General features: G+C 40.8%; 1 protein-coding gene across 2 annotated transcripts; it reads right to left on the bottom strand.

Annotated features, from left to right (window-relative positions):
* Positions 1–5,449: 5,449 nt before the first annotated feature.
* Positions 5,450–111,737, bottom strand: efna5b (ephrin-A5b). 2 transcript variants are annotated; one of them, XM_085425851.1, is made up of 5 exons: positions 110,580–111,735; positions 24,585–24,877; positions 11,732–11,797; positions 11,291–11,371; positions 5,450–9,763 (listed from the first exon to the last, which is right to left on the bottom strand). In XM_085425851.1, the coding sequence occupies exons 1-5, from the start codon at positions 110,702–110,704 to the stop codon at positions 9,639–9,641; spliced, it is 690 nt and encodes a 229-aa protein (XP_085281977.1). In that variant the 5' UTR covers positions 110,705–111,735; the 3' UTR covers positions 5,450–9,638. The 2 variants fall into 2 exon arrangements, with proteins under 2 accessions (XP_085281977.1, XP_085281978.1); XM_085425852.1 differs by lacking the exon at positions 11,291–11,371 and having other exon boundaries at positions 110,580–111,737.
* Positions 111,738–144,179: the final 32,442 nt, after the last annotated feature.

Here is a 144,179-nt window from a genome sequence, read left to right on the forward strand (position 1 = left end):
TACAAACATGGTGTCTTACATTCATTGCTCCATACACACTTTCAAGTCAAGTCAAATCACGTGGCTTTATTCTCATTCCAAGCATGTGCAGTGGTACAGTTCACAGCGTAATAAGAAAACGTTCCTTCAAGACCATGGTGCTACATATGACATATAACAGACAATCAGCACTGGACTTTATATCCACAGTAGAAGAACAACAATCAATAGTAAGTCTAAAGACTAAACATTTCCAAAATTTAGGAGTTACAACCAGAGTTACCAATCTGGTTGCCTCTGGTTTTAAAATAACCATTAAAAGACTCTGATAGGGTGGTCAGAGGGGCTGACTGCTAGCCTGCCAAAGTAAGGTTTTATATGTGATTAATAAAATTTTTAAATGAATTCTGAATTTCACCGGAAGCTTGGACAGGTTTATACAATCCAGGCTTGAACTGTGACCTCATACCATTCATTTTACCAGTAAATGTAATGTAATGCACTAGCATGTAAGAAATATTTCACATTAAGCTGATGACATGGCAGGAAAAGTACACTGAATGGCGTTCAGGAGTCTTTTGATAATATTTAACATGAACCTTGAATTGTGCCTATTATTGCTAATCAAGTCAGAGAAGTAGAAGGTATGAGTGAGTTAAGTCAGTGCTGAATTTGAATCATTCAAGCATAGAAAGGCACTCAAGGGATGAAAACAGTTTTGTGTCTACACATAACGGACAACTTACAGAATAATGAATTTTAAAAGTGTTTGTTTAGGCATTTTGTTACTAGTAGCCTAATTTGTTACAATTTCTTTAGCTGATTCTATGAAAAATAACTCATCAAAATGTTAATCTCAAAGAGCTATTAGCTAAAAACCTGGCATATCTCAGCATGGTGTCCAGTGGGTCCTAAAGAAATCTGAGGAAACTGGATAAGAGGACCACAAAAGAAGAAATGACTGGCCAAAAAACAATCTGCAACAGATGAACGGTGTCGGAAATTCATGTCCTCAAACAAACAAGAAAAATCCACCAAAGATCGGATACGGGACCTGAGAGATGGATCTGGTAACAGTGAGGGTCCACAGCCATCTGCACAGTGGAGACTCTACCATGGTTTGAGGTTGTATTTTACCCAGTGTTGGGGACCATGTCAAAATTGGTGGTATTATGTATTGTCAGATTTTCATCCACCTGGAAAGTATCTGAACCTCAACATTGAGGCTGAGGTTGACGAAGTGTGCCGTCATCTTGACAGAAAACAAAACAAAAGTTGAGTGGCCTTCAGGAAGGCTGGAGAACTATTCCTGAAGACTACTTAAACAAATGATAATAAAGCTTGTCTGTTCAGGCTATGTTGGAGAAAAAAAGGAGGTCATATTGACTTTCAAGCTAAATAGAATTGCACAAACTGTTTTTGCCTTAAATGCTGTACTTCCATGTACTCGTTTCGATAAATCTATGCACATGAGCAGAATATAAAAAATGAGGGATGGCTCAAGACCTTTGGACAGTACTATAAGCTCCCTAGTTAAAAATAAGGTTAGCATTTATAAATATGGACAAACATGACGTTTGACTAAAATACTGAGCGTTGGTTATTTCTTAGATATTAAATTGATATATTGTTTCAAACTTGAACCTTCATTTTATGCTTGGATTAATGAAAATCTGGACTATTACAGCACACAGAGTGGTAACCTGATCTCACACATGCTGCATTCTTCTTTGAAAAACAATATGATGCTATCAGCAGCAGGAGTGATAATCCACTTCAAGTCGCATTTGCTGAAATAGAGGCCTCAAAGACATTTTGAATGCGTAACATGATATAATGTCCAAGAGGGAAAGACTTGAATTAAGAATCAGATTAAAGTTATGGCAAGCTTTATGAATAATGCAGCCAGCATTTATTTCCCAGGAAGTCAACTGTAAAACATAGTCTTCTTGCCAAGTCTCTCTGCTCTCTGTACTCTCTACATTTCATCCACATCAGTAATGATGGATGGCAATTTAAAGTAAACTAATTAAACCCGAAAAGGAAAATGAATTGTGACGATATTTCATCCCATCAACATCATAATTGTGCAAGTGTCAGACTATTTCTAGCCATCAAAAAATTAAAAGCATAAATCAAAGGTTATAGAGGCAAAAAAAGGAGATTGGGTTTGAAAGTTATTGTTTTAACAGGATGACAAAATCATTAGAATCAAATTTATGACCCTGGGGCAAAGACTTCTATCATTCTAGTATTGACTTGTCAGTGTAATATCCCTGTCACTTTTTCCTCATTCATTCAGTCTGCACAGAGGAAATACTCTCATTTCATACTCTCACACTGAGCAGAAAGGGCTGATCAGAAGACAAAAACCTCCACTTTGGGAAATCTCACAGCAGAATCCTACAAATATCACTATGGATAACTATATGTGTGCAATATGTGAACAGAAGATTTTTTTTATATTTGATTTCTACAACCCAAATTGGCTGTGATGGTTAAATCCTGCAACCGGGAAAATAACAAAATAATCACTAGAGTTTATGGAGGTAACAGTACTTTTAAACCTCACTGTCACTAATGGAAAAACAACACTTTTAATAGATGTCACTGAAAAATCTGCACTTTGTGACGACAGAATATGCATTTTTTTTTCTTTAGTGAAACCGTTTGACACTTGACAAACTAATTTGTTTTGCTGTGACAAGTTTAGTGCATCCGTTTGTTTCACAGCAATTAAAGCCGCCCACTGGTCATGCTACTTCAAGTGTTTTGTTAGTTAGAGCACACTGTTCATACATCTGGGTTGCATTTTTTTCCACAGCCCTGTGTGAAATTAGCTGTCATTTCAAAAGAGAAATAATCTTAATATCTACATGTGCGATCACTTACTGTAACACATTAGACATGGTGTGAAACACTGTGTGAACACTTGCTGTTTTCATAGCTCTTCATAGCATCTGGCTGTCTAAAGACAGCATTGAAAACAATCTGAGTTTCACAGAGGAATAACATTTGGCTTCCAACATTTGAAAATGCAGATACGTGCATAGATAGAAACCTGATCCCTTAAACATATAGCCAGTCAAACATGTGATCCCTGATGCAAGTACTCACCTTCTAACATTGCCTTTTTCTCTGTTTTATCTCCCTTTAAGTTGACATTTTCTACTAGCATCACATCTTCCCGTAATCCTCCTCTGGATAGGCTGTAGCCCCTCATCTCTTAGCCCTGAAGGTCAACATGTGAGAGGCATAAGCAAAAGAAAATGACCTGCATCAAACACAATGCAGTGACTCCTATCTGAGGTGGGGGATACCCCTGTAGAAAGATAGGCAGATAGGTCATCTTTAGAAGCTACATGCTCTTTGTAACAAAGCAATTTTACCTGATTGTTAACAGGATGTTCTTTTCTAGTATTTATCCCGAGAGAAGAAGAAATCAATCTTAAGCTAAAAAAAATTTCTTAAATAGAAGAAGTGTGAGAAATTCATATTTCTTTGAGGAACTGACTCTTTAAGTACGTAAAAAAACACAATTTGATGGGTATGATCAAACACAGATAAGATCTTTCAGCCCTTTTGGAAACATTTTGTGCTGTTACGATTGATCTTCTGCAAAACAACCTACTGAAAGATATTTTTTCCACTTTATTTTTGATTTCTCGTTCTGTTTTTATATATTTCTAAATATATTCTTAAAACATGTCAAAGCTGTCATAAGTCATAACTTCTGACCTTGAATTCTTCTCCAACTTTCTAAATAACACTGTGACATTCCACAGTGTGACTGAGACTCTGAAATGTATTCTGCTTATCAGTTATTTCTGGCACAAGCAGCCCCCCCCCCCCCCCCAAACTCCCTCTCAATAAATATGGGGTTGACTAAGTTGATATGCCTTGGAGGCATTTTAAATATTCCCCCCCAAAAATATCTATTCATAAAGCGTAGAAAGTAATTGGGTGATTTATGACCTTTTCACACCACTGAAGCGATTAACTGAAGACATCATTCAGAGCTGTCAGTCAAACGGATTGTTCACATGGAAACGAAACACCATGCAGCCAATAAGTGAGCCAGCTGACTTGAGAATGATGCCTTCAAAAGCCTTTCATTGAAGTGGCCTCTTCAAGACTGTCACTCGAGCTGTTATTGTGTTAAGCTAAAACTTGTATCAGAAAGCTACACTGGTGAAAAGAAAAATGAGATCAAAGGTGCAGGTAGATCGGTGTGCCTTCTTGCATTCATGTGGCTATCTCAAGGGTGGCATGGTTTCTATTGAAGACCGTCTCTTCCCACTGCTCGCCACTCATTCACTGCTGGTCACAGATGTTGAGTATGTTCACAGCTTAATAGTACATGTGGGATGCATCTTCACATAAAGCAATCATTTTCCCAAATTTAATGATCAGGCTCAGTGATTTGCCTTTATTGGTCTTCCTAGAGACACACACCTGCATCTCTAGAGCCTTCTTTGGTAATAACAGCAGGAAGAACAACTTGACACTAATTGGCTCATCATGTCAAGTGTGTTCATGCATAACATATTTTTTTTCTACTGATGCTTTAAAAAAAAAAAAAAAAGTACCAAATTTGTGAGAAGATTATCTTCCACAGAACTGCATCCGATCTTTTGTAGCAATGCATTTTATGCTAAAGGTGCTTTTAAATACTGACAAACTGGCAGCACAACTTTTCATCCTATTTTTTTTTTTTTTTTTTTATCTAGTTCTCTGCTGATGTTTAACCTATATTTATAGTCTATAAAGTCAGATTTCATTGAACTTCATAACATTGCTGAAATCCAACTGGCATATGAGAGGGCCTTTCCCCTCGTTTGGTCCTCAGGACTTGCCGACTCTCAGTCTAATTAACAGAGATAATGGAAGGTGAAGCTAAATAGCGCTGATGGGGTCCAGCAGAAGGTTATTAGGTGTCCTCATTAGTGCCCGACTGCAGTGAAAGGAGGTTTAAGGTCTTATTCTGATCCTGATGGATGGTGTTCCTCTTTGCCTGTCTTTACAGAGTGTGATTTTACTGCACAGACAGCTAGGCAGGGGCACAGATAGGGAGAAACCTAAAGAGAAGTGTGTGTGCGCACGCTGATGACATTCAATTTGGCACATAATGAGACATGATTTTGCCCGAGTGTCAGAGGAGTATGTTCATTTTCTCTATTAGTTACAGTAGGAATGTTTACTGCAATAAACAACCCTAATACAGTACTTCTTAATACACCATGGTCACGTACGTTTAAATTAAGTTTCCACACCTTTGTAAAATGAGTTACAAAAAAAAAAAAGAAAAACAGTAGCACAGTCAGCAAAGCAATGGATTTGTGTTTTATTGTAGTACTCATAGTAGCTCAGACATGTGTATATACAAATACAGATCATTTTTTGTCCATTTTTAATTTTTGTTTATATAATGTAAAAGACCAGGTTGGAAACTTTCCCCACTGATGGCAAAGTGGGAGCTGAGTTCAGAGGTGAAGGAAGAAAGATAGCAGGTGGTGCGGTGCGGTGGGGGGTGGGGTTATACAAGTACAAGAAGAATGAGACATAAAATGAAGAAGTGGCTCATCAGCAAGAGGCGAGCTGAGAACCCACGGAACCTGGATCGATGATGGGCTTTACCCCGCTAACAATCCGGTTTTGGATTGGTAGAAGGGGGTGCGCTAATCCTTGAACTGTGCCCGGGACCAATGTCTACCGTAGTGACAAGTGATTTAGGGTTGTTAAAAAGGGAGAGAAAGTGAAGGGCCCCGTCGTAGTCTCTTCGACGCCAGCAGCTGTTCCGTGTAAAAGCACAATGGCAGAAAGCGTCTTGTACACAGACCGGGCTGCCAGGGCAGAGGCTGAAGGGCTAAGGCATGGGAAACACTCTTTGCTGCCAAAGAGGGTTGCCGCTTCCCATTCACTGCAGCAACAGCAAATGAGACATGCACACACCAAACTTACAGGTCACACACATTTTTTTTTTCCTTTTCTTTTTTCTTTTCTTTTTTTTTTTTTACTGAAAAACATCCACACGATGTATACACTCCCAAACACCTCTTGGGAGAGCAGAAAGTGAATGACTAGTCAGAGAAGACAGAGTGCAGCTACATGGGATGACTTCAGTAGATGGATACAGAGAGTCATTCTTATTAAAAAAAAACTTAAAGTTGCTTTTGAACTACAAAATGACTGACCCCACTGTAACCTCACAAAAATGATATTTGTTATGTACATTTGCGTAACTACACAGTTTAATGACAGCACTCAAATGGGGATGCAAAAAAACCAAAAAAGAAATCGCACAACATGAACATGAAAATCTAATACATCATAAAGGAAAAGAAAATAACAGCAGAAGAAAACTTTTTTTTTTTTCCAAATGATTTTTTTTTTAAACATGTCATCAAGTTCATGCGCATGCCACATAATGAAACTGGTGAGATCCTTCTTTTTAAAAAGCCAACAGTCCAGTTATGGCTGATTTTTGAGCTGACCAACATGCTTTCAAACACTGAAGGCAAAAAAAAGTACAAATAGGCCACCCATTAAGTCCCAAATGTTTCTTATCAAGGCAGGATCCTGACATGAAGACGTGGTGGTTGGTGACTGGTTTGAAACATGTAAGAGATGAGCCTCCTGTTGGCTAAAGTCCAGCCTGCTGTTCACCGATACGTGTTCAGCGCCCACAGGTTTCCACTGTGTATTAGCTCAAAGTTTCATTAGGCATTGAGTATCAAAACACACAATGCATCGTTTGAAGACAGTACACACTCCGCAAAACCCCGAGATAATATGGTATTTGTTTGTTTGTTTGTTTTTTAGAAAAGACATAAGAACCAAATTAATACTTTAATATCAAACACTATTTACATCAAGAAGTTTTCCTAATAATAATAGTCATAATCATCATCATCATAACAATAATAATTATACAGATTTAACAATGATGTATCTCATTTTTTTTCTTTTGTCCTCCAGAAAGGTACAAAACGGATACTAACCTAACACTACATGTTTTATGGTTGACTACCTCAGGATACACAGTATCCAGTATATAAGTTGATCCTCATTTCCCAGGTTAAGGTGTGTACAGAATAAATCATGACAATGATAGCAATAATGACAAATACCATTGGTAATTAAGTAATTAATAAGAGTACAATTGAAGCTGGTTTCCGATAAAAGTCTATTGTTAATCTGCTCGCAAGCATCCATTTCGAATCATATGCAGTGCTCATTCCCTGTGGTGTTATCCTGAAAATTAGTACCTCATTAAATGGCATGTCTCCTGTCACCCCTCACAGCCGAGCTGCTATTCCACTGTAATAGCATTGTTACCAAAACCCCCCCAAAAAACTAATGGCAAAAGGCAAAGGCAGTCTTTCTAGTAATAAAGACAGAAAAAGGCAGCCACAAAGCAAAACCATTACCATGTGCCTTTGAGACTGAATGTTACTGAACGTACGTTTGTCAGAGAAGGCGTTTGTTCCAGTAGTGTTGAATGGATTCTTTTATTTTTTGTCACTTTGTTTGGATTTTTATTTTTTACTTTTTAGGCACTCTAGTCACACTACCTTCAGCTACTTCTCATGTCTTTCCATCTGTGTGTGTGTGTGTTTCTCTCACTTTAATTCTTTCTGTCTCCTTCACTCACCAATTCTCTCAAACTGCAAGGTCATTGGTGCTTTAAAACCCCCCACGGCGGAAATCTACCTCCCCCCGAGACCCCCCAGGCCTTCCAGCATCTATTTTTAATACCAGAAATAACTCCCCTTGCCACAACATGGGGTCCACATGCCTGTCATTTTGAACCTCATTAAAGAGTCACTTAAGCCAGTAACACAAGAAGCTGAAGGTGGACATGCAATTGCTCCTTTGCTCCTTTTCTTGCTATTTTTCTACATTTCTGAATCCATATTTCAAGACCAATTGGTGCCCTGTTTCTCGTGCAAGAACCCGGCTCTGAAGGGAAGTCAGTTGCCGCACGTTTTCTGTGTGTTCAGACTTCTTTTAAAACTAAGAAATAAGTCAATCTGAAAAGAAAAAGGAAAAAAAAAAAACATAAAAGCTTTTTATGCTAACTCACCATGTGCATCAGCGGGAGTTGAAGGAAGCTGAATATCATTATGTCACAGCGAATTCCTTTAAATTTAAGTGCTAACACAAACCTGGCCAGACTAAATAAAGCAGTGCGTTGCCTAGAATTTAATGGATTTTGTTGTTGTTATTCACACGGCAAACACAAGCTATGCATTAGCTAATGCAACGAGCTGGCTCTAAAAAAAATCTCACTTTTACGTAAATCTACTGTATGAGTCAAGGCTGTGGTTACACTTATGGGACAGGGATCCAAGGAAAAATATGGCACTAATAATGGAAATGTCTTTTCAAACAGTTTCCCACGATTTCTTTTAGAACCTGTATTATTATAGAGATGTAAAAAATAAAGCTGCAAATCATTTTCAAACAATTCTTTTAACAGTCAATAGAGGGGTGGGGGGGCTGTGGATGCAAATGTTTATGGGAGTGTTAATATTGACTAATTCTCAAACTGAATAGAGAGAACAAATTGCTGCCTAGCTCAGTAAACATTGTATAAAATGACTGTGACCGCTGCTGTGAAATTGCACGATCAACTTTGAGAAGGTATTGATTTTTGATCCTGATATCCGCCGAAACAAAAAAAAATGTCTGGTGAGAAAGTTTCAATTTAGTTGCTTTGTTAGCCAGAGCAATGCTTTGTTGAGCAGACTTTCATGGTTTTTACCTTTATTAACTCAAAGATTCGCTAAACCTTTTAAGTAGCTTATCCAAAATATACAAACACTCTATTTTCAAGGGAAATCTGAGATTGAATGACAAATAATCTTCAGACCGTCTTTGAACCAACATAGTCTGAAGACCTGTTGGGCTAAGGTGCATACCGGGCATTTAATTTTCAGTGCTCAGGTTTATCGTCTTGCTTCTGCTTGAAACTTCACACTTCTTTTCTTACGTCTTTAACTCTTAGCTTTTCTTACTTAATTGAAAAAAACTCTAGACGAACGGAGATGCAAAAATCTTTTTTTTTCTTTTAATGACCCAACAGAACAATCAAAATATATTCTGAAAGGCTCCTTGAGAGGTCTCAGGATTATTTGTTTGCGTATGTACAGTCATTTCTAAGACCTAGCATCTTCACTGTCCTACTATGTAAAACTGGCTACTGTATAACAACTCTACTCCTGCTCAATGCTGATGTCAGTATTTTTTGTATTTGACTCTGCGGCACTGTAATGTCGTGTGTTATGTAAAGTGTGTGTATATGTGTATGTCTAAACAGCGTTGCCATGACAGAAACATAATGTAAAGGGATGTCAAAAGTCACGGGAAAGTAAGAATCACTATGTGTCAAACAGGATTTGGCATCTTAGTTGAAGGTTTAAGGGGGGGAACTGTTTCTCCCGCTTCTAACATCAACTTTTTTTTTTTTCACTCACAGACGGAGAAAGACCACTTAAATATTTTTTTTTCTGAAAAAAATAGAGGGTTCCTTGAGAAGCCTGCTTTTATGCCCAAACAAGCAAATGCAATCCACCCAAATCCCACCCCCTACCCTGCAGCCTTGGGCAGGTTCAGGCCACGCTAGGTGTAAATGACCTCCGGGACAGAGGGAGGCGCTATAAAGTGGAGAGTGCTGCTAAGCAGATCAGCATCGAAGCCAGAAGCGGACTTGTTTTCTGGAGGCGTGGCACATCATTTGTTTCACTTCGTGAAGGCTCAGCCGGTTCATGGCTGGTATCGTCTAAAGGATTTAAAGAAAGGAAGAAGAAGAAGAAATAGAAGTGAATTCTATGGTACATGCAGATTTCTCTTAACAGTGCATCATACACACAAAAGCTTATTCAGTGAACATATTCTCAAATACACTCCCAGGCCAGAAAAAAGTCACAATCATCAGGTGGTCCAAGAAAATATCAAGAGTCTGTGACTTTTTTGTGTGTGTCCTGGGCAGTGCATTCACATTTGTAGTGTGAGAATATTTCTTATTTACCAATAATACTTTTCACCAGTTAGAGAAAAGCATAGATGTTTGGGTTTGTGCCATAAAGTCTGAGTTGCCATATGAACTTCAGTTGCTATATAATGTTTCTACTCTCAATGTCAGAAACATTTTTGAATTCATCTCCCAGGTGAGCTGCCCCCTGTGTTTTTCTGGCAGTGGCATCAGTATCTGTGAGCAGCCATGTGCCCACCGCACCATGGGAAAGGAGCTGAACCATGCACAGCAAAGGACAGATAGACAGAACAGAGGACTGGACAGTTACATAACTATACAAAGTTGTGTTTGTGTGTCTGTGTGTGTGCGGTAGAAATTGGGCAGAGACAGGGCGACAACAGATGACGAATTAATGTTTTCATGTTTCTCCTTTGGAAGGCATAACAGGGAAATGAGCCAAAAGAAGCTTGCAAGATGAGAGCCAGCCATTGAGGATGCAGGCAGGGTTTTAAGACGGGCAAAGGGGGGAGAAGCAGATGGGTATCAAACATGCCCTAGGATGTAGTATTGCTCTGCCTGGACTTGTGTATTTGTGTCCCATTTAGGTATCATAATATCTTATCTTCACGGTGAAGACATTTCAGAATGCAGCAGATCTCATTTTCAAATGACAGAATCCTTTTTTTGTGATCAATGATCATATCACTGTATATATCTATATATAAATAAAAAATATAGACAGTGGGGTAGTCTTTTTGTTATTTCAGACCTTGCGGTGAGCTGGTGCTGGGAATGAGACAACAGCATGTGGGTGATGTGGAGTGTTTCAGTTCAGAGACTGGGTTAGGCTGATATATGAAGACATAAAACTGCTGTGCGTTCTGAGCACAGAAAATAATCAATGCTGTGCTACAGAGCCAACAGCAAGTCAGTCAAGAGTAAAGAAAAAGATTAAAATTTGCCAAATGTATAGCTACTGTGTGGCTGTGCCTACTGCATTCATATTATTTAATGGTTTTTAAAACTGACGTTCTTAGTTAAAATACAGGCAGAAGAATTTTAGTAAGCATAAAGATTGCATGTTGTGGCATTGACCACAACATGCAGCTGGGAATATTACATGAGCAGCATTTTACATCATGTATGCAGCAGCAGTAACGTGACACCACTTTGATATTCTGGAGAAAAAGCAGCTTAAAAGAAGCATTATACAGACAGATAGGCAAGGGCAGATCAGCATCATAAAAGAAAGAGGCACAGAAAAAGGTACACATATACAGATAGCTGGAACTCATACAGAAGTGAATCAAAAAAGCAGGAAGCCATACTAACCTCGTGGTTCTAATGTATTGTCTACTTTGTCGTTTACATCAAAAACGCGGTCATGTACACCTATAGTTTTCACACAGCTGTCTATAACAGAAAATAGGGAGAATGAGAAATCATTAGAGGTATGTGCCAAATAGGTTAGTGACATTTGTAGCCCCCAACACCCCCAAGCCCTCAAAATAAACATCTCAAGCAACAAAGCTCATGGCAACATTCAGATATTCAGATTATTTTATTTGACGTGAATGTCTATCATCATTTTCATGTTTTCAAATTTATTTATTTTTTGGCAAATCAACCAGTGCTGTGATAAGTGAAAGAGCTATGTTCAACAGTGAGCTCAAGGTAGTGAGGTAACCAGACAAGTGGACATAAAGTGCTTTGATTTTCACTCCAACCGGCTACTTCAAGAAGCTCGGTTACAAAGCCCTGTGTTGCACTTACTTGCTGGTCGGACGAAAACTTTGAGCTTCAAGCAGGTTTTTTTCCCATTTTCAGCAACAGTGGAGGCTGGAGAAAATAGACACAGGTAAAAAGATGGTGCTTTCAATACTATATAGCATCAGATATATACAGTAAACAATGAACAAACAATGCAACTGTGTATTTTATCTATTCACACCCGCAGCCAATTTAGAATCACCAATTAACCTAACCCCATGCATGTCTTATAATAATGTAATGATTGTGTTATGAATATATTTATTTTCCCGTAGACAACAACTAGAAGTGAGGTAATTTATTAAGAAAAACACAAACCTTAATAGTTCGTTTTGACTCGTAAGTGGATTTTATGGCATTAGCTGCGGTTCTTGTGGGATTACAGCTGGAAAGTATTTACAGATGTGCTGAAGAAATCACTCTAGGGAAAGTGGAGTGCTTTGCTCGCAGTTTAATTGTACCATTTTGAGATTCAAAAACTGGCACTAGCTCAATGTGGGATCAACATAATTCTCATCATTTAACCTGGTTAAAGACTCTCATGCAGATACTTTAAATGTACACATTTCTATGTATTCCTATAGAAACACATCAATCTTCTTTCAGGAGCGCAAAGTTCACACAGCGAGGATGTACAGTATGTGCTACATGTGTGGATGGTTTGCGGTTCCTGTCAGGAAATGGATCCCTTCCTGTCAAGTCCACGGGGTGTGAATCTCTCAGCATTAGCTACCATGGTGGTTGTATCACATCCCCTAAAAATATCTCAAAGGGAGCGTGTGCAAACGTGTGTGTGTGTGTGTGTGGTTGACCACTAATGGCGTTGTGTTGAGGCACCAGGTGCTGTCTCCTGTAGACGAGGATAGGGGTCAAACACATGTCAGCTGAAGTCTAGTGGGTGAGTTCTGCCTGCATCCATCATGGTAAGATAACATGTAGTAGTTTAGCAATAAATTTTATTGTCTGGGGTCAGAGCAGAAAAAAGAAGAGTCGGCTTTTGCCACTATTGCGATACATTCATGCTATTTACTAGTTCTTCTTTCTATTATCCCCTTCAGCTCCAGTGAGACCATATTGTCCACTAAGGTGTCTTTTCGCATTATTTTATGTTTTCTGTGGATGCAGTGAAGTCAGGATTCAATTTCAAAATCGCTTTCCTCCTTTTCCCCCTTTCCAGCACTTTCACTGCCTCTTCTGCATATCCTCTTAAATAACTTTTTTTTTATTATTCTATAAACCGCCGTATCTGAAGAATATTTTTCATTAAAAAAAAAAAACAGTCTCTGTACACATTGCTCCAATGAATGCGCTAGCATCCATTTTTTCTGAAGGTGGTGGAAAAAAGCCGTGAGCCGTCCCTGAAGCCGGGAAATGTTTTCATTAAGAGAATTATTTCTAATGACTTTCCATCTCATCTGACCCGTTCTTTTCTTGCATTTGCACGCTCTCGTCTCCTGAGTCACCCTAAAATCCCGACGACAGTTTTCTTATCAAAAACACGCCGCATACTCATCCGCCTTCTGTGCAGCTCATCAGGATTTCTCGCTCCCTTTTGATTTTTAACCTCAGCGTTACCAATTTAATGTTGTCACTTCATCAACTGTTACCCGCATCTCCGTCATATATCACTGTACAGGAGAGGTGACCTGAGATCAGACACTATTTTTCACAGCTCAGTTCATATTCAGCAGATGCAGAAGGGAAGAGAGAGAAAGAGAAAGAGAGGACCTTATTATTTCGGTGTGGAGGCAGCCGATGAACGCTAATGAACCTTGGCCGACGTCGCTCACCCACTCAGTCACATACACACACCAGCGCCCACGCAATTTATGTCACTCTTCTTATTGCTGCACTTCTTTATCCTCTCATTCTCAGTGTGCGCACATATGCGCCCAAACAGCCGCACACCATCTCCAGATGTTTTATCTTCATCACTGTTGTGGGCAGAGTTCAGTCACAGCCATCGACACTAGCCACTTAACAAAGGCAGCTGATCATGAGAGAAGTATGGCCCTGATGAAAACAGCAAAGCGCATGTGGGCATCTCTGTCATGCTGTTGGGATGTTCATCGACTTGGCTAGAACATGATATCTGCCTCTTACGCAATAGAAATAATGCATGAGTAATTAATTTTTATGTTATCTTGACTAATATTATGAATATAGAATATGACCATCTAGATTATTTCAAGAGTTGATTAAATGAGTGCACCGATCATGGGTGCACTGCATGTAAATGTACATTTTTGTCTACATCGTAAAGACTGAGCTTTGGCTTTGCATTCTCTTTTCAGTAGCAGCTCGTAATGCTCGCTATTTGATGAGGATTCTGCCACCTGGGCACAAACTGTCCACACCAGTGCCTGCTTATTTTAGATTAACAAGCTGCTGAGGGCCAGCTTATTGTTCTTGTAGGCTGTAACATCAACACCTGCTATTCTGGCTCCCTTCAGGCCCACAATCCAACTATCAATCCATCCAGCCTAAGCAAGTGGCTGCTTTGAAGGACAGAGGCCCTAGATGTCCCAAGATGGGATTGGTGAGAGGGAGGTCGGGTTACCTCCACCGTGCCCTGTCCCCTAGCTGGTAATGGCCGGTTCCCTCAGTACACTGCATTATGCATCAGCATTAAGGCAAATGGAATGAAGCAGAATCCAATTACAGAAGAACAAACAGGTGGGCTCAGTGCAGCTTAGGAGCAGTATTGTTTCAATCACAGCCCAAGCCAAGCTTTATTGTAACTGAAATTTTATCTACAAAACACATTTCCTATGTCTTTCACTGGAAGATTACATTCCAGACATGACGAATAACCAATAAATATCTTGAAAGAAAGCTAAAAGCAAAGATGTCTAAATACAGAAGCTAAAATTGACATAGCATATGGGTTATCCATCATCTAGCAGGTGAAATGGGGGGAGGGGGAACAATGCAGGGTGAGTTTTGTTTGTCATTTTGTAAACATCAAATCTGTGTCATCTGAGCTTTTCTCATAACCACTGAACATTTTAAACATTTGAGTGTTTGCCAGTATCAGCACAACCACAAAGCCTAATGCAGTCGGGCAGTCTTTAACTAATTTCTAATGAAAAAGTTTCCTCTTTTCACCCGTATGTTTAAGTTTGCTGTGTTTGTAGTGGTCAATTCCACACACACACACACACACACACACACACACACACACACACACACACACACACACACACACACACACACACACACACACACACACACACACACACACACACAAGTCCACTGAACATACTTAGCCCAGATGTCCACCAAAGCTAATCATACTGTCACAACAAACTGTCAGCATTTTATAGAACAGCGTTACACAGAAAGGCATTCCTTCGGTTTCAGTTACAAAAGTCAAACCTTGCACAGACTTGTACAGGATCATGTGAACGTGTAACATGAATAGCATGATGTTAGCGTGCCTGTAGCCTGTGTCAAGTCTCCAGCTGGTTTTAATAATGGCGCTCCATTCCTTAGATCACTGCTTATTTGTTAGATGGGAGGGGTTAAACTGGAAAGTCTAATGTTGTGTCCAGCTCCGAGCATTCCTCGTTAGCTAATTCTTCAAGCTCGGAGAAAAACAGCCCGTTGGCTTTGTCTTTCATTTAGTAGGATTACCCATGTGAATTACCCCATGCAAGCTTAGAGTGTATGTCCAAAAGTTCAGGATTCTGAATTTACATAAAATTGTGTACAGGGGAGAAGAAACGAAAAGCTTCACTTTCTAAAAACTATATGCCAGCATCTATATGTTTCTTTTATACAGCCTCCTTCCCAGGAATCTGCTATTCCGAGACCAGAAATTACTTGTGGCATCTATTAGCTTTCACTGAAAAAAGAACAATGTTGGACTAAATAAACAAAAGAAAACTTTTAATTCAAGAGACTTGCTTTATTTATTTAATTTTTTAGAGAGAGAATGCTTGCATGACCCCTCTAATAAGAAATATGAACTGTTTCATTGTTCAGAATAATCTCTTCGTTGCAAACAACAGCGCACACTTGACTGTATGAAACACGTGTTCAATAAAGTGTCCATATGCACTGACATACACATAATGGCTAAATGTTCCTCAGAAATTATTCTCCCACATCTTATAAAGCAGCAGACTTAAAAGGACAAAAATGTATCTATTTACAGGCTTTAAAAAAAAAATGTGAATGCGTATGTGTGTTTGCCTTTATACACAGAATCTGTATGTGTGTGTAAGAAGATGGAAGAGACTATCGACTGAAGAGGCCCATTAACCAGATGCTACTACAGCGAACACACAATGGGAGGGAATGAGGGAGCTGAGGAGCAGTAAAAGAGGAGGGTTTGGATTCATGCATCAGAGGGAACATAAACTTCTCCCCCTGGTGATAGCTGGCCTTTTGCTCCTTCCTTGTATATTTCAATCGTTGGCAAAAGTGCACCAAAGTCATTCCTTTTGCCACTTGTGCAATTGGGACAAGGTCACAAGCCATGAGGAAAACACTGAGAGAAATATAAGTTGAGAAGGGGAAGTTAGATGCAATCAATAACGCCTAATTATACAGTGCAACACTTTCCTCACACTACTGAATGTCAGAGCACTTGTGTAAGGATACAATTATTTCCTTGTCAAAGTGCATCCAGCATCATAATTTTGTGGAAGACCACATAATGACGCTCTTACAAATTACTCTTGTCGTCTTGAAAATGAAAAGCGAGTGATTGAAAGTCTGAAAACCCTTCAATTTCATCAACCGATTCATGTCTTTGCACTCAAATTACAATAAAATGGATGATTTATTAATCTATGGTGGAGTTCGGCGTTTTAAGGCAGTTACAGAATAATAAGTCTGTGCATAATAATGGTTCATTACTACACTTAGTGTCTCACGTAGGATCATAATATTATTGTTATGGCCAAGTACCCACCCACTGAATAAACGAGCAAAATTGTGAGGCTCTGTGTGTGTGTGCGCGAGTGTACAGTACAGTAATGTGTGCACTGTAACAACGGAAGAATAAAGGAGAAAAATATACAAGAATTAACCAATTAAACACAGTCGCTTGCAGATTAACACTGTACTGTGCTACACAATGGTTATAGATGTTTAGGTTTTTATGCATCACGCAGTTAAAAACTATCCTGAGCAACGAGTCCTGCAGTAGATACCGTGGCGATAAAGAGCCCTCAGCTCAACATTATCATTTCAGTCTAGGATTACGTGAGGAAACAGAAGCAAGGGAGGCAGCCTTAGTGGGAGTTAAGCAAACCCAATTTGCTTTTAGCAAAACCTTTGCACAGTACTATATCTGTTAATGGTTTAATGGCCAGGGATAGAATGTCCTTGACTTTGGGATTGTGAATCATAATCAGTTCCTGAAGATGGCTGTTAGGTGCATGAATCATAATAGGTTGAGAGGAGCCGTGTGCACTTTGATTCACAGCCCTCGCCTGCCCTATTTTTCCACTGATCTCTTGGCTTTTCACAGCCACTCTGTTTTCTGGCAGGCGTTGTGATGACTACTTTAGGGGCGGTCAAACTCGGATAACTTGATTAGAGACTTTTCTATCTCGCCTTGCTTTCTCTGGGCTGTCAACAAGTATGCCATGAGTTCACTCATGGTCTATTATTAACCAAGTCTGGCCAACAGGCTAGCTAACTGATTGACTGTTTTCAATTTATTTAAAAAAAAAAATGGATGCCTGAAGTTCCAGTGAGCTTGTCATGACCAAAACCAGTTTATTTTTGCGTTATTGGATCTCATCCAAAACATGTGCAGGCTTGTTTCCACGACTGGGGAAAAAAATAAAAAAAGAAGCCATCTGTAAGTCAAAATGTGTCATTATTCTGTCAAAAATTTAAATTGGGTATTTCAAAATATTTTTTTGACTGAGTTAAGACTTTGAGATAGTAATCCAAAACTTCAGCTCAGCTCTGCCTGGCATTCTTTTTCCCATAGAACCCAGCACATTGAATTGACACATTTACCAATGTGTTTGATATACAGATAGAGATAGGTAACATATTTGAGAAATCTGTATCTTCATTAAGGCACCAAGAACACCCAGAAGGACTTCGGTCATGAAATACTGTAGACAAGAAGATAGAAAAAGCATTTATTTATGTATGTTTTCGGGGTGGCTGTAGCTCAGGAGGTAAAGCGGGTAATCTACTTATTGGAATGTTGATTGTTCAATTCCTGGCTGCTCCAGGTTGAATGTTAAAATTAGTTCTTTGACAGAAATATCTTGGGTAAGACACTGAACCCTATTTGCTCTATTCAAAGTGTGAATATTGGGTACAAAAGGCTTAGAGTGTAGTGGGGGGGAAATTCTGGTGTGAATAAGGCATGTTCGATAAAGTGCTCCCTGTGCTCAAGTAGAGTGCAAAAGTGCCATATAAGAACCAGTCCCTTTACTGTTAACCATGTTTTTGGAGAGCAAATCATTCCACAGTCTCTTATTAGTAGTAATTTAGTTTTTGAATACTCAAAATATGTATTAATCACTTAGAACAAATAATCAAACCTATGCATTTGTATCTGTGGCATGCATTCTGGGAGGCAAAAACACTGAGCTTATCTAGTGCCAAAGAGGCACAGGGAGGACACTTAATTAAAAAAGCAGTGCCATTGGCAGCTGCTAAGTACAAGCTCCCCAAAAAAAAAAAATCCCTGAATCTGAACTGACTCCTGCAGAAAAGCCGTCGACTTCTGTCTTCTTTGTAAATCTGGGACTTCTAATAAATGTTCTGGTGGTCATTGTGGAAATCGTGGCTCTGTTATTAAGATTTAAAGGATTATAGGACAAATGTTGTGCGATTTGTGGCTTTTTTTAATTTATTTTTTTCACTGAGGTTATTGAACGATGATTTGCCTCCTGTTCTTACGTAAAGTTTGTTAAACGTGCAGTCCCACTGAGTTTGTACTTGAGCAGGTATTCTAACAAGACCCTCGGTGGAAGGCCCTGGCTTCAAACTAATAACATATGACTCTATTATGCTTCTAACAGGCTGAAATGCACACAGCTTAGTGACAGCACACCTTCCCATGTCCACGTTTATATGTCTGTGTCTATAGTGGGGAGTACTGTATTAAACCCAAAGGAGAGGATTAGATATAAGAGAGAGACAATAAATGATATAGTAACCAGGGGAGATAGTGGTGGAATGTATATCCATCTATCAGGATTATAATAATGCATTCCAGACAGTGTGGATCCGGGTGCCTGTTATGTGTATCTGTCCATGTTTATTTATGCAAAATGTGGATGAGTGTGTATACATTTGTGCAAGTGTCGTGTTACTCCATGTTGTCAGATTATTTCTGAATGCCAATGACAGCCCTGATTTTTCATTGGAATGGATGATGCCCGTCCATATGCAGGATACCTCCTTGTACCACAAATGGAACTGAGTTGACTCTTTATCATTATTAGCAAGTCTTCCATAGCCCCGGAAAAACACAGAGCACATACGCCACCCCCGCCTTTATTTCATTTTTGCCATTAATGCCATTTTTCTGTGGCTGCCATTTCCTGCTCTGTCTCTGCTTCTCTCTCCTCTCCAGAGTGGCTTGAAGGATCATGGCGCATCACGGGATTTATGGTCAATCGCGAGACAGCTACAGTCCACGTCTTGAAGAATCTGTTAAAGCTTTGTGTGCATGTAGCAGTCCAGAAAAGCTGAAATATGTCTTATGAGATTTTGTAAAAAAGCCTTATAAATATCAAATGTTTTCTCTTGTTTTTTTAAGCTCGCTATTTATGATCAGTCTTGGCTTTGTGTTGCATTAGCATTTCGCATTTTAGCCTACGGGCATCTGGAGACTGATTGAAACTTTGCTAAATGTTTTTCATTTTGTAATACAGCATGGATATAATCGCCACCGCAGTCTGGGTTTTGATAACGCATTAAACAAGTGTTCATTTGATATCATGCACAGACTTTCCAAAGGACTGTTCGTTTCTGTAATAACCACAAGATAAGACACAAAGATATTATTGATTGTGCGTTCTGTGAGAAGCAGTTCCAGTCTATGAAGGCAAGCAAGTCAAACGGCAAGAAAATGTCTTTTTAACCACCGGTCTGCCACTGCATTGTTACTCCAAGTAGTTTCCTTTTTCTCACAAATCTTGCCTAATAAACATCATAACTCTGCTCGCTCGTTGCTTGCGGTGAGGTGCCGCTGATATTGGATACCTGCCCTTTTTGATTAAAATCACTCTGATACACGATTGTGGATTGTGTCCATATTAGAAAATTGTGCTTGCATCAGCATTCAGCGAGATGGGCTCCACTTAAACCAAGACTGCTCTGTGAACTGTGACCCAAGAAGGGCTCCCGCTGTCCAGGCTTATCCCAGCTGTCATTCATGGAGGCAGACACTTGCAGAATACTGCATTTTGCTGAACTGCTTATGTGACCAACATTGAGATAATCCCCCTCCTGCATCTGAATGTGTTCACCATTATTTACTTTGTTAACTCTGTTTTGCGTTGACTTGTACACCAAGATAAGGCTCCTGACCGACTCTTGTTTTCTTACATCTTTAATTAACTGCCTCAAATGGAGAAAAACAGGATGACGCAAACTACAATGAAGAATTATGACCTCTATTTTAGTGAATTTCCTCCATCCTGCTAGCGTTGATTAAGCGCTTTCTGTTCTCGAAGCAGATGACAGCAGAACCCTGTCTCCTCTCTCTAATTTTATCAGAGATGCAACAAATCAACCTTCGACCTGCATCAAACTCACAGGGCGAAAACACCATTAAGGGGCGTTTTCTCTGCAGGAATATGATTTGACATCTTAATTGTCATCTACAAACAAGATAGCAAATCAATCACGTTGCTGAGGGCAAATTTTTCATCCCCTAGTCCCTCCGGTCATTTGGCTACAGAAAGTTAATAGAGAAAGGAAAAGATTAATATTCTGATACTGTATGTCAGCACCGTTTACATAAAAGGCCTCTGTTGTGTATGGAGACAGACTGTGCTTACTCAAAATGAGTACAAATCTGAGGAATATTGATTGTGAACAGATTTTTTTTTTTAATCTAGGATGCATGATAAACTATTACGTCTCAAGTACATGAGCGCTTTCACAGTATTGCTTACCTCAGCTTGTGTGTTCATGGATAGTGACCTTTGCCTTGGGACACACTGACATTTCAGTTGAGAGCGGTTATGCAGCATAGCCAGCTTCAGTGGGTAATGATGCCTAAGATTTTCTCTGTTGGCTATGCCACACTATACATTTACACAACAGTCTAACTATGGAGAATAACAGGTTTTTTCACTTTAAATGGCAAATATATATATTTATTTGAATAAATATATAAGTAAATGAGTGAAATCATGTTTGAATTTTGGATGTTTTTTTTTTTTTTTTTTTTTTAAATTAAACTGTGCCAATTTTCCCCATAGTGTGATAACTAACAGCTAGCTAAAAAAGCCAGATGTACTGCGTGTTCACGTTCCACATGAACCCCACAGGAATCAACTTTTTCATGCTTCAAATAAATCACAAAATTTTGGCACAGCCAGTACTTAGGTGTTCCTAACAAGATGCAGCACGAACCAGAGTTTAATTAGTGTTTACTCGCGGTTGCACAGAATTTGACAGCAGTCTTTTTCTTTCTTTTTCATCATTAGCAACAATAATGAGACTGGATATTGTCACAAGGTAGTTGGCTAAATCCTATCATAATAACAGTCAAGTTAAATATCAGCAAGATTGTTTCATAGCTGAATAAGCATTCACATCTCAGAAACTATAGGACGTAATATCATCATTATCATTAAAAAGAGCTAAACCGTGTATTCACTTCATTAAATAAGAATGATGGCATTAGACATTGACAAAGTGCTGCAACTGTAACACTGAAAATATTCCTGCAGAAGGCTTAGTAACACACTGGAACAATGAAACCAAGAGAAAACGCTGCACTAAACGCTATTAAAACTCCAACTTTCTTGGCCAACTCAATCTTTGCTACAGAAATAATGCCATCTTGTCAGGCTCATGGTCCACTAACCCATTTTTTCCATTCTAGGGTTTAGCGCAACATAGTAAGCCCTAACTGAGATTAATAAATGATAATAAACAACAGCTGTAAAACTGAAATGTTATGTTATATCCACACTAGCGCTAGAATTTATCTGCACACCATACAAGAGTATTTGTGATTTCATGTGAAAATGGCAGGCACACTGAATGCGCTCAAAGATTCCCATTCATGAAAAGGTGAGAAGGAAAGATGGTTGAGAATATGCATGTTTTCAGGTGTTTACTTAAAACACAACAAACCCAAGAAAACCAGGTTTATTTATTAGATTTAAGTGCACATTCACTGGATATTTTTGCAATGTAGTTCCCGAAATGTGAGCAAACACTCCATCTGCAAGCAAGATTGGTTTAAGGAGGATGGATGTGTTTCTTCCTGTTTAGATTGCAAAAAGGTTTTGTAAACACATTAGTCTAAACAGCCAATAAGCTGATAGGTATGTTTGTAACACAGGGAATTGAAGCTAAAAAAAAACCTGCTTATTTTTATTGCTTATTTGTGTCACTTTGCCAAATATTAGACACAGAGGGTTAAAGTGAAAATAAATATTTTCTCCATACGTTTGAATGGAGTTAGAGGATTATCTGTAAAACACACGGCAGGCAAAACCCAGCCAGCATCTGGACAAAGTTCAGTGTTTTTGAATAAAGACTCGGCTTGCGAGCATACAGCACATGAGGGAAATCTGCCTGAAAAGCTGACTTCACTTCAAGGTGCCTGTAAAATATTGCAGCTGATGCCCTGGTGCTGATGTGCAAACAAGAAAAGAGACTCCCAGTTACTGCAGCATTTAGTATTTTATTCAGTATTAGAAAGGGAAAAACTGTATGTTAAGGTAAAAATGCAATCCCTGGGAACATTGCAGCGATTAAGTTATACTGTTACGATTTAATTTTGCCACTTTAGTTTTTCCTGCGTTAGAAATTTGTATTTTTTTACTACAATTGAATATCTGAAAAGGTTGCATTTTTTGTCGCGCTGGTGTATTAAGAAGATTCGGTGATCACACTGATGATGATGATGATGATGATGACAGAAGCTGCCACAGATGAATTGTAAAGATGTAAAAATGTGACTAGCTCTCCCTCTCTCCATATCCCTTCTTCAGCTTTACATCCCGTCTCCTAAAGAGACTGTCCAATCCATTAGCAGCCATCTCCCCTGCTTCCTGTGGACATTCAGGCTGAACACAATGACAGTGGGAAATCACATGTCAGATGACTTCATGGTAGATGACTTTAATATCCGCCACACTAGCCAGTGAGTATATACGCTGAAATCATTCAATAGCCAATGAAGCCGCGGGCCACTAAACAAAATATGGCGTGCTATAGCAGAATGGATGTGTTCCATGGAAGCCCTGTCGGTCGCAGTGTAATTTAATCCAGCCCTTAGGACAAGCATCTCTCAACAGAAATGGGGAAAAAAATTGCAAAAAGAGACTTGAGGGAGTGGATGAATTTTATAACCCTACACTAACCCCTATCAACTCTCCCAAGTCTGGAGACCCCCCCTCCCTCCTGATTTATTTTGTGTCAGTGTGAACTGGCTATAAAAGAAAAGGAAAATCTGGTTACTTTTAACAGATAAATGGCCAAAAACCTGATTGTTGAAAGGCTTCGGGGAAAGATTATTTCATAGACAAGCTTGAGATTGACAGCACCTATTTAGCACGAAAACAATAGCAAACATTAGTGAGATACAGTTATGTTGTTTTTCCCCCTCCCTCCCTTTCTTCTTTTCTTTTTACTCCAGTCCCTAAGAGGAAACACGTGAAAGGAATAAAGCACACAAGTGTCGGTTAGCTGTCGGGTTAACTGCTTCATAAAAGCCTGCCAATTTAGAAAACAGATCGCGGTGTATAGGTAGAGTTCAGCTGTGCTCCTGAGTCATCTTTGGGAGATGAAAACAAAAGGACATGGGATTGTGACAGCTGCGCTGAGCTCCATTTAAGCCACAGGCTGACAATTACAGAAACCTCTTTTTTAACCTTTCTTTAACCAAGAAAAGTGACTATACGAGTATATAACTCATGTTCTGTCCATGTGCATATATTACTGTAGAGGAAGGACTCGTGCCATTCAGTTCCCCTATTACCTTACTTTGATAAAAGCTCATTTCCCAGGGGCCTCAACTTCAGATGAAGTCAGTTAGGCTCAGTTCTTATGCCAAGAAGCAGACAACTTAACATCGAACACAAGCTACACAGAAGAATAATATAATACAGAGAGCAGGGCACTCCTTTTTGAAAGATACAGTATTGTGAAGCAGGAGAAGAGAGCTATAACTTTCAGACTGTCTCAATTTAACTCCCCTATGAATTCCATTGCCATTTTAGGGAAGAGTTTTCTGTGGTTGACGAGAGCAGTGTGAAAAGCTTAGCTGAAAGCAGAGCATGAAAGCATCTACTCGGATCACTGTAATGCCACCCTCAAAGCTCTGCAGCAAAATTGAGAAAACATAGTTGGGAAATAGCGGCTCTCTCGTGCTGTTGTAGTAGTAGATAAACAGTGGGTCAGGAAAGGGCCTTCCAGGTATGTTATTCCTGTTGAATTACATTTTTTGGGATTCGTATTTTTTCTGTGGATGCTTGGGTTGGTTTTTTTGTTTTTTGAAAATAACAGCTTTTGGAAGTATCACACGACAGCACAGTATTATTATTAATGCGACATTAATATGTAAAACAGCCTAAATCTTGTATTAGTAGTGCCATTTCTTGTTATTTCACTGCTGTTTCTTCTACAGTGTATTGTAGATGTAATGCACAGCATATACTCATTCAGAGCAGGTACTCACAGATATAATAGTATTCTCTGCCCGGTCTGAACTCAAAGCCCAAGGAGAAGGGAGTGAAGAGCTGGAACTTCTCTGAAAACTTAAGTGGCCCGTTCGGAGAGTGCGGCCTGTTGCATTCCCAGCGTTTAAAGCCTTTGGAGGTGTGGTCACACGTGCTATAGCCATCATAGTTGACCATGTAGAGGACGTAGCGCTCTGTCCGTTCCTCAGGCACTGTGTCTTCATAGTGAGGACAGTAGACGTCAAGGTAGTCGTTTATGCACACATCGATGTGGTAATCCCCACGGTGGAACCTGGTTGGGAAAAAAAAGAAGGAGGCAGAAAAGGGTTAACCTTCAAAATTATTTTCAATGCAAACCTAGTTTTGAATGATTTATGTGAACACGCTACATCTCGCAGCACTCTTTCAGTATTTGGTGAAAATTTGCATGCACCAACACTCTCATCCTCTAGCATCAATAAATCTAAGTGGGTTGGTTTATCTATAAATCTCTCTCTGTAACAAATATTTACTTGTGCATATGCCTTCTGAATGGTAGCAAAATGAAGTATCCAACTCTCCCTGTAAACATCTTTCCTCAAACAGTTTTCCTCAGAGTTGGAACAAAAAAAAAATACATTTGCTTGAGGATTTTTGTACAGTAAAAAAAAAAAGTAGAGTAGAAATGGTCACAGAGATATAGGATGGCAGGATGGTTCAGCCAGTAAATGTCAGTGATTGGAAAAATACAGGGCCAGACTGTCTCTGAGGGCTGTGCAGTGAGGCATTTTTACAGCAGCAATGATCTAGAACAGGCCACACAGGGTCAGAGGGCTTCAATACATACAGGGAGATTCATCAAAAGGCCACACATTGTCACAGGCTAGCACTAACATGCACACAATCTCACCACAGTCTCTGCTGCCCAACACGCAGCCCTCTTATCTGTGGAATTTTCACATCCTCCAAAATCAGAGAGCATTTTCTGCATTGCGAGTGCTCTCGTTGACCCAGGGTGGAGTGACCCTAACCTCTGGGTCACGAGGGGGTTTGGAGAGAAAATGCCAAACACCTGTAAGCTTGCTAGGGATGCCCCAATTAGGCACACGCACACACTTGAAGCAGAACAAGAGTGATAATGTGAACCGCAGAGTTGACAATTCCTACGCAGCTGGCGTGACTGACTCGCTTCACAGAGAAACCAGGTGGCGTGAGGCGAGGCCCTGGTTAAATGTCGTGGGAGCACAACCTTACAAGAGTTTGGATCTTATAATTAAACTTATAATTAAAAAAATCGCATCTGCTGTCTATGGGAAGAACTCTTCAACCCCCACAACAGGCAAGAAGCGTACGACAGGACAAATTCATTTTATATAAGAATTTTTAGGCTTAGATTTAAGGCACCAAAGCAGCATAGTGACCTTTTCTCATTCAGTATTTTCTTTTCATGTCCATTAAGTATTGTGTATTTCTAAAGAAACAAAAACTGCATGTCTCTTTGTATATGGCGAATAGGCAGTTAGAAAGAACAAGGTCAAATTAATGACAAAAAAAATTCTAACTCATGGTGTAAAATACCATAATACTGCCTTTAAAGGATGCTGAAACCGTGCTTTCACTCTCTTTCCTACCACTTATTTGATTTCTCATTTCGAAAACTCCAGCTCTATTGTTCTGCCTCTAAAGATTGAAGCTCCTATAATCAAACACATGTATTGAAATCCTGCTTGGCTCGCATCAGTCTGCAGTTTATCTGGTCACTCTGCAGAGAATAACAATCACAATGAAAACCAGGCGCCTGATACTGAAGATCAAATAGCCATTTTAGCAAAAAATCTGGTTTTGGGGCCTTTTAGTTGTTACTTTCTTCATGTTGGTGTAATGGAACAATTATTGCTACGATTGAGCAACAAAACTGAACCAAGCCATTTCTCATTACCGCGATCATGTGTGTCCTCTGGCTCTGCGCGGAATATTTGTGTGCACGTGTGTATATTTGAGCATGAGCTAGCATGAAATGCTGTTCTTCTGTGTTTACCCGAGTAGGGTAAATATCAGCATGAGGGTGTTTACAACCAAGGCATAGAGCAACTCATCTGTAACATTTCATTTAAAACATGTCTGTGGAGGTCCAGGAAGAGCCATGCATCTCTCGCGCTGCTTTAAAATGTCACTGCGTTAATGGTCAAATTCTCCCGGTCGCTCCTCCCAGCTTATGTGTATGTGTACATTCTGCGAGTGTGTGAGCAGGAGCGAGAAAGAGTGTTAGAGAGGGAGCCTGTATGCGTGCGTGTGCCTGTGTGTGTGTGTGATGTTTCAGCTGCCCTTCTCTCCCTGCCTCAGCAGTCAGAATAGTGGCTTGTGGCCCTGACTGCAAATGAAGCAGAGGATGTTTGGGTGAGTGAGCACATAAAAAGAGACAGGACAGGCATTTGTAACATGTAACCTACTCAGTCACACACCCACCCACCCACATATACACCCACACACACACACACACACACACACACACACACACACACACACACACACACGTATATGAAACAAGCACAAAACTAGTACAAACCCTCACACACATGCACACCCATTAGAAACAGGCACACACATACATTAGGTGTGTGTTATCAGATGAGCGAGCACCCTGGCACATTGGCAAAGGAACAGCAGTGAGACAGCCAGAAGCTGCTAATGGCACCGAGTGAGAAAGAGACCGAGGGTGAGAAACAGACAGAGAGGCAGAGACAGAAAGGACCTGGTTCCAAAAGAGGGTGAGAGAATACAAAGAAGAGACAGCAAGACTGAACGCAGCAGATAGCACTGCCAGGCTCCTGGTGAATCCACATCTTTGCAGGAGTTACTCAAGCATGCATTCATCATTAAAGGAGATTTTACAAAAGCTGCATGTGCATGGCATGATTGTGTGAGCAGTCAAATCTCTAAAACCTCCATCACCATTCAGGGAAGGACTCATCAAGATGTAGCTTCATGGATTTTTTGTAAAAAGTGTTCATTTTCCTTACGAACTTTTAGAAAAGTCAGTTCTGCTTTGTTCATTATCATGCAATGTTTTGGACGTTTTCCCCAAGCGTACATCGGTCTGTATGTTGGATGAAGAAGCGCCAAGATGTTGCTCAAATGTAATGTAAATTTAAAGCAGTGCTTCATTAGATTCCAGAAGAGTGACAGGCATAACCAAAAAGAAAAAAATCAAGAAGAGCAAAATATGAGCAGAAGGGCAAGCCAACTAATTTACAGGTTTTTCTGCATATGTAAGTCAGGGATATAATGTGTGGAGGGTATAGAATTTTTCAGCCATCTGTCATAACAAATTAAGAGATTTATCAATGATAAAAACCAGTTCTGCTACACTCAAATATAAAAAAGAATGTGCAAAAGGATCATTAAATGATCCAATTAAAATGCATGATTTTGTCTTTAAATGTAAGATAAACGTGCATCTTGTAAAGTATTCAGCAAGTACTCTGAAATTGAAAGAGTGGTGTTTTGGTTCAATCTCCAGCTCCTCCACATTCACAAGAATCTAAACCCTGAGTTGTTTCCAGTTGCAGGTAAACACTCTGCTGTCATTTGTGTGTGAGCGTGTGAATGGGAAACGCACCGAAAAGCACTTTGAAGACCGTTTATTAATGCTAAACATTTACTCCACCCAGCCACCAGAGACGCTTCCCTGTATTTTAGAACAAACTTCTGGCAGCGTCATGAGCTGTAATCTTTTCCGTTCTTCTGAGAAACTGTAGCGGCACAGAACGGCAGCGGAAGCCTTCCAGCAGTAAAATGGCTAGGTAATTAAGGAGCAAATTTGGATAGCAGGCTAATTGTCAAATGGTGATAATTACATGTCTTTGTTATGCCACAGCTGTCCCAGCGAGCTGTGGGTCACAACACAAAGCGAGGAAAATCAGCTGGACACAGAGCATGAGTGTGTGTGTCTGTGTGTGTGTGTCCGTGTGTGTGTGTGAGTGTGAGAGGGAGAGAGAGAGAGAGTGTGAGGGATAATCTTTATTGCCAACTGATTACATTTTCACACCGCCTCCTCAGGCCCTTTGGGTTAAAACTGAAGGGGCAAGTATTGTCAGCACACACACACACACACACACACACACACACACACACACACACACACACACACACACACACACACACACACACAGAGAGACACTTGCACATGCAGAGTCACAAACAGAGCAAGTTTGGGAGAGCTGGAACAGTGAAGTGAATTCAGGGTAAGGTGGCAAACCACTGCAGTTGCTGATTGGCTCATTTCCATTTCAATTACACAGCCCAGTGACATTGCTGTGCATACACTCGGGCGCATTCACACTCGCAGAGAGACAAACATACACACAAATACGTACACACACACACACACACAGGTCCTGCGCATGCTGTAGGCCTATGCGCTCTCGTGAGGCACTTCTCTGAGCTGTGCATCGGTAGCTGCAGACAGAAAGCAAGAAGGACAGGGAGAGATAGATAACCTGAGCGAAAGAGAAAGGCAGAGGAGGAGAGCAAGAGCTCAGTGGCAGGCAGAGTGAGAGTAATCCAAACCATCTAACCAGTTGAATAAGTGAGATCCAGTAGAAAGAGCAGTACTCTAAATACCACTGCTCAGAGGTGTGACCCGAAAGCAGAGGCTGCTTCATGACTAACACAGCGTATCAGAGAGGTACGATCATTCTATGTTAATGCTTTGCTTCTGTATTATGAGAAAATATGCTCTAAAACGTGCTCTTCGCTTTTCTTTTCTTTTTGTTTTTTTCCAAGACGTAAAGGGTGAAGACGCAGCAATAACGTGCATCCCAACGTGTGCTGACAAAGAGAGACTGCCACTGGTGTCACGTAAAAATGATCATGACAACACCGATGAACACAAGGAGGCAAAAATAGTGTTAACATTTTATGTAGAAAGAAATCCCTGGAACAATTCTGCTTCATCTTTCTTTTCTTTTCTTTTTTTTTTTTACCTGCACAGACTTTAACAAGAAATGCTAAGATTAGACACTGCTGACAGCTGCATGTATTACAAAGCCAAAGCCCCATCTACCTCAGTACAAAAGATCATCTCTGTTTGTCTCTTCTTCTCTTCCCCCAGTTTTGAAATGTATTTTCTCGCTCACATCCCCTTCTTTCTTGATTTTTTCCGCCTGCCTGAGTTTCTCGCTTTGCCCAGTCCTGCTCATGACCCCAAATCAGATCTATTTACATTATTTCAACACTCCCTGTTGAAATTCAAACATCTGATATATTTTCAATTCAATATCCTCAGGCAATGTTCCGTTGCTTGATAAATCAAATCACAGTAACCTAGAAACTAGAAATGCACTGGGACCTTAAAAGGCAAGTCTTTTATTGTTTTTCCCTCAACCTTTCTCTGCATCCCGTTGACCGTGTGTGTGTGTGTGTGTGCTTACATGTATTAGTGTGTGTGCGTGAGGGTGCGGGTGGGGTTATGTATGTCCTCCTAAAGTGAAATATAATTTGTTGATTTTGATCCAGAGGGAGAATCTGTTTAGCCAAGAGAAGATGAACTCTGACTGAACCCGGCTAGGGAATACATGCAAAAGCCTTTGGAGGGCCATTCAACACATATGTTCCAAACACACAAAACAAACACTTCAAGATATAGTTTTCACACTTGTCTAATTGCAGATGTTTGGTTTGGGTCTGAAGATGAAAGGAGGAGAAGAAAGGCAGTACTGGCAGACAGAAAGACGTAAAGGGAAAGAGGAAAGCGGCTGCTGCTCATCATTCTTGTTGATAACAGCTGTTAGAAAGGGATTTAGCCTTTCCAGCCAGATATTCACCTTCTTATTACTGATGGCAAAGCAGTGTAATGGGGAGAGGGGTGAAGAACTGATAACTGAATCCAGTATCTGTGCTCGACAGTCATCTTGACTGCTATGTTAGCAGTTTGGGACCTTGAGATGGAAAGCATTTTTCTTTGTGTCTGAGAAACTGGCAAAGGATGACAATGCAGCTTTCTTGGTTGCACATTTTACAAGTCCTAAAATTATTTCTCCAGCAGGTTAACACATAAACTGGGCATTGACAACCCTCTGTAACTGGTTATACCAAGCCAGAATTGGGATTGGAGGCTTCAACGAATCATTTTGTCACATTATAATGGAATATGGGACGCTTAAAAAACAGTGTTATTTAGTAAGAATGTATTATATGCAAAATACAATAATGTTGCCGAGCAAAAACCTAGGAATACATGGACATTTGGACGATATACAATACAATAATTACACATCGCCCTGCATTTTCTGGCAGTTATGGGGTTTTTTTTTTGCCCCATTTGACAACTTTGCAGCAAAGTTGTCATTTTCCTTAGAGAAATGACCACAGCTATAAAAAGGGCACATTGATGAGAGATTCAAATCCCAAAATACTACTGAAGAAGTACAGAGATGGCTATGAAGTTGGAGAGGGGCGCAGTGAAGTCAGAACATGCGAGAAATGTCAACTTGTTGCATGAGCTGACAGCCGCATTCCTCGCTCACTAACTGGTCGATAGGTTTACAACGCTGGGAGGGGTTAGAGGATGAGACACAGTGTCATCAGACCTATAGAATATCATATATTACTGGTATGCCTGCGGGACAGGTGTCTATGAATGCAGGCATGTTTTTATGTGTTCATGCTAGATATCGACTATAATGTGCAAACACATCCACACACACAGAAGTGCATAGCTGCTGGTCATGGTGCATTTTATTGTGTCCATCTGCTGGAGGTTTATGGACGGTGTACTTCAGGCTCAGAGCAGGTGGTCAGCCCAATATAATATACCGACTGTCAGCAGTGAGGGACGTGCCCATGCTTTTCGTCACCTTTCCCACTCCCACGTAGTTTCATTCGTTCGCCTCTCCGAGTCTTTTCTCCCTCTTCATCTCCCTGTCCTTTACTTCCTCACTCTTTTTCCCCTCCCGCCCACCTCAACCCCTACCACCCCTTGACTGTGATCTTACAATATTCATTTCTGCCATTTATGTCTGTCAGCAGTCATTTTGCCCCAGGGAGACAATGAATTAAGAGCAGTGACAGACAAGTTCTTGTTCTGCTCTTGGTGCTGAGTGAAACAGCAAGATGTAGGGCTCCAGTAAGTGTTTGATGTAGTCTGCATCAGCATGCTGCTGCTCGAGTCCAAAACAGAGGGGGGAGAAGAAGAAAAAAAAGACAGACAGATACTTCCTCTGAGCTCATCTACTCACTCCTCTGCCAAACAGCCGTTTTTATGGATGTGTAACACTGATGTGTAAAAGCGATATGTGTGAGCGAATGGCTGAATATGTCTATGTGGGCCTGTGTATATCTGTCTGTGTGTAAAAGGATTTCTTTATGTCTCTCCTCATCACCAAGGGAGTCAGGGAAAAATGGCACATCCCCCAACATCCTGTCAGACCCTGGGGTCATTTTTCTGAATCACTGCTGCCCCAAGCCCACTTCAATCCCTTTGTAAATACTGTATACTTTGACATGTTTACTGGGTCCAGAGTGGAGTGTGTGCTTGCCTGTAGATGCATGTGGGCTTATTCATGGTCACACATGGGCAGTTGCTATCAATTAATGGCCATGTATCATTGAGTGGTGAAATGTGTTGGCCATTAATCATTGGTCATTGTTTTATAGTGACAGGGTATTTGGCAGCTGAGACAGAACAGTGGCAATGAAACGGCTTTGAGCCGTGTAACCCATCTTCCTGATGTGAGTGAGAGAAGGAGCGAGGGAGAGAAGGGCATCCTGTACAAATAGGGATGGAGATAAAAACTTGGTCAGGCAGTCTGGCTAGCTCGCTCTCGATAGGTTCTAAGAGGCTAGATAAACACAAACACTTAAAGTCGCCATGTGTCTGCAGCAATTAATGCTTTGTAAGTGACATAACTAAACAGTTTGATAGGTAGGCTATTATGCACGTGTAAACACAGAAAACATTCCCAGGTGCATGCTTTCATTTGTGTACAGTAGTCGACATTGCATAATGTCACTGGTACAAACCTTAAATGGAACTAAAATGGTCTCATCAATGCAGATGAAACAGTCGCTGGACTGAAAATGATGATGCTAACAAAGGAACGCTGTACTCACAATACACTGCTCGGGTGCTTGAGTAATGTCTCCTGTGTAGGTCACGAACGTATCTAAAACGTCTCTTTGAATGAGGCAAAATGTGGTTAAATTAAAAGAAAAGAAGTTGCTTCTTTATTTAAAATTTCTTTATGTATCTACTTTACCTATTCTCATAATTGTAGGAAATAACACAGGGGGGATATTGGGGACATTATATGATCTAAAGGTGACAAATATACCAAACTGCCACAGAACACGCCTAGAAAAAAACTGCTGTTTTAGTGATGAAATAGTTCCCAGTATCACTTTGGGTGGGGAGGATCTCCTATTTTGGTTATTTTATGTTCACACTGAGAACATTTGGGACTTTAAGAGAATGCTGCCATATGTTTCCTTGCTTGTAGATGTTGTTTCATCTGGGACAGCATAAGTTGGAGTGAACCAGAGAGCAGACTTTGGGGATATAAAGAAAATATTCCCAAATGTTTATCCTCTAGATCATGAGTTAGCGTACCCTTTATTTCTTAAAAGGGAAAAAAGTTACCTTAATTAATCTTCCTTTAACATCCAGGAACACAGCTTAAAGGGGATATTCCCATGTGGTTCATTTTTCACTTTTCATTACATTACAGTATCTTCCGGGAACGTTACAGTAACACAACAGAAACAATACAGCAGAACTTGCAAAACAGTAGTAAGAGAAATTTTACACCCGTGTGTGCAACACTAGCTCCACTCAGCTAAAAGCCATGCCAGGTTGTCAGCTTATTGGGTCAGATGAAAAGGGAGTGCCATCAAATAAAATCAGTCACATAAGTGTTGAGATTACTCCAACAAGGCGAATGGGGTTTTGGTGGAAAAACAGACAGATCAGAACATCAGCGTAGGCTTAAAAAAAAAATAGGAGTATGGTGCAACTGCTGAGTGTATTATGCACCATCACATCACGCAATATGCTTAGCACCCTGGTTGTTAAGTAAACAAGCACATAGCCAATGTCAGTCTTTATCAGACATGTTGATTAGGTCTATTAGGTTAGAAATGAGTTCCTTGATAAGAATGCAGTTAGCTTTGATTCATTAAATATTGTGTACAAGAGTACTTGTACTGTAGCATGTTATCAAGTACAAACCTGAGAAGAAAAATGTTATATATTTATTTCAGTGAACAACATCATGTTGAGTAAAGCCATCTGTGAAACCTGTAAATGCTTGTGGTTGATGGTAGCAAACTAGCATTTTCTCTTAGGGTTTGCCTCCACCTTGTTTCACTGGTTTGAGATAATAGCTTGGACATAACTGGGACTGTTTGCCTGCACTGGGCTCAGCTTTTGTATATGACCTTTTGTACAGTAAGACAAAAACCTTGTCTATTTGAACTTCATAATTACAGTCCACAATAATTCATGTAGAAAATGCTGCAAGACTTACATAGAGAATTAAGATTGGTCTCCTCATGTTTGCTGCAATGCCACTAAAGTTTCTGCAAATGTTATGGGAACAAGAGACTTAGAGACAATGACTTTAGTAATGGCCCTGCTCTGTTTTTTAAACAGATATTTCTGTTATTGATTAAAATTATTTCTCATTGACATTTAAGGAGGGGAAACTATTTCCTGTTTTGTGTTAAAAAAAAAAAAAAAACAACAATTAAAAAAAACCCCATTAAACAAGCTAGAGAGGGAGTAATGGAGAACAGAGAGGGCTTTTGTTCAGTAGATTTCTCCTGTCTAAAAAGGCAAGTACATCTGTTCTCCCCCACCTTTCTTTTGACTTTCATCCACCTTTTTATGGCACATTGGAAAAGCAGAATATCAGCCCACTCCAGTACTTGTTCTATAAGCCCTCCTTACTCTGTTTCTCAGGACAAATGATCAGCAGATAGATGGAGGAGTGGAGTGAGTGGGAAAACTGGCAGAAAGGGCAAAGATGGACAAAAAAGAAAAATCATGGAATCACATTGAGTGATAAGTAGAAGAGATTCAGAGTGGGAGGAAGGAAAAAGAAGAAAGGCATGTATTAAGGTTTGAAAGCTCCAAAAGAGAGGGAAGGGAGGGATGAAAAGAAAAGGAGATAAATATGTGGACAGATGAAATCAGAATCACGGATTAAAAAAGAAGAATCGTCGAGTGTGTGCTGCTTCATGCTTGTTCGACAATATTTTCACCTGTAGGACTGATCATGTACACACACACCCACTGACATCCCCATATACTGTATATCTATGCACTAAATGCACACACAGAGGCTGACCTTCACAGTAGGTTGCCATGGAGCTCTGACCGTATGTTATAATGTCACCACTTTCATAAAACCTGCACCTCTTTTGCAGTTCACAAACCACTAACAATATACTGTTTGTGTGTGTGAGAGATAGAGTGGGTACATGCACGGAAAGAGTGTGTGCCAAGCCTTCTGTGATTAGGATAAGTTAGGTATGTAACACTTAAAAACGGAGCTATGGGAAGCCAAATGTGAACTCTTGTGTTTATCTGAGCTATGTAATTGCTTTACTGACAGACTGTAGCTATAGTTGTGCCCGTCTATACATCATTGATGTCATGTGAAAACCTTGTTGATCCCTTCCTTTGGGGATTCCTCATACTTAACGAGAGGACTCTAGCAAATACACATTCACAAGCCGCTACATTAGGTACACCTGTTCAACCTCTCATTAATCTAACTACCTAATCAGCAAATCCCACGGCAGCAACTCAGTGCACTTAGACATGTCACAATCAAGATGACCTAAAGTTCAAACCTAACATCAGAATGGAAAAGAAACTTGACTTTAAGTGGCTTTGAATGTGATATGGTTGTATGTTAAGTATTTCAGAAACGGGTGATCTTCTGGGATTTTCCTGCATGTTCAGGGTTTCAGGGTTATGTTCAGAAATGTCTGGAGAGAGAAAATATCTAGTGAGAGGCAGTTATCTGGGCAAAAATGTGTTGTTGATATCAGAGGTCAGAGGAGAATGGCCAGACTGTTTCGAGCCGATAGGAAGGCAACAGCAGCTCAGATAACCACTCATTATAACTGAGCTATGCAGAATAAACAGCACACCAAAACTTTAAACAGATGCACTACAGCAGTGTAATGCTATTATGTTAATGTAGACCAGAATCTCTGAGGAATGTTTCCAGGACCTTGTTGAATCTACGCCACAAGGAATTAAGGACGTTTTGAATGTGATAGGAAGTCCAACACGGTACTAGCGACATAACTAATAAATTAATCAGAATGCATAAGTGTTTCATTTTAATTCCAAAAACAGTCAAAACTATATTCGTCGAGTTACTAAAAAGCCACATTTACTTCATCCGTGCTCAAAGAAAGCAGCTTGGTTCAAATTTAAATTGTAACCAGAGTATTCAGAAAATAAATGTTCATTTGCTGCCCTATTGACAAGTGGTTAATGAGAAATGGTTGAAGATGAATGTCACGCTACCTGAGGAAATCTATCACACAGTACTTTGTTTCTCGAGTAAAAAGAAATCTCAAACCTACTAGTCACTGATGTAAAAGTTTACAAAATAAATTAGATTTGTACCATGAAATTGTAGCTTTGTCTTTAAAGAGATAAACAACTGTATTCCAAGCAAAGATTACAGTCAAAATTATTACGTTTTTAAAGTGCATACTTCATTTGGACGTACCCTGGCATGGTACTACTTTACTCCATTTCCATCAATAGTGATCTTCATCATTTCTTGATTTCAGTCTTGGTACCTCCCAGATAGTTTCATATAATATTACACTGAGCAGACTAGTTCTGATAAAATCACGCTTGAATGTGTTTTGTTCAGCACAAAGCCCCTGATCATGCCAAGTTAAAACTATATGACCAAAGCTTTTTGGGATTTGTGAAAACAATGTTTGCACTCGCACACTTTTCTTTTTAAGTATCTATATCTCTGCCCTCCAGCTTCTGCATACTTGAACTCACTGTAAATACTGCGGTCTATTACATGGAATGGAATTAACTTGTTCACTTAATGAGAGCATATATCAACCATTCATTCATTTTTACACTAATTACTGTCTTGAGGCAATACAAGAGGTCTGTGAAGTGAAATGTAGTATAACACTGGAATCTTACGATACAAGAATCAGTACCAGGTCTAAACAGTACCCAGCTGTTGCTCAGCAGACAGAGGAAGGTTTGAACTCCGCCAAGGTTTCTGATTCATTCCCCCCCCGGGGAGACTCATAATAAAAAGTGTATTATTTCACTGTAATAAAGGATCCTCTGAATAAATACCAGTGCTAACATCTTGTGTTATGTGATGACATGTTTTGTCACATCGTATCATGTTTTGCCCCCAATATCATCTGCATCAGTCTAGACGGTGAACGCCTGTCTGAGTAACAGTGTAGTCTACATAATAAAGCTTCGGCACCAAGTGTTGACACATCAATCAGATAAAAGAAAACAGCAATATTCTCCGATTGCTATCACCCCTGACGGCTGCCCAAATCAGGTTTGAAAATTTGAATACAGGGTCCGCAAAGGGTTAATCAAAACTTTCATCTCAACAGCGAAAGCCTATCGCAATGATCACAATCAGATTATAAGGAACTGCACAGCGCTACGTTCTCCCCAGACAGATAACTTTCAAGTTCAATTATAACTTTTAAGAACAATCGAAATTCACCAACATTCTAAGTGTTATGGCTCTATTACTGAACCGGAGAGCCGGCAGACAGGAGACGTGGCTGATGTGGCAGCGCATGGATGAGGTAATTTACAGAACATCTGCTGATTGAAAAAGGCAGAATGTTTTAAGAGCAGATGGTTATGGAGAGATGATGGAAGTACTTTATAACCAGCCTCGGCACAAAACAACCACTGCCATGTTTTCTAACAAGGGGCTGTTGTTTCTAGAAATGAGAGGGATTTTTCTTTTTAAACAGCTGGAAAACAAGAATGCATGAATATATTGTATGAGCGTATAAAGTCGGCAAAAGGGGTGAAAATTGCTAATATTTCAAAGAGACTTAGGTGCTGTCTTCTCGTTGCATGTTGGATTGCTGTTTGACAGATATGTATAAACCCTAAAACAATCTATCTATAGAAATGCTGACAATTTAATATAAAAATTGCTAGGTATTTAAAAAAAATCCTGCTCAGTAATATGGAGGAGCACATATTTTTTACATTCAAATAAATATTTTAATGTCTAACATTTACTTAGGGTGACATTAACAGAAGCAGAGAGATAACAGCGAGGCTCTGAGCAACACTGTAGCTGTAACTCCAGGGGCATCAAATGATTTTTGCCAGTGGGGAGCTGACACATGGGCCTCTCCGCTAATTCCTCATGCCCGTTTAAAAGCTATATGGTTCTTTAGCTCCTACATGTCTGTGCATGCATGTGCAGAGTGTAAGTCTGTATAATGCACCAGTGTGTGTGTGTGTGTGTGTGTGTGTGTGTGTGTGTGTGTGTGTGTGTGTGTGTGTGTGTGTGTGTGTGTGTGTTCGGTGTGAACAAAGCATTTTGTAGGACCTTCAGGGTCAGACTCCCACGGAGAAGCTGTCAAGGTCCCAGGCAGGGGGTTAAGTGGTGTGTCGGGTACTTGGGCTCTACGTCTTATTGCGGGCAATGCCTGTGTTATATAGGGCACCAAAGGTCACTTTGCAATATAGACGTGACGTTCACACACACAGAAGCGAATGCAAGCATGTACGTGAAATCTGTGTGCACAAATAACTCCCTTAAACTGTATTTTTCAGAGCCAGTTTGTTTACCTTTGTATTGCTGTCTTTATAAATGGCTTACATTATGCCCTTGATCAGGTTAGGTTTCTATTTAACTTCATCACACACAGATCAATTGCATATTTGGCGTATCTGGCAGAAAACTAGTTTAATCGGAAATAAATGTTTGAATTGCTTTAGTAAAAACTATCTTTATGTCCGGTTGATTACGTTGCTGTAATGATCACATTTATCACAGTCTTGCTTCACATTCCAGTTTGTGTTTTTTTAGCAAGTTAATATTTCATATCTTAAAGTGACTTCACCATATACTAAGGAAATTAGAAAGTATCACTAATGACCTGAATGAACAAAACAAGTGTGTTCCCTCTTTTTGGAAAGAACAGCAACATCCCAGCTTAGCTCCGTTTAAAAGACCAGGAACTTTGTCAGTTTAACAGAGTTTGTGTCATGTTGAACAAGCTGAGAGATGTTTACTATGCCTTTATTCTGGGCCCAGGCAAACACTGTGCACACAAGCGCACTGCGTATGATTGGCGGGGGTCTTACTGTATGCATGCACACAGTACGTGTGTCTGTGAATTCTTTGGTTATATCTGTGGTAATAAAAACCTCTGTTTGCTTTTCAGTTTCAAATTTGGATCAGCTTCAAAATAAGGGAAGAACAATCCTTATCCAAACCACTTAGGAGAAAGAGGAAAAGCAATTAAGCTTTACCTTAATTCATATACAGCCAAAAGCATTCTATATCCCCAACCGCATATATGCAGACACACACACACACTCTTCCCAAATCTGTCTTCTGATAATAGAGATTCTGATTGATTTTTGCCAAACCATATCTAGGTCTTAATTTGAAGTAATTGGGCTACTCAAGTTTCCCCTCTGGAAGAAGACAGAAGGTTTTAGCACTAAAGCAAGGTCTGTAGGTCATGTCTTGGTGGGCACATGCTGCTTTCTTCTTCACACTCGCAGCCACGAGTTCATGAACTTTTGAACCCGCCTCAGAGCTGGAAATTGAAACAATAAAGCTTTTGCGAAGAAAATGAAATTTCAACACAGTCACAGAATTGGCTGTACTAGGAAATCATTTGTGCTCTTTGTATTGTTTATTTATGCACTCTAGTTGGCGTAGGCAAACACAGAAATGGTCCGCAGTATATGGTCCCACAAATAGGCACTCTCATACACACACACACACACACACACACACACACACACACACACACACACACACAAAGGGGGGTTTATGGAAGCAAGTGGTGACATGCTGTGGACAGGTTTCGAGAGGTTTAGCGACATGTGTGGTCTAAAGTTAGCGCAGTTGGAGAATGCCTTCCATCTTTGCGTCCATCCATCCCTGAGCGTACCCTCCTCTCCAGCTGTCTCCATCTCATCCCCTGACCTGAGCTGCTGTCAGGGCCTCCTGCTTCAACATAGCATACTGCACACCCACCACATGCTGCGGCTGACTACAGCAAGACCTCATAAAATAAGATTACTATCAATCAGTATTATAAAGAGGGTCCAATTATCATTTAACAATAACCACAAGCAAGACCATATGTTGTACTGCATTTGGTACATATGTTGGATTATTTACAATTAGCATTTTTGTTTTAGTATTCTTTCACATAACTCTCTTCAAACGTACTTTTCAACCTTCTCAAAGTACATTGCGGTATACATTTGCCAGAAATATTCATGCAGATGGTCCAGCACTATCACTTCTGCCTGACCTCCATGTTCTCTGTCTCACTTCACCTGCTGCTCTCTCTCCACACTCTGACACTAGCGTGTCGAAAGCCTAAACCGTCTGGTATTGATGTACCCATCATGGCACAGCAGGGGCCCCTTCATCACAGGCACACACATGCCTGGCTGAGGTGTCCCAGTTGAGGCATTAGTCAAGTGTGTTTATACTGTATGTGCAAAGAAATGGTCCATATGAAGTCAGCAGTGTAGCCTTTGCATGGTTGGCTGAATCCCCTCACAGGTGCTAAAGATCAGTTCGTAGACTAATAATTTCAAATACTAGTCCTTACCAACGCCCTCACCTACATATTTTACCGTTTCTGACGTTACACAACTGTTAACAGATGTAACTGTGTCCCTCTCCTTGTAGCACAACTCAAAAGTCAGGCGTGTTCGTGGAATGAGATAAAAACATGAATTCCCATAAATACTGCTGACCTTTTGCTTCTTTTTCCAGAAAGAAACAAAGCATTTGGCAGATATTTTGGGAGTGAGAAGAAGACAGATCAAGATAAAGAAAATGAAAGAAAAGATTCAAGATCCAAGAAAAACTTTACTGCCATCAAGAAAAATGAACAAAATATTTCACAGATTATTAAGGAAATATGCTGATCATAAAAGAGGGATGATGTCTTAAGGTACTGGGCAAAAGAAGAAAAGGGAAGGAGATTATCGAGGTATTACAATGAAAATCATATGTTAGTATCTAATTGACCATCTCTGCAGTTCAGCCCATCAGCATGCAGCTTGAGGCGTAGACAGGGGTGGGTTTAATATTGTGTGTGTGTGTGTGTGTGTGTGTGTGTGTGTGTGTGTGTGTGTGTGTGTGTGTGTGTGTGTGTGAGAGAGGTTTCTGTTAAACTACAGCAAGCACTTGCACATTTCATTTAAGCACACTGGGTGACTGGATCAGAGTAGCACCACAAGCAGTGTTTCACAAAATAAGAAAAAATTTAAGGCTGATGTTAAAATCACTGGGTGATATTACAGATGGCATTTCAGATGCATACTGACAGACCCATATGTAACATCCCAGACACTTTCATAAATTAGCAGCCTTGACACAATGAACAGTATTTCCTGAAAAATTGTGGAATGTCTGACGTGGATGCATCATGAATAAACAGCAGAGGAAATGATTGCCTTCAAAAGCTTATTTATCGGGAGGCTGAAGCATGGGTGGAGGGGTGAAAGGGGGCGGTAAGGGGAGTGAAACCTGAATTGAATGAAAAGGATTGCGTGTAATATTTTCCACATGCTTCCAAGTCACACTTGGCTGGCCTCAAATTAAAGCAGCACACAGGTGGGCACGGCAACACATTTGAATTTCTATACGTGTACACAACCACGCAAGCATGAAAATTAAAAATAAACCGCATACACAGTAACTTTAAAATGTACATATAAGCCAGTGATTGACAGGACTAATAGAAATTGCTTGGATATTCGATTGAACTCTTTAGATTTTAATCATCAACATTCACACAAAGGGAATATAAAAAAAGGTGATTGCCAGCCACCAGCAGGCAGTAAGAGGAAGGAAAAAAACGTGCTGAAATACACTCAGGGAACGATGTAACGTAGCAGATGTATACTTCTGAAGCTGAGCCTTCTCTTGCATAAAACATCAGGCATTGAGCATCTTAAGTGCTTCTATTGTAATCAGTCCAAAGCCATAACAACTCCCATAAAGGCCTGGCGAGAGTGGCTGAAGGTCCATTTAGGTGTCTACAACAAAGAGCATCACTTGATCAATAGACAACCTCGTTAGGGCAATATGCTGTGGCGGGCAGATTCTAAAGGCACATGGGGATGATGGGAGGCGGATGTGACAAGGGAAAGGGGGTTGATAGGAGACCTTCTCTGTGGTGTTTTAGCAGAAGAGAAACAAAAGCTAAATGAATACGCAGATATGGACCAACACGTATGACACACTGTCCAACAATCACTAACAAAGTGCTTTTTGCTGGAGAAAAAGAAAAACTCTTTTGAGGCCTCCGTTTGTGTTTGCGTTCACTTGTGTGCATGTGTGCGCGTGTGATCGAAAGCCACTAAAAGCTCTTTAGGGGCACCTTAGGGAGCTATCCTTCATGACTTATCAACTAGGCAGACAGGCATAAGTGTGCACACACATACACACAAGGAGGCAAACACTTACATGCACTTATACACACAAAGTGGATCCTTAATGAACCCTTGTCAGGTTTGAAGGCAACAAAGGTTGGGAAGAAAAGAAGAGAGGGAAGAGGGGCAGATGAGTGGAGCGCGGAATAAAAGAAGAATATGGAGGTGAGGGGAAACAGAGATATGGGGGGGTCGATGGGAGTGGTTCTCCCTGGGCTGCTCGGCCTGGAGATCGATCGCTTATCACTCTCACCTAATCTGTCCATCTCTCCAACCCACACCCTTCTCTCTTCCCTTCTTCCTCCATCTTGCTCCGGTGCAGAAAGGTATAGAGAAAAAGGAGGACAGAAAGAGATATAAGGAGACAGAATGATGGAGTGTGCACCTCTCATGAATAGAATTAGAGTGGAGAAAGAAGGAGATGAAGTAAAAAACAAAGGCAAATGAAGACCAACAGAAAGTAAAGCAGAATGGCAGTAAGCACCAAGTGAAAAAGAAACAGCGGGTAAATGATGGAAGAGATCCCGTGCCTAACAATAACTGCAGCATCTCTTTACAGGGGTGCAACACACTTCAGGTATGTGAACAAAAACAAAAAGACTAAATAAAAACACTAAAAGCACAACCAGGCATTTGGTTCGAGCTATTTTACAAAGACATTCGTGTGTAACCTTACAAAAAATGAAAGAATCCTACAGGATATATTGTAGAAAAACTTCCTACAGACCCTTATACAGTTTAGTATCTAGCACTTGGGGAGCGCTCCACTTGTACGGTGTACAGTTCTGCATATCCTCAAAAGTCGGTTTGCATGCAGATGTTTGCAGAGTTTCATGTTAAACTTTGGCAAATGACAAACTCTACATCAAGCACTGGACACAGTAGCCATGGTTACAACTTCTTAAATGCAAGTTGTAACCTCCAAAACAGCATGCAGAGTTTTTAATCTGCCTTCTGCCTGAGAATCGTTATATGACTTCACAGTATAAAAGCAGTGTAGTGAATAGAAACTCATAAGAGACCTACAGAAGAGAGGACAGAAATAACACATACCTATAGCATCTAAAAGCTGCACATACACCTACAGGGGAGCTATAATTCTGGATCAGACCACAACTTAAATCAACCTGAAAGAAAATCACTGATATTAATCATATATCAAGTTCTGTTTACTATAATTCGGCATTTGTGGAAACAGCAGTGCAGCAGATGAAAAACCCTCACGTGTTTTTTTCTGAGCTCCCATCTATTGCACAATTTTTACACACTGCTTCCCTTTCTGTGTCCCTTTCCATCTTCCCTTCCTTCCTTCCCTCCCTGTTATTACCCTGCTCCTATTCCCTGCCTTCTGGCTGTCTTTTGGCAGCACAGGAGGGATGACAGATGAGAGCGAAGAAACAGGAGACAGAGACACAGAGGACAGAAAGAATGGGCTGTTGTTTGATGTTGCACCTTGAACACCTTACAGCTATGAAGATTTGCTCTCCCGTGGTCACACTCAAAGGACTATAAACAACGATAATGAAAAAGCTCTTTATGTGATTTTGAATATTTCACAAATACTCATCAGCTTCAGAAAAGTGATATACAGGAAATCCAAGCGAGTGTGCCCGTAACTTCAAGTTACGGGAGAGTGCGTGAGTGAAGACAGAGATGTGAAGTAGCCCTCTGTATTTCCCACAGGCTCGCTTTGAAACAATAGAGGACAGACGACGGTGTGAGTTAAGGACTAAAGGACATTAACGATGGTGTGAAAATTTCCTCCTAGCTGTAGTGAGGGCTCCATTTAGGGGTGCAATTACCCTGAACACTTAACCCCCATTAGGAGAGAGACTAACTCAGGGATGGAGGCAGGGAGAGAGGAAGACAGTCAAAGAATTGAGACTAAGTAAAAAGTTCAGCCTGTAGCCTGAAATTCAGAGACTGAAGGGAAAATTTGTACAGACAAAAACACCCACAAATTGATCATCCAATTAAAAGAAGTAGATAAACTGAATTGCAAAACTATAGAACTTACATTTAGCAAACACACACTTTCCATTCTACCGTGTTTTCTTCAACATGCTACATTAACAAGGACGCTATGCCATGTGCCGAATCCACAGCATGTCTCCACTTCAGAAACGACTCCTTTCCACTCTGTGGTTTGTTCTGGCACGGTTTATTCACTTTTCCTCTAGCAGCGAGGATTTGTTTTGTTTTTTAAAATCTCTTTTTAAATCCTCACATTGATCCAATTAAAAAACAACAACAAAAAAACAGAATAAACTCTTTTGGTAGCATGATAAGCAGCTAAAGCATTACCCGAATGGCGAGGAAGGAAGTTCTCTCGTATTCCACTGAGTGAAGCTTTAATGGCATGACCACTGATTAAAAGTATTTCTAAAATGGATGGCACAGGGGAGCACAAACAGGATGAAGATGTACAAAGGAAAAATAAACATAGACGACGGAGAGTGTAATGTCTGATGTCGGGAGATTTAAAAGAAAAACAACGAAAGTGTTGTTGCGCGCGTGTGCACAGCGTACGACAATCGCATATGAACGCATGCATGCGTGCAGACAAACAGGAACGTAACCACAGCTAAGAGCAAAGCCTTGTGTTCTACTTTAACAGCTCACCACACAAAATAACACATACATTTTTCTTTTGTCCCTCTTACAATGTTCCTCTCTCCTCATAGACCGCCTTTATTCCCGCTCTGCCTTACCACTCCATCACAGTTTCTGCCTGTCGTTGTATCAGGCTACATGTCCTCCTACTATTCTGCCGCTCTCACGATCCAGACAAACGTCTGGCAAAGTTTATTTTAACCTTAGTGTCCACTAAATTTCTCCTCTTGTTCAAGCAAATGTTAGACTTTGCTGACAGACGTGCCCCTGTTTAATTGCCTTCCCATGATACTGAGCTCATCTTGGATAACCCGATAATTAACAAACTACATCTGACATTTTCATCACTGGTCTTGTATTGTCAGCAGTTGAACTTGCTGCCAGCCAACATTATGTTGAAAATTATGCTGGGCAATATGAAATATCTTCCAGCTATAGGGGGGCGGGGAGAAAAAAAAAATCCTGGATCAAGACATTTGCTTCCTTCTGGAGGTGGTTCCATTTAACATTAAGTGTAACTTAATAACGAAATTCATGCACATGCAGTACACAGAAACGGCAATTACCGGTTCTTTCCATCCATTAAGCCATACAATTTCTTCCGCTTATCTAATTCAGGGTCACAGGATGGCTGCAGGCTATCCCAACTGTCATTAGGTGACAGGCAGCGTACACCATGGACAAGTCGCCAGTCCATCACAGGGCTACATTCATTAAAAGTATTTTGATTAAGTACTATATATCCTGAGTGTATAGTGCTAATATCATGTGGCAACAGGCCCTTTCAGACCAGAGGAACCTCTTCAGAGTTATTATAACTCTGTGCTGAGCTCGCTTCAAAACAAGGACCCGGGCGCAGCCCTCATTGTAGCAGGAGACTTTAACAAAGCGAACCTCAGACAAGTCATGCCAAACTTTTACCAGCATGTCTCGTGTCCAACGAGAGGGGATCGGATTTTGGATCACTGCTACACGCCATACAAGCAGGGCTATAAAGCTGTCTCACACCCGGCTTTTGGGAAGTCTGACCACAACGCCATCTTCCTCATTCCCCAGTATAAACAAAGCATACGGAGGGAAGACGTGACCAAGAGGGAAGTAAAACGGTGGACTGCCCAATCAGAAGCTACGCTACAGGACGCACTCAACGACGTAGACTGGGACATGTTCAGAGCATGCGCAGTCGACATCAACGAGTTTACGGAAGTAGCAGTATGCTTCGTCAATATGCTAGCGGAGGAGATTATCCCCACTGCGAGAGTCACCACATTCCCAAACCAGAAACCGTGGATGGACAGATCGATCCGCACTGCAGTAAACGCCAGGACCGCCACCTACAACGCGGGTCTCGCCACTGGCGATATGAGCGCCTACAAAGCGGCCTCATACGGCGTGCGGCGCGCGGTGAGAGATGCCAAACGCCGGTACCGGGAACGTGTGGAGTCCCGCTTCCACCAGGGCGACACACGGAGTATGTGGCACGGACTACGCACCATTACGGACTACAAAGCCAGGGACACTGCGCCGATCAACGCCGACTCTGCATTCACCAACGAGCTGAATCGGTTCTACGCCCGTTTCGAGGTTAGCCAGGCGGCTAATGCTATCTACCGCCTGACTACCGAGGACAGTGACGTCATCAGCGAGAGACCGGTGAAACAGCATCGCGGAGCATGACGTCCGAGCGGCACTGAGGAGAGTGAACACAAGGAAAGCGGCGGGGACAGACGGCATCACCGGCCGTCTGCTGTGCTGACCAGCTAGCAGGTGTGTTCACTTACATCTTCAACGAGTCCCTGGCGAAGTCTGTGGTCCCCACATGCTTCAAAAGATCCACCATCATCCCTGTGCCCAAGAACAGCAAACCCTCATCCCTGAACGATTACCGGCCAGTTGCACTGACCTCGGTAGTAATGAAGGTGTTTGAGAGGCTGCTGAAGAACATCATCTCCTCCTCCATCCCAGACACCACAGATCCGCTGCAGTTCGCCTACAGATCCAACAGATCCACAGAGGACGCCATCGCCCACGTCCTACACACCACTCTCAGCCACGTGGACAAGAAACAGGGTAACTATGTGCGAATGCTGTTTGTTGATTACAGTTCAGCGTTTAACACAATAGTGCCCTGCAGACTGTTCACAAAGCTGAGGGATCTGGGACTTAACAGCCGTCTGTGTGCATGGGTGTTGGACTTCCTCACTGGCAGAACTCAGGTGGTGAGGGTGGGCAGGTGCTTCTCCAACAGCATCACCATCAACACAGGAGCACCTCAGGGATGTGTCCTCTCGCCACTGCTCTACTCCCTCTACACTTCAGACTGTGTGGCCACCCATGGCTCCAACACCATTGTGAAGTTTGCTGACGACACAGTGGTGTTGGGTGCCATCTCCAACAACGATGAGGCGGCCTACATGGATGAAGTGAAGAATCTGGCATCGTGGTGCCAGGACAACCACCTCCAGCTGAACGTCAGCAAGACCAAAGAGCTGGTGGTGGACTTCAGAAGGGGTCAGCACAGAGACTACAAGCCCATTATCATCTTTTTTTTTTCACACACACACACACACACACACACACACATATATATACACACACACACACACATATACATATATGTGTGTGTGTGTGTGTGTGTGTGTGTGTGTGTGTGTGTGTGTGTGTGTGTATATAAAAAAAAAAACACCCAGCACGCCCCTGCGGGCGGTTTATCCTTCAAGCTCGGGTCCTCTACCAGAGGCCTGGGAGCTTGAGGGTCCTGCGCAGTATCTTAGCTGTTCCCAGGACTGCGCTCTTCTGGACAGAGATCTCCGATGTTATTCCCGGGATCTGCTGGAGCCACTCGCCTAGCTTGGGAGTCACCGCACCTAGTGCTCCGATTACCACGGGGACCACCGTTACCTTCACCCTCCACATCCTCTCGAGCTCTTCTCTGAGCCCTTGGTATTTCTCCAGCTTCTCGTGTTCCTTCTTCCTGATATTGCTGTCATTCGGAACCGCTACATCGATCACTACGGCCGTCTTCTTCTGTTTGTCTACCACCACTATGTCCGGTTGGTTAGCCACCACCATTTTGTCCGTCTGTATCTGGAAGTCCCACAGGATCTTAGCTCGGTCATTCTCCACCACCCTTGGGGGCATCTCCCATTTTGACCTCGGGACTTCTAGGTTATACTCGGCACAGATGTTCCTGTACACTATGCCGGCCACTTGGTTATGGCGTTCCATGTATGCCTTGCCTGCTAGCATCTTGCACCCTGCTGTTATGTGCTGGATTGTCTCTGGGGCATCTTTACACAGCCTGCACCTGGGGTCTTGCCTGGTGTGATAGACCCCAGCCTCTATGGATCTTGTACTCAGAGCTTGTTCTTGTGCTGCCATGATTAGTGCCTCTGTGCTGTCTTTCAGTCCAGCTTTGTCCAGCCACTGGTAGGATTTCTGGATATCAGCCACCTCCTCTATCTGCCGGTGGTACATACCGTGCAGGGGCCTGTCCTTCCATGATGGTTCCTCGTCTCCCTCCTCTTTCTTGGGTTTCTGCTGCCTGAGGTATTCACTGAGCACTCGGTCAGTTGGGGCCATCTTCCCAATGTATTCTTGGATGTTCCTTGTCTCATCCTGGACTGTGGTGCTGACACTCACCAGTCCCCGGCCCCCTTCCTTCCGCTTAGCATACAGCCTCAGGGTGCTGGACTTGGGGTGAAACCCTCCATGCATGGTCAGGAGCTTTCTTGTCTTTATGTCAGTGGCTTCTATCTCCTCCTTTGGCCAGCCTATTACCCCAGCAGGGTACCTGATCACGGGCAGGGCGTATGTGTTGATGGCCCGGATCTTGTTCTTACCATTCAGCTGACTCCTCAGGACTTGCCTGACCCTCTGCAGGTACTTGGTGGTTGCAGCCTTTCTAGCGGCCTCTTCATGGTTCCCATTTGCCTGCAGGATCCCCAGGTACTTGTAACTGTCCTCTATGTCTGCAATGTTGCCTTCTGGTAGTTCAATCCCCTCAGTTCTGACTACCTTCCCTCTCTTTGTTACCATCCGACTACACTTCTCCAGTCCGAACGACATTCCAATGTCATTGCTGTATAGCCTGGTAGTGTGGATCAGTGAATCGATGTCTCGTTCACTCTTGGCATACAGCTTGATGTCATCCATGTACAGGAGGTGGCTGACAACTGCTCCGTTCCGTAGTCGGTATCCGTAGCCAGTCTTGTTAATGATCTCACTGAGGGGGTTCAGGCCTATGCAGAACAGCAGTGGGGACAGAGCATCTCCTTGGTAGATCCCGCACTTGATGGTAACTTGTGCTATGGGCTTGGAGTTGGCCTCTAGTGTTGTACGCCACATCCCCATTGAGTTCCTGATGAAGGCTCTTAGGGTCCCATTGATCTTGTACAATTCTAGGCATTCCAGTATCCAGCTGTGGGGCATTGAGTCATAGGCCTTCTTGTAATCAATCCAGGCAGTGCACAGGTTGGTCAGTCTGGTCTTGCAGTCTCGGCTGATTGTTCTGTCTACCAGTAGCTGGTGTTTTGCACCTCTGGTATTCTTGCCAATTCCTTTCTGTGTCCCGCTCATGTATTGACCCATGTGCCTGTTCATCTTAGCCGATATGATGCCTGACAGGAGCTTCCATGTAGTACTGAGGCAGGTTATTGGTCGGTAGTTGGAGGGGACCGCTCCCTTCTTGGGGTCCTTGGGGATCAGGACCGTCCGACCTTCGGTTAGCCATTCCGGGTGTCTCTCGTTAACTAGCAGCTGGTTCATTTGTGCTGCCAGACGCTCGTGGAGTGCAGTCAGCTTCTTCAGCCAGTAGGCGTGAACCATGTCGGGCCCTGGTGCTGTCCAACTCTTCATACTGGAGACCCTTTCTTGGATATCTGCCACTGTGATGGTTACTGGACCCTGTTCAGGGAGGTCGCTGTGGTCTGCCCTCAGATCCACTAGCCACTGAGCATTGCCGTTATGGGTTGCATCCTTCTCCCATATGCTCTTCCAGTATTGCTCCGTCTCCAGCCTTGGTGGTGCTGTTCTCTTATTGTTCCCTTGCCACTGAGAGTACACCTTTGCTGGTTCTGTGGAGAACAGCTGGTTTATTCTCCTGCCTTCTATCTCTCTGGTGTACCTCCTCAAGCGGCTGGCCAAGGCTGTGAGTCTTTGCTTGGCAGTTTCCAAGGCCTCAGGTATGGACAGCTTGCTGTATTTCTTAGGCACCTTATTTGTCGCACCTTTCTGCAACTCTGTTAGTTGGCTAACCTCCCTCCGTGCTACTTTGATCTTGCCCTCTAGCCTCCTTCTCCATGGAGGGTACTGCCCCTTGTGGCTGTTCAACTTGTAGCCAAGCATCTCACTGATCACTGCTGCCGTATTGTAGATCAGCTTGTTAGTGTCGGTAATCGTGGTTGTAGGTATTGCCCGTAGTGCTGCATTAACATCATCTAGCAGACCTTCTGAGGGTACTTCACGTAATCTTGGTAACCGGCTACGGGGGATCCAGGTTTCAAGCTTGGCCATGATCCTATTTTTCAGGTCAGTTCCTCTCGCACTCAACGATCCTTCTCCTATCGCACTTGGGGCTATGTACCCAATCTCGGGTGGGGGTGATGATATCTCCCCCCTGACCTGGCGTCCTGACTCCTCCTTGCCGTAGCATTTGTGTTGTACCTCGTCAATCTCTAGCTGTGATAGCAGTCCCTTCTTTCGAATGTTGGAACACTGAGCTACTAGTTGTTTCGCTGTCATTGTGGATGTTGGGTATCGAAGAATCCATAGGTCCCTCATCCTATTCATGTAGCCCCTTCCGCCGGGGTTACTTGCGTAGTAGCATTCCAACAACGCCCTGTTTTTGTCCCTTGCTCACCGATGCCTTCTTGTTCCAGTAGCCCACTTTTCGTCAGGGTGCCCTGGTTCCTCAACACCTGACGCGGACCTTGTTGATCCGGGCGACGTCCGAGCCGGCATGCCTTCATATTTATCTGTCTCGCTCATGTCTGCGGTAGGCTTGCTTAGCATAGGGGGTCTAGCCTTAGGACCCTTACTGGATACAGACGCCCCAGGCAGGAATCGAACTTGCGATCCTCTGTTCCAAAGGCGTGTAGTTTAACCACTACGCTATCCAGCTGCTTTTATGCATATATATATATATATGTGTGTGTGTGTGTGTGTGTGTGTGTGTGTGTGTGTGTGTGTGTGTGTGTGTGTGTATATATATATATATATATATATATATATATATATATATATATATTTATTAGGGGTGCAACAATACACAAAATTCACGGTTCGGTTCGATACTTTGGTGTCACGGTTCGATATTTTTTCGATACAAAAAAATGTTCATGCCTTTTTAATTTGTCATTTATTAAAATTATAAATATATATTTTAACTCAAAAGTACAGTTTTTAAATTTAACCCTAACCCTTGTGCGCGTTTTTTATTTTGACAGCGAATGCGCACCTGCGGACCACTTATGTGCACCCCTGGTTATTTAGCTCGTCATATTGCAGCCACAGAAATTCTTTTGTCCATGAAACCATAAAGCTGCACTTTCTTTTTGCCTTATAGTCTCATTTGTCATAACTTCTCCGTTTTGTGGTAAGCTTTTCTTTGGCTGTCACTTCTTCACCCCGACCTGTCTTATTTGGCTCAGCAGAACTAAAATATATATATACACTGCTACTTTTACACACGGACTCACATAAGCTCAGCGATTCTCTGCGCGATCAACCTCTCACATGTTTAAGCTTGCTGCGGGAGATTTCACTTGTCATGTTTGCATAGTAAGCTAACGATTAATAAGACGATGTCAGAGGAATTGGTGCACAAATTATCATCACTCACAGATCAGTGCTGTCATTGCAAAGTGAAAGCAAAAAAACAAGCGCAAATTCAAACGCGATTTCAATATGTCACATATTGACAGTGGCTCACCGATGCCAATGACATAATTACCCAGCTACATTTCTGAAAGAATGCAAAAGCATTGACATATATTTTTCCTACAATAGCCCGACGGGCAGGGCAGAGAGATTTTTGTAGCCCGACTGGAAAGATCGCTAGCTCCGGGACGTCGGGCTAGCGATTTTGCAAGCCCTGTATCTGATTGAGGAATCACTCATCTTTGGAAAAGAGAGTTTATTACAGAGAAATGTCTCTTTCCAAAATAAAAGCTATACTATCCGCTTCTTCTGGGCTATATTCTCAGCAGCATAAGGAGAATCACGTGCTAACAGCTGTCTAAATGACTTGGCTAAAGTTAGTAGCATGCTTGTTGTTTTTGTCTTTGCACTAGGATGATGTCGGCGTAAATGTGCAGTCATATTCGTTGTGTTCCCACTAGTGCTTTCAGGTTAATCTCGTTGAAATGACCTTAACGCCACAACACGGCAAATCTCCGTTAACGAGCTACCGCCGATCGCCCCGTGCATGGGGCTAGACGGCCAACACGTTAACGAGCTAACTGCGCTAACACACTAGTTCACACCAATGTAATTAAGCATTGCATGGCACATCCAACATACTGTTTTACTTTAGTCCATGACTCGCTTACCTTCAGGGTCATACGTCACATGAAAACCAAAATAATTCCAAACGCCAGATCTGAATGAGGGTGGGGGAGGTCCATCTTGCAAGGAGAGCTTAACTTCTGTCTCGCTAGCTTGCCCTGCGCTCTTCCTCCTGACTATGCTGTCTGTGTTGAGCGCTCAGTGGGCTCGACAGTGCAGCCTAGGCGGAGTAGTCGAACGCAGATTCACTGAGCGCTCAACACAGACAGCATCGTCAGAAGGAAAGTTGATAAAATAAATTACAAATGTTGTATTGTTCGATACATATGCGTACCGAACCGAAAGCACTGTATCGAACGGTTCAATATCGATACGAATATCGTTGCACCCCTAATAAAATAAATATATATATATATATATATATATATATATATATATATATATATATATATATAATGTTCTTCCTCTACCCCCCCCCCCATTTTTTGCACATGTCGAGGAGCGTGTCAGGCTACATTTCACTGTGTGTTATACTTGTATAACTATGCATGTGACAAGTAAAGAACCTTGAACCTTATAACTTTTGGAGGAAGTTCCCTATTTTTTGCCGTGTCCAAACTGCACAAACTAGGAACTATCAAAGTTTTGCAGTGATCTAAACTGAAGCTGTTACGTCAGGGTAGGTACTTTCCAGCACAAGCAAAACCTTTGAGTAATATGTAAGGCAACTGCTCACAACAAAAGCATGCATTGACTGATACAATTCAATTTTGACCTATCAAAGGAAAATATATAAAACGATGCAGCATTTCTTCTCAGTACAGTGGGATAATGTTTAGAGAAAATCATGAAGCTGAATTAAAATAACAAGATGACCACAATAACTAAAGCACAAGTGTTATGGTTTACTAAACATTATCCTTTGTCATATATCAAGATATTCTGGTAGTGCAGGCACAATGGGTTCATTTGTTAGATTTCTGGAAGGTATTATCAACAGAAACAGGAGCTGCACTGGAGAAAGCCTCTGTCTAAAGATATCAATCCTTTGTATATTAAAAGAAAACAGTTTCTTTTAAACTTCCATTACATAGCAGAAAAGCATGAAATGGGTGTTTTCAAAGGTCAGGCTTTCCAACTCTACTTAGTTCAAACCAAAACCCAGTTTAAACAAAATTCTGATCCAGTTTACTGTTGTGGTTGTAGCATAATGTAAAGGGCTTAAAGTGCACAATGACATAATTATAAAGACTATAAGCTTCACACAAAGCAATCTGAACTTGTTTAAAGCAAATTAAACTTGGCACTATTACTATAACATAGGACAAACTGGATTCAAGGGGAAAATCAAATCTAAAGAGCACTTCAAGATAATCCAACTGAAAGCCGAAGCATTTTCCAATCTCGGATGGCTTTATCATGTAATGAGTAATCTGAAAGAGCTCATCACTGTGATATATAACCAAATACCATCTGGTAGGGAGGACCATAGTTAAATGTTGACAGTAATGACAATTTAGATCATCAGCCTTATTAAATAAAGAGCTCATTTATGCAGACATATGGCCAATCAACTCATTGCCTGGCACTCCATCATGCACGCACGCACACACACACACACACAAAGAAAGAAAAGGAAAACAGTAAATGCATACATGCAGGAGGCTGCAATATGCCTATAGCCAGATCCTGTTATTGGAACATATTTTACATTTTTGTCGTAGGAATAACAGATGAGACTAAAAGACTAAAAGTTTGTGACACGCTACTTTAAAATAGTTTTTCTTGATCAAACAAAGCAAAAGTAGAAAGATATCCTGAATTGGATGAGTGGTTAAGAAGGAAGGAAGATGGATAAATGGATTCATTTGAGAGCATTTTTAAAATACATTTAAGGCATGCTGGAGGTCATTCACAGAAAATCAACAGACAGCTGGCGTTTTGCCCTCCCTGCCAATCTAATAGCTCCTTCTGTGAAGTGGCGTCCTGGGTGTGCAGACTGTTCATGATGTTTTCTGACCAGCTAGGTAGCAATTAGTTTAGGACATACAGCCACCAGCTCTCAGTAGCCCATCTTTGTCCAGAAACGGTGTCAACTTTTGAAGAGAGCTTTGTTTTGGGATTTAGTCCACTTTGACAAGACACTCAAACTCCCTTGTGAAAGCTGTTCAGTTCAAAGATTACGGTTACTGCCACCATGTGTGTTTGCAACACTTCTTGCTTTATTGATTAGTGTGGACACTGCATCAGTCAAAGATCTCTAAGTGGAAAAAGTAATAAATCTTTGAACTCCAAGCAAACTTTCTTTATTCATAGAACATATTTGATAGTAACAGACATAAAATCTGTGTGAGTTGTTATATATGTAACCCAGTACTATTTTACTATCACTGTAGTACGTCAAAGAATGACTGTCAATATCCATTTCATCTTGGATGATGTCTGCCATCTCAGACAGCTGTGCAAAGCTTAAGGCGGGGCGCTATATGCGCTGGGTGTGGGGCCAGTTTTGTCTTGCCATAACAAATCCCACATGGATCTGTCCTGTTGTAGAAATTGTCGTCAAGTAAGCCACAGCAGCTATGGGAATGGGAATGACTGACGGATCTGAAAAACACACAACTCTCTGTGGCGAGTCTGTGTGGACACAGAAACTGGAACGTTAGAACAACTCCCGATTCCAAGACCTAAGTCTTTCATAGAGATTCTCCAGGTTTTCAATTTTCCCGGTTTGATGCTGGCAATGGTCTGTCCCAGCTAAACTGCTCAACAGACCACTTATCGCTTGGGAAGGCCGCAGGACACAAATGGCTTCCGCTTCACTAGGAAAATATTCAAATTTGTCGTTCACATAAAAATTGCGTGTGATGAACTCTTGCACTGGTAGTGGAGTCATCTGCTTCCCGAGTAGCTCGCCTGAGTTAGTAAATGACAAATGCTGGTAATGGACTGTTGCCCAATACATGAATTGTCGTTCGAAACTCTTTCACAGGTTTTTGTAGATTGCTGTTTTCATACCATAAGAACATCAGAAAGTTTCGATGTTCTTCACAGACTTTGAAGAAGTAGAACATCTCTGCACATCTGCTGTAACTGCTATTGGTTCTCTGCAGAAGCAGATCAGAACTCCAAGAAGAGTGTTGTTCAAGTCGGGTCCACTCATGAGTATATCACTGAGGGAAATTCCTTTATGTTTGACACTTGAATTGAACACTACCCTTATCTGGCCAGGTTTTTGTAGATGGTAAACCCCAAATATTGGTAGATACCACGTTTCCTCACCTTCTTTTGATGGCGGTGCTGGCTCTGTATGTTTTTCATCCAACACTCTTTGCATGAAATCGATGAAGTGTTTCATTTCTGATTTTTTTCTCTAGTTTTCCAAAGAGATGAAAGACTTTAAGGCTTAAGGTCGGTTATTGGGAAGGCTGTTTCATGATGACTCAAAATGCAATGGGGCAACCCAAGTGTTGCAACCATCTTTATAGACTTGTTTTTCTAGCCTTTTCAAAAAAAAAAAACCTCTTGTCATGGCACTTGACATAGCAGAGATTTTGTCACGTTGTGTCCTTTGAAACACCTTACTGGCAAAATCACTTCTCTTACTTTCCAGGTGTTGTGCAGAGCTTTAGAGACTTAGATTCGATGTGTGACAACCAAGCTTTTCTTTGACTTGCATATTGTTTGGGCATGCACTCAAGATTGAAGCTTGTCCATTTGGTAGAATGTTGGGCTTGTATACACTAATGTTAGCTGTCTTTTGCACCTCCTCCAGACACCCTTCTCCCACAATCACCCAACCAAGGTTGAGCACTGAGCATATGGCTTGTTATGGAGACTGTTAGGCTTTTTTCTGATTTTGTGCACACACAGAATGTCTCTCCCAAGGAGGAGCAGGATGTCGGCATCTGGATCAATTTCTGGAATTTTACCTTTGACTGGCTTCAGATGTGGGCAGTAGTGAGTAACTTCTGGTGATGGGATTTCTGTCCTATCATCAGGTATCATATCAGACTCAATAATGGTGGGCAGGGAAAGCTGAGTGGTACCATCAAAAGACTCTAAAATGAAGTGGCTGATATTGTAGAGATAGCAAGGAGACGAGCAAAAGCATGGTTTCGATGTATATGGTTCAAACTGTCCTTCAGACTTAAAAATGTCAAAAAGTATGTTTTAGCCAAGGAGTGATTGCTGTGTTTGTCTAGAACAGCATAGATCTTGACTGCTTTTATTGGATGTCCAGCAGGATACACTCTGAGTGTGAGAATCGGATTTACTCTGTGGGCCGTGTCAGGGTATGAAAGGCCTGGAAGCTGACCGCTTGTTTTGGCAGCACAAAGTTCTATTGGAACAGGGGTGTCAAACTCATTTTAGTTCAGGGGCCACATGGTGAAAAGTCTATTCTCAAGTGGGCCGGACTGGTAAAATCATTGTATATATAACTTAAAAACAACAACTTCAGATTGTTTTCTTTGTTTTAATACGATCAACATAAAAATAAAGCTAGAGCCTGTGGACAGTATGTTCAAAATAGTACAGGCACAACATAGCTATTAATCATAAAACATCTCAAGTTATTTGAAAATTCTGAGGACAAAGAACGCACAAACACACAGTGCCTCAGTGATTCACAGAACTGTTTCACAGATCACAGAACTATATCAGGGTGTCACTTTGCAGGCAGCAATGTAGATAAAAATAATGAAATCCTGTTCCCCAAACATAATAACATAATATATTTCTTATAATACATGAAATAGCCTGAAAGCATGAAAGCCTTACTAAAGCCTTACTAACTCAAATTACAACTTGTCTAATCAAGAGAAATACGTGAAAAAATATTTAGTGTCCCTCTTGTTAACTCAATGCTAACATATAGCGCTAGCAAACAGTGCGACTACATGCTAGCTTCAAATATAAGGGTCAGAACTATTTCACATCACTTATTCGACATAAACTCAGAATATACTGATACTTAGAGGCATATTTTCCCATGCTCTAGTAGAAACTAGAGATGGACCGATCCGATATTGCGTATCGGTATCGGTCCGATACTGATCTAAATTACTGGATCGGATATCGGAGAAAAATAAAAAATGTAATCCGATCCATTAAATATCACGAAAGCACCTCACAAAACTTGCAACACGCCGTAACTCGCCTCAGAACGTTAGCACGTCGAAGCAGTATGCATCACGTGATGCGGGACCTGTGGTGGTCTGGATAGCATGTGGAGCTTCGACAAAGTTATCCCGAGAGAAGTAAAGCAAGTGTGTAAGTCCATCTCTGAATGTTTGTAAAGCATTCCTGCGTTAAGCTTAACAAGCGATATATGGAGCGACTGCCTCTTCTTGCTGCTACTTCAATCATGAAACTGCTTAATGATCAGCTGATCGGCTTTTCTGTCGCGAGTCCGTGTCTCTTGTTTGCTTTTGGCCCACTTTGCACCAGAAAGAGGAAACCAGCAGCTGAACAACAGCAGCACGTTTAAGCTTGATAAGCTGTTGTTAGAATGTATTTAATATTACTTTCTACACCAGGATCTTTTTCTACGTAGCTGACGCTGGTAACTGTGCAGGGGCGGATCTAGCAAAGTTTAGCCAGGGGGGCCGATAGGGCATTAACAGGGAAAAGGGGGCACAAAGACATACTTTTCTTTCTTATTCTCATTTAAAATGTCTAGCTTTTAATAAATAATTATCTGACACCCAAAGTTTAAATTTGATGTAAAATGAATAGAAGTCAATTACTGTATATACTAACTATTAAGTCTAATATATATACCCTAGTAAGCTATAGTACTTTTTCCTTTGGGAAGGTACCATCTGTGCAGTCTGCAATCTTGTTGAAGAAAGATGTTGAATCTATTTAATATTTGTTGAAAAATAATTGATTTCTGTGCATTTTTTTTTTTCACACTGCATCAAATTAAGGTTGATTACGTCGATTAAGCATCATGAGGTGGAGCGTGAGGGGTGGTTCCCTTTTTTTATTTATTTATTTTTGTTGTTGCTGGGAGTTGGAACCCTATTAGTTAGGTTGCTTAATATTTACGCCAGTATGAACTTATATGAGTATGAACTTATACAAAATGCAGCAAGATATTTAAAAAAACAGTTTTGTTGATTAAAAAACACTATATCGGATTCATATCGGTATCGGCAGATATCCAAATTTATGATATCGGTATCGGTATCGGACATAAAAAAGTGGTATCGTGCCATCTCTAGTAGAAACAACTTTGGAACTAGTCTGACTAAACTTAATTTTTACTGTAGAAACTTGGTTAAACAAGCCCACTTCCTCCCCCTAGTGGGGTGATGGAGCTACTGCACCCAGTAGTAACAGCACAGCTAGTACAATCTTTACTGGATTCCACATAAACATTTCCAATGTGTGAAAGAATTGGCATTTGTGCTCCACATGGTGTATCCAGTGACTCAAGGTGTTGATCTGTGCAAAAACGCTCGTGATCCAGCTCCTGTTTTCAACACATGCAACTGGCATTCAACTCTGAGTGAACCCACACGTGTACACAGGGGTGAGTGGAAGAAGATGACAGTGGGGAAAGCAGAGAAAGGACAGCGAGGGAGACTATTTTTTTTGTCCTTTTCAGCACAACCATCTGCATCATCTATCTAATCTCATGCTTTTCTGCCATCCTATTTATCCTCTGCTCCTCTTTAGCCTCCAGCAGCCTCACAAACGCAATGTGATAATCCATTAGTTTGCTTTGTCTGTGACAAGAGGCAAGTAATACAACACGAGACTCTAGAAAAGCTTTAAACAGTCATTAAGATCAGGCTGAAAACATCAATAGTGTTGTCAAAGATTTCCCCACCAAACCTTCAGAAGTTTAGATGGCAACTCTCACACAATCCCAAATCATGGAGCAAGTAACAGAAAATGTTATGCGTAACTGGTTTAGAATTTGATAAGAAATCTGGCAGTGTTTACAGAGGTTTTTTTCTAGTTATCTTGCTCTTCTTGCTGATTGACTTTTTATATTTAGTTGACATGCAGTAATAAAGCCTGCTATACTTTGTATTACTATTTACAACTTTGTACAGTAATATAAATCTCCAAAGTTGGCAGTGGAGTCACATTTTTCTAAGAGAAAGTACTCATTTATCTTGATGAAATCAAAAATCAAATTCTAGTGACAGTTGCTGGAATGTTTGCTTTTGTTGAAAGGCCAGAGTCAATTAAATCTAGCCAAGCACAACCATGAAGTACTGATGGAAGCGATAAACTGAGTTTTTGAGTGTTAAAGGATCTGTTACGCTTTCCATATTATTTTTATTCTTGGACTATGCTAGAGTTCACATCGCATGGTTCACAGTTCAAATTATTATAATTTTTTTTAAACTGGACTTTTGCCCAGCCTCTCTGTTCATCATGTGTCTGACACAAACTGTTTTCTCTTTCAAGCCAATTGGCTGACAGTCATGAGCAGAGGGTTTGAACAGCAGGTGGGCGGGGCTGCAGCACTCAAATTCTGAGTCACGTGTCACGTGTATACATGATATTAGGGTATCCTCTCTTGCTGATATCACATATATGTAACAGTAGAAAAATAAACTGTCTGAAACCTGAGCTGAATTTAGGGTATGATTAATGTGAGCATTCATCATTGTAGTAGTATATATGACAGTGCATCCAGTTTAACTTCTTAACTTCTACCTGGGATTTGTTTTTTTCATTATTATTATTAGTATTATTATTTTGCTATTACTTGTGTATACTTATATAAATCTTTAAGATTCTAAATGAAGATTTTAGGTTCTTTAACTCAAGCTCAAACATAAATATATTATATAAGATAAACATTATACCTCACATGTGGTCTATTCTGCTACTTATAACACATTGTTTGGACCTGATGGTAAAAGCCAACTTCAGCCATAAGATTGGATGATATCAGTGGGGTGCTTTGCTTTAATTTAAGGATAGGTTTTGTTTTATCTCACATAGCATACACTAAAACTATTTTTATGATTTCAATAATTCTTCTTTCACTGTGTTTTGCATGCTCGCTCCCCATTGGGTGTTTCTCTTGACACCTCTTAAATCTCTAATCTTTACAAACAAGTCACTTCTCTCTTCCCTCCATCTTTCCTATACGCAGTCTTCTATTATCAATTTTCTCATAACTCCTTCATTTTGTGTTCACACCTCTTTCATCCTCCTTCTCACCTCCCTTCTTTCCAACCTCCCCTTTGCCCTCAGGTGTGGTTTAGATAAGGCTAGCGGAAGGGATTAGTGAAAGCTCTCTGCTATGTTTGCCTTTGGCGCAGAGGACAAAAGGACTGGGACGTTTACACTGCTCCACCATCTCCATTCACCTGGCCGTGTGTGGAAAACAGCCATGCAAGGACGCACACAGACATAAGAACACACACTCACACTCACCTGTGTAATGACTGTGTCACTGTGCCCCAGTTATGAACTGAATCAGCATAATCCCTTCACACTCCATTAAACAAGAAAAGGCAGGGTGTAGTTTCACAAAAGTGCACAAACACACACACACAGAAATACAGTGCTGACACATACCCTCACACTGTGTGGTCTGCAAATTTTAGCTGGTCCCATAGGCTGATATTACTGGTCTGGTGAGCAAAGTCAGACACAGCATGCGCATGCTACAGGTATATTTGTGTGTAGGCACATATCTTCTCAAAAGAATACGAGTTGAGCTACTGAAGACAACACACTGTGCCGTGTTATTACAATGGGATTGGCCTTATTTGCGCCACAGGGCCTAGCAAAGCTTAGCAGGTGGTTCTCATTATTTTGTTATTAATATTTATCGACATTTATTCAATTGTGTTTTTAATCCCATTTCCTACAGAGATGATTAGTCAGCTGTATTAAAAGTTTTAATGAAAGAAAATTTTGATTGTATAATTGCTTTTGATTGCACACGTGTCCATGTCCAGAACAGGTAATTTTTATGATGGCACGGTGATTGTCTCTACCCGTCATTCATGTCAGTTGCCCTGCCTATTATTCTATTATTCTATCCTATTAATCTATTGTAGGGTAGAAAGAAGAGTCTGCAAGTCTGCTAAGGATCCCAGTGACATACACTTCATCACGAGACACCAACGTGTCTGCCTGTTTTTGTGACTGCACAGAGTCATTCGCTGAGAATTTACATTATAATTCACTAACTACACATGTGCTCAGGTGGTGGACTTTAAGCGGATGTCAAAGAAACGTAACAGGAATGATTATTCGACAATCGGGTCTCCAGCTGTCCATGTCCGCAACAGAATATAATCTAGGCTTAACACATACAGACAGACATTCACAGCTACAGTTAATTTAGAATCACCGGTTAGAAACTCCATGCATGTGTCTTTGGACTGTGGTAGGAAGCTGGAGTACCCACAGAAAACCCATGCAGACACAAGGAGAACATGGAAAGTCCACACAGAAATTCCCCAAACTGGATTTCTTAGCCTGAGTTGACAGTGCTAACCATCGCATCACTGTGTTGCTTCCTTTTTATTAACATGTTAAAAAAAACAAAAAACAATTTTAAGTACCGATTTGGTAGTGACGCAGTATGCACTATAACGCACACACTATGTGTACACAGTTTATGTGGCACAGGTGGAACTGTATATGTGCAGCTCTTACTTCTCTATTCTGTGGCAAATGAGAGGACAGAATAAAAGCTAGCATAGACCATAGCGGCAGGACAGCACTGAATCACAGGTAACCTTGCTCACACGATGAATCATTTCATCTACGGTAATAAATAGAAAAATCATATCTATATTAATTCTTACATTACCCGAGTTTTAATAACAAAACTTTGTATTTCCTTCTAGTTCATTTTTGACGTTTGGTTTTCTTTTAAAGTTGTTTAAACAAGTAAAAACAGTCACCATGAACATTAGTCTAAAACACTAGCATACATTAGCCAACCTAATGATCGATGCTAATGTCTGAAGGCAGGGGGTCAACTTAGAGTCAGTGGACTGCTGGGTTTGCAGTACCCTGGCAAAAACCCTGCTGATTGCATCCTTTTCATGACAACAACTGAAGAGAGGAGATGAGGAGTGCAGCGGACAGATGAGATACAAGAAGAGCTACTAGAGAGGTGAAGAAGAGGAGCATATCAGATAAACTGATAAGACAGAGCATTAACATAGTTTGTCTCTCTTCCAAAGGTGCCGTTGTCACAGAGTAAAATCAGACGCTATCGGGCCAGGCTTGCTTAACAGCTTTTCAAAAGTTTAACAAAGTATCATCGGCACGCAACATGACACATGTTTTAGCAACATCAAAGCTCAGATTTTCTTAGGAATTTTCTCCTGCAGCCAAGAAAGAAAGAAAAAAGTCTGAATGCACTCATTTTGTTTGCTTGATTTGATTTCATGTTGTGAAAAAGAGCCTATGCATCCGACTGAAACCTTTTGATAGAGAACAGTTTCACATCTTACATTCTTTTTCCTGTCAATAAACTTGAAAACTGTGCAATTATCAGGTTAAAATCCAAATATTTATAGCTCTGTTAAGCTCCCAATATCTTAAGCACATCAGAGAATGAGAACACTCTTTGAGAAGCACAAGTGCTTAAATGTTCACAGACACCTGAAGCCATAGCTCTTTCATTTCGCAGGTCAACAATGCTTAATCATCCTGTTTGTTCTTTTTTTGTCCTTCATTATGATCAGTCATTCCTTTTCTCCTCCCACATGTATCCAAAAAACTAGTACAGTCTGATTTTGTAGTGCATGGTACTGATGACTAATCCTTTACCAGTGACTACACAAAAAACATCTATAATACCAAGCCGGGTGAATGTTTCGGCTAATCCATATAATGGTGCTACCCAAATTTTACAATGTTGCCAATCCCTTTATTTATCCATCAGGGATCTGCTAATCTAAGTGTTGAAAACTGGATGAGTCTGATACACAGTCCAATGGGCAATGAGCCATTGTGGACAGACAGAACAATCAGTGAAATATGTACACAACAAGACCAGAGCAACTAGCATATTTGCACATACAGGCACACAAATACACAAGCCACAAGAAATCGTATACATGAAAGCAGACTGATCCAGTGAGTGGGCAGAAAAAAAATATTGAGTTAGTGAGAGAGAAAAAGGAAGACAGTGAAAAAGAAAATAGTCAAGGGAGGAGGACAAATATGTGCAGGGTTTTGTGTGTATGCGGGAAAGAGGGAGTGAGACCTTGTATTTCTGCTTGCTATCGGGTGAGTGTGTGTTGTTTTTCTAGCACCCACCTATCAGTCAGGGCCTGCAGGCGGTGAGTAGAGCAGTGTGGGTAGGAGAGGTGTCAGCTAATCTGCCATGATTGATGTGCGATCCAAAACTGATGAAACTTTACTATACACCTCGAAGGCACACACACATCTATATGTACCCATGTCCACATGCACATGCATGCCACCTCACACCGTTTCTGAGGACGCCTGCTGCACATGATTGCAGAGAATCACACATGTTCCCTGGGCTCCTGTGCTCATCCTGTACAGCCTGAGAGCCTTAGCTGAGGTTTCACTGAGATGCGCTTTCCATTTCACCTAATTGGCCATGAAAAATGGATGACAGACATAAACAGTGACTGTCATTATGTCATTAAGCGTGTGCAGGACCAGCGTGTGTGAGCAAGGTGTGAGCAAGAGTTCGAGCATGTTTGCGTTATATCTGGAGATTGGCATGCGTAAACTAAAAGTACTCTATTTGTTTTTAAGCCTAATTGCCGAAATAACAGTACACTTTCAAAGAGGGCCCAGATGTGGTGAGCTGGCTGGTACAGAACACCCACACTGAACTGACAGTAGAGCGACACAGAAATAAACACAGAAGGAAAAAGAGAAAAAACAACAACAACATTTTGTCATGTCAGTAACATTTTAAATAATATCTAAAAAATAAGGAATAAAATATCCTCATAATCACATTCTCCATTAGTTTTCTACAGTCTCATTGTTATTCAAATTATATATGAGATATAACTTTATACCAAATATTTCTTGGTATTCTTTGCCTGCATTTAACCTAATGTTTATTAAAGATAAATCTCATCCCAAAATATGCTAAAGGGACCACACTTTAAGCTTAAAGAGGAGTTTGAACAAGTGAACAAATATCTAAATATAAGCCTTTAACTGTTTACATTGACTCATACCTTACTTTGAAAAGTTTGTTTTTCTTATTAATTCTTCTCTTCCCTGGAGGCTTTGAATCACAACCACACTGTGTGCCGTTTTGCGGTCAACCACTGGGCTGCACAGATATTGACTCCCCTAATCAAGCAAAGTTTATACAGTGGTGTGTTGGATGTAGGCGTTGCCATATGAACACAATCTGTTTAGGTCATTTCACTTCTTTAAAGGTCTGCTCCAATGGAAATCTGACAGTAACTTATTTGTTAGTAGATCGACTCAAAGCGAAGGAGACAAAAGGTGCAGAAGTACATGTATGCTATTTTAAGTCCTGAAGAGTTTTTTTAGGGTTATATCAACAAGGAAAGGAAAACAAAAAGAAAAGCAGCTTGTCAAAAAGGACACACTTTAAAGCACAACTCAAATGTGAAGTTTTCCCTTTTTTTTTTTCCCCATTGCGTCTTTGTTGTTTTTGCTGTCGGCAACAGAATTGATGTTTCATTAATGCTGTAAGTGGCAACGATGGGTTCTTTGCACATCATCAGGGGGGTTTATTTCCAGCAAACATTTCTTCGTATCGCACAAAGGAGTAACTTTCTATGTCTTCTATGTGGCATTATTGAACATCCACTAATTAAATGTTGCTGGATGTGTAGCCTTCTCCATGTGAGTATTAAATAAATTGAATAATGTTTGTCACATATGGGCGAACTTCCTGCTGTCAGTAGAAATTGCTGTCACTATAATTTCATGTGTTAAGGCCTGAACTGTTTTCAGCTAGAAGAAATTCAGTGCAAATCTGGCAAATTGAAATCATTGCATTCTGTATAATGGCAAAACATCATCATGGTACCAGCATTCAGTCTATTCACAATTGTTAATTTTGCATGACAAAAGTCGTTGGATGACAGAGACAATTTCTAAGCTACGCTGTTCAAATTTGGAAAAGGCTGCAAATGGCAAAATTCTAAGTGGTTCATTTTTTTTTCTATTTGTTTATTTTTTGCACTCGGTATTTTCACCTTGAAATTTTTTCACTTCAAAGCTTCCAAAGGAAACGGGGGCATAACCGCACACTTGAACAGTACTCGGTCTCCTTCTTCCTGCGTTGCAATTACAATTGAAATGACAAGCACACACAAAACAAGGAGCCAAATGCAAAGTCCTGAAAATTTCAAAAGCCTTCCAAACAAATCTTTAGTAAGACCCCAGAGCGAAGGGGCCCGGGTTAGGATTAGAATCAGTATTAAGGGACATTGACATTCTGGAGGTGGCGTACTGATGGGAAACTTTGGCAGGCTTGTTTGGCTGTGGCTGGAATTCCTGATGAGTCGATGTTTATCTTATCTGGGAGAGATAGCAATTTTTAAAGTGTTTTACATCAATTCAACTAATTCAAACAGGACGTGGATAAACAGGAGTGCTGCATCCAATCAGGCAGGATATGCTGCCATGCATAACCCTACACACGCAAAGGCACTCGCACGCACGCAACCCAATGCCCGTAATAGTCAATGCTTATAAACTGTGTTCCCAATCCTGAGATGCAGTCAGAAAAATAAGGGTGAGCCTGCTGCAGGACAGGAATGAGAAGAAAGTGTCCCCCTTCAGCACAGAGTCTCTTGAGGGCCAATTAGAGAAACCATGGTCAACGTTACACAACCCTCTTCTTCACTTTATTTCCATTGATGGCTCCTTTAAACCGAATCTGGATCAGAATTGCTGAATATGAAATTTTTGATTGGCTACTTATGAACTGACATATATCCCAATTTGCCCCGCTTTGTTGTACATGTTTAATACCTAGTTTGTGGATGTTAACAACTGCCCAACGTTTGTCTGAATAAACATGCTTCTTAAAATACTTATCGTGTATTCTGGGAATAGCGGTCTTTACCTACCAAGCTGCTCATTATTATGTGTCTAAGGAAGCTTTAATCAAAGGTCCAACACCTGATTGGTTCTTGCTGGCTTCCTTCCTGCTCTCCACCAGCATTCTTTCCTGGTCCAACAAAAGTAATTACTAGAGACCTCTACCTCACCCTAGGGACAAAGAGGGGAGCATATGCTGTCAGACTCACACATGGACACATACCCATCGCCCCACACACACACACACACACACACACACACAGTAAGACTTACCAATATGTATCACAATCTAAACTGTGTTCCCAATCCTACCTCACCCTAGGGACAAAGAGGGGAGCATATGCTGTCAGACTCACACATGGACACATACCCATCGCCCCACACACACACACACACACACACACACACACACACACACACACACACACACACACACACACACACACACACACACACACACACACACACAGTAAGACTTACCAATATGTATCACAATCTTTTGCTCCCTGGCTACTGAATGACAGTTTAGCTAATTAGAATCTGATTTACTCATTTAATGAAAAAGGGAATAATTAGATAGTTAAATAGCAGCCAGGAGAAATTTGCTGGGTATCTGTTTAGAATCAGTGTGTGTGTGTGTGTGTGTGTGTCTGACCAGAGGGGAATTGAGTTTTGAAATGGGATGCCTGCCTGCACCACCCAGCTAACTGTTTTCTAAATGAAATTAGTGTTCATTAGATGCACATATGTAAACGCTCACACTTATAAGCACACTGTCCCTCATAAAAGGACACACACTCTATCACACATACATACACAGGCAGTATGTGCACACATGAAAGGAGCAGACAAGAGGTGGCTGTGCGCCGTCTCTTCTGTATCACACTGGCAACGAATCTACTCCTCCATTTTCCATTTCTTATTACCGAGTGTCTTTCTCTTCACACTGGTGTGTATTTCAATCGTGACTGGACATAGACTAATTTGATTAGGCTTTGGGAATTCATTCTCTGTTGCTGCAACTCTTGTTAGAGATGACACTTCACAAGCTTTACACCATTTAAGCTGGCTGCCTCATGAATTGACAAAAAATAAATAAAAATCTTGCCTTTGAGATACTCCTTTATTTCTGTGATCACAAGTGAGGATTGCCTATAGAATTTGGGTCCCCGTCTCATTTCTTAGGAAAAGATGATGGCTATTGTCTTACATTGATGGGGGGATTAGGCTGGTGTGAATAGTATACTATATAAGATGGCATAGCATTGTCACTCACTGTTGTGTTCAGTTTTTTCTCGGGGGCAAACATCTGTCCCTCAAGTTTTTCCACTTTGTTGTACATTTCCTCACGTCAGTTCTGACAGTTTCAGCAATCGCCCTCCAGGAATTTTCTGATTTGTGAGTCCCTAACATTAAGGCTGTGATTATTTTTTCTTACATTGAGATGAGGACTGTTATTTTCTCGAAGATAAATTCAAAAACTGCTGTTAAAAAGTAACTGGAAATACATAGGGAATCAACAGTACTGAACAAGCCAATAACAATAGTTGTGGACTGTGTTTGTGGTTACGACCTAGCTACAGTGCAAATTTACCTGGTGACACTTAAATGAAGCTTAAAAACGAGTGTGAATTTTTTTTTTTTTTTTGCCTGTGCCATTTGGTTCTTTAGCTGTCACAATTGTTGTCTGAAGACCAACAAGGATACCCAATGGATTTACTTTGCCAAATAGAGCATCACGGCCTTGCCGTATTGCTTCATTTGATCTACCTTTGTTGTTATTATTTATTTTATTTTAGTTTCAGTTGTTACAGACAGGACAGACATGACTGAGGGAAAGGAAAGGGAGAAAGAAAGATGAAGGAAAAGAAAAACAGAAGGGAAGAAGGACAGTGAGAAAGGGCACTTAAAAAGAGAAAGAAGAGAAAAAAAAATCTCCTGGATCATCTGTTGAGAGAAAAAGAAGAGAAAACAAGCAAAAAAAGAGCAACATACTAAACACAACACCATCACGTTAATCAAGCTAAGTGTAAACAGCAGTAAATACTAAATATTGAATGTTGTTGTGTAGCAAGCAGGACCGACAGCACACAATGTGCTTGGAAATAGAAGCCAATAAAGGTGTAGTTTATGTCTATGAACAGTGAACACCCGTGTGCACACCTGTGTGGATCAGCGCGCTTGAATTCAAAAGGTTTCCCCATGTAATGGTCTGCTAGAGGATGTAGAGAGCCATAGCCCTGTCCCCCAGGGCATGAAGCAGGCATGGAGGAGATCCAGACATCCAGAGGCCCCAGAGTGCAAGAGCCCAAGGAGTACCACCGGAGGGGCATCGTGCCACCCTCCTGGGAAGAGCTGAGGACCTCTCCTGCACCCTGGTGACACACCCGCACCCCAAGGCCCTACTTGTGTGGGTTGTTGTGTTGGAGCGGGAAGAGGGAGGCAGCCGGGGATGGGGAGGAAAAGAAGGGAGGAGCAAGATGCCCCTCCCTGGGGCCAGCCTCCCACTGACCCCAGTAGGCACCCCCGTCCTTCGGCACCCACCAAGGCAAGGGAGCCCAGGCCCATCCAGATCGGGGCCTACGGCAGCAGGACCACCCAGCCCCACAGGACCCGGGGCAGCCCACCCGACCCCACCGCAGAGGAAACTGTACCCACCCTAACATTCAATCATCTCCCAGACTGCACAAGTAGACACCCAGGTTAAGTTTATTCTCCACCTCTCCTATGACTCTCCCCCACCTGCAGAGTGGATTCCTGCAAGGATGGAACAAACTCCCTGTCAGTTGAAGAGCCCCCTAGTTAGGCCGATGCACCAGAGGCCCCCTGCCCCGTGCACCCACCCGCCCACAACCTTGGCGACACACCAACAAGGACCTAAGCCCCCAAGGCCCAGCCAGAGCCCTAGCACGGAGGCAAAGCTCCCCGAACCCCACGAGTGTGAAATTTAAAAAAAACTTCCAGAAAACACAAACTTTGCATTGAGGCATCAAAGCTTTCATACATTAAGCAAAACACATTGGTTACTTGATGGATTTGGCACATTCTCTTGCAGACTTTAACGTCCAAGTTTCAAGAGTCAGCTGCCAAAAAAGCAACATCTTTATTAGCTATGTTGTCAGAAAATCGATTCCAGAGAAAAACATACATGGGTGATGTGAGACGGATAATGAAAATTTAGTCCTCTGTCAGGCAGCGAAAATTGCTGTTTAGAAGTAGAATTCTGGATGTCAGTTTCCAATTGAGCATATACAGACAAGTCAAAACAACCCTTATTACTGCTGCATCCCTCAGACATAGCCTCCACTGGGAAATCTATAGAGGCGCAAAATTTGCGTGATTTGTATAATTGTGTAAGACATGCAAAGTATTTAGAGCAACCCTTTAAAGCGATCAAATCTGTGGCCAATTAAAATAAGTAGGTAAACAAATGAATGCAAAATATTTCACTTCAAAGCAACACAGATGGACAGAGACGACTCTGGCCCTTGTCCTTGAGCACAATGTATAGGTAAACAGTCATAATGGTCAGTTTCCAGGTGCATGAGTATTCGTGTGTCCGGTCCTTTCTCCCTTTGCTGCACATGCTAATGTGTTAGTGAACCTACCAACATAAATAAGAGTTAAGATTTTAAATCAAATTTCAGTGGCAAGGTCAAAACCATTTGGAATGTAAAATGAGTCAGAAACCTTCTTTTACCCTTCTGGCTCCAAACTCTCCATATGGCGTAAACAAACACAAGGAAGGACATTTGGTAATGAGATGGCATTGTTACAGTTTCTGAAGTTATGTGCATTAGGGGACTCTCTCTTTCAGGGAGAGACTCATGTGTGAATGCATGGAGATGAAAAAAAATTCTCTCACATGTAGCCTCTGAGAGGCACGCATTTACATAAAAGATGTTTGGCTTTATTTCACAAGGACTGGAGCATGTTGCCAACTTAATTATCTGTTAAGATGTAATCCATGTTGTTTGTTTTTTGTTTTATGTTATTCAGCCATAGCAGAGCTCGAGGTAGCATGCAACAGGTAAGTCCCACTGGCCAGAAATCTCCGTTCACATCCGAACTCTTCCGAAGGAACACTTTTTACACAGGAAGTTTGACTAAGCTGCTCCTGAGGCAGAAACGCCCGCCCATCCTCAAAGAACTGATGGAGCATTCACCTTATGCCTCATTGAGCTGACTCACTGTAGCACTGCAGAGGATACAACATATGGGAGGAAATAAATAAACAAATGCTCCTCTTTGCATCTTGGCTCCGTGTCAGCTCACGGCCCGGGGTTGTTTCCTCACCCTTCACTCAGGTCTGGTGAGAGCAGCCCCAAGGGGGGCCACTGGGCCCTGTGTTGAGCCATCATGGTGCATCATTATGCTGGATCCTCATGCCTGAAGAGCAGCATGCATCACAGACAAATCTGTCACATTTGTTTCTCTTCTCTCTCTCACAGTCTCCTGCTTTATTTTTCTTGCTCACTTACAGCTCTACATCTGATCAAACAATGCATCCCTTCATTGCCATGCCTTCCAGCATGCTTGGTCTGGCTGTCAGGAAACTGCCTGACACTTCCAAGACAACACACCAACACCTCGAATATATCGAATTACACACAATAGAGGTGGTCGGGCATTTTTTGTTTTTGTTTGTTTGTTTTATGGCTGATGTCTTGTTGCATGGTAGGACAGGTAGATAGACCGTTATGTACTTGGGGTCACTGATTAGGTGACTTACTGCTGGCAAGGATTGCAGCACATACTGCAGGTATATGTGGAGCTCTTCATATCATAAGTCATTCCTTGTTCCTTCTTTATGACACAAGTACAAAAACAAAAAAAGGATGTTTGCCTGGGAGTAAAAAGAACATTGTCTACATGCTCATGTTTATGAAAATGCAAGTGAGACCTGCCTGCATGCATCAACAAATGTCCCTGCGTGTGAGAGCAAGTCAACAGAAACTTTAAAACTTGCCCAGGGCAACTTGCTGCCTTGGAGTCGCAGCACTGAGGGGGAAAGCAGGAGAGAATGATTGGCATAAGGCTGTTTACCGTAAACACTAACCAGCGCTGTCTGGTTATTATGCAGGAATGCACCCTTCTCTCATCTTTATGCTTTTTTCTGTGTGTTTTTGACTTGCTATAGCCACCCCCCAAAACACCGACACAGCAGCATGTTTTCACTCTTGACGAGCGCTGGCCACGACTGTGTGTGTGGTGGCACGACTGATACAGGATATCTTTAATTAGGAGGGGAAAGTTAGTGAGGGGTGATTACTAATCTTGAAGGAGTTTATACAAGGTCGGAACATTTAATCTGACTCTGAATCAGAGGGTTTCTGCGTGCCTACCAGTCTTTCATTTATTTGGCTTCCTCAGATCCATCTGTCTGCAAGTATGTTAATTTTCTTAAGTCAAAGGTGGCACCACAAAGTCAATTTTGAGATCTGATATAATCTCTCCCCCTTTGATCCCACTCAGTCTCTTCCTGTCTACTTCTGTTCCACCCCAGCTGCACTCACCATCTTCACTAACATATGGCATGCTGTTGTTAAACAATGGTTTGGCTGTCATTGATAAATGTTATTTAAAATGAGCCGCATTTGCCATGTAATTTTTGACTCTGTAATTCATCTAAAAGCCATCCTGTGTTTATTAACTGCTGTTTACTGTACATTTCTGATCCCATTATCTATTGTTCTTTCAGGAAACAGTCCTCCACTTATCTGCACTATTCCCTCATGTCAGATGAGATGAATACTTAAACAGAGAAAGCGATTACACACAAGCTTACTCATATATACAGATGGTTTTCCTCTGATCTTTAAGCTCACGGTGTCCCAGATGAGTTCCCTCATTTCCACAGTTTGTATTGCAGAGACTGCTAGTGTAACAAAAGCCAAAATCACATTGCAAACACTGCGCATGCAAAGGCATGCAACAAAAACAAAACTGCAGACATAAAATCTTTCCTTTCCTTCCTGGACACACGATGGTTTAAGTTACCTTGGCAGAAACCCAAACATTTTTCTACCTGTTAACAGACTGATCATGGTTCTTGCCTTATTTCTACACTCTGTCCACCTCTTTTTCTTGGAAGTATTTTGTGCTACCATGGACTGTACTTGAGGGATAAATCTTCTAGGGCTGTAAAAGGTGGACACATGCCTTAAATCTACATTCTTTGGTAATACATCTAATCATTAATAGGTGGCGAGTCAAGGTGAGAAAACAGGTCCAAGTCTATGGGACACTTACCTTAAAGCTCATATAGCAGTAAACATTTTACCGATGAGTTTAGTTATAAGTCTCATTTAACATAGCAAGAAGTCCATTACGTAAAAAAGTAAACACTTAGATGATAAAGCAGAGTATTTAAAAGTTGCTACCACATGAATTACAGTGTCCTTGTCAGTCAGGTCCAACCTTTGCTCGTGATATCTGCGTTACATGAAAATAAATTAAGATACCAGATGCAGACCAATGGGTGAAATCAATGATGCTACATCTTCCTTTAAAATACTCTGTGTGCTACAAGTGAAAACTACTGAATCACAAAAAAAGCACAAAGATAATCAGCAAACCATTCTCAGTCTCATCCTGCCACTTCCACTCTTTTCTCTTTACACTTTTTATTCCAAAATGTCTGTTCCAGTTTAAATGTTTGGCCCACATTCCTTTGCTCTGCCTCAGCCTTAACATCATCCCACGACAGGTCCAACTTCTCTCTCATAACAGGGTGTGTCTTCTTGTCCTGGTTTCGGGCCAACCCTTTTCTTCACTTCACCATTTTTTGTCCTTTGTTAATCTCTTTCCTTTAGCCTATACCGTCCGCTTCCAGCGCTCTCTTCCTCTCATCTAATTTCCCCTATAGCACAGTCTTCTAAGATGCATACTAAATCTCTGTTGTGCCTTGTCTATAGAAAACAAAACCACAGCAACCTAATCAAAGTGTATTTTCCTCTTTCAGTCCTTTAAAGGAAATAAAACAGAGGAAAAAGTGCATCGCTGGTCCTGGTTGCTAGGAGACCATGGGTCCACGCTTCAAGCAGCTATTTACAAGCTTCTATTTACACCCTCTTTCTCTCTCTTTCCCTTCCATTCCCTTCTTTTCTTCCTCTTTCAGCTTTACGCCGATTTACTTTATCTGTTTATTGTCTTATTATTTTATCTCCCACTATTTGGCAAACTAAGAGAGAGGACAGGGCCAAAATGAACAGATTAACTAAACGAGAAGAGGCCTGTAATACGGAAAAACACAGCTCGTTTCTCCTGTTTGTTCAGAAAGATGGAGGGAAACATGAAGAAGTGAAGAAGAAAGTAAAAGCTATTGATTTTCTCTTTTTTATTGTTCTCCTTGATTTGTGTCACACAAGTGGAAGCTCTAAAATGAGAAGGTCTCATTTAATTCCCATTTTCCACTTCTACTACCTTGACCCCAATTCATTGTTCTTACCTGCTTTTCCTCTTGTTCTCCACTATCCAGTGTCAGTATCCCTTTGCCCTGCCAGATTTCTATCCTCATCTGTCTTCACTGCCCTCCCCTCTTGTCACCTACAGCCCCTCCTCCCAGTATATATTTTTTTCTCTCTGACAGCAGTGCCGGGTGGGGCGTGGGGCATTTGAAGGGAGGTGTGGTAGCCATTAGCTAAGCACCTCTGCTACAATCTGCTACATGGTGGGAGGATGAAGGAGGAAGATGAAGGAGGAAAAAGGAGAAGGATGTAGCGGCTGATCCAAGATGATCTCCGTTGCATGTTTCCTCCACTGTTCTGTTCCGTTTCGTTTTGTCCTTCCCCTGCATGCTCCTAATGGCTTCCTAATGACAGCTTGCAGGCACCACACACCCAGCCATTTATAACCATCTAGACAGAGAGACTGGGTGTGTATGTGGGGTGTTTAAAAGACAGGGGGACATTATATAGCAGATGCACCTCATCCACATTGCACGCAGAAACACACACATGCTGTTAGCCATCAGCCTACACGGTCCCTGTGTAAACAACAGTAGCCTAAGGCGGCTCTACGTGAACCCGGAGGTGACATAAAGACTTTCAACATCTTACTAGGAACCATTCTGGCCACATGTTGTGTGAAAGTCATTAGAAAAGGCTATTTTGTCTAAATACCTACAGGCTATTTTTCCATGAAATTCACAATACAGCTCTAGCTTTCCTTCTTCCTCCACATATAACTCACACAGAGATGCAAGAAAACTAAGATGGCAACATACAGTCTGATTTTTCATTGCTGGTTGTTAACATAAATGCTTACCTGTACATAAGAAAGCAGAGTTTGAGAAGGGATGTTAAACAGCTCCCACTTCTTCTACTTCAGTAGAAAGGTTGGCATTGACATTTACAGTTTAGTCAAGGTGATTGTTTATTATGTTTGACAGAGCAGGAGGTGCAGTCAGAACTGACTGAATTAATCCAGCAGCTTGTTAAAGATTTAACTTGCAAGAAGACAACACAGCAAACACTTGTTACTGGATATGCACTACAAAACTTTCAGAGACAAACTTAGCCAGGATAAGTAGTCTGTCATTAGCAAATGAACAAGAACTCTTCAGAATTTCATAGATAACGCTCTGTCATCTAAGAACCACATATAAGCTGTGAGGCCACCTCATGTAAAGTGGTCACAAATGAACACTTGACTAGGTCACATGCACACTATCTTACCCAAACCACCTTTTCTGAATCTAAACAAGTACTAAAAAGCAGGGTTTAAAAATAACTAGGCACAAAAACCAAAGCTCCCAACTGGGATGAATGAACTCTTGGTTGACAGGCTTGTGATTTAAGCCACTTCAACCCCTCCTGCCTCCTTACATGGACTTTGTTGCTTTTTCAAACTAGAACATTTGCCAACATCCAATACCGCTACGATCAGTGCACAAAGACACCAGTGCTAAAAGGCATTATGTTTATCTAACACCAGTGACTTTGATGCCCTGGAAATGAGAACTGACTGAGTTTGCCTGACTTGAGTATTGAGTTCAAATCTACATGGTGTTTTTAAATAATTTTAGATAGATATGAACTTGAACTTTTTGCAGTTAATTTCAGCAAAGGATGTTCATGGAGGTCCTCCTAGTATTCATTCAGCTGCTTATTAAAAACTCAAACTTTTAAAAGTCTGAGTGATTGTTTTTAAAGACAAAAATGTGTTGCCTGTTCTGAATTCCAAAATAAAAGTGAATACAAAGAGAAGAGCGGTATGAATAAAAACACAAACACACAGAGGGTATCCTATAATCACGTCTTACCTGCTTGCTTAATGTGAGAGTAGAAACGTCTAAAAATCCTTAACTATATCCCTCTTGGGCTGAAGGGAAATCCCCGTCCCTCAGAGTGTGTGAGACTGTGTGTGCCGAAGGTGTTTGCATTGGATCAAATCAACACCTCCTCACAGATTCTTTCTGATGTGTCTGTATGTGTTGAAAACATATGCCACCCTGGTAAGAAACAAAAAAAAACTGTGACCACACACACATAACGCCACATGGAGCGGGCTATGGGATGTTTTATATAAGATCAATTAGGCATTTTTGTTTTTTTGACTCTATGAAATGGATATTCGGAATACAGCGCATCTAATTATTTGATTTGTACGTCTGGTGTATACCTGTCCAGTAGTCTGTCATTTTTTTTTAACAAATTCATCTCTCAATTTTCCATTGACCCTGTGAGTCTCCTGAGATTATGAAACACAGATTTGCCATTGGAAGTGCATCCTCAGCTGTGAGCAGAGCTGGTAGCAGCCATATGATCATGGTGTTGACAGCTATCCATGACCTCATCCATTTAAGTCCATTTTCGGCTTAGAGGCAAAAAAAAAAAAAAAAAAAAAAAAAAGAGAGCAGGGAGTGAATAGAAGAACTGAAAAAAACCTCAGTAAACTAAAGGAAGACAAATAGACTGAAAAGGTAAAGCGAGAGAGACAGAGATACAAGAAGAAAGAGTCAGAAGAATGCAGAGGGAACAAAGGGGAGAGAAAACGGTGAAGAGAAGGAAGACGAGAGGAGGAAGCTGAAAGGAGCTGGCAGTCGGTGACAATGCAGATGGACTTCAAAGCATTACTGCAAAAGGTAGGATCACAGAGTGCATGCTGCAAAAAAATTGAGTTCTAGTAGGTTACTTGGAAACTTTACATGCATCTTTAAATCAAGCACACAGACACCGCTGTGCACTTGAACGACCCTCGAGCGCACGGAAAATAAAAAGAAAAGAGAAAAGAAATTGGATTCAGAAGTTCTCGGAGAAAGAAAGCTCATGCAAGTGCGCATACGCTCCCTGTGTAAGATGAAGTTGCTTGGGTTCGAGCAAGGTAATCAAATCGGACACGTGGATCAAGTGTATTATTGTCGTTATTTAGTAAAACATTCGATAAACACCATCTTAATGCTCCCTTAAAAGTTGTGTCAGCTTCTCGCACTGGCTGTTGTAATCAGCCTCTTCTCTTTCAGTTCTAATTCACTTAACATTACTAAATGAGAAAAAAGAGCTGATGGGCGAGATAATGGAGCTGACTCACAACTTGTCTATACCAACTACTGTGTACGAGAGGCCCACACACAGACAACAGCACGACCGCTCATTCAGAGATGCTCAGCCACCCATGCGTAAACCTGTATGCGCACAGACAGATGCGCATAGCCACAAGACGGAGATCAGGTTGGAGTGGATAATGAAACTGCTTCTGACCCCGTCCACTTATGATCTGCTGTCCATTACCCAAATGGACACCACTCTCTTCTATTGATCACAGCCCCCTTCTCTTTCACTTCTTCGCTGCTCTTGTCGTTTTTCATCTCGTTACCTCTCCGCTCATCTGCATCGCTCTGCTGATGGTTTCCGTGGCCGTTGATGGGACTATAAATCAGCAGCCGCACCTAGCGATTATCACCAAAGAGACCAACTTAGAGCACGCTTCTCGTCCCTGAAAACCCCAAATGTCCTCATTGGAAACAATACACACCTACTCAGGCATGCACAATGGATGTCCTCTAGCTCAAGTTTACATTTTCTGAGTAGGTGGAAGAGTCTTTCTCTCTCTCTCTCCCTCTTTCACTCTCTCACAAACACACACACACACACACAGACAAAGAGAGAGAGTTATGGGTTACAAGAGCAATAATGGAATCCCTTCCTTGATGTGAGGTGCTGGGCCCATTCGACGGCCCGTCAGCCATGAAAATGTCAGCAGTGATCTAGAGGGGCTGGAGCAGGTTTATGACATCATCAGTGTGCTGCCACAGCAGAGATATTGCAGCGAGAGTCCTGATGGTCTGATTTTTCCACAAGGTCTCACGTTGTGCAAACAGTCACAAAGTGCTGGAATAGGACACATCTCTAAGTGCTTCATTCTTTCCCAAACAGAATGAGACACTTCAGACAGGGCGGCAGCATAAAGAGCGGTTTCAACTCAATCAAAAAGGTACACACTATAAGCCAAACAGGAAACCTGTGAGTGTGTTGTGGGTAAGACAGAAGGACACTGGATATGGACCTTTTAGCCTGGTATTTAGTCTGTGGCAGGGGTTTTGCTACTTGTCTGGTGTCTGCCTGTGCCACTTTTGGTGCCAACCTAAGCAAACTTGTGAGACTGTAATCACAACAAGACAATCACAAGGGATTAATACTAGCATGCACCATTTGCCACATATCCACACTGAGACACTTCAAAATATGCAAGTACATACTCGCAAAGGAACCCACAGATGTAGGCACTCTAACCCTGAGTAAAGCTTCTGATTTCTAAACATATGGTTGCCTGTATTGTGCCGTTGGTAATGTAAGAGGCCAAGCTGTTTAAAATTATGCTTTATTCGCTGTCAGTGGATTAATGTAAATACATGTTCTCACAATAACGTTTCACACCCGCAGTGAGCTTGAAATTAACAAAGTATCACTTTTCACTGTATCTTGGACAGACAAGTAATGCTGGGTGCCATTCAAGGCCTACACCCTAAAATTTGAGACTACTTTGTCATTAGTGCTAAAAATCCAAGTGCCAACTTCTTTTTAATTCAGTTGCCTTAACAAAGAAGCATCTGTTGGGTGTATCTTTGTAAGAGCTGTATATGATTTTCCTCACTAGCATTACCCTTGACAAGTAATTAAACGAAAATGTTATTACACCCCAGAAGCTTAAAAGGATGGAACAGAAGACAGAAGAAGAAGAGCTCATGACAGAAAATGTGCAACACTGTAAAAAGGTCTTGAGCTAGCCCATATTTCTTTTTTGCTAAGAAAATGGGAAAGAGGTTGTGTGATTCATTGAAACATGTGCAAACATAAATGGAAATAGAGTGGTCAAAACAGAGTTTCTACAATTCTAACAAGCCAACATTTGCCATGACCATCTTTGTTCTTCAACATAGCCAGAACTCTCTTTGGCAAGCTTCTTGTAATTTCCTTAAGTAGTCTTCAGGAATAGTTCTCCAGGCTTCTTGAAGGACATTCAAAGCTCTTCTTTAGTGGTTGGCTGCCTCTTGTTCTGTTCTCTATCAAGATGATCCCACACTGCTTTAATACTGTTGAGGTCCAGGCTCTGGGGAGGACAGGTCATGACTGATTGTATTCCATTGTGTGTTTTTCTATCCAGGTATGCTTTTACAGCACTAATAGTGTGTTTAGGATATCGTCATGCTGAAAAATGAAGCTGTTGCCAATCAGACACTTTCCAGATGGTATTGCATGGTGGATCAAAATCTGACCATACTTGTCTGTGTACAAAACTCCACCAATTTAGATGAGTTGGACCATTTGGACATGGCCCAAAACCAGGATAGAGCCTTCACTCTATTTTACAGATTGTTGCAGACACTCACTGCTGTACCTCTTTGCTGACCTTACCCAGGCAGTTTAAACCAGAAATTTCAAATGTGGATTCATCACTCCATAAGACCCGTTGTCAATGATTTTCAGTCCAGTTCTTGTATAATTTGGCAATTACAAAATTACCAAAATTACTCTGTAATTTTAAGCTTTTTTCCCTAGTTTCCCCTTCTTAAAATTGTTTCTCGACACTCACCATTCAGTTCAGATCATGACACTTGATGACACAGATGAATCAACTGAAGGGCCAGATGCATCTCTCAGGCTCTCTGTCAGGTCTTTGTTCCTACATTTGTTCCTATTTCATAAGCACATGACTTTCAGATACAGTTCATCTGCTGTGAACAGTTTTTCCTCAGCCTGCCACTTCTTTTTTTTGTCCTCAACTTGTCCAATTTCCTTAAATCTCAAAGGACAAAATGCACACAGTGCTGAGATATGCCAAATTTTTGGCTAATAGCTCCTTGGGAGTCAAAAATACTATTTTATGCCTGTGAAACTGTGTTGTCTTTCGCATTTTTCTTTGGGTTGAGCTAAAGAAATAGGAAGAAAATGTGTTTATGCAACACACTGCTAGTAACAAGTGCCTAAAGATACAGTTTAAAATTATGTGTTGGCAGAACACTGTTTCATCTCATAGGTCAGGTGACTTTTCAGTGGATGACTGATTCATATGTCAGTGTTAAGTGGATTAACAAACTAAAAAAAACATTTCTCTCTAAATAAGTGGTCAGGTACAAGGACTGGACTGAAAATGAGTGAAACATCAAACATGGAAAAAAAAGACAGACTTTGAAAGACCTTTAGAAAGCCTGGAGAACTGTTGCTCAGGACCACTTTAAAAAGTTATGAGAAAGTCTGGCTCCTTGGAGGGAAAATATAGAGAAATGAGGCGTGACTCGAGACTTTTGCACAGTACTGTAAACAGGAAAAAAGGGAAATATGTTAGAGGAGAAAAAAGGAGCATAAATGAACAGGCCAGAGAGAAGGAGTAAAAAGAGTGCTATGTGGATACTGGTAAATGATAGGGTACAAATAAATGAGGGTATGTAATTTGGGTTGTTTAGTAATTACACTGGTTTGACAGAGCCATGTCAAACCATCCCTTTCTTGATCCCCCACTGCTTGACTGCCTGCTTTTTTTCTGCCAGCATCATGTTTTCCACATTTAGCTCTTCTCACTCTCTTTTCCCTCTTCTCCCTCCCACTCGCTACAGCTTTAAATGCTCCACTCCAGTCAACGAGCATCAGTCAAAAAGTTTTACTAGCTGTATATCCCGTCTACTCCCCTTCATTTGACAAGCTTGAAATATAGAGGAAAATGTTAATATATGTTTTCTAGTCACTGGCCAGGTCTATGAAATTCATTTATATTGGTGGATGCTGTTCCAACAATTTGACGGCGGGTGTGTGTGATCTTGTGGTGATTTATTTTATCCCAAAAACGTATTGTTTTGAAGTGTGAATATATATAGAGAGAGAGTGAGTGAGTGAGTGAGTGAGTGAGTGAGTGAGTGTGTGTGTGTATGAGAGAGCTATATAGGACTTCTGTATGTGTAAGAACTCTTTACTAAAACTGCACCATAAAGACTTTAGTCTGAAATTTCAAAAAACTATTACTTTTTTCTCAAACATCAATATCCACATGCTCTGTTGATAAAATCCACATTAGCAAGGCAGGAAACCAGCAATAAAACCCGACACATGGAAACAGTCAGGCTCCTGTGATTTTTGCAGTAGTGTAAGGGCTCTCCAATGAATATATTGTATGATATAACAATGGTGAAAGACTAAATAGAGAATTAAGTGGATTTTATATATTTTTATTTATATATATATAAAATAAGTTGTCTGTCTTCTTAACTTACATTTTAAGCTAGTTTGAAAACAATTGAGTCCCTGCAGCAATCTGGCACCGCACTGATTGCACTCACAATCACAAAAAAAAAGGACTGAAAGAGTGTTGAAATGTACATAAAACCAAGGATTAGTTAAACCACACTCAAACTGTGGGCCATCCCTTCTATTCAATCCACTCCTTATTACATTACATGACCACAAGCATATAAACACATCTTTGGCCACACACACACACACACACACACACACACACACACACACACACACACACACACAAAAAGAAGCTTCCTAGTTCTGTTTGACTGCCCCGGGCCCCCGGTAGTGTTTGCACCCTGACCTTGTCACATTTGAGTGGTTCTGAGGGGGAGAGGGGATTCTGGGGGTTCGATTTTACACGGAGGAGGTCACAGAGAGCTGGATCCTCAGACAAAAGCCCCAGTTGTGGCGGGTGTCTGCAGGTCATGGTGGGTCATGGGTCAGCCCCCACAGCCTAACCCTTTTTCTGTCTCTGTCCTTCTTTTCCTCCTTTCTTCTATCCATCTCCCTTTTCAATAGAGAGGAAGATCCAAGAGGAACAATGGCCTTCTTCTGCCCCCAATATCATCCCAACAGTGGGGATGCATACTGAACAGGGGCCACGGCAAGCCAAGGGGTTCCTCTCACTGCTTGGCCTGTTTTCTCCTCTGTTCCTTGCATTCATATCCCTTTGCCCATTAAACTCTCCACCCTCCATCTCCTTTAACCACCCCTCCTCCTTTCCACGTTATATATCCTCATTCTGCCTCAGCTTGTTTTACAGACTGACACAAACTAAAAAAAAATGTTTTTGTCTTCTAAAGCATCACCTGCTTTTATGTGGCATGACAAATAAATATGACACAAACAAATAGTAAATCTGTAATGAAAGCTAACCTACTCCACATCATGTTATACACCCTACTCTAAACTTTCACCAACATCTTCCTCTTCACCTTTCATTCATCCTCTTGCCACTTTTTTTAAACACATCTTCCCTTCCAGGGGGCCTCACAGGCTTCTCTCCAGCTGGCACTACAAGCTGACCTTTGCCACAACAAAACATCCAGAACACTCTCTGTCTCCCTACATGTATAACACACACACACACACACACACACACACACACACACACACACACACACGCCTACTACTACAAATGCAGCAGGAATGCCAGCAGGAGCACGAAAGAGGCCGAACAGGAATACAAAATGACAGTCTTGTTCCGCTTTCAACAGAGTTAAACTAAAGCCTTACCCCCCGTTCTTCTCCCAGCCCTCCATTCTCTGCTTGTCTGACCCTTCTAGTTCTTGTAGTTGCACCTAAGCAAGGGGGCTCATATTAAAGAGTGGCAGCTAGTCCAAGTCCAAATGTGATTAATTTGCTGCATTCACCAGGGTTGTTCTCCACACACAATAGAAATGGACTGTCTAGGAGTCCATTAAAAAGACTCCCAAGCCGAAGGCCCCCATCCCAGGCACTTGGCAATGAGTCACCTTCTGCAGTCAAGAAGTTTTAAAAGGTGTGTGTGTGTGGGAGAGAGAGTCTCCACAGCATTCTGTATGTGTGTACATTTCTCTAACAGGAGAAATAATATTTTAAAAGCTTAGCGCATCACAATACCTGACAATAATTTAGTGTAACTAGAAGTGCTTCTACTGTGTGATAGGAACCCATTAAAAGGAATTCCTGAGGTAATCAGTCATGAAAGACATTTAATGCAGCAGCCATTAGAATTATCTTCCATATTTGGATCACAAAAGCACTTGTTAAGCCAATTTTAATATTTGCGCACTGCATTGGTTGTTGATTTAATGTTAATTCTCACCCCAGAACGAAAGCAGGAGGAGGAGAAAGTGTAGTTCAAACATTACATACATCCTCCGAGGCTTAAAGAATTGCACAAAGAGTAGATCACACTATTTTTTTAAAGCACTGCACATCCTGTCTTGCATTCGTATTTGTGTTCTGCTCTGCTTATGGAGCCTTTTGCCATCCTTGGTTCCAGTCTGTCTCCCTCTCTCACTGTCTCGTTTGTTGAAACAAAGCAGAGTGCCGAAACAGTGTCATAATTAGTCTTGATTGATGTAGCATATTAAGCTGCAAACAATTAGCATACAGTATATTGCAACTCAGGCCATCTGAGAATGACTGATGTAACTGACCTGCACTAAGCACAGGCTCAGTAATAAAGGCAGGGAGAGACGTTTGCCACAGAGTCAAGCAAATCATATTGGAAACCTTTCTGCTCTGTTATTTGTCACACAAACAAGTCAATCGCATTTGTAAGATAGGCGGTTAAAAGCACTTATGGGTACTTTTAAAGCTAATTAGAATACTAAATAAGAGCCCTATACGTCTGTATGCCTAGTAGTTAATATCAGATGAGGGTTTTCTTCCCTTTATTTCATTAGTGAAAGCAAATGTTTAAAAATCACTGTTTACTTGCAGTATATGACTGACTGAAAGAGAGAATGAAGAACACACCGGTCCTTAAGGGATAAATACTCTAAACAAATACTCAGCTCCAAACAATCAGTTTAAAATTTCTCATTGTCCTCTCGTTTAGCTGTGCTCTATCATCAAATACCAAGAAGACTCCAATCACACGGATGAGTGAAAAAAAGCGCCTATTATAATGTTGTCCATCACAGCTAAAAAGTTTACACCTAGGCTGTATAACAAAGAAGAGTAGATTACAGGGTATGTGTGTGATTTACTCAAAGACACTCAGCAGAGAAGCCACACTGTGTGCAAAGATACTGAAATTAGCTCACATTTACTGGCATGCCGTTTTAAGTTCAGTGAAAGTGAACCATGCCTGAAACGGTCTAACACTTTGTTTGCATTTCTGACTGTTTTAATGCCCGTGTGTGAGCTTGATTATGCTTGTCAGTATATCCCTTTGTGCACATATGTGTGCACAGATGCATCTGTTCAGCAGGTCACATGAAACGTGCTAGCACAATTGCTGAAGGGGGTTAATTATCCAGCTTTTTTCTTAGCGTGGGACATCATCCCTGTGCAAAGCAGAGATTGAGACAGGGTCTCTGAAACCACTGCGACCAATTGTTCTGTCTCTGTCAGGCAAATGACAGGCTGGCGTTCACATATAGGGTGGCTTTAAATGGCATAGATGCTGGGGGGGGGGGCTTTATCTTTCCATTTCAAAAATAGCAATTTACAACAACATATAACCCCTTTTACAATCTTAAAATTTACACAAGATTCCCCGAATTCCTTTTCTCTTTTCACCTCTCTGTCTTACAGTCTGTTTCTGCTTTCCCTCTTCATCTCTCTGTGGCGAAACACAAGACCTTTAGCAGATACTACAGGGTCTCTAGAGCTCGCAAATCCCTGGGAGCGCTCTCACAGCAGCTACGAGCCCAGCCTGGGGCTCCCTACCTGGGGCTCTGTGCTGTTGATGTCTCCTTGGGGACCTGAAGACATGGGGGAGGTAGGCTAGAGGGATAAACACAAATTTAATACTGCTGGGAGAATTTAAGAGGTGAGAGTAATGGAGAGGGCAAGAGATGTTATGAAAGCAGAGGGACTCGGAGAATAAGTGATTCAAAAAAGTAGAGAAAAGCTGGTATGAATAAAGGATAAGCGAAGCTGCAGGCATAGTAAAGTATGTAGTTATTTCCCTTGGGCATGGGCAGGTAAGACTGGGCAGATTTCCCAAATGCAAATGGAACAAAAGGTGAACGAGTTTTTTTTCCCCTTTCTTTTCTTTCAAGAGGGTGTGATGAGTGCACTTGATGCCACACAACTCTGAAAGAAGTTGCTAACTCCGATCACGTACACGTCATAGTTTTGGCATGTATTGCTTAGCATAGCTGTTTATTATTTTATTAGTATGACTGTTATTCTTCGTTGCAGTCCATGGTTCCTGGGAAGCAGTTGTCCTAAATACCATAAATACCAATAAGGATGTACCAAGCATTCTCCACATGAGGTTTGGGAATATTTATGCATTTAAACTTAAAATAGGAATTTAAATATTTGGGGATTTTATATGAACCAACAAAATAACATTTTTTGTTTATATTTAGCTAATGTGCTTGCTATCTGTGGAAAATTGAGTTGCACTTGAGCAATTACTTTATAAACTTACTTTGTTATTATAGCTGTAGTTCGGCATACTTGACCTCCTTTATGGACCAGATCTTTATGAATGTGACAGTAAACTGGTTTTTCAATTTACCGGTATATAAAGCCTGTATTTTCAAGATTTACTTCTGACACCGTGTACCTTCCAGCTTGGCCCCACATCTTATCGTTGAAGTTTATAGACCTGTCCAGCCTGTTTCTGTTTTCATCAACAGCGGATAATATTATAGGTTTGAATCTATTTGCATCATAAATGGATGCAAATGCATGAGTAGCACCTCTGAACATTGTCAGCTTTGTGTGTCTTTTACTGATCTTGCCGTGCATTTGACATTTGAGAAAACACGTCTGCATATATGCGTGCATGTGTGTGTGTGTGTGTGTGTGTGTGTGTGTGTGTGTGTGTGTGTGTGTGTGTGTGTGTGAAGCACAACAGTGTAAAGTGTATGCTAACATAAAAAGCCACAGGGAATGGAGGGCACTACTGATCTCCCGCCAACAGAAAAGGTCAAACTCCTCAATGTTAACTCTAGCTCAGGTCACCATGCTGATTATGCTACAATAACCATTTTACGCACTGCATCTATGGACCCCGTCCACCCACACATAGATGCACTTTTTTTACTCTGCCAGTCCTCACACGTCCGTTTGGAATTAAAACCCACCCCGAGAGACAGCCCTGTCGGCGCCCCATGCAGACATACATTAACACATTCTCACACAATTGTCCACAAGCATAAACCCTGAGCCCTCAGAGACCACTGCTCCCCATGCTACACCACACAGTGGAAATATAAGTTGATATGGCAGAAGTGTGAAAATGCACACGTTCATGCACGCACCCACACAGATTGCAGAAGTCCCAAACGTACAACAGCAACAGAGCTCCAAGAATGTGATGGCGTTACATTCGAGACTTGACCAGACGTTCAGCCGTGACCTAGACGGATCTCAGTATTTCTTCACTATGTCACACTGGAGGTAGATGGTAAAGACATGAACCCTTTCATCTTTCTCAGGCACTGCTACCATCCCTTTCTTAGGTTCTGACCACAAAAATTACATTTCCACTTTCCGAGTTTACCAGAAGAGAGGGTGAAGTAAACAAACCGTGTTTTCTGTAAGAGTGTAGACTGTGGATGAATGCTATGTTGCAATATTTGGGGGGAGATGATGCAAAACTTCCAAATTCATCATCCGTATGTTTTCTTAATGCCTCGTAAATGCAATCACCATTTTACCCCATGTGCATGTACAGTTTTTTTTGCAAACCTGTTGACAGTGCAACTAAGCTTCTGAAGTCTTGAAAGAAAACGAGGAATGGGCATATGTGAGTGGTTGAAACCTATGCTCTACCCCTTGTGTCAAGAATTATGAAAAATGAAACAGACTAATTTTCCTGCAATTTGGTGGTATTCTGATTGCTGTCACATTTAAAACTGGAATTAAATAAAGTTCGCTGTGATGAATGCAGAAAGAGACAGGGGAAAAAATGAAACAAAGCTAAATATATAAATAAAGTAAAATGAAAAGAGCAGAAGTCATCACGAGTGAATTAATTTTGGCTCAGCAGTGGAGCTGTATTAAATGACACCTCGTGAAATGTGTGGCTAAAGCTGTCATCTCCAGCGCCTCCTTTCCACATTGAGTCATCCTAATCCTGTTTAATACTGTACTGCTAAATGGCTATCTGTCCTACCCACAAAGTCTTAGAGTGTTGTGTTAAAATATGTGCCTGAGCGCTTCCTTTCATTACAGTTCCAAAGAAAAGGAATGCAGTGGTACGAATACAAATAGAGCCTGATTACATTTAATAATAAACCATCAAGGATATAAGGTGTACTGGAGAGTACGATTTTATTATTTCATTTTTATCTTTTTCCTCAGTCTTCCATTTTTCCAGTTGTGCAGTCATAAATTTTTGCACATTTTACAGACTGGCTGTTCTTCATTTTCACGACATAAGCACAAAACGTCTTCTCAATCAACTTTAGCACTTAAAAAAAAAACACTACTCAGGTTTGAAAAGAAGCATCTTCATTATAATCACTGCTGATTCAGAGTTTAACTGTAGAGGTAGCCGATAAATCAGCGTTAATTGTGAGTCTGGCGGCTCCTATAGCCACGTTGGCCACCACCAAGTAACAGCTTAGTGGATAAATCACATTTACCACTAAGAGATGTCACACAGTTGCCTATCCAAGAGCTGAAAAATGAGTTCCAGGTACAAAGGGGAGTCATGACAGATCTCCTCCCTGGTCTCATATCTGCTCCTACTGTGATCTGGGCCATCCGTGGGTGAGGAATGAGACTCTGGGAACGCAGTAGAAACACTTTGTCATCTCCGACGATGAGAAGGAGGAGCTGTCAGGTATAATCAGCAGGGTGATGTGTGAAAGCCGAGAAGGGCACTGTTTGAGGATGAATGAAAAGAGGCTGACATGCCTCTTGTTAACACAAATTATTAATCCAACTCTGTTGGCAAGTTTAAAGTAAAACAGAAGTAAAAGCAATAATTTCTCTGTCATAATCCTTTTTGAACAAACTGGCAGATAATTGCAATCACAGTGTCTGCTGTGACAGGTTCTCCACACTGGAACTGATATTTGTTCTAGTGAATGTGACCTCCACATGATTATATTAGGCAAATACAGGGTAGGTCTTTTTTGCAATTAGTTACAGAATATTATACAAAAACGCCACATATCAATACTGCATGTTTGACTGACTGTCTTTTCCTTTCAAATGAATGGCTGTGCATGCTGCCATTATGGTGTGAGCAATGGGGGAATATAAGCTGGCCTTTTTTTATTATCTTTCCATTTTCCTATTTTATGGGTCAAAATGTAAATAAACATGCTTACGCTTTAATGCACAAACACTGTAGGCAGCAGGCAAAGGGGGAAAGTATCATTTGGCGCAATCAATTACTTCATTTGATTCCCTGGAAATAACAAAGACAGTGTGAGCCAGGAAGCCCCAGGGTAGACTATGGTGTGATTCATACCATTTTTAAAAAGGGAGGAGGGAAAAAAAAAAAAAAAAAAAAAAAAAAAAAAAAAAACACGGGGCAGAATAGTTTCTAATAAGAGCTGAATCACTGAAAAACCAGCAACATTTTACACTTATACAGTAGTTTACTCCTGCTGCATCTTAGATGAATCCACTGATACACCACTGAAAATGAGTAGTAACAAGATGCACAAAGACTAGCTACATGCTTATATTTTTTATTTTCTTTACTTATAATATTCTAAACACACTCTACCATACTGCTTACTCTCTTTAATCCACCAAGAGTCTCTTGCGTATATTCGTACTCATGCAAGCCAAAACAGAAATCCCGTTAGCTTACAAACTAATGCAGTAGTTGCTCTATATGCTCTTTAATGTACTTATTGCTCTATAAGTACATGAGTCCAAATGAGACGCATGGTTTTATAAATGCATGTGTCACACACAAGTTCTCATTCTCATGTATTCTTGCTTCTAATCTGCCATGTATTTAAAACTGTGCGTGCACTTGCAGAACTAGATGTGTTGACGCCGTCATTAAAAGAAGAGCTTACTGACTGAATTTGCAAAGCAATTCCGGGCTGGACCTTATTTTGCTGCTGCAAAGCACATTTTTACTTTCTATTGATTGAGGAAGATTGAGGAGGATGCTGAACAGTTTTCACATTTCTGTCAGACTTAAGAGGATGCAGCATTTGTACTATATGAACGGGGAGAGAAAGCTTTTTAAAAATCTCTTTTCTACTCTCTGACCTCCAGATGGAATCAGGGAGCTGTCATGACGTGCAGTGCCCAATGAGGGCAGAAGTTCCTCGGTTACCTTTTCAGGCACAAGGACCCAACAACCACAGTCCCCATGCTGGAATGAAAGCAGAGAGATAGATGAAAGCAGCAGAGGGGATGACTCCCCTGATCCCCTCCTGTCTTTTCCGTCACCCACCCAGAGGAAAATTTAATAAAGTCCACATACCAAGAGAGAGGAAAGAATACATGAAAGGAAAGATGGAGAGATGGAAAGATGGAAAGAGGAGGAGATGGAGGGGTGGCAGTGATGACTGACCCCTCTCCCATGGTGTCATCTCTGACCTTCAGAATAGCCAGGGAGCATTGAACCTCAGGAGACAAGATGAAACAGAGATGCCACACACACATACACAGGAAAAACACAAACAATGCCGACAAAAAGAGAGCTTATAAAGCAACAGAGTAAAAGAAATAAACACATTGCTGACACAAATTCACTTCTTCACATACAAGCTGGCACGTGTTTAAGTAATGCATTAATTCCTGTGAAATTAGTCTGTGGTTTATTTGCTTGTTTGAAAAATAGAATTAAAAAAATGTCTGTGTTTGAGCAGAGAATGAGCGCTATTCATAAAGGCACAAGAACACAAGAGTTATGTGATTTTCAACACACACACACACACGCGCACACACACTCACACGCACGCGCACACACACTCACGACAGAGAGAATGAGTCTGGTCCGAGTAGCTGTGACCTTGAAGGAGGATTTGTTGAGTATTTGAGAAGGGAGTGCTGGGTGAAACAAAAGTGGGCCATGTTGGTATCTTGGCCCACTCAAACTGTGACACACACACACACACACACACACACACACACACACACACACACACACACACACAAAGCCAACAGTGTTAGCTGTGGTAACATTAATTTGTCCTCTTTCATAGATGATTACACCCAGCAGGAGAGAGGGGGCATCTCTTTAATGACAGTCTTTCACACCCAAACACTCCCACCAGACGTGCAAGATATTTAGGTAAGAAGGAAAGCTGAGAGTTGAGGATAAATGACACAGAGAGCAGTGCAGGAGAACAATAAAGTGAATTAAGAAAAAGAAGAGAAAGTAATGAAAGTAGAGGAAAATAGGAGAATGATGGCAGTAATAAATTATAGTCACAGGAAGGAAAAGGCAAGTCAGGAAAGATGATGGAAATGGAAAACAATAAAACAAAGGTGAATGTAGGAAAAGATGAAAGGCAACAAACAAGAGTATGATGTGGAAAATGTAGATAAGTGACATAGTTATGTGTACAGTTGTGTGTTTGTGCGCCAGAGGGCAATGTACTTGTCAAATGCCAGCCAACAGATGGTGTCTAATCTATGGAGGGCACCCCCCACCCCTGAGGCCACAGCAGGAACTAAGGATCCAAAGTGGCGCTCACACAATTATCAACTGTCAGTGGGGTTCATCTCTAAAAAGAGCACATAGAAAAACATCCACCACACAGGCCTTTAAACATGAAAAATGGAAACATACATGTGATAACGTTTTAGCCATTTTAGGTCTTTACATTTTTATCCTTTATGCACTCGCAGCAAGAAAGCGTGTGATCAGTCGCAAATTTATTCCTCACCAAGTAGACAACGACTCCTAACATACAGCCAGAGTCATAAAGAGCTATCTTAAGTAACAAAAAGAACAAGCAGTCCTGCAGCAGATGGTCTGGCCCCCACACAGGCCTGATCTCGACATCATTAAGTCAGTCTGGGATTACACGAAGAGACAGGAGATACTGAGACTTCCTAAAAGCACAAAGAAACTGTCGTAACTTCTCCAAAATGCTTGGAAGAACTTACCTACCAAGTACAATCGGAAAACTTCAGACATTTACCAAAGAGAATTTCTACTATTTTAAAGGAAAATGGCGGTTACATGAAATTTCTGGTGGCACTTTGTGTGTTGTGCTTTCTGGCAAATGAAAATATTCACGGAATTTTTATTTTAAAAGTATTTGTTTATTCTTTGTACAGTTTGGTTATACAGACACAACTTCTACAGGTGTGCAGTCGTGAAGATATTTCTCGTTGTATTTATCGGAGCTTTTAGATGTCTTTTTTTCTTCTGCTTTTTCAGTATTTTTTAATGTTGGGAGCAAAACAAACTAAATTAGAATTGCCTCTTTAGGGGGGATAAAAACAGAAGTTTAAAGAAAGATTATTTAAAACCAACTCTAATTAAAACTTTTTGCATCACTAGATGCAGCTCAGCGTTAAGTGAGGAAATGTGTTCTTTGTAATTTGGGTGAACTGAACCCTTGAGCCTGCGGTTAATTCACTTTGCCACGGAGTTAATTTTGGAGGTCAATTTTCTTTAGAATCAATAGGGGGGGGGGAAATCCATGGTGAAATGCCTGTCATATCCCATCTGTCACAAAATTTCGTATTTTAACTGATGCTTTCATCCGAGGTAAATTGCAATAAATGAGCAGGTGAGTGTACAACATCAAGAGCACTCATCTCTTGATGTTGTACACTGGTTGTCACATCTGTGACTTCTCTTTTATGGTGTCTGCCTGCCGTAGCCCTCAGTGCTGATGCTGCTGTAAGCAAGTGTCTGAATCAGCACGATCTAACACTGAATGACTGACTGAGGAAGGTACAGCCAAACAGGAGCCAAGGCTGAAGGTGTTTGCTTGTGCATCAAAGTAAACGTATCTCTTTTTGTTTGTACGCGTAAACGACTACTCGAGGCGTGAGTGTGCACAGGTACAATCTGTGATGTGTACGCGCGAACGTGAAAATATATGCAATGAAAGCTGAAAAGTGAACGAAGGAATAGGGAACCATGTGGGATGAATTAAGCATTTCTGTTTAAAAAAAAAAAAGAAAAAAAAAAGGAGGTCTTGAAGGCCTGTTGAAAACCTTGGTGTGAACAAAGAGGAACTGTTAGTCACCCTGGCCCCTCCTGGGCTGCCCCTTCCAGTGACATGTGGTGAATCAGAGGCCATTTACACAGAAATAATAGTGTCTCAAATCAGCAGTCATTCTAATGGGACTAAATTACTCTTTTTTTTTAAGCCAAAAGTCTAACCGGAACCTATTGTATTCTTCTTCATGAATATCCAAGGTTCTTTGTAGAAATTACAATAGTGTATTCAGGCTACTGGGAATGTTCAATAAGCAACTGTGTAGTTGTGTGTACTTGTACTGTACACAGATATGGGTGTATCTACCTGCTTCTGTTATTAGATAAATATTTGTGTAATTAAAGCCTGTTTAACAGGCTCTACCACAAATGTCTTACGTACATAATTCATGATAAAAATATACTCTGTGCATTTTAAAGGTGACTCAATAAACAGAAAAGGTGAAAGAGGTCCTTGTCACATGAAAGGCTCCATTTCTCACCAGATATGGGTCAAACCATGTCTGAGAGTCTTTTTTCCCCCTTTACTGCCTTCGACAAGTACCTTTTTTAAATTCAGTTCATATAACCGAGCGCTTTACACTATTAATCCCTCCCACACCCCACCCCCACAGCAGCTTCCAGTGTCTGATCCAGAGACACAGGTCATTTGTCATCAGAGAGGGGAGCTCTAGGAAACAGCAAGCCCAGCATGGGAGCTCCACACTGGGCATGACAGCTCTCAATGCTGCTCCTCGAAATTGCTGAATATAGTCAAATAGCGGAGCAGCAATCAGAAAGAAAGAGAAGCAAAGAGACAGGGATGGGGATGAGGTGTCAGTGTGTTTGCAAGTGTGTGTCACCCTGTCCCACTGCCTGCTTTTCTAGCAAGTGTTCATGTGCTTGGACGTACATGTGCTCGGCTGTTTCTCTCGGAACAAAGCTCAGCTGGGACAAAGAAGGTTAAAGCAGAGACGAATGCAGATCGAGTCAGCTCTGCACGTATGGTTTAACCTGCTCGCAAACATGTTAACCTTAAAATGCGCATACACCCACAGACCATGTCCAGGCAGGGTACTAGGTTATAATGGTGTTGTGCGCCGTTGTGCGCGTTCACTGTCACTGACCCCAATATGACTCATTACTTACACAAGCACACATACACGCATTCGGACTCTGATTGCAAACCTGCCCTAGGAGGCGGCGGAGGAGAAGGAGGCACACAGGACAAGAGGGGAGCTGTAAATGCATTCTCAATCTCTTAACTCTCTCACCTTTCTGCATTATATCCTCACTGTGCAAAGAGGGAGGCGAGAAAGCAGAAGAGGCACATAAAGTGAATATAATAAAGAAGAAGCACAATAGAAGACAGGTAAAAGGATGAACAAACAAAAGGACGCTGGTTTGAGAAACATCAGCCCCCCACTGTCACAGCGTTATATAGTGTGTGCTTGTATTTTATCCCAGTGAGCATGCAGATACTGTATTGATTGGAGCTGAGAGGGGCAGGCAGTGGCAGAGGGGTATTAAATAAAAGAAGGGGGGGGTGAAAAAAAATCAATTCCCTTTGCCCCCTGAAAAAAAAGAGGAGAAAAAAGAAAACAGAATGGGAGTGAAGGAGAAAGGATGAGATAAAATACAAAAAATAAGAGGAGTGTTGGTCAGGAAGCCAAGTTGGTTCATTTGAGTCAGGCTGTTATGGTGCATCTACTTTCTGTGCACCCTTGTCTCAGCCCACACTCCCCAGTCCCTTTGTCACTGGATGCTCTGGTCAGCACATTCTGCCTCTTTGTCTGCAGAACCTTCACCTTTCCTTCTGTTGTCAATAACTGTGTTACTACCAAGGGTGGGTGGAAAAGCACAGAGCCACACTTGGATGCACAGTTTAAAACGCAGCACACACTAACAGACATAGATATAAACAGGTGCACAATGCAGCTCTCACATGTCCAATCAGGTTGGAAGCTGAAAAACCGTAGTTTTCTATGTCACGCGATGTCAGAGGTGGGTGCTGTGTTTATGCAGACATCGCGTGCCAAGAATCACCCAGACATATCTTTTTGTATGCCCACCATGTGGCCCACATTACCCCCGCCTACATCAGCAATGTACGCCAGACATCACTTATCTACTGGCCACCCTCCTCCCTACACCCTCCTTCACTCCACCCAAACCCCATCAACGACACAGGACCAGGCAAGCGTGAGAGACGGGCTGGCGATAGACACGAAATGTGGCACGAAATGCAGAAAAGTAGCCCCACAGACACACACATAGTGTCAAGCACACAGACGCCTCAGACTTCTAGCCAAGCCTAGGTTGTGGTTAACTCCTGGCATGCCACGCAGAAGCAGAGGCAGCTGTTCTCAAGAAGGAAACGGGGGGGAAAAGCGTCCTAGTGTGAAAACGGCTAAGAAGAATACGTGCTCGCACCTTTTTGAACTAGCACAACATGTAACAAACATATGCAAACATACAACTTCAGCCACAAGGTGATAATTGCTTCTTTGCATCTTTTGAATGTTTACAGCAAGTTTCAACACAATTGTTTTATTTAAATGAGTTCAGCGTTCAATATTCCCCATTTAGAAATAACAAGAAAATTACATCTTTATGTCTGCAGGTGGGTTTGGATAACCTTTAAATCTGCAGTAGGCAGGTGATCTCCCGCTACTCTAAAACGCGTCCCCCTGACCTTCCAATTAGAGCTCACTACCCAACAGCGTCTACACACTAAATCTTCCCACAGGCTGGTGGTTTGGACACCGGTATAAAACAGCCTGCTATAAAATCATTACTGGACTGTAAAACACTAGAAAAATTCACAATTAAAAGACCAGCAGAGACACAGAGAAAACAAAGACAGAATGAGGGGAATTATTCTGTGTCCAGATATGTGGAAGTAAAACATTTGCACAACACACTCAGTAAAATACCAGCGTGTACTGTACCAAAGTAATGTTCTCTTTGTTGTTTTCAAGGGGGGGATGGAAAACGGGTGGGGGTTGAAAACTGTGAGCTGAGATACAATCAACTCATATTTTGACAGCTGTAGTGCTGATTTAATACTCCAAATGATAAGCAATGGCAAACGAAGAACTCCGCATCAATCATAAATCAAACTCTCATACATCAAAATATAGTTTGCAAGCAGATAAATGCATGGCTAATCTGAGTTTTGCCGTGGCATTTAATTAATTGGCTACAGACAAAAGTCTACTCCTAATTAACACGTTTAAACAAATGTATCAAACAGACTGCAGTTCATCCTCCATCAGCCATGTGTGAATTTAAACTAAATGCCATCCACAGGCACTGACGGTTGCATTTTCTGATGAGACGTTTGTCTTGACAGTACATCAGCAGCTCTCAGGGTTCATCATGATGTACAATATAAAGAAATCACATGCAGGAACTTCTGCATAGTTTCCGTTCACACTTAAAATATATAGAATACTTGCACATTTACATGTAACTATGTAAAAGCAGATCAGTTTTGGAGCAACGAATGGCACAGCAGAATGATAACACATCTAACTGCTGTACAATCTAATTAGCGACACCATAATAAGCTATTATATCATATTAATAGCAGTACACACTAGTGCCGATGGGGGATTTGGGGGGGCGGGGCTCATTTAGGACAGAATGTGTAAAAGGTCACAGAGAAATGATTTACGGGATGCAGTCTCATCAGGTTGGAGGCATAAATTGTCAATTCAAATTAAAAGTGAAAGTGTAGAGCTTTGTAAGCCGAGTCTGAACAGAGAACTGAGAGAGTCCCGTCTACTGCAGGAGGAGGATTCCCTCAGTGAACATCACAGTGAGACAGAAAGGGGTCTAATCCATACCTGCCTGTGCTAATAGCACTCCCATACTGGCACACTGAGCCCATAAGTAAGCATATGAGCTCAACTGGGCACACTGACCTCTTCACATATGTTACTGATGAATGACCACAGAGGGCTGCAACTATCGTTTCGGCGCCTTTGGGCAGCAGCGTTGTTTACCAAATACAGTGATGCAGATTGCTTAAGTTTCCTTTAATTAAAATTCTTTCCTCTTATGGGAAATTTATAAACGAGTCATTAGCACATAAAAGGAATCATTACACCAAAAAGTATTTTGTTCCCTGCAATTTTTGTTTATAATAAGAAATCGGCAATTCTCTTTTTAAACACTTTTTTAAAGACTACAAAAGACAAGAACATTAATTCTGGAAGACTACAGCGAAAACAGCTCAATGCATTTAGCCTGTAGGAAGAAAACAAAACAAATCAATGGTAAGCTTGTAAATGCTGCAATTTTAGTTTGAAAAGGAGTGTCTAAATTGGAAATAACTGGGTAAGTCAGAGATTAACCTCCCTCTATCACTTATCGATCCACATTTATTACTTTTAAATGTGGGTAATTGGGGAGAGTTTGGTACAATCTCTGTCTGCATCTTTATAGAATGGCTCCAGTAGGTGTATGGGCCTTAAGTGCACTCATAAATTGGTTTTATTAGTTTCTGAGACATATCGCTGTTAATGTTTCCACTCGACGGCTTTATGGCCACATTGTACCGACTCCGGTGAAAGATGCTACCTAACATACTGCAAAACTGATGCTGACCAAAAACAGGGTTTTGACGTAATGCTTTCATTTAAATTTTTAACGAGATGTGTGGCACGACTACAGCGTTATCAGTCCTGGAAAATAAGAGATAAGAGAATACTGGAAGTCTCTTTATTTTGAGGGGGTGAAAATTACACTCACTACGATCTGGGCAATTTATTTGCACACGTGAAAACTGTGATCGGAGGCAAGAACTTGAATGAACCTACAACATGTAATACTGCTATGACATTACGTGTGAATGTCTGTGTGAGTAAGCATTAGCACACGCCCTGTACAACTCCCTGTATTATTCTCCAGATGTTTTCTTTCACAGCTCCGTAAAAGACTACCGGCATTTATCCGTCTTTCTTTTCCTCCATTATTCCCCGCTCTTCCTACTCACACCATACGATCCCTCCATCAAAGCGGGCCACTTTGCCAAACATGATCCCTGCCTGTTGTGCATTGGTTTGGTTTCGAGAAGCGGATTAAACAGTTCCCACCAACTCTCTGATGTGGACCTTATCTCAGGTTTCTCTTGACACTGGCAGGGTTGTGCTGTTATTAAAAGCTAAAGGGCTTTGTTATGGAACACAAAAGTTAGAGCTAGACAGCAGTTAGTCAGGCTTTGTTAAGGGTCACAGAGGTGTTAAACAGACTACACCTGAGGCTGTATTAACACCTGAAACATATAAACTTCCATGGAAAAAAGTTCAATTTATTTAAGCAGATTAACAAAGAACAATTGTGTAATGAGGTGGAAAATATATATTACTGATTATTGCTAATTTTTAAAAAATAAAAATAAAAAGCAGGCAAAAGTTTATTTTGGGAACTGAAAATGATGATTGCAGCTAATTGAAATAATATATGGAATAGTGTTTTTAACTATTGAGTATTGTCTTTAAACATTTTCAAGAGGTTGACTAAATCGATTTCTCAATAGATGGCCTCTCTTAACTGTTGGAATTGAGCCAGCCATTGCTCTTCTCCTCGGGTTGCTGTTTATTGATCATAGTATCACATGGTTGTAATGTGATGTCAATGCCTGTCTTACCTGTCTGAGCAAGCAGCTATTGCAAAAAAACAAAAAAACCAAAAAAAGGTGGATTAGGGCCAAACAAATCCAAACCCATGATTAGAAACTTGACACATAATAAAACTATTGTGGATACTCTTTTTTAAAAAATAATTTAGGAGAAAAAAATAAATAAAATACATAATTTTTTTGGTAATTAAATTCAGTTTAATAAAATATATTTGCCCACACTGAAGTACTAGATTAACGCAGAATGACCACATTTTGGGGCGGCTCAGCGTCAGGCCTTGTTACTCAGGATCCCCATCTTTTCTCCCTCCCACCTCCTTTCATCCTCCTCATCCTGGCCCCCGCCTCAAAAGACTAGTCTGGCTCGCCTACACACGCGATCCTCATGCTAGCTGGGCCTAAGCCCCGTAAAGGCTAACACAAGCTCAGTGTAAAAACTCCTACAGGGGCCCACCTCCATCCCTCTATCCCCCTTTTCCCCATCTTGTGCTGCCTGACTACACTTTCGCTTCACATTACTTCTGCTTTTCTAACTTTTCCACTTCTGAGCACTATCAATTATGCACTAGAATAACAGTGGGGTCAGGCTTGGCAGCGGGACATAAAGGCCGATTATGAGTGTGAATAATTCAGCCATCTTCGTGCCATGTTCCTCTTAACAGTGATACAGGCAGGAAAGCTTTGCCGCTAATGTACGACTGTAGACACAATCTGACCTGAGCCTAATGTAAGTACAGCTCTTTACATCCCGGAGAAAGGACATGGAAAGTGTGACTGTACTGCATTATTAAAGCTGCTGCAAACCCAATGCCGCTCACAGATTGACAAGCCAGATACCTTCACGGGCCTTGCAAATGACACCTGTCACCCTGTTGACGAGAAAGCCAGAATCCAGGGGCAGAGTTATCATGATATGCACTTATACAAACAAAGGATTATTAAAACATATGGATATAGAGATGAGCCTTTATTTTAAAAGAAACAAAACAAAAACAAAAAACAGGCAAACAAAGGTTTCTGGTCATGGTAGCCATTGTGAAAGTTTGTGAAAGGTCAGTGAAATTAGTTAAGCAGACAACCTTTCATTGCCTTCAGGCTTAAAACATGCTACCTGTACTAGAGTTTTCATGAAATCGCGTGCTAAGGTTTAGAAGTACTACTCTTCTTAGAGATCACAAACAGTAATGAATATTTCATCACTCCACCCAAAGCCAAGCACGCACTCTAATCCAATAGAGGAGAAATATGAGGCATCTCATTTCCCGCGGACTAATGGTCTACCACAACTCTGTACCTCATAAAAAAATATCACCACTGAGACATCTGCAAAATTTCAGGCATTTCCATGAAAGGAATCCTAAACAGACGGCAACTTTGCAACAAAAAAACCCCCCCAAAACACACACGTATATATAAAGGAGCAATTATTCAATGTAAATAAGATATATTTTCAATTTTTAAAGAAATTAAAAAAAAAAAAATACTGGAATTAACACAATTATTTATTTTAATTATTTAATTTCATAGCAGCAGCTGCTACTTCTCTTGATCAAACAGTAAATTTTTTTGTTGTAAATATTTTATAAATAAGAATGTTTTCTGTATTAAATATGTGCAAAATGTAACCGTTTAAACTGTATTGAACGGAAGCAAAAATGATATTTAGATTTTTTTTTTTTTAAACAAACAAAAAGACACAAAGCAGTGATGCTATAAAATTTTAGAAGCATTTTAAAAGCAACAGGCGGGCCAAATGCTCCTCTGCTTCTTAAAAAAAAAAAAAAAAAAAAAAAAAAGAAAAGCAGAGTGAACAGCCACTTCACTCCCTCCTATTTGTGCTTCCGTTTGCCATGAACGCACTAATCCTGGCTGGAATGTCTCCGGTCGTGGGGTCCTACGGCCCTGAGGAGCAGAGCAGCAGGTGAAACTGAACTCTGATGGCTTGTCGCGCCTCCCAGTAGTTCTACTGTATAGTTCAACCAGGCCATCTGTTACACAAGAACCCAAATGTGCAAAAGAAAGAAGACCGTTTTCTTCATATGTTGTTTGTTTAATTTAAGGCTAAAAGAAAATTAAATCAATGAAAGGTCAAATTTGAGGGGGTAGGGACTAATAAGTGTCTGTATGTAAGTGGAATGAATTTTTGTAATGATTGTGAAGGCACATGTTTGAAATAAAAATGAACTGAACTGTAAAGGAAATAATTTAATAAATAAAATCATAAATCAAATATTTAAGTTTAACAGCACTCTAACAGAACTCTACACGTGGAGTTGAAGCAGATTATTACAGATAATCTAATTTGCCTAAGAAGGTTGTTCTTACCAAGTAGCTGTAATCACAGTTTTCTAAAGAATTCATTTTTTAAAATCAAAACTCGATTCTGACGGGTCTTGTATATATAAACGTCCATGTTTCTGGCTAGTGTCACAACAACACACACACACAAACACACACATACGAACAATAGACATAGAGGTGGGAGGGGCTAGGTTACGGATTAAAAAAAGAAAAAAAGATTTTTTTTAAAAAAAAACAAAAAAAAAATCCCCAAAAACCAGGGGGAGGTGGAGTGTGGACGCAACTGTCACTCAAGTGCTGCAGCCACAACATGGAGCCTAATGCTAACAGTGGGCATGCTGGGTCACCTCAGCGGGATCCCAAGACCCCAGTGCAGTACAGTTAAAGATCTGGTAATCCCAGAGACAGGAAAGAGGGGACAATATGGCACAAAGAGCAAAAGAGCGGGAGTAAACCAACTGTCCTATATTTCAGAGATACGAGGCAAGGTAAGAAAGACAAAAGCAGCTATGTGTTAAGGGCAAAAAAAATGCCCGTAGGAAGAAGTTACCTTAAAAAAAATTCTGGAACCCAGCCAACAAAGCATCAAAACCCATGTCCATTATCACCTCTACAATTACGAGGCAAGTGATGACTGATCCAGTTTGGTATTGTTTTGATTCTCAAAGCTCAACAGTGAGATTAAGGACATTAAAAACTTTTGTATGCATGACTATCCTGAAGAAAACACACACACTCCTGAGGATGTAGCCATAGGCAGCGCTCATCACCTCTGTTTATCTGGAGGGCTTAGGCCACTTTGGGGACTCCCCTTAAGTCTCACTTATCTCATTAGACCCTTAAAACTGATTAATATGAATGCCAGCAGAGGCCAGCTCAAGGCATTCCTAAGAATGGAGGGAAGGAGGAAAAGAGAAGAGATGGATGGGGTGGGGGGATTTTAGAGGAAGGGGGTTTTTGTGTCTCCGGACAATGAGCTGATGGCTTTTTAAGCCTCTCAGTGGCTCTGGGTTAATACTCAGGGCTGCAGTCATGGGATAGGCCGCGGTTCAAAGGCTGCTGCACTCTGAGCCTCACTGCTTGCTGATTTAAAGGAAGAAAATAAACAAGCAGACTAAATACCACATCTCCTGCAACTTGAACCTCGCTAAAGAAATAATGAACTACCCGCCTAAATCGGAGTGGTAAACGTGCATGCGTGCGCGTCGGTCTATGTTCTTTGGGGTGTCATATTTGGTTTTGTGGGATAATGTTCAGAATAAGCCAGACCAGTCAACGCTGGGCAGAGATGAGAGGAAGAGGGAGAAGATGGGTTTCATCACACATTCAGGGGATCGATCACTTTCTCTTCAGGGGAAAAAAAACCAAAAAAAAAAAAAACCACACTCAGTACAGTTTCACACCGAAATACCAACCATCACACAAACAAAAAGCAGCGCGCACATGCACAACACAATGCAACTTCACAAAATGGGAAAACTATCAAGCAGCTCTCAGAGGAGCAGGCTCAGAGAATTGGGTCAAGAATAGTGCTGCGCTCTGCCGTAGTAGTAGGTATGCGTTTCTGCTGCTTCATTAAAGCAGGCTTCGAAGCAGAGGTCGTCTCAGGATAACCACGCATGCTAACAGAAACTCGAGCATGCGCACAAGTAACTAGCCACTGGCATGCGAGTAAACAGAAAGATACCGCCAAAAGACACAAAACGCACACTCGTCTGAGCATCAAAGCCATCAAAGCGGAGGATGCTAGACTTGGTTCAGTGTTACACATTTTTAAAGTATGATTTATTAACTGCTTGATTCTAGATTCTCCTTAAAGTTTGGATCAAACATCGGCATCTGTTGCCTCATAAAAAGCCTGGACTGGGAAAAAAACGCTTTTAATGTGAGTAGTAGTAGTAGTAGTAGTAGAAGGTAGTGATTTAAAAAAGATAAACTGCACTTCATCTTGACAAGAAGTTTGAGAAATGCAGAATGATATCTCTAAAAGATCATTTTCATTTGTTTTTAGAGTTATTAAACTCCAAGGTGGCGCAGCTAGAGACAAATATGAAGAGATTTCTTTCACATTTAGATATCTACTATTTGAATTACAATCATGCGTAATTATCCACACTATTCATCACAGTCTTTGCTTCTAAAGTACATTTACGTCTAAGGACAAAAACGACTCGCTCTTATTGTACCAATTTGTCGCCACAGCAGATATCTACCATTTTGGAACGAAACCTTCCATTAAGCTGCTACATAGCACACACCCTGGCATTCTGACTGTGATACATGCTTTGCAGTGGAAAATGCACTTTCAAGGGCACAGCGTGCAATGTGTCACAGTAGTTAAGAATAAGATGCAACTTAGTAGCACAGCACCAACTCCCGAGTAAACACAACCCTGTGTGTGGGAGTCTTTAGTGTCAGAGGAAACAAAAGCAGGGGTCTAAACCTGAGCAGGATTAATCCCGTCTCTGTGGAAGAAAGCCCCAGTGTCACTAAACTCAAACCGTAAAGACAACATCTCCTCAGGGTGAAGACCCAGAGTTTAGCCCCAGGAGAACTACCACCAACCAACCACAGCCGCCACCCGGGACACAGAGACAGCCGGCGAGCTGCATGCATCTTTAAAATGTGGCAAAGCCAGACAAGGAACTGAGGGGGGTGGAAACTGGGGGGGTCGATGAGCCGGATGGTGTTGAGGGAAGAACATAAGAGAAGATGGGGAAAGGGCAGTTGGAAATAAGAGAGAATGCCATCTTTTCTTTTCCAAACACTGTGACACCCCTGGCTACTACTACGACATAGCAGCCCCAGCAGTGTCTGGCACTTGCATTATGCTCTTCCTCTCCTCCCTTTTTCTGTCCAAAAGCATACTACTACTTCAGCTGCTCGCGCTCCCTTTCTCCTTGCCATTCATGTGATTCTCCCTCACTCCTCTCCTTTGGCCTCTCTTTTTTTCCCCCTCCGATTAAAAGGCATGCGCTACTTTCAGCCCTGGCTATGTGGAGTGGACAGAGAGAGCAGAACAATGGCTGCCTTTCAGTCTAGCAGCGCAGCGCTGGGGGGGGGGGAGGGGGGGGGGGGCACTGGCTGCTAGTATTTTTCTCTACTGTCAGTTCAAACAAGCTAATGCAGCTAGCTTATTATTGTCATGTCTTGTTAGAACCACAGAGTTAACGAAGTGAAAAACAGCACTGTGTGACTTTGTTTTTGTTTGCTTACATTTCTGTGCTTTGACCTATATTTAGTCCACTTTTTCATGGCCATGTTAATGTAAACAAGAAGGAACTCGTTGAAAGCAGAACAGGCTGTGTCAGCCATTTTAAAATAATCACAGGTGGTGAAGGAGTTAACGCCGTCCTAATCTAAAATCAGTGTTTTATATTTTCTAATTTTTCTTTTTGCGGCGGGGCTGTAAAAGTCTGCAAATATATCAATAAGATTGTGTCAATACCAAAGAGAAAGAAGACCACACAACTTTACAACCCAACTGTGTGTTTCTCAGTCTGTCTGTGAAGATGAATTACCTCATGAGTCATTTACAACTGGCTACAACCTGTCAATTAGGTCTTTATTCACAAGCTTGAGATGTGTTCTCTTCTGGGATCTATTCTCCACACTGCTGCCCAGCTAGAAAAACATCCAGTCACTCCCCCGCAGCACCCCAAGTTAAATAAGGAAAACGGCAGCGTACAGTCCGAAGCCAGTCTACCATGAAAGGAATTATCTGTGGAAAATGTGCCTGGCAAAAAACCCGAACAGTCTCAATCGCTCCCATTACATTTTCCAGTTCAAATAGTGACGGGTGACAAAATAAGTGAAAACATTTATTTATTTATTTTCTTAAAGAAACCCATCAGCTGTTTTGGCCTTACACACGTATCCGTGTAGTTCCTGTAAAAATAATATGAAGTTTACAGTAAATGAGTCTAACAAGGTCAAACACAGAAAACAGAAAGTGCTGGTCTATACCAATATAGATATATATATCTCTTTCAACACTACTCCTTTCAACTGAGATCAGAGGGCACAGAAGGTATCACACCTCTCTCAGTAGCGCCCCTTTCTGGTCAGGGGGGGATAGACCAACCGAGCGTTATAACAGCTGCTTGTAGGCCTCCATCTTATGGAAGAGCGCAGAGGACGTGAAGATGGATATGGTTAAGCGCCATTTTCAGCCGCGAATGAGAATCGTAACAAACGCGCGAGCTTTCTGGATTGGTGTTTGAACCCTCATTAGAACTAAAGTGATCATTTATTCCCGTTGACCACTCTTTTTGATCTCCTAAAATGCATTATACATATTTTCTTCTTAGTTCTATGTTTATTTAACCTTTTAAACCATAAATTAACCTGCCGTGTTCACAGTAAGAGTACACTTTGGATTCAGATGATATGAATTCACTTTAAGAGGAAAAAAATTAGAGTTGGTAGGAAAAAAAATATACAACTTAGATTTTTTTTTTTTTTTTTTTGGTTAATTTTAGCCAGAGAGGCCTGCGATAGTGGCGCGGAAAAACAAACAAACAAATAAATCAGTCTGCAAATAAAAAACAAATGCATCTAGTACAAAGGCAACAAAGAAAAAAAAAGGGTAAAGGTTTTTTGTCTTTACATTTTCATAACAGAATATAAGTCTTGCACCAAGATTTGCACACGTGGAAGTTGCATAAGCTGGTAAATACTTTATTGTTTCCAAGTACAACTATACAGACTGTTTCCCCCATGGGTTGAATGCCAACAATTGAATGAGGGCTGAAAAGTAGATCACTCAGCTGATAGCAGTGTTTCAGCACACCATCTGACCTTGGTGTGACTAGTGTGAAAACAATTACCTGGACATTAATGTGTGGTTGTCCGGGCAAGGGAATTATGCGCTTCAGAAATTATGTTTTATTTTTAAAGCAATCCTGCCTTTTTGGAGTAAATAACGTTTAAAAGTGGTAATTTTACAGTTTACCAGTATGATATCGCTACTCATTAATATATATCTACTAATGAAAAAACACGAGTTTTCTGATATATATATCTATAGACAAAGATGAAAATATTAACATATAAAAGTATATTTAGTTATATAAAAATACACTTCCGTACTTTCGTCATAAGGTGCTTTCACCAGGATTAGCATATGCAAGTCTACAGTCTGACCAGTCGCCCCCGACGACAGGGCTGCTTCTGTCCGCTGCATAGTTCCTTCACAAGGGTCACGGCCAAGAGCCCTACCCCTCTTCCACTGCTCACTGAAGAACAGCTGCTCTGCCAAGCACATTGACTAAGCATTGACTGCTGCCTGCTGGGCTCATTTTCTAGTTAATAGGAAAAAAAAATCTAATTTAAATGGAAAGTGCATTTACATGTCTGGTGACAAAAATACTACATTTAAACTGAATAAAAGTATTATACTGCCCAGCACTATCATTACAATTTGCTGGTTTTCTATCAAGTCCTATATTTTTCTTTTTTGGTCTTTATTCTCTGCCTCGATCTCTTTGTGTCCCCTCCGCTCGCAGTCCCTGCAGCTCTGCCGGTGGCTGTGCTTGCCAATGCCACAAGCATAAAAAAAATGACAGAGCAAGGGGTCATTAACAAGAACTAATCAGCCTGCAGACAGGGGGACAGAGGGAGAGGAAAGAGTAGAACACAGAGTGAGTCAGGATGAAAACGATGAGGAGGTTAGGAGCAACTAAAACAGGGCAATATCACTTGACTTTAAAAATTACAGGTATTCAGAATTTGTAATCATACGAATGATAACGTAATATAAAATTTTCCCATTTGTTAAAGGCAAATGCATGTAGAGACTATGATTTTCCAACTTTATGCATTTGTGCCTTAGTATAAATCAATGCACCTACATGCAAGCACAGATTGATAATACATATATTCATGACCCACTAGTCTATGACAGGTAATGAGAAGTAAGAGGCAGAAACATGTGATTATTGCAGTATCCAGGAATATGAAGAAGCGGAAACAAGCCCTTTATGACCTTATGGCTCATTTGGCGCACACACACACACACACACACACACACACACACAAACAAAGATGAGCCAATCAAGACAGCAACAAAAGCAGACTAATACTAGGAGCAACACTACTATATACAGGTCTAAAGCAGCTTGTTAGAAAATTTCATTGGTTGAGCTACAAATTATGCAGCAAAATACAAATCACCTTGAGCAATTTGCATGACCACAACCGCATCAAACTGTTTATGTTAATAACACCTTCCACTTCAAGGAGAGTTGCAGTTACTACTTTGTCTGTTGCAAGCCAACTTTCTGCTTCGTTATTCCTCTCCGTATGTGTGTGACCTCTCCCTGAGATCCTCTCAGAGTGTGCCTGACCTCTGCGCGTCTTTCTCCACCATCAACCGTGGAGGGACTCTGAAAATATCTAATTGTATTCATTCATTTTCTGCGCCTGGCAAGAAGAGACAAAAAGAGAGAGGGAGAAAGGGAAGGAAGGAGAGAGAGAAAGAGACGGAGAGCAGAGAGGCAGCACGGGATCAAGGCAAGGAGGGATAAGGGGAAGAAGAAAGGACGAAGGGGGAGCATGGAAGAGAAAGCCATTTCTTCGCTATTACAGCTGAGACATCATTAGAGTCACTGTCTGTCCCTTATTGGAATAAATGCTCGCAAGCAAAGACAGTTAGTGAGATAGCAGAGGGACAGATTCCACAGAGAGAAGTGTTATTTCAAACTAATGGAAGTCTTTCAGATAAAACTGTAGGGTTTCATCCAGGATTTCTCCAAACATCCTCAAAAATGCTAATATTCCAAATTAAATTCTTTTGAGTAACTATCAAAGAGAAAACTAAAAGAGAAAGTTTAGATGTCTCACAGAGAGAGAGGGAGATTAAAAGATAAAGGTGCTATTCATAAAAACAATGCAGTTAGCAAGTTTTTGGTCTCATGCTGCGGCCGTGAGAGACAACGATGGAACCAAGCCAACAAAACGGCAAGGAAACCCCCCTCAGCCTGCACCCAGATCAGGAACAACACAAACACCCGGCAGAAATTACTGTGGCACGGCGAGCACAAATAGCATTTCACAATAATGTGTAATTCAGTTATAATTTCGAATGAGAAAACTTTTGAAGAAAATGCAAACTTCACGGGGAAAAAAAGCAGAACGTTTTATTCCAAACACAAAAACTTCCAATCTGAGGCTCCCGGTTCTACGTTACTGACGGTCTGTAAGCAGGTCTACCGCAGTGTGCTTTGTATATCAGCGAGTGAAACTAAAGCATAGCTCACTGTTTAAACTTTGAGCCCTTTCACTTTTTCCGTTTACATCGACTTCAGACTTTCTCAAATCATTTAGCACGGCATGACACTTGAAATCAGACAAATTCATGTTTACGTTCCTGCGGACAGTTTCAGGCTGATTGATGTTGGACAGAAACAGATGTAGCAAAGTTTACGAGTCAAGCTGTTTCACCTGGCATTTCCATACAGAAGCTTTCTCTAGAAGAATTACTTCTGTGCATTTCAGGTGATTAAGTAAGCAAGCAGAGCACAGCACATTGCGCACACTGAAGTGAAACATCCAATTTGGTTAAATGAATTAAAAGCAAAAGAGGTTTTATGACAAAACCCAACTCAAAGAGCAGCGTTAGTGTGATGGATCATATCTCTTGGGCAATTTTCAAGTTCGAGGAAGCTGCAGTTTCACGTGGAGCAAAAAAGGAGTGTCGACAAATGGCTTTTTCTCTAGGTAGTAAAACAAGCCCTGAATGATTGTGGTCAGATACCAGCAACTAAGAATATGAGCTGATTCAAACATAGGGGGAAAAAACATGGAATTAACTCTTCTAATAACATTTCTGATGAATTACATGATGATAGCAGTAAATCAATTGGAAAGTAACGTGCGAATGAGTCTGTTTGTGATCAGGGACGCTGTAAATTCTTTCAGTGTGACTGGAAGCCTCAGAACAAAAGGCAGACGCACACAAGTTCCACTACCATGCCACACCAGCTTTCTACAGTAATGCATGAGGAAAGGGACTCAATATTTATTAACAGAGTCATCAATAACACACGTTTGCCATCTCTGCCTCTCTCCTTTTCTTCACTGCTTTTTAACATTACCTTTCTGGCTTCCTGCCTCAGACTTGCAGGGGTGAGAGTCAAACAAACTCTATTTGGAGTAAGTAGAACAGAGTGACTGGTGTTAGCATGAAAACCTGTTTTCTTTACTCGGGCAACAAAGAGCCTCAGAAACAGATGAGATGCAAGAAACTATCCGTTTCTGTGATTTTACAGCGGACTCAAAGACAGTAAAAGTGCAACACGGATCACTACAACCGTATTTTACACTCTCACCGTTTCTTTTTTCCGCGTTCCTATGTCAGATCAAAGATCAAACGTAGATGTACTTATATTTCCATTTTTCTTTAAACCGTACTTTGTTTTTTGTTGTTTCTTTCTTTACTGAAACTTGTCAGCACATCTGGAAGATATCAAGTTAACAGAGCGGCAAGTCAAGTCAAAACTGTTTTGTTGGGGGAAAAAAATGTGCAGACTAATGAAAGTGTGTCTATCAACAGCAGAAATCTTTAACTCAAACTTTAACTTAAAATTGTGTTTGCCTCTACTGAAGAAAGCGCTCCATAAATAAACAGCCAGGGTAAGCTGGAATAGGGACTAAGACCACAGCAGTCACGGTCTACGGTATATCAGGCCGAGAATCTACACACCCCGCTAGACTGGCCCCGACTTCAGGAGAAAGCTTACAGTCAGCCCTCCGTCTGTAAGCCTGACCACTAATTGTTTCAAGCAATAAATCATGTTTTCCCAAATTTCAAACTGAACGTAAATAGTTGTGCAACAAATTCAGCATATGCTATTAATGGCTTTGTGTTAAGCATTTTATTCAACAAATACTAAGTGCCATTGGCAGCTCAGTGAAATCTCTCTGTAAACTCAACCAGCAGCATTTAGACTTAATAAGCCTGAGACAAGGCTGTACAGTTTAACTCCATAAGGGACTTTTAGTGGGAAATGCTGTCTCAACGAATGTCCACAATGTGCACTGAGGTTAACTCAACGTTGTTGAAGTTTCAGTCTCAAGGACTGCAGCACTTCTCACAAACTTTCATTTTGCTTTGCTGAAGTTGCCGAGTTTGAATGACCTACATTCTCACTTACAAACTGAGTTTTGGTGAATCTAATTATGTTAAACACATAAGTATCTTTATTTTCCTAAAATAAAAAGTGAAAAGCGCCTCTTTTCACAGTTACATTAACTGTTCCATTTTTTGACAAGATAGATGTCCTCTAAACTCTAAAGTAACAATTTATCTTCACATCTATGAAAAAAGTAACAAATAAATAAATAAATTTCAAGAAAAACCTTGTCTCTTTCAGAATAACAAAGGAGAACATTATTTTAAGAAGACAAATTATTGGTTTTCACACTAACCAGCCATCTCTTTACTAAGGCAAATTAAACCTTTCACAGATGACACAGTTAATTAGTATTCTTGTATTTAATTTTAGCAAAACATCTGTTATTAGTTTCTTTAAAAGCTTGAAAAACGCTGCTTAATTTCGACATGCTTCATTTACTGCTTCACTGTAATAAGTCCACACATGCTACAGTTCAATGCTGCACAAATGTAATTTTACAAACTATATTTCACATTGACTGTTAAACGTATGAACTAAAGAAACATTGATAACATTTTGCTTAATTTTCCAGCAACCCTTAAAGGTGATCCGAGAACAAATTTAACAAGGAGCAATTTAAAGAAGAAAAAAATAAAACTTGACCAATTAAAACTCTCAAAACTGGCGATAACGTCACTTCGGATTTAATCTACTGCGTGTTTTTATTATTCAAATGTGAGTTTGACATTTTCTGTCATTTTCTTTTTTTGCTGTGGTTACTCTGTACTTATGAAGCACTCCTTTAGGTATTTTTAGTTGTGTTGATATCGCCGAATGCGTCTAGATTACATTATGGTAACTGTCCTGAAATATGAAAAATTGATTCTTTAATCCTGACTGACATATAGGCTGTGCCTACGATCAGTATCTTAAGTTTCTATATTGTGACGAAGCCATAAATGCCCTGAACGCAAAACGCACAAGCGACATAGAGAAGCCCTCCTCCGTAGTTCACAGGTCTGAGACATTTGGCCTGTTCGTGGCGTTACTCCTATAACTGGAGTTTTCCGAATGAAGCAAACACATGTAATCTAAAAGCGAGGAAATTAATTACCATATTTTGTAGGTAAATGGGCTTTTTGGATTTGTGCTGAGACTAATAAGATACAGGTGTTAATGGCTCCGGTGGGGTCGTGTCAAGCACAGCTTGAGTCCACCGAGGAGAGAAAGAACATAAGATAATGATCCTGATTGTATGGCACAGTCCCTCTGTCTGTAAGAGGGTAAATGGTTACTTTCCTTATCAGGACGATACTGACAGCGGGTAAAGCGAAGGAACATTAGGCTTTACAGGTTATGTCCGGGCCTTGTTACGCACGGTTTTAATCTATAGTTTCTCGGCAGGTACGCTTTTTATGAGCAGCCTCGCGCTGAAAATAAGACAGAGGGTTTTTCCTGTCCTTGGTTGTAGCATTTACCTACAGATGCTGGCATTATGCCCTCACTGCGGAGAATAAATACTGATGTGGTCCGGCAAACCTGAAAAGCCGTCGTTCGTACATAAGAGAAGGAACCTCGCCGTCCCTCCGTAGTTAAACCTGCCCGGTGAGAAGCCACTTACTTGGTGTTGGTTCGGTTCCAGAAGACAGCGTAGCGGTCGGCCACCACTTTGGAGCTTGGCTCCTGGCTAAATACACACATCAACAGCACCAAGCAGACGAAGACAACCATTTCCAATTGCAGCATCACTACAGCAAACTTCGGCACGTATTCCTCTTCAGCGTAGGTTAGTCAGTCAAGTTGCACGGGCGTTTCAACCGGGACAGGTGATGAGTCTCATTCACACGTGTCCGCGTGTTTCTGGCGCAGTTTGTGAATACTAAACAAATACAAATGCGCACAACATAGAAAACGAAGGAAAAACCATTAATGACAGTTCGGATGACACTTCTTCGGGTCGAAGGAAATGTGAAGTTACAAAAGCAACGCGTTTCTCGCTGACGCAGAGAGAAAGTTCAGATGAATCATGAGCTTTATTTGGTGAAGGTTGTCAACTCTAACAAATCCGTATCAAGGTGACAAAATATCTCTCCATCTACTGCACAAACAGTGATCAGCAAATGTAGGCACCAATACGCAGCACAACAGGCAGTGTCTTCTGTGGTGTGATCGTGTTCCTGCAGGGAGCTACTGGATGTAGCCTGTATCAGGGCAAATGACAGCTGCTGAACACTTATTCTTTACTCCAAACCGAAAGCGCAGGGGATTAGCCAGCCCAAGATATGATGGAGAAAAAAAGAGAGAGGGGGGAATCAATGTGTCCAATGACGCTGTAAGGCGCACGTCAGATGTCCATGTTTTCCAGGCAACTTTTTAAAGCCATACAGTCAGCCAGTCACTGAGAAATGAATGGGGAAAGCTGGACACGGTCTTTCGTTTCCAGCGTGAAAAAAAATAATGTTATCCTTTCCCGGCGATTTACCGGGTGTGACACGACCGATGCGGGGAGGAGTCCTTCTCGGTGTCGGGGAGGACAGAGTTATGTTTTCTCATGCGCTTCTGTCCGTGGAGGCGCTTGTTTATGGTCGCATCCCAAACTGTCCTCCTCATATATAAGCCATCGTGCGACGTGCAGGCATGAAAAAAATACTGCGTTCTCCCATGAGCGCGCTATGAAGTCTTCCTCTTTTTCTTATGTTTGGGTTTCAAACGCCGGGACACGCAGGAAGGTGAGGGCACAAGCAGGCAGCTTGAGACGCCGAGTGAGAGAGTGGGTTTGGTTACGACGGAGCGGGGGATAGTCCCATTGGTTTGAAATTATTTGAATGGGCGTCTCTCGAACAAAGCCAAGCCCCTCCCCCACCTAAAACCGAGCTAATTCAATTACCGAAAGGTAGAGCTGGAAGGGGACATGGAAAGAGGTGCGCACAGCTGGGACAGTGACCGCTTTTAGATACTCTGTCCACACCACGTTGTCAGCTCCGCTTGATAAGTGCGCTCGGCGCAATTTAATTACATGCAAACGGACGCAGCGGACCAAAGAAGACCATGGGCTCCAGTTACACTCTCATTTCAATTTAAGTTGCGTTTTTTTCTATTAACAAGAGGAAGCCTGTAACGAGGTAATGGCCAAGATGTTGACATAACAATACTTTTATACATAAATATATTAGATTTTATAAGGAAAAAGATAATTAATATTAACATGTTATTTTCTTTGTACTTTCATTGCCCATTATTTTTTTCATCAATCTAATTTAAAAATATATATTTAATATAATTTTTTATATTGTATTTAATTTTAACTACTTTACCTCCACAAAGGTCAAATCTACAGTTAGAGGAGGAGGGCAGCGACACTTCTCAGCCCTTCTGTGTGATAGCGCAGTGCTGAGAGATGATGACCACGCATTGCCCGTGCAGATGTAGCGGGGCAGCCTGTTGCTGGAGCGGTTCGAGGAGCTGCTCCAGCGCCCAGACGCCCCGCAGTGGCGAGTCGCCGACTCAGCCAAGGACAAATTCAAGCTCGAGTGCGCCAGGGGAAGCGCGTCTGTCGTCGAGTTAATCAGACAAATGCTCACAAGGAGGATTTATGAAACTTTAGAAAATAAGCTGTAGGCCTAAACTCAGATGGGACATCCGCAGCGAAAATAATGTGTAATATGAACAGCCTATAGAGGCAAGAGTTATGGGGTGAAATTTCACCGATGGGGCCATTCGGAATGATTTTTAAATAACAGTAATAATATTGAAGACATACTATAAACTTTAAGGACTAAAATCTTTGCCCATCTTGTGTAAATGTAAAAATAAGTGAGATATTAAACAAAGCAGATATGATTTTTAAAGGGAGAGAGCAGGTGGAGGAAGTGGAAAAAGTAGTTCCAGTGAAAACAACAAGCACATTGAAGTTTAAATAAGTGGGATTTAAAATGTAAATCTAGAAAATAACATTTATTATAATAGGCATGAACAATAAATGTGATCATTACAAAGAGGTAAGTAAAGTTTATAGCTACGTTTTCTGTTGTTTTCATTTTTACATTTTCCACATCTCTAATATCACTGTCAGCAAATAGCTAATATAAACCTATTGATAAAAAAATAGTAAATTCAGATAAAACCTTGCCTGGTTGCCTGGTGCATCAATATCTCTGTTATAAAGTCAAGAAAATCAAGACATTTCACTCTAAATTCCAAAAATGTCTACTTTATGTGAGTGCAACAGGTGCTGTGTCCCTTTCAGAAAACAGGAGGGGAGGAAAAAAGAGTGGAAAGACAAGAGAAGGGAGGAAAGGGTAAGAGGGCAGCTAATATTTTAAGATAATTCTCTTGACCTGTTCTCTTGGACTAGTGTAAACTAAGGACCACTCACTTACATCTATCAGCGCGCACATGCACACTGGCAGGACACTCACTCTGCAACCACATACAGACATCAGCACCAGACAATCCTGGAAAAATGTTATGACATACATACTTTTTTTTCAAGCCTTTTTTTTTTTTGTAACACGCACACACACAAAGGGAGGACATTATCAGCTACTAGGGAAGGAGGGGTGGGTAGGTCAACCCGGAGGTCACTTAACATGGCTGTTTTCACACCCACTTTACAACCATGACTGCATTCCTCTCCTGCTGTGTCTCATCTCTCTCACGCACACATGCACACATACACACTAGCATCCAAAAAAAAGGGGGAAAAAAGTTGATAACAAGCATGTTTGACTGACTAGCGCACACAGCGTATACCCCCAGCTGCTTTCATTTTCTCTGGCATAGGAACAGAGCTATCTCTCCCCATCCCCTTCTTAACCTGCTGCCACCATCATAGTGGGCTGCGTTGATTACTTCTCACGCAGGCCCATTTTCTCCCTCACCTCCATCCACATGTTCCCGCCGAGCGGTGCAAAGATGGCTTGAACTCTATTTTCAAAAAGCGGGGTTTATTTTCCTATTTGATTGATTAGTGCGGAGGAAAACAATACCATCATAAACAACCAGTGACCAGGTGATGCGTGTGTTCTTTTTAAATGAATGAAAGTTTGCATGCTCATATTTTTTTTACTTGCTGCTAACATCTCATTGTATGTTCTTATTATCCTCCAACGCCCCCTATGAATTGTGTATTTTTACAGAGCAGAGTACTTTCTAATTTTACTGCAGTGTCATGTAATTCTCCCTTTCTTACTTGAAGGTTTTATCATTCAATTTCATATATATATATATATATATATATATATATATATATATATATATATATATATATATATATATATATATATATATATATATATATATATATATGCAGTCATGGTTGTATATATATATATATATATATATATATATATATATATATATATATATATATATATATATATATATATATATATATGTAGTCGTTCTTACAAAATGACAGGTGTCTGGCTTTAAGCCAGAGATTTTCCTCCTCTCACATACAGTAATCTGAACACTCACGCAGGCAGGGTCACTGCAGGGTGAGATGGGAAGGCTGACTGACTGACTGGGTGGGTGAATCATACCTATTTCAATGCAACTGTTCATTTATTATCAGGACAATTATAGAGAAGCAGAAGTTGGGAGGAAGAGGTGAGAACGCGGCTCGTTGGTGTCAACATGGAAGGTCAGCCATGCCAACAAGCAATTATAGACATGAAAATCAAAGAGGATTCTGTGCATGGGTTCTTAAAATAAATACATTTTTAAAAAGAAACAAAGCCTAGCAAAGCATTAGTTAAAACTGTCAGCACAATCAACTCTCTTTTTCTGAATAGGATTTATTGCATCCTCCATTAGATGTAGATTTCATTAATTATTTATGCACTATCATCAAAAGAGATATAAACCTAAACCACCAAAGAGGCACAGTCAAAGTGGCACCATTCTGTTATAATGTTGGCTTTTCATCCAATACACAAAAATAAGAAGAGTAATAATAAACTAAATGTGTTCACGTCCCCATAATCAAATTTTTGCAACATATTCCCACACTTTTACACTACATCACTATGTGTTACAGTCTGTCATTTCCATAATGTTATGCGTGTTTACAGAGATAGCGAGCAGCATTGGAATACAGTAGATCAAGCACTGTACTGGAGATCTGTGTAATGATCTATTCAAACAGTGCTGTTTCATATCTCATTGATATACAGCTCACACATCCATAAATATGATACTTTCTCACAAATGTACCTCCTTGTCAGTTAGCATTACTGGGAGCACCATGCATGTGTTTTTGCCCTATAACCCCATTCATGCTATCATGTGCGTCAAACTGCAAACACAGATTGGGTTGGGTTACATGCTGGGAGAAAATAGGATTTGGACCTCTTTGGAGCATAGATGAAAAAAAAAAAGTATTTCAGCAGATAATAATCTCAGTTCACCTTCTCGAGATATCTTCCACAAAGAGCTTAAAAAGAAAAATAAGCACTCTGTTGCAGTGTATGTTCACGATTTGATAACAAGGAAGAATATTTGACAAACCGTTTAATGTCATGTGTTACACCTGAAATCGCAAATCTATCCATCTGTAGGGCTGTATCCTGCATTTCAGTAACACGATACATTATATCTTATCGAGTGCATTACCTCCCTCCTCTGTACCGCTGCCTCACTCTCTCTTAATTCTCCACCACCTCCCTCCTTAGGATGCATATTAGATTAAAGATTTTATTGTCACACTCAATGCACTTAGAGTGTTGGCAAACTGAATCGCAAGGAGACAGCATGTCATAGAAGAGACACCTTGGGTTGACTAAGTCATGACGAGCCAGCACAAATCGATGAGATGGACTAATCGGATGTATCTGCTGGGACGAGCCCTGCCCTGAATCCAAATGATGGACACCAGATGGGGACTGATGTTGCCATTAGTACTCAATCAGTGCGGTAGGCAGAGCAATGTAAGGACAAGGGCTTCGTTTTCAATGAGGAATGAGCTTTTCAATAGAGACAGCCAAGGTCCCCCTATTCATAGAGGGAGAGCAGGAGTCTGCGTTAGAGATGGCTTGTCTGTGTTTGTGCTGGTGCAAAGAAAAAGAAACAGAGATGAATAAAGAAAAGGTTTTGAGTGTATAGATACTTACAGTGTGTGCATGTCAGGGGGAGGGGGTTATACTTAGGAAGACACCTTTTCAAACAAGGACAGAAAGTGTTACAATGGGCTTGGGGGGAACTTGACAAGAAATTACATCTCACAAGAAAATAGATCCATGCCACTGTTAAGACATTTATGTTATTGTTACTGATCCACATTTCCATGGGACGTCTTGGGAAAGATCATGGTCATGGGTAAAAGAAACCAAGGCAGAATTATGTCCACATGATAACAATATTAATAATAATATTGCTTTTGTTTTACAGCATCCGTTTAAACCGGAGAATTTACCCAAAATGCAACACAAATGCATAAAATATGCATAATATAAAATGTGATTAATAACAAAGTAAAACACTAAAATATTAAAAGCATTTTTTTTAGAAAGCCATTTTATTCAGGCAGCGTTTAAACATTTAGTTTCTTTCTTTTCTTTCTTTTTTTTAAATGAGGGATTGACTGAGCTGATCAAGGGCGTTCCAGGACGAGAACAGTAAAAGCACAGCCCCTCTTTGTTTTAAGGCTCCACCGTGGATTCAAAAAGCAACCAGCTCTCCAATTTGCCAGGTCTGAGTCCTGAGTAATTGCTTTAAAGTGGATGTGTATTATGTAGAAATGATCTGTAAAAAGTTATATTTAATGTTGAAGCAATGCAGGGGAGAGGATTGAAATTTGGGTTTAAAGTTTCACAAAAGAAAACAATTGTGGGAAATTCGCCTGTTCGCTTGCTTGCCAAGAGTTAGATGTTGAGTTCAGTCAGTAGATATGAGGCTACTGTGCCAGTAAGCTTAGCTTGGCAGAAAGATTGAAAACAAAGGAAACAAAGAGCCTGGTTATGTTTATAGGTAAGGAAAAGTTCACCAGTAGGCACATACACTATATCCTGTTTGTTTAATCACTCAAAAAATTGTTTTGTTTCTTTGGTGGGGAGGGATTGCAGGCCATGTGGTTTCTAGATCTGAAGATAGGCAGATGTGTTTGGATGTAGCCAGGCCAGATGTTTCTCTATATAAAACTAACATATGCTAATCAGTAAAACTAACTCTATTAAAAGGTATAAATCTCCATACTAAAAATTCTTCAAGAGGGTGAAGCTGAAATGATAATCCACTCAACAACTTCTCTAACCACTCAGAGTAAATGTCTTTGCCTTCAGATCTGTCAAAGTGCTCACATTACCAATAAACATAACCAAAAAGTATATGTCACAGAGAGAGTTTTTCACTGTGAGTCCCGTTTCTTATCTTAAGTAAATATTCCCAAGAAAGCACTTTCTTAGATGAATGAGAATGTCCAGAAAGGTTTGTTTCTCGAGGGGTTTGGGACATACCGTCATCTGATAAAGAATTAATAAGAGCATTCTTCGCTCTTCAGCTGGACATTATCAGCTGACGCTAGTGTGAAAACTGCTGTTTTATGTCTGACCTACTCCCAGTTTTTCAGCGGCTTTACAGTAACGCTATCCATTTTCTTTTTCCTCCCATTCTCCCTGCAAAAAAAATGAACGAAGGCTCGCTCACATGCACAGAAGGAAACCACAAACAGTCCCCTGTGATCCCCAGGTTTAAATATTTATTTGGCCTACAACAGAGCAGTTTGTTTCTTTATGTTTCTTAATGCAGTGTGTTGTTGATGGCATGCGCTGACAAATGTGTGCACGTGTGCAGCATACATTCAAAGCATGTCGACTAGTGTGAGCTATTCTGTGTGCGAAACATAAAGATAAGAATTGATAGTATTCCTTTTTTTTTTTTCTTGTTTTAAACCAAAATCTTTCCATGTGTTATACTTAAGACTGTTTCATCCAAAGGGGAGATCCAGAGTTAATAATAAAGAATACATAGCATGGTGGCATCTTATCCTTAGATTTAATTCGGAAAAGTCTAACTTATCCTCATTACAGGGACCTGTAGAGTAACAAATGATGAATCACAGTATGTGATAATAAAGGTGACACTGTGAAAATCCCTTGGCTGGGATCCATCTCATCATTATGAGAGCATTATGAATGGATGTAATAAAAGTGAATTAAGACAGGACACCGCTGATATAGATATTATGAGCACATTGTCCCTACCCTAATGTGAATGGTGCTTCAGCTGGCTTCTGCAATAAGGGTCTCAATTTGGAGAGGCTATCCTCAACTCTGAGTAATACTTACATACAATCATGACCAAAAAGCTGGGAGGAGAGAGGGTGGGCAACTATTGAGTCCTCTTTTGTACTCTCTGTGCTCCTTCATTACAGCAATGAATGTAAAAAAGTCTTTGATATCCCTGGCTACAGTGTGCAACGCAGCAGTCATTCGCCTCCATGGGGCCTCGCATCTCTCTTTGAAGTCCCAGGAAGAAATTGATGTTCCACTGTCCCTTTATGACTCTTCTGTTGAAAGGAAATATAGATTCATAGGCCCAGGACAAAGCTAATAGCCAGACTTGTTCAAAGCAAAGGAGCAGAATAATAGTGCAGCGTGTCAGTTCAAGCCAAAGAACATTAATCTCTTATTAATACCAGTTGATTCTGCTTTTCAAACTGTACTTTCTCTGCTTCTGTCTGTCCTTCTGCCTCGTTCTCTGGCGGGTGTTGCTCTGCGGAGAAGGCCACCGCTTACGAGCTCAGCTATACATCATTGATGAGGGTACAATAGCATTAGTGTATGCTTAGCCTGCTAATTCTCCCTGCCATTGTGGAAAGTTTTATAATCGGGCCATTTGTAATTCCACACATAAAAGGATAAGCTGAGATCCAAGAGGACTTATAACACTGATCAAATTAAGATCATTTTCTCCCAACAGGAATACCTGATAATGAGAAATACAATTGCTACGAACAGTATCGCTGACAAGCTATTGACAAGATTTGCCCCGTGGTATTTATGACTAGGCACTTGTTATGCACTTTGCATATGCAAAAATATTCCCATCTACAGGCAATCCATTTTCATTTACAGTGCATTTTCTTTCCATAATTGCTATTACAAGCATTAAACCTCAATGAAATATTGTCATTTTATGTGTATTTATTAGGGACTCTTGGCCCCATTGTGGCATTTTCCTTGCTATCTGTGGGAATGTGAGAATGCTTCATATCCCCCTGACAGCACATTAATTCTCGCAGACATCACTCAGTCACTGAGACAGACCATTTCCTTCTCCTGTTTTTCTTTTGCTTTTTTAATCGAGGGAATAATTGAAGGAATAAAGGATACATAGGCGCTCGGGGTAAACCAGCATCGGATTACCTGCCAGACACACATACGCACCCATTACGACATGCCCAACAGATTCATGTTTGAATGCTTGTGCACACCTAAACACATTATCACATGCATAATCACAGACACAGAAACAAGAAAATTCAGCCTCTGGAAATTATGGGGTGGAAAAACCCAGTGTGTGTGTGTGTTGTTCTTAATTTGATGACAAAAAATGTTTTGTGTAATTACACCTGATAAGAAAGAAGAACCATATTGGCTGTTAACACTGTTTGAAATAATGCAGATGCAGAAATGATGAGAAAACATGACTCCAGTCAGCCTAAATTCTTTACATATAAAAACATACCCGCGTATAATTCTGGCCTCTCACTTTGACTTATGGCTTTCTGTTTCAGGAGGGATACTCATCACACCTGGGTTGTGATGTCATCAATTTTCTTTTCAGTTCTTCATTAAATATGATGTAATCATTCAAAGTCCCTGCAGGGAAATGTGAGGTCACTCCCAAAAGTTACACAATCACAGTGACTTCCAGAAATTCTACGTGCAGTCCAAGCCGCGGCCGTGCTTAAAGAGGATCAGCACTTTTTAAGCATGAAAAAAATAGTGTCACTGCCATTCTGATTTAATCACAGCATAGGCCTTACATTACCACAATGTGACACTTTAATTAGAATGATTAGTACCAGAGGAGCATATGTATTTGTTGTCCTCGGGGCTTCATGGCAGCAAGCTGAAGTTAGGAGAGCACCCAGGAAAGCTGACGCATTGTTCAAAATGTAGATTTAAGGGCCACTTCACCTAAATCACAAACATGTGGTCGGGTCTGTCATTTGTGCTACAAAATATATTCTGATTTGGAAAAGCAAGCCGTTAAATTTTGCACGGCCTTTGATGGGTTTTTATAAGAATCATTCTCAAAGGTGCAGCATGGAACATGAAACAATATTATCCCTGTGTGATAAGTATCATCGTCACTCCTCCACCAACCAGACTTCCAGACCTGCTGGTCAGCCAGTCAGCAGAACACAGAAACACCATATTTGACTAATACCAACATGTCAGCACTACATATCCCTGCAGCTCAGGATATTGGAGCAACTACCCTTATACATCACCCCCTAGGAGGATAGGAGTTTTTGCATCCCAATTCATATGTAGGGCTCAGTAAAACAGATCTAACACCAGTGCTCACTTGCTGGGGAAGAAGGACTCTGTCATAATTAGCAGTGGCATTTGCTGACAGAGAGGCCAAGCCGGTCTGGCTTCCATTGAGATGCTTTAGCATAGAGAAAGGGAGCGAGAGAGAGCCATCAGATAAAGAGAGGTCTTTCACCCGCCCCCGAAATGGATGTTGTTGCCTGAGGGGCCACTGTGCCAATCAGCAACTTTCCAACCAAATCATTTGCATCATAAACAGTCTGTTATGATGTGCTTTGAATTAATTTGTTGTTCGGTTAAACACTAGCACGAATGAAAGTTTGATTCAACTATGATTAAAATTCAGACCGTTATGCTATAATCACAGGGTTTTAGACTTTTCCGCAAATGCAAACAGAGAAGCGTTCAAATATAGAGCGTTTACGCGGGCTTCTGCTCGTATGATTCAGGAAATTAAAGTTTTTAAAACAAAATAGAAATGCTCCCTTTGATTTAATATAGCTATTACCAAAAGTTTGTTTCCCTTTTATCTTTTCTGATTCCTTTAACAATAGTTCAAAGCAATGATTCAAGTGTTGCTGCAGCTGGCAACTCCGGAGACAGTTATCAATAGTGGTGCCTGCTAATTATCCACCCCTGGGGGAACAGGGATGATAATGCAACTCTGCTTTTCTCTGTTTTGAATCTTTACCTTTCTCCCTTGGCTCATTAAACACCACCATCTCCATGGGTGGACTGGTAAGAGAGCACTTTGGTGTGACTGATAACAAGCTTCTTGTTGTTGTGGGATCGTGCTGCTCTGTATGGGCTGTGTACATAACACGACCAATGAAAATGTAACAGTAACACGGAGGAGGGTTAAAGAAAAACAGGGTACATTTGGAGAAATGTGCACTTTATTACAAGCCACAGATTGCACTCCAAAATACTGCATGCATATGAAGGTGAGCGGTCTTCCTTGAAGACACATCTGGTGTCCATCAGCGACATTTTTCTGAGGTCAGGGGGCACAGGATATTTAACGTTTCCATCAAAGAATCTGGATGACAAGGTAATGTCTCCGGCTGAGACAAAGGCTCATTAAATTACATATATTGCTCCTTCCTCTCATGATCCGGAAAGAAAATGATAGTAATAATTTTAAAGACCAGGAAACAGAGCAATCCAGATGATAAATGTCACCTCACAGGTTTTTCATGTAGTTTACAAGTTTATGCAGGATGAAATAGAAGAGGTTTTGTATCCCATCATGTTTGCCTCAAGGTGAAAAAGTACCATTCACGTATGATGAGTAAATGAGCCCATGGCCCATCTCTGTGGCATGTGTTATGTATAAGCAGCAGTGAAACAAAACAGATCCCTCACCTTTATGTCAGTCAGTCAAAAGTCTCAAGGAAAAGCTGTGTTGAAAGGAGATGGATGAAACATTTTCAAAGATAAATGAGCGCAAGCGTGTCTTGCGCACTAGCTGCCACCCATTAAGAAAGCACACTTTCATAGCTATAGCAATAGCTCACTGGCCTCTTTCGCTCCTTTCTTTCAACATCTGTCTTTCCTTCTTCCTCCCTTTCTCACTTCTTTGCCTCAGGCGGGACATGGGACCACCTGCCACTGGTGAGGCAGGAACACAGGCAACAGTGACAGCTCTCCAATGGATTTGCACACCACTGCAGGCCTCGAGGCCCCGTGAGGAAGAGGGGAGGGCGGGCAGAGTGGCAGATCCAAAGAACGGAGCTTCAGGAGAAAGAGATGAACTGCCTACCGCAGGAAACAAGACGATTAATTATGCAAGTCACACAGTGACTTTTTAACATTTGTGGCAGAAGTACACGCTGTGTGGTAATTGGTAATTTAAAACAACATATATGATGCTGTAATGGGGTCATCGTTCACCCACATGCATTCTACTCTGCTTACGCACAACACAAAGCACTTTTAAACCCTTTAATCATTCAGACTGCTGCCGTGATATTTTTGAAATAAAGAAAGTGTCCTTGCCCAAAAAAACAGAAAGGACAAAGTTTGTAATTTGGTTGGCTAAAAAAAGTGTCTGTCTTTGTTTTCCCTATAAATTTGTATTATTATTGTCTCTAAGAATTAAAAGCAAAGGAAGCAAGTCACTTTTCTTCTCTCATCAGCCACTATTTACCAGTCCACATTTGTTTGGTTCACCACAGTCTCTCCTACAACTTGGGCCAGTTGTTTTTATGTCGAAACAACATGGCAGCACTTTGGTTAAATCTCATGCCAAACCAAATTTACCACAAATCGAAAGACCTGTAATTTTTGTGCAGGACCAACCAGGGTGACTCTGAGTTGGTCTCCACCCTCTAACTGAACCTGTGTCTCACACCAGTTTCTCTGCACGTGTCCAGAACAACTTCATTCTTTATGGTTCTGAATTTATTTTATGACAGCGTGGATTTCAGATATCCTCCTCTTTTTTTTTTTACAATTTACTGGTCGTTTGACAGCCATGCTAGAGTTTTCCAGCATTGTTCTTACAGGAGCTTTTTACTGTGAAGCAGATTATGAAGATGTTCTGCTATCCTGTGAGTGAACCTTTACCCAAGTTTGGATAGTCACAGGTGCTCAAGGCTCAGTTCACACCCATTTGACGTTACAGTCTTTAAGCCACAGAATCTGATTTATTTATTTATTTTTTTAATTTTTAATTTGGAAGGTTTGTTCTGCAGACAAAGAACTTTGACCTCTGTCCTATCTGAGATATTTTCTTTTATTAAAACACATACATTTTCATTATTGCTGAGCACTAATCCTATGCTACAATATTGCCTCTATCTATTACAGTCAGTTATCTCTCGCTTTATACTTTGTTGGCTCTTCTCTTATTGTTTCCCGGGCCAGACCCGTGCAGACAGATTGCAGGCTGACAAACCTGAGAGAGAGTTATGGCTGTTCCATTACAGATTTGACAATGGATATATTTCAGACTGGCTCTCTGTGCCTGTAAAACAATGGCACATCAGACATGCCACGTCAAATGTTGTTTTTCTGGTATTAACTAGAATCAGCTGTGGATTCTCCTCCCTGTGCTCTGAGAGTCCTGCAGTCCTTGTGTGGCTGTTCACTTCACTTCACTCACAAGTACTTGTTACACAAGAATGTGTGTGTGTTGTGTGTGTGCTGCCATGCATGTGGGTATCCTCTCTTCAAGAGTCTGCTATGGCATGACAACACTTGCAAGATAAAGGGGATAAGAAAATGGAGCGAGACAGAGAATGAGGCAATATATATGGAAGATATGGACAAAGCTCAACTCTGAGACAGCGGATCCCCTTTGAAAGTTTCCGATCATAAATTAAACATATGCATCTTAATAACACTGCATGGGAAAAAGCAAACCACCCTGAATGGGATCCCCGGTGCTTTCTGCAGTCGTGGTGAATCAGATGCCTGCTTCTTACAAGGGTAGAATGCATGAATAGTCCGACAAGGGCTGCATCCGCATCACAGGGCTATGGGAGAATACCAGAGGACAGATTGACGAGGGTAGAGAGGTCATTGTTCTGGCAGGCCAACAAATAAGGACAAAAGGTTAGATAAAGAGGGAGGGTCTGTGAAAAACAGTCACAAGGAAGGATATGATCTAAGACCTTAAAATGCCATTAAATTCTGAATTTTTACAAAGTTTTCACAATGGCATCTATTTCTTACCTAGGCTTGAATGAAACAGGAAAAAAAATCACACGTTTTCTCAATTCTGTACTTTCCCACATAGAAAAAATCCATAAATTTATGTTGCAGTCAAATGTTTTTCTTTTTTCTTTTCTTCTTTTACTTTTTTTCACAGTGGAAAGCAACGTGAGAGATTCACTGCTGCTGTTCTTCAAGTCATTCTACATGGTGCCTATGCACCTGTTGGGGTATGTGTACACATCACAGGGATATATTGTTTGTGTGTACACAGTACAGATTGTGCAGAAGGCTGCTGGAGCAGACAGAGCGGAGCTCTCTGCACAGTGGTGCCAGAGGCAAACCATTAATTAAGCAAAGAGACAGAAATTGACCCAGCTGGTGGTACAACTTATACACAAGAAATGCTACGAACGCACACTCAAATATAAACAGCACACGCACACACACACAGATGTGTTTCTTTATATGTACATATCCCAAATTACACTGATGCAGAAATGGGCAAGTGTGTGCACCACGTGCTCACGGACAACATATATACTGAGGAGAATCAGTCTGTGGGTGAGAAACAATTAGTATGTGAGCAAGGTAACACTTTATCTTTACAAGTCTCTCTTTCTCTGTGTGTGTGTGTGTGTGTGTGTGTGTGTGTGTGTGTGTGTGTGTGTGTGTGTGTGTGTGTGTGTGTGTGTGTGTGTGTGTGTGATTGTCTGTGTGTGTCTGTGTGTGTCGTTTGTCTGTATGCAGCTGACATTATAACTAGATTATAAATTTGGATATCTGCCGATACCGATATGAATCCGATATAGTGTGTTTTTTAATCAATAAAACTGTTTTTTTTTATATCTTGCTGCATTTTGTATAAGTTCATACTCAAGTTTAAATAAACAACAACACTAAAGCTATTCTGTTATACCTGTATGTAAAAAATACACTGCACCCAAAAATATTTCATAGTTCAGCAATACTGATTTCATTTCATTTTTTTTTTCATTTATTTATTTATTTCACACTTGGTACAACAGTTTCCACAGTTAGCTCTTTCAGACAAACCAACCACACTTTCTATCAGTAAAGCACTGCAACAATGTGTGAAAAGGAGCAGGAAGAAGAATCAATCTGATCAATCTAATAAACTTAAACCTACTCCATCCTCCCTATTCTGGTATTTTAAAGAGTACTTAACAGAAATATTAAGCAACCTAACTAATAGGGTCGCCAACTCCCAGCAAAAAAAATAGGGAACCACCCCCACCTCATGATGCTTAATTGACGTAATCAACTTTAATTTGATGCAGTGTGAAAAAAATGCACAGAAATAAATTATTTTTCAAGAATAATTAAATAGATTCAACATCTTTCTTCAACAGAATTGCAGACTGCACAGATGGTACCTTCCCAAAGGAAAAAAGTACTATAGCTTACTAGGGTATATTAGACTTAATAGTTACTTATAGTTATAGTTAGTTATACAGTAATGGACTTCTATACATTTTACATCAGATTAAAACTTTGGGTGTAAGATTCAGATAATTATTTATTAAAGCTAGACATTTTAAATGAGAATAAGAAAGAAAAGTATGTCTTTGTGCCCCCTTTTCCCTGTTAATGCCCTATCGGCCCCCCTGGCTAAACTTTGCTAGATCCGCCCCTGCACAGTTACCAGCCGTCTGCTGCGTAGAAAAAGATCCTGGTGTAGAAAGTAATATTTAATAAATTCTAACAACAGCTTATCAAGCTTAAACGTGCTGCTGTTGTTCAGCCTCTGGGTTCCTCTTTCTGGCGCGAAGTGGGCCAAAAACAAAGAAGAGAGACTGAATCGCGACAGAAAAGCCGATCAGCTGATCATTGATCAGTTTCATGATTGAAGTAGCAGCAGGAGAGGGAGGAAGAGAGAAGAGGCAGTCGCTCCATATATCGGTTGTTAAGCTTAACGCTGGAACGCTTTACAAACTTACACACTTGCTTTACTTCTCTCTGGGATAACTTTCTCGGAGATGAAATGCAGGTTTGGTAGCAAGGCTACAAATACACACAGCTGCTCTATCACAGGAGGCACACTCTTCCAACGTGCTACGGTTATGAGCCGAGTTACGCCATGTGGCAAGTTTTGTGAGGTGCTTTTTTGATATTTAATGGATCGGATTACATTTTTTTTCTCTCCGATATCCGATCCAGTAATTTACGTCAGTATCGGACCGATAGGTAATATCGGATTGGTTCTAATTATAACCCACCCACCCCTTCCGCCGTTGAACCTGCTGTTAAAATATATGTATAGACAAGCCTGCATGTATGGAGCTAACGACTGGTTATGAAAAGAGAGAAGGATTTTATGGCTTGGCTGTGGGGCTCCCACGGAGTCACTGGGGCTTTGTTTTATCTCTGGCTTTACATCTTTGTCCCATTCATCATGTTAAAGACATGACAGCAAAAAGCTTTGCTTAGGTACAAATAGGGAGCTCCGCCACATTTTCTACATCTACTGTTGTTTCTACCTCAATGTCTTTCTCAGCTTTGCACACACAGTCATACTGAGGAAAAGAAGTGAAATCAGGTTGTTTAGATTGGTTTTCTCAGAGTAAATCCTCAGTGCTGGACCCTATGGAGTGAGGTCATTGAAGAGCAGTCAATATGGATTAAGTCAAATTGCAGGGTTGTCCATCTAAGAGGCAAGAAGAGGAGAGGAGATTTGTGCAAAATCATAAAGCATAAAAACTTGTTTATGTGCTCTGCTTTCAAATGTGATACCTTGAAATTGACAAATACCTGCGCCCACACACACACTGCACACACACACACACAATCAAAACGCTAAACACAATGTAAACAACACATCTCAGCAGCCTTAACTCTCCACTCAGTCCATAGCTCTCTTCCAAACACTCCAAGACAGAAACACACAAAACCATTCCTTCTGTTTCTTATTATGTGGGCATCATGAGACATTTTTGGGGCGACATTTCCAAAGATCTGTCACTCTTAGCTCTTTCAACTGGCCCTGTGGAATGTGGAACCTTGCTGTCTTTCCTTCACACATTCACAAAGCTCTATAATGGTAATTACTCTTCACATCATGATTAGAACATATGCAGCCAGTCAATAGCCAACAGATGTGGCCTGATAATCTTGCGATTTGGGGATGAAGATAATTCTAACCTTGCCTTGAATACACAATCACCCTCCTTTTGAGATTTTTTGTTGCTCTGTTTTCACTGTCCTGTCATGCCATTTACAAAAGTGATGAATGGGTTTAGTTTCCTCTTGTACCAAGGACAATTTATCGGAGCTTTCAGTTAAGGGATTTGGGTAGTCTAATGCCACGTATACTTCTAGAATAAGATACCAAGACAATTTTCTCACACAAACATCAGTCCTGTTTCAAGAGGAAGAAAAAAAAAATCTGCCTGACCTTATCTTGTGCACATCTGTCTTCTAATTTTGCCCATTTATCCAAGTTTCTTGGAGTACTGATCGTGCTTGTTTGTCTTGGCCAGCACTAAGACGTACAGTTATTTCCTTGTGTTTCCTGTTATTGTTGCAGTTTTCCCATCTCTCTTATCAGAGTTATGCCACAAAAAGACTTAAATTGCATTAAAAAGACGCTAGACCTTGAGAGGTTTACTCACTGTGACCCATTTTTCAGCTCTTTTTCAGCTCTTAGTCAGTGACAAGAAATACATTTGTACACTGACGATCTTAAAGGCAGCTTAGATAGGTAGTGAAATAAATTAAAGACATGTAGGTCTTTGTACTTTCAAAGACAAACAGGAAAAAGCATGTTATTCAATCAGACGTGAATTCTTCAGTGCAGGGAAGCAGGTTGGGCTCCTCAGACTTAGAAGAAGGATCAAATTACTCTCACTGAATCCTAACCTAGACAATTAGAAGATCACATGCTAAACCAGTCCTTTATCAGCATGTGACTGACATCATGCCACAATCCTCAGGAAGGACCATGGGCTCCATGGAGTAATATCCATTACCCACCAAGCACCATGGCAGCCCTGGGCTGCCCATCACAAATGAAACCATCTGCCTCTTCCATCTGCACTCATTTTGTTCATTATTCTCGGGCCAAAAACAGTCCTTTCCTCCAACTTCTCCCTCACGCTCCACAACTCCCTACTGTACATATCAACTTTTCCAGTTATTTTTAGTACTTTTAACTGCTCGTTTGTGCACAATTATCATTTTGTTCCTGTTTTCTTATTAATTCGCCTCAATACCACAAAATGTAAATCCTCTCAGCTTTCCTAATGCTGACATTTGTGTGTGGCCATTTATACAGCAAATTCCCCCATGTCAGGTGTGTGACTGCCAGTGTGTGTGGTTCAATGTCTTCAGTGTCTTTCAACATCTTAATAAAGATGGAGATTGCATCGCATCCCAACTTATTAATCAGCTATCCCCCCCACATCACTCAGCACGTCTGCATGTGAACGCGTGTATCTCCATATATTAAACTTCATGAAGCACAGTCTCTTATCTGATTAAATGATTAACATCTGTTTAAGAAGTAAGTAGTCTTAGGTAGTTCACATTTTAAAAAAGAAAATAGGGATGCTGAAAATATTGCAATGTGTTTTACTTTCTTCAGATAATTTTGATAAAAGATCACATCTAAGAAAATGTTTGTATTTATTAATCATTTAATAAACATCCACTTTTTAAAGATCATCAATTATAAATTTCAATTAAAAACCATTTCAGGTGATATATCATTCAGATACTTTTTAAAACGTCAGACTTTATCCCTTAACTGTGTTTTTCAGTTGGTTGACTCATTAGTAGTCAGGATGCGATAAGTGCAGTCCTGAGCCACCACGAGTGTTCTCATCGTTGATTAGTTGAATATTTCAGATGCCCACATCAATCATGTTTATGGAGGCAGGGTGATTAAGATTTACTGGAACACCATCTCCCTTGACATACTCAAGATTAATGTTTTAATTCAGATTAGATTACCGTGAAAAATATATATTTTTCTGTTTCCAGGATCGTGGACATGTAGATTTCTTCAGCAGCTGGGAGAGGGACTGGGTTTTTATATATCCCAATTAATCAATTTCAACATAAAAGGTACAGGTGTACTGATTATTTCTGGAAATGAATGCATGTGATGAAGCAGTTAAATTAATAATTTGAGAATTGACCTTGCTAAATATACATAGGAGTAAACTTTAAAACTGTCTCAGACCTGTTCATTTACTTCTTCACCACTTAGTGGGGCGATCGTGGCTCAAGAGTTGGGAGTTCGCCTTGTAATCGGAAGGTTGCCGGTTCGAGCCCCGGCTCCGACAGTCTCGATCGTTGTGTCCTTGGGCAAGACACTTGACCCGTTGCCTACTGGTGGTGGTCAGAGGGCCCAGTGGCGCCAGTGTCCGGCAGCCTCACCTCTGTCAGTGCGCCCCAGGGTGGCTGTGGCTACAATGTAGCTTACCATCACCAGTGTGTGAATGGGTGGATGACTGGATGTGTAAAGTGCTTTGGGGTCCTTAGGGACTAGTAAAGCGCTATATAAATACAGGCCATTTACCATTTTTCAATTCATTCTTAACCTCCACATTTTATTATAGACTTCCTCCTTGGGGCCCTCTCTTTCTTTGTTTTTTTGATTTCCTTCCTCACTTTTTATTTCCTGTCCTTCCCTTTTTTTCCGTCTACCAGATGTACATCGGGTCAAATATTTTCAAAAGCCAGTGTCTGATCTGTGCCAATCACATCGCAGGGTTTGTTTATTTTTTCACATATTTAAGTGCATGCAACACTAAATCAAACTTGTCATGGTGGTACAATAAAACACAAGCTGAAATCCAGGGGGTTCATGCTTGGACCAAATTCTGGAAATTACTGTGTGAAGGGTGGAACAACACAGCGAGTATAAATTATTAGGGTGTGTGTGTCTGTGTGTAAATATATGTGTTTGGAATAAAAGTGTGGAGATATACAGTAGAGCTGGAGCTGGAAAGTGTTAGATGCAGGAGTTTTACAGCGTGGGGCATTGACTGGGGGGAGTGTTTTATTAAAGTTAACGAGTGAAGGCCTCGCCCCTTCCACTGGCCATGCCCAAGCTTAAGTGCTTGATACCCTGTTACTCTGCAGACGTGTAAATCTCCCTCCCTCTCTTTCTCACTCACTGTCTCACTCCTGTTCTCCCTCACACACCCAAATGGGAAAATGTTAGCCAGAGGGAGCAGTGTCTTATAAATCCACACACAGAATAGGGTGCTTTAGAATCCAAGGGGCATTTGTGAGTCCTCTCATGTTTATGACAGCAGCATGTGCTGTCGTAAACACTTCACATTCACACAAATGCAGATACACTTACATGCCAAACTGCTGCGATTGACTCTCTTAACCGCTTTTTGTCAGACTGGACATCTAAAAGTTGCCATCCAATTTGCGAGCGGGTGAACAGACGAAATAAAAAGAAGAGGTCAAAGGCCGAAGATTGTATAAACTGCTTGTAAAAATGACCCCGTATATGTCAGTGCTAGATGTGCTTTCAGCCTCCTTATCCGGGTTTACAAGTTGTCTGACTTCTCTCTGCTTCTGTGTGGCACTGGAGGAAGACGAAGACACTGTGTCTGTAAGGGAGGAAGCAAGAGGAGAAATCAATAAGGCAGAAAATTAGATCATAAAAAATGATAAGGAACAAAGAGCAATGTGTCTTCTGCCATTGATGGATATTGCATTTTCAAGTTAATGCCAGCATATTAAATTGTTGATGAATAATGACAGTCAGCAGCAGGGCTTGAGATGATTTTTGATGAATGACAAGTTAGGATACTTGCATGTTTACTTGAATGATAGCAAAGTACCATTCAGTATACTGAGATGTGCCCGTGAACCACAGCTACTGTAAGAGTGGTGATAAAACACGAGTGTGCACTCATACCTGAAGTATTACAGTAGAAGTCACGAGAGCATGGGCGTCTATACTGTACCGCAAAGTAGTTCTGAGAGTTTTAGCTGTAGTGGCTACGCCAGCAGTTTATACCTTTGCTAATATTCTACTAGTTGTAACAACAGCACAGTGCTACTGCAGCACTTTAACATTTCCAGTAGTTTTATAGCCCCTTTTAAAGCCAGTAATTAAGCTCATACCAGAAGGAATTAGTTAAACTAGTTAAACTTGTTTTTTTCTTGACTGAGTACAGTGGTGTGGGCTATAAAAACAAATTGTGTTGTACTCATTAAAAGTACACCGGCCCATCTTGATTTCCAGGTGGGTCATCTTGTGTTGGATATAAAGAGCAACTTAGACCCTGGAGATGCATAGCAAGGTTTTCAGTGTAGTGTCTAGAGTCATATAATGAATGATATATAAAGAATATTGACAATTTAAAAGTGCACCTGGTGTGTCAGGCCAATGCCATTTCAGAGTACTTTTGTTTTTTTTAAGGCGAATGGTCGGTTATTATTCCCTGCTTCTTTTTTACAGGTATTCCAACTCTAGTTGAGGACCAGGATATTTGCATAGTCAATCAGTACTTAGATAGCGTGTGCTTGGATTCTTCATTCCAGCCTCCCTCTTTCACTTTCTGTGTGTTGCTGTGTATTAAATGCATGCTGATGTGCAGATCTGGGACAAATCAAAGGAAAAACCTAAAGGCCCAGTGCCTACTATGAGAGGATCTAGTAGCTGTTATACTGAGGTTTTAGTCCGTGCCATGGTCATGTGGTGAAACCTCACTGACAAACTTTAAATTGATCTTTCCAATAATTTGTCACCCATATATATGTATTAATTTATTTTTTAGTTACTGGTGAATAGCCACAACTGAACAAAATGAGAAAAGATTTTTAAAAAATGAATGAATAAAAAGAAAGAAACAAACAAAAAAAAAGTAAGGAGGCATAACATAACAAGATCAAAAGAAAAAAAAGCTTTGTGTTTAGTAAGAAACCAACCAACCGGCAAGCTCTCTTGCTCCCCGCTTTCCCTACAACTCCAGGAGAAGTAAAGGGCAAAAAAATGAAGGAGGAAGCAACAGAATAAAAAAAAATAAGAACGAGAGCCTCTGGAAGAATGAAATGGAAAAATAGGAGATGAGAAAGTCGAAAGGGTACCCTGATGGAATAATGAAAAAAGAAAAAGATTGTGAAATACAATATAAGAAAGAGGGTTAGGTTTTTGAAGCCAGATAAGATCAGATATGTGTTTAAAGGAGACGGCTGAAGAGAAATCATGAAGAAATGGAAAGAAAAAGGGAAAGAAGGGTGGAAAGTGCACAAGTCAGTAGGGTGGAGTATAAATACAGTGGGGATTATAAAGTCACCCTGTTCTGCTCTCTGCTCCCCATCTCTTGTGACAGAACACAGAAAGAGGCTTACTACTGAGTTATGCATTGCAAACAGGGTGTGTATTTGTGTGTATGTGCAGCTGCCCATTGCCATTAATCACATCTTTAAAGGATTCAGCCAGGCCTGGTTTTGTCCTCTGTGTCCTGTTCCAGACGGAATACTACTGACCTGACTGACCTTATGATGTGGGCTCCTAGTCTGATTATCCACTATTAAATAAATTCCAAATGGGCATTAATACCACATCTATCTGTTCCACACTGAATTACACAGTCATACCCACTCAAACCTGTGTGCATATAGTCGCATTGGCCTACTCTAGTGGGTAATAGCTGCATGGCCAGCATCCAAAATTTGATTTCACTTATGGAAATAAATGATAAAACACCATAAGAGTAAATAAGCAGTCACTGAGGTGCTATTTCATATCAGCAAGTTGGTGACTGTCTAAAACGTCTAGATGAATGACTCTCTGTCAGACCTTTTAAACACCCAGTTGAGTGACACTGGAACAAATACACGCCTTAGCTGAGCCACCACTCAGGTTTATTTAGCTAGATATTGATTTTACGCCACGGGAGAAGAAATATCACAGCCTTCCAGTAAATATCATACGCATGTATTCAGATGTGAACTAAATGACAATAAATATTTTTTAAATTCAACTAAGCTGATGTAGCAACCTGGCTGTGGAGTCCTTTAACTGCGCCAAGCTGTATTCAGATATTGGATTGGTTTAAAAGCATGTTATTACAAGCCAGCGAAGTATACAGCGCAGTCACATTCTTATGTCAGTCATACAGAGGATTTAAACCTGTATTTGAACAAAGAGAAAGAAAGAGAGACATTGGCAGGAAGCCACGCTGATGGAAGTGCTAATCATTAAAAACAGAAAGCCTGACACACAGTGACTTCAAGAGGGACTTCTTTGTGACCTGAGAGAAACAGTGTATCAAGTTATGCAAGTTGCATGCAAATAAATAGCCTATGGAAAGAGCTTAATTCAGCTAAACTTGATTAGGAATAGGTTTTAAGTCTAATCCTGACTACCTCATTTCCTGCAGCTGTAAAGTATCCAAAAGAGCAAATTCATTGCAGTTTTCTGACCCTAGGCTTAACTTTCACCCTAATGCCATTGGACGTGGATTGCCAGTTTACATCGCTTTCTGTACAAAGATTAGTTGATTTTGTAGTTGTTAACATCCTTGTCATCTTCATTATGCTGAACTATCAGCTCTTGTTCTGCGTTCCTGCATCTGTGCTGCTTAAGGCACATGTGATTTGACTGCAATAACCGGAGCAATCACAAGTTATTTCACGTGAAACCAATCAAAGAACAAAATCATACTTAGAAACAAATGTGACTTCCACTGATACGATTTTTTATTTTATCATCTTTCCTTCATTAAAATATTCTGGAATAAAGCCTGAGGAAAAAATAATATTAGCATAATTTGCTCATAAGTGCATCATTCAAAATATATTATAATTTGATGTATTTGTAAAGATGTGAAAACTTCTCCACGTTCTAACATGAAAGTTATGACTGAGGAAAATTATTTTGCAATAAAGTTTGTGAGATTACTAGCATGTAGCATACATACAACAAGAAGAATTTAAGAGAATTTAACAATAATCACAATCTCTGTAATTTCACCTCTGTACACCACTCCAGTGGCTTTGAAATCAAACACTCAAGATGTGATTGAAGTGCAGACTTAATTCAAGGGTTTAACAAAATTATTGTACTGTTTATTACAGTAATACTTATAAACACTCAACCGTTTTCAGAGGCCCAAACATGATTGGACGAGGATTAATTCTTCCATGACACATAACAGATGAAAAGGTATAGAGTAGAGTCCAAGTGTTAAACCTTTTTTTCACTAGAAATGTCAATATGGCGTCCAAATAAATGTCATTGCAAGAGGATTAGGCAGTCATTAACCTGAAAAAACTAAATAAACTTATAAAGGACGAAGCAAAACCTAGGTGTGGCCAAACCAATAGTCGGGTACATTCTTTAAAAGAAGAAATATACCAGCGAGCTCAGACACATCAAAAGGTGTGAAATACTGTGCAAGAAAACTGAGGTGAATGATCACAGAATTATCTCCATGGTTAAGAATAACAACATCACAACATCTACCCAAGGCTGGAGCGCTCTCCATGAGGCATATCATTGTCAAAGTCTAGAATCAAGAAGTACCTTCATGAGGGTTTATAGCAGAGGGTAAACCAATGGTCACACTGGCAATGCCAGGTTAGACTGTGTCAGTAAACATTTTTTTAAAAAGCCTCAAAGTTCTGAAAAAAAACCCATCAACTACCATAATGATATAAAACAAACCGTAACATCTGTCAAACATGGTGGAGGCAGAGTTATTTCATGGGCATGTATGCCTGCCGGTGGTCATTGTTGTTTATTGTGACTGCTGATGAAAGCAGCAATTGGTATTTATTCACTAGAACTTTCAAAATAAGATCCATAAATATGTCGATGCAAGTGAAGGAGACTATCAATATACTGAAAAACTAAAAAGAAACCCATCAAAACATAGTAAAAATCTTAGGCGTGGACAAATCAATAATCAACAAACTGTGACTGGTGACAGAAGTAGCAGCATGAATTCTGAAGTGTACAGGGCTATACTCTTAGCTCAGAATTAGCCAAATGCTGCAAAAATGATCAGACAATGTTTCTCAAGGCAAAAAAAAATGGGATATTCTTCACTGGCCAAGTCAGTCATCTGAACTCAACTCAGTAAAGCATGCTTTTCAGCTACTGAAGACAGGCAGAGAGACCCAGAAACCAGCAGCAACTGAAGGTGGCTGTCATAAAGGCCTAGTAGAGTATCTCAAGGGAGGAAGTGCATACCCATGGGTTCTACACTTCAGGCAGTGACTTATTAAAAGCAATTCTTACACTTAAATTGATTCGTTTTTCCTATTACTTGTATGCCTCTGAAATGGGCAATTATAAATGTATGATAGTGTTATTCTGTTCCACAGTAAACACAACGGGTTTTGTTGTTAACTGTGACAATCTAAGAATGGGTTTTACAGGGTAAAACTGTTGGACTCCTTAATTTGTTATTCAAAAGAAAACAGTGACCGCTTCTAAATTATTTAAGTGCCTTGGATTCCCACTAATTCTTTAACTGCAAGGACCCCTCTTGTCAAAACATTACATTATTTTCATTTGGCAGGAAAGCTAAAGTGCTAAAAAGCCAAATCTGACAGAGTGCACTTAGGGTGACATTAGTGCACTTGGACAGGAAAAAAAAGGAAACAAAAGCTAACAGGATACAAATAACAACAAGCTTTTTCTTGTGATACTGAATTCAGGGATAGGTATTTAGCTTTTAAATCTGTATAATGTTCAGTCCTGTTTTTGTGGATTTTGTCATCATAGCGCCTCAGTGTTTGAGACACAGGGACATATCCTCTCATTTATGCTGCTTATGAAGACCCCTCTAGTGCTCTTAGTCAGTGTTCCATACTATCAGTGATGAGTTTAGCTAATCAGAGAAGTGCACTGACAAGGGTGTTATCTCGGGTCAATAAAAATATCATTGACTGCCATGAGCAGAATTACTTCCAAGCCTATCCCATCTGTGTTTAATACAAAGCTATGTGGCAAAGAAAACTACATATTTGCATCATTTTTGTCAGCAAAATGAGACCGAAATCTGAGCTCGACTCAGAGTTGTCTGGTGTGTGGTTTGCCACCCAGCCTACATTCCTCACCCCTTTGATTTATATCAGAATCTGAAAGTCATCCTCTCTTTTGAGTCTCTTGAGAACATAATTCAATGAACAGATAAATGTCTGTGAGCTGAACCAAAAAAAATAACAACTGCAACCTTCTGACCTTTTAAATTTAACCCCAGTCACAACCTTTGACCCCAATTTAAGATCCGAAAAGTGTATTTACTCATTAGCATTCATGACACTGACATACCCTTTCCGTCATAACCTTTTAGTTAGTGACCTCTGTTTGTCTCAGGGGTCATCAAAGTGTGGCTAGAGGACCTATGTTGACTCAGAATTAATATTCGCCTATTGTAGCCTCTTTTGGTTTGCACATCTCACCCTCATCTGACCATAGGTGTGAATGTAAGTGCAAATAGTTGTCTGCCTGTCTGTGGTAGCCCTGCAATAAACTGGTGACCTTTCAAGGGTGTGCCCGGTGTCTCACCCTATGGCAGCTGGAATAGGCTTCAGAACTGGGTAAGTGGAAGAAAATAAATGTATGGAGTTCTTTAAAGTGACCCTTTCATTCACAAATGTTTGGAAAGACAGACTGCATGGCTAAGTGATTGATTATATACACCTGTTGGTGTGGGATGGAAAACACCCGAATTCAAAGATTAAGAGGCGTGGCCTAATACTTTTGTCCATACAGTGTATATTTCAAACTTTATTTCAAACATTATTGTACGATCTACTGTACAATACAAAGCGCCTTGAGGCAACTGCCGTTGTGATTTGGCGCTATATAAATAAAATTTAATTTAATTTAATTGAAAAAACTTATAACCAGATGTTGTATGTATACATTCTTAAACACTTACATTAAATGATATGACAGATTCGCTCTGTAGAAATAGAAGAACAATGATTCACGAGGTTCAGGGTCATTTTTTAAATAGATAAGTTGTACTTTTTATGTAAATATTCAAGGAAATCAAGGGAAGAAGAAAAGCGGCATTGTGACGTGCGTCTTGTATGGTCACTTCTACATCTAATCTCCCTTCCAGATTACACAACACAGTAGGCTCTGCACAAGCTCCAAAATTAAACAAGCAGTCAGACTGTCCTTGAGGCCTTCTCAGACACAAAACAGAAGATGCCAACCTGAGGTCAGGTCATCAAGGTCTAAAAAGACTTCACTGAGCTTGACCTCATAAGAACATCCCAAATTTCTGATAAGTCATCCAACAGAGGGGGGAAAATGCACCTTTTTTGTCTTTTAGGTAAAAGTCTTGGAAGTATAGATGACCACCATTTTTATTCTCAGTTTGCATTTATTTAGAAACATTTGATCAAAAAATAGGATGTGTGTGGCGAGCCTCATTAAAAAATTACCCAATCATTTTAGGGCAAAGTTCATCTCTCTATCTGCTATCTGCCTATAGACTCGGACAGTTTCAAAGAAGTGTGACACATCTATAATAGAAATGTCTCAAAATCAGCTAAAGAAAACCCACTTTGTGGTTCTTCCACCCACGCAATCTAAAACTTACCCTGAGGGATAACACTTGCCAGTCAGAAACAACAGAATGGTCACAGTGCTTCAAAAATGTTTCTTTACCTTTTCCACTCGTCTTCCTCTCTTCCCTGTGGGTGGATGACAGCACATTAGAAGTGTAAGATTTTACTTTACAACACTCTTTTCAAGTGATAGCTGTTAGCATTCCTCTTCAATGATGATCTCCTTTGAAACAGATTGTCACGTTGAAATATTATCATTTTAACGCCCTAGAATGAACTGTTTCATCTCCTTGTCAATCACAACGATTTTCTTTTCCTAGTTCACAGTTCTTTGTTCAAACCAGTGCTGATTCTAAAGATTTGTTGTCTTTCAAAGAAAAAGAACTGTATAAACCATGCCCCTCGTTTTCTCCCGGTAATTATCATTCAAAGTATTTCATTTGTTGTGTTTTCTCTTCAGCATCTTCCCTGCCTAGCCACAATGTTTATTCATCAATCTGTCTTTCCGGCATCTGCGCACACACGTATTAAATGTGTCAATCAGGTCATGACTCAGATGGTTGGAAAAAATGAAAAATGAAAAAAGATGAAAAATACCCTTTTGCACACAAACCATGTCACACTGCACCTTCTCACATGGCCTACCTTGTGGGATTGCTGCAATCACTAGACATCATGTGCATATCCAGTGTTCCTATCTCAGCACTGATGTTTGTTCCTTTTTTTCTTCTTTTGTGTTGCCTCAGTTAAAAGCAATGTGCGTGAGGGCAATTTGACAGTGATAGCATACTGAATTGGAGGCACCACAACTCTCACTTCCAGTCTCCCCACATACACTGTGTAATCCTGGCAGGACATTATGCTGACTGTAGGTGGAAGTGAACTTTACATTTCTATTCGCTATCTCTGGTTGTCTTTGTGTATGTGTAGACATTAATCTCTTTATACGTGTTCGTACAGAAAAAGTGGTGGTCTCTGTTTGTATTTTGTAGTGGTTTCTTGCTGTAGCATAAGCTCATTGAATACTGTGTGTATTCATGTGTGTTCAGGTATAGAGCATCCCGGGCCGCCTCTATAGGGAAATCTCTTCTACCCCTCACTGTCTGCTTGGACACGGCGAATATGTGTTTGGACTGTTGCTCCCAGCCGGGGCCCTGCGCCCTGATGTACTCGTCATGCAGCTTTAGTTTACCTCTCCTTTTCTCCCCTACTGCTTTTTCTTTCTCTCTTTTTCACCGTCTTTGAGTCCCACAGCAGTCAGATACACAAATAGTCACAGCAAACAGGGGTGTACAGAGCATTCATGCGCATATTCACATTCTACTACACGTACACGCATTACTCATTCAGTTGCACTCAGGGATATGTGACTGACAACTAATATTCAGTAGATCTAGGACAAAGTCGTGACTCAGTCTGAATACAACTCCTGACTAAAGTGCATAGTAATAAAGCCTATATTTTGAGTACTAAAGAGGTCGTTATGCATTCCTGATCATTTAAATAAAACACGTGGTATTACCTGTCACACAGAACATTTGCCCTGAGAACGGTTAATGAAGAGGATAACTCCAACTTTGACTGTTATTGCATTCAGTTCTGATACCTACAGATATAACTTGTTGTCTTCAAAGTTGCTGTAACCTCTGACTCAGTACTTCGTGGAGTGTTGGTCTGGGCTCTTATGTGTGAGGGGATTATGACGAGCTGTCCTGGTCGGCTTGTGGTTCCTTACACATATTTTTTCATCTTCCTGAGGAGGACGCAAAGCAGCAGAGTTTCCAGAGGCTGAGCCACACCTGAATCATCTTCACCCGATTATGTTAAACGGGCTGGCTGTGCCAGTTCTTTCTTTTTCTCCCCACAGAAGGAGGGAGTTTGGGTTAAGTTTTAGCTTATGCTAGCTATAACATCGATACAGTGGTGAAACTACTTATATAACTATCCATCCATACTTTTTCTTCCACTTATACAATTCAGTAACACAGACACAGACAATGAGTCACCAGTGGATCTAACATGTATGTCTTTGGACTATAGGAGGACTATAGGCCCCAGCTTCATTGGTGAATTCACGACCCACGACCTTGCTGTGAGGCGACAGTACTAACCACTGCACCACTGTTTCCCCAAACTTATACAACTCATCTACATCCTGTACTTGATATACTGATGTGTTTTCAGGTACAGGGCTCTCCCTTGCTTTGTATGAACTGTTTGATGGTCAGTAGCAACTGTCGAATGCATTAAAGACTGGATCACCCATGACTAGAAAGGCGTGGCTCTTTCTCAAAATATAGATATATGACTGAAGAGAAGTACAATGAAACACTGTTCTGAAAATGCTGTTAGAAACGAATTCCTCCTGTGCAACTGCTTTCATGTTGCCTGCTCTGGGGTAGGTAATATTATGATCAAATTAAGACATCAGAATCTTCCCCTTGGATTTTGGCAAGCTTGGCAAACCATGCTCGAGTGTATTAGACAATTGTGTTACCAGGCTGGGACTGGACTGTTTTTTCCAGGCAGATGTTTTAGAAGATACCTATCACTGTGGTAATATCCTTTGAGGCATAAATGCATGAGCAGATGTCGTTTATAGTGTAGACACTCCAGGTATGCATACAGTGTTCTAGCATAAATTTGGAAAGTCATGCTCACACAGCTCGACTCACACATATACTTTTTTGCCCCTTTTCACAAAATTGTTTTAAAAACATGATCGCAGCATTCGTTGCTTCTTTCTGCAAACTGGTGCAAATTGAAAATGAGGGCATGCTTAAAAGTTGGCAGACATACTATAAAAGTCCAGCTTGTGAAAAGGATATTAGTTTGACACTAAAGAGGCCTTAGAAAATCAAAATGTTTTGCACTACATCTTATCAGTTTGAGCTTCATGGGAAAATAATTTATTGCTGCTGTGCTGTGACCAAAAAAGGCAAAGTAGTAAAAGAAGTGAGGGTAATTTTAGGCAGTTTCAGTTGCCATAAAAAGCAAAGTAATTGATGCTGCGTACTCACTGCCCACACTTTACTAACTATTGGAATTTATTTTGACATAAAAATTACTTTTCAAAATGTTGTGGAGGTTTTTAAATCTGGGGACACTATTTGGATCAATGTCTTAATCAACATTTATAAGCATTGCTGTTATTCTTGAAAATAAACCTACACAAATGTCAGAAACGACTTTAGGTTTTTTGAGACATCGGACACTGGTCCTATCCGTTTCCTAAATCCATCCTGTCGCAAGCTTGTTCCTCGATAAGGAGTCGGAAATATGAGTGGGACAGATTGAGAAGTGCCATCGAGCGCTCTCTCGCTCTTTCCTCATTTGCAGCCTTGAAAAACAGCGGTTAACACGGAAATGGAACCAAAGTAGCGTTTCATTCCACCCGTTCCTATCCTTTAGGCAGTGATTGAATTTTCCCGTTGCTTGCACAAAGCCAGTCCCCACAGGAGTGTTGGCATAAATGCTGTTGGAAGCCTGCCTGTTAATCCGCTGAAGAGAAGCATGATAAGATGTATCATGTTCGTCATGCCCATCGCATCAGACACACACAGACACTCACACATCTCTCCGTCCAGCCCGCGGAGGCCTGGGAAATGGAGAATGCCCATGATAGTGGAGAGAAAGCATCAACTGACCTGTGGGAAATAAAGAGCTCTCTCTGGTTAGTCACACCTACATCTAAGCCTATACTTTCTCTCCGTTTGGAAGAGTAGCTTGAATTTTCTTTTTAAGTATGTCTTCCATCTAATGTATATGGGAAAGCAGAGAGAGAGAGAGCGATGGAGGGGACCTAGATAGAGAAGACACAGTAGGTGTGTTGTGAGGCGGTGAGGAACCCTGCACAACTTTGACCCCAAGATAAAGACAGACACTGGCAGTTAAAGACTATAAAGTTATCCTTCTACCTATTTTCTCAGTGAATGCACAGTCTGCATTTAGTGCAGCCACGGAGAATGCTGGCAGAGCCTAGAGATACTACTGACAAGCATGCTGTCCCCATTAGATATTTCACATTCCTCTGAAAAGGGGTAGATAAGTTTCCTCAAGATCAGGACGCTGATCAAACATAAAGGTTTACGAGATTGTGTGGAAGTCTGCTTTTGTGGGTGTGTGCATGCGTTCATGGTGTGTGCCATTCCTCACGTTACACAGTAGGCCTTTGATGTGATTGATGTGATTGGATTTGATCCACTCTTTCATCAACATCAAATAAATAGGCAAAGAATAAATTCAGCCTTCTCCGAGCAATGACACAAAGAGACTAGATAAGTTGTGTTTACTGTGTATAAATGTATTGAGGACACACCTTGGTGCTTTTCTATATAATGTCGCATGTGTCAGTATGTGGCAATGAAAACACAACCTCGTTCTGCCCTGTCCCCTCAAAATGTATTCTCAAACTGTATATTTGTGCAAAGCTTTGGTAATGCCACTTGGATTGATTTTCTGCATTAACATAATGAGGATTGTTTTTGGCAGATGCTGCAAATACAAGAAAAATGAATGCGTCAGCATTTTTTTAAAAACCAAGAACCTTGGTAATGTTGTAAAAAGAATGTCGGTAAATCAGTGCTGACTTCAAGAACAAGAGCGGCTCTAATGACTTGTTCATTATTTCACCCAAAAAAAATTTTTGTAAATGGCAATTTTAGTGTTTTTCACAATGTGACAATATTAAAGTTAAACTAGTAGCTCACATTTTACTCAGAGAAAAAAAAATTCCATGGACTCTTACAGATGTCTTCAATTAAGAGTGGTTTCTCTTTTTGTTGTTTTTTCCCCTCATATTTCTGGTTCTCTTAGCTCCTGGCGATCCTGGTAGTGACTATTTAATTGTTCTGCATAAACACATCTTTTAAAAATGCTAACCACTGACCCTTGAGGGGATTAACATAGTCACATTGCACGAAACAGTCACGCCCCCTTGCTTACTGGATGTATTGACGCAGCCTCTCATTCCGGCAGTTTAACACTAAAACTGCCATCAGAGGGGAAGAGATGTGCAGTTTTTTTGAATCACTCCAAGATCTCATGCGTTCATCTCTATGTAAACATAAGCCAGTTCACATAAATTTCACTGAGGGTTATACAGTAGCACTCAGGTTGTTTTGTATACGTGTTGGAGGAAATATCCTCTGCGAGTGTTATTAGGAAGCTTGTGTGTTTGCCTCTAGTCGAATAAACACTATGGTTGCTTTGATAAACCACGAAGCCATCATTTCAATTTGTATATCTGAGCTCCGGCCAAAACTCATCCGCAAGAAATTTGCTGTGCCGTTCTCTAGGGGATTGGTTTGACTGTGTTGCCTTTTGAAAGTACTGGAGCTAAACACTTGGTCTGCATGCTAAATGCCAGTACTCGTTCCTCAAGGGAGGTCTCTTAGCTCTTAATAGGCATTTTGTTTGGAATTTCAATTTACTAGAAAAAAGAAAAAAGCTGTATTCTTTTGATTTATTTCAACAGAGAAAGAGTGGGGTCTCTCCCGGCCCCAGCCACTCTAACAGCACACCACCGCCCAGGGGTCAAAGCATGTGCTGTGCTGGGATACACGTGACTGTACGTGTGTGCTCTCGATACTTTTGCGTGTATGTCCCAAGCATTACAACAAAAACAGGAAGCACACAACTAAGCTCAGATTCATCCCCTGCTGCTTAATAACAAAAAATGTGTTCTAATTAACTGTTAAGTGATCTTATTAATACATTTGAATGATTAACTTAGAAGAAGCAATGACTTGTGAATGCACAGGTCTGGTGTCTGGTGAGTGTTTTCACATTTTTGTGCATGCATGAGTGAATGTGCTTTTCTGCATGTGTGTGTTTATTAACCTTTTGCCCCTATCTCTGCCTTATGTCTTTCAGGTCCCAGGAGCCTGACACTAGCCTGCTCCACATGTGCACGCATTGACATCACAGGACATGACACCCATTGCATACAAAAACACACTCACACACAGCCACGAGCAACAGCATAGCAAAAGCCAAACCACAGAGAGAGAGAAAGTGACAGAATAAAGGATGTGTATGATGATTAAGCAACAATTTAGTTATAATAAACAAAAAATGATTCAGCTGTTTAGTTAAACATTAGGCTTCAGGGCAGTCCGTTTAATTACGGAGCAAGAAAAATCTTCCATCATCCATAAATTTTCATCAGTTTGGAGAACAGACAAAGAGTCTTTGAACAAAAGCAATCCCTGGCCTTTTAGAACTTTTCTATTTGCGTTCTATTTCCAAACACACATCTGTGCACATACTGTACTCACCAGGAAATGTCACTCAGCTCTCATTGTGTCTGTATGTGTGCATATGCAAATACTTCCTTGCAGGTATGCATGTGTGGGTGTGTGTTCTAAAACAGTCCCACAATACAAGTTTGCTGGAAGCGGAGCAATCAAGGGGAGAAATAATACAAACAGATGGAGCCATCTCTCCCAACAAGACACAAAAACGCACACACTCAGCCATCACGCCACATACAGATGTCCATAGTTTCAAAGGTTGCTATCAAAGCATCTACT

This window comes from Rhamphochromis longiceps, linkage group LG12 (assembly GCF_057381845.1).
Source record: "Rhamphochromis longiceps isolate RC_006_pf linkage group LG12, R_longiceps_female_GT1.1, whole genome shotgun sequence".
Lineage (NCBI taxonomy): Eukaryota > Metazoa > Chordata > Actinopteri > Cichliformes > Cichlidae > Rhamphochromis > Rhamphochromis longiceps.

Excerpts from the sequence above, each read along its gene's own strand:
- efna5b (XM_085425851.1), bottom strand. The coding sequence starts at position 110,704 with ATGCTGCAATTGGAAATGGTTGTCTTCGTCTGCTTGGTGCTGTTGATG. Across the intron at positions 11,798-24,584 it reads CAGAGAATACTATTATATCT|CCTCCACTGTTGCTGAAAAT; the intron begins GTGAGTACCTGC and ends TATTTTCTCCAG. Across the intron at positions 9,764-11,290 it reads CAATACATTAGAACCACGAG|ACGATACCAGCCATGAACCG; the intron begins GTTAGTATGGCT and ends TAAATCCTTTAG.